The sequence below is a fragment of the Tasmannia lanceolata genome, unplaced genomic scaffold (assembly GCF_043159265.1).
Source record: "Tasmannia lanceolata isolate RefF3 unplaced genomic scaffold, GAP_Taslan_0.1 ptg000015l, whole genome shotgun sequence".
Classification (NCBI taxonomy): domain Eukaryota; kingdom Viridiplantae; phylum Streptophyta; class Magnoliopsida; order Canellales; family Winteraceae; genus Tasmannia; species Tasmannia lanceolata.
The window spans coordinates 28,630,568-28,774,746 of NW_027518692.1; the positions used below are offsets into that span (position 1 = coordinate 28,630,568).

The window sequence follows — 144,179 nt, forward strand, 5'->3', positions numbered from 1 at the left end:
CATTAAAACTTTTATATATATATTATTTTGACATCAAAAAGCGTTAATGAGGGGAGTGAAATTTGGACGCTTGCGGGAAAATATCATAGCCAGTTTTGTCGTTTTGTTGTATTTGTCGCCGAAATGGCAAAAATACCCTAAACGAAGCGGAAAATTTCATAAAGCTTTATCTCAGAGGGCAGGGAGAATACAAACGGGATATAGCTGGGATTTATGCTAAAGTGAGGAAGAAAATAACCCATGATTCTCGCTTTATATATAGTACAAGGATTATTTTATTTTAGTGGGCCTTTATCAAGCCTGGTCGACTTTTGGGTTTCAGTTTTTTCCCCTTTAAACCCGACCCAACCCGAGATTGGGTGGGGTTTTTGAACACGAAACCCGGCCCAATTAGGAAACCCGACCCAACCAAGACACATGATTTCTAAGGCTGAACCATGTTATTTTGGGGTCAGTTAAAGCCTGACCCAAGTTGCAACCTTAGCCCCACCCATGCTGGTGGGTGTAAAATGGTGTGCCACACCCTATCAAAACATAGGTATAAAATGGTGGCCTCATGCTATGCATGAGATGAAAGAAAATACTATTCCATGGAAACAAAATTCTCAGGTCTGGAAGTTTTACATTTTCATTGGGAAAATTTTTCAATTCGGTTCCGTTCTTTTCAACGTAAAAATGGACGTTAAATTTGTTTAATGTTCATTTCTACAACATAAAACAAATTTTACGGTCCATTTTTACGTCGAAAGAAATGGAGCCTTCCGGAAAAAAAATGTCAGTATCACGTGGAAAAAGTAGATAAAATGGCCATTTTAAGTAGAAATATAAGATTTTAATAGATTTATTGAACAAGAATGCACTACAATATAATGGAGTTTATTCTCCATTAGTTTTTCCATAGATATGTCCTCATTAAAATTACAAAACAAAAAAACAAATGATATTTCCACTGCACAGTAATTGCTTCTCCATGTTGGCTTTAGACCCCACTTTCTCTTCCCAACCTCTCTCTCACCATTTTAACCCCCATATATCTGCATCACGTCAGAGAAAGAAAAAAAATATAAAGCATACATTAGAGTACACAATATCAATGTAGGGATGATATGGTGCACTTCATTTGCATCATATCATGTCTGATGGTTGATCTATACCATCCATCTGGTGTGTAACACTTGGGTCCTGTTTGGATTTCAAGAAAAAACATTTCTTAGGATTTTTTTTTATTTCTACAATTTAGAGGGAAATGATATGATTACGGTTAATTTAGCAGGATATCATCATAAATTGAAGTCCCCTTCTAAGTAAAAATTGAATAGGGTCAGTCTAAGTCATCTTTTATTGTGGGTAATAAAGCATAAATTTAGAAATATTTTTCCTTTTCAAAATTTTCTAAAAATTTAGTCTTAGGGGTTCTTTGGATATAGGTAAAAAAAAATTTATGGAAAATAAAGTTCCCTCCATATTGTTATCTTTAAGTAGGCATTTATTCTACTAATGAAGAAACAAAGGCCTTGTTTAGAAAATATCAAAATATGGTTGTGCTAAGAGAATTCAGGCAATCCAAAGTGGGCATCTGGGCCTAAAGAAAAACAAGAAGAATATAACTATGTTCTTACCTCCCCATCATCATAACAGTGGCCTGAGGATTTGTTCCCGGTGAGTTTACAAAAGTCGAGCTATCGATGACTCGGATTCCGTCGGCTCCGATGAGTCGATAATCGGAATCCACCACCGTTCCGACATGGCATCCCCCGTGGTAATGCCAAATAGTGACCACAGTGTCCTTGCAAAATTGCTCTAGAGATGCAGTGTCATTGGTGTGCTTTGGTATCAAGTTCACATTAGCCTTAACACTCATGTTGAGGAGAATTTCCATGGAATAAGTAGTGTCATCTGTAAGGTCCACGATGTGTTTCGACCGTACGATCTTTTCGATCGTACGGATGCCGAGGACGCACCTTCTTAGATCATCGGGGTGGGAGAAGTAGTTGAAGGTGACGGACGGATTATCGGCCATGTCAGTAGTGATCAAGCTGAGGTGGCCGGTCGAGAATGGGCCGGCGATCTTCTCTAGTATGAATCCACCCATAAAAGCCTCATGGGGTAGGTCTCGCTTGCTTTCGATGTAGGCTCGAATGGCTTGTGGGGTTCTTCGCTTGGGGGGAAGAGTAGAGAGCTGCCCAATCTGTTTGGTTTTAGACAAATTAAGGATTAATTATCTTATATGTGAGATCCTAATCCCTGAGCATATGAAAAAGTTGAAGAGAGAATTAATTAGAGTTATTGTGAGCAAACCTCTGCTGACATAATCCCATGGTTTCTTTGGATGCTATCGGACGATTGGCCGAATCCGCTACTCGCTTCGATAAAAGATCCCACCTTTGTAATCCCTACGATCTGGATTAAGGATTGTTCCACGGGTCTCTTAGTTGGTATGAAGATTGAATTACAGGGATTATCCGACATCCCTTTTCCGACGAACTCGTTACGGAGTACCACTTGGATCTTCTTCTTCTTTAGCTCGGCTTTCGGCCCAATGCCGCTCAACAACAATAGTTGTGGACTCGCGATCGCACCTGCCGACACTATCACCTCCCCATTTGCTACCACTGCTTGGTGTTGGTTCCCTTTCTCGTCCTTGAAAATAACTCCGATGGCCTTCGGCTTCGGCCCTGCACCACCAGGAGCGCACGCTAGACTTATTAACTGGATCACGGTGTATAGTGGATATATCACCTTGACACGTTTAGTTGATCATAGAGGCAGGCCCACATACGCCTATGAAGATATCAGGCCCACTAAGAGGGCCCAAAGATCTTGTGGGGGGTGGGCGTAGCCATCTTTATGTATGGTCTTGCTGATTAAATTGTGTGTGATGGGACCTTGCCAAAACAATCTCTGTCTACTGGATCACGGTGTATAGCAGAATGGTCACCTTGGGTTGATCAAAGAGGCAGGCCCACAGGCTTCTACAAAGGTATCAGGCCCATTAATCCGGCCTGGTGGAAAGTATAGATCAAATGGGACTGACCTTTGGCTTGCTAGAACCCAAATTGCTGCAACTCGAACCATAATTTGGTCAAAAGATCTTGTGCATGGGCGGTTGGCCTAGCCATCTTTATCACCTGTGATTTACACTGTGACCCAGTATATTCTTTCGAGTGCTGCTAAGCCTGCTATGGAGACCGATTTAGGGACCTAAAGTGGAACCGAACAAAAATTGGTGACAGGATCCCCAGTAACAAGGAGTGTTTTGGTGTATACGCCACTGAAGACCATGAACACACTTGTGTTGGTAAGTAAAATAGGCCACCTGGGGGCCACCCAAAAGGCATCAGTACCACAACAAGTTCATGGGCTCAATTCATCTTCAACCATTTATCAAGATTAGATGATGATAGAATAGCATATACACCGAACATTCAGTGTAATTTTATAAACTTGATCATTCTCAATTTTACCTCTAGTGTCAAACATGATCCTTTGCACTGTGGCATGTAACAAAACCCTAAGGTTTTTAGGGTTCCCAGCGGCGAGGAGATCAGCGGCGGTGTGTCGGTGGCCGTCCTTATCGAATATCGTTCCTCCGACCTTCGTCCCATATAAATGATCATATGTGTATCCATTAAAGGGTAAGATTCCGGCCTCAAGAAGGCCATCCTTGAAAGCCGATTGCCAAGGTGTGAGCTCGGGCCAATGAACGATTTGTTTCTCCACCCATGGATATGACTCGTTCACTAACTCACTATTCCAACCGGCTTTCGCGATGAAACTGCAACCCAAGCCCCACCAAAATACTCAACATTAGTGCATATACGTAATTTTCAGTGTATGTGCGTTTAGTAGATGAAAAACGTAATGACATCTGTATCCCTCGTTTTGATAATGGCTCTCCTTTCTTCATTAAACACTCTTATGATACATGCATGTGCAATGTGTACCAAAATAATCACCTTTTGGGCTGTTTGAACTTTGGATACATGGATGATTTAATCCAAGATTGTAAATTCTTCTATTTTACAAGCTAAAACCTAGATTTTATAAGCTAAACTCTACATTTTATAATCTTATACAATCTAAGATGGTAAAATCAAGGTTTTAGCGAGTAGAATCCAGGATTTTACAATCCTGAATTATAAATCCTTGTCTGCAAATCCCAAAGTCCAAAGCTGGTTATTGAGCTCAAAATTAAGGCAATGTCGAGTCCAATAATCAGTTTGTTTTGGACTCCAAATCAATTCTCAAAATCCAAAACCAGCTAGACCTTCGAAAAGTATGTATCCATGGTAGTCTTCTTGTCCCCATCATGAGAATTACGTGACAATCTCCACATATGGGAAGGGGTTGAAAAGGGTTATCATTTTCATTTCACAGAGTAAAGAATCTAGGATTTTACAAGCTAAAACTTAGGTCTTGTTCGTTTGAGATTGTGCCAACTGATTGTGACCCCTAAACCAATTATTGGACTCAAATTTAAACCTACTTTTAACTTTTAAGTCCAATAATCAATCTAGGGCTTACAATCGCTTGTCACAATCTCAAATGAATAGGGCCTTAGATTTTATAAGTTAAACATAAACCTCATCTGATTATTGGCTCAAAATTAAATGTAAATTTGAGCCAATAATCAGCTAGTTGGGGGTTCACAATTGGCCCTCACACAATCTGAAACAAACAGGGCCTAAGCTAAAACCTAGATTATATAATCCAAGATTGTAAAATCAATGTTTTAGCTGGTAAAATCCATGTCTATCCTAATCGGAAAGCCCCTCTAGTGTAAGAGTAGTCATAAATACACTAGAGGAGGCTGTCCCAAGTAAAAATGAGGGATTAATATATCATTTCCATAAATTAATTGACCTATTAAATATTTCACATGCTAGGAGGTTGTCACTCGCCACACTACTTGCATGATGTGGGTTATTTATTTAGGGATTTGCTATGGATCCATCACACAAGGATTTTCGCGGGCCGGTGTTGCATGAGAGAGCAGCCAACTGAGATAAATAATTTAATACGACAAAAACTGTGGCTATGTGGCTGCCCACTCATGCAACAAACTGTCCGCAAAATGCCTTCTGCAATGGTCCCTAGCAAATCTTCTTTTGGGTGTAGGGCAGGAAAATAAAAGGAGGGGAAAAGAGTGAAGGGCAAATCTTCCTTATTTTAAAAAAATTACTGTACAGACCACACTATTGGATGATCCAAACTGTCCATGTGATAGGCCACAATGTAAATAACCAGGTTATGAACAAAAAATCATTTCTATAGTCCATAGGGCTCTGTTCACTTGCCTTCTTGAGAAAGGAAAGGAGAAGAAAGCAAGCCAAATTTTCTTGTGATTTGATATTTTCCCGCTGTTCACTCGTTTTCTCGGGAAAGCGGAATTACACAGGTGGAAAATATAAATAATGACGTGGAAAACCAACTTTCTTGCATTTTCCCTCTAAATTTTCTAACCAAAAGGATGAGAAAATTACTTTCCTGAGAAAACCACTTTGCCTGCATACTTTCTTTTCCTTTCTTTTATTTTCCTGCAGCTAGAAAACAAGTGAACAGAGCGTAGAGGAACTGCATATTATGGAAACCTCTATAGATCGGAGGGCTAGGATCATCCTATGGAAATGATTTTCGGAGAACAACCTATTTACGTTGTGTTCCATCACATGGACAGTTTGGATCATCCTATGATGTGGTCCATACAATACTTTTTGAAAAATAAGGGACTATAAGGGCTTACACCCTATAATAAAATCACATATATCTACCATTAAAAAAGAAGAAGAAGGATAACGATATCCAAGAAGACAGACTAGCGTTCGGGTTGTCCGAACAAGTTATCCTCATTTGTGCCAATAAGCTATTTTGTCAGAATTTTGTCAGCAATGTATGGGAACAACGTGAAGACACGCTTGTGTCAGGATTATCAAAGGATACATTTGTTATTTCTCAAATGATTTGGATAATTTTTTGTCATAAAAATTTACATTCTTGCAGTTCCACTTCCTCACCAATAAAATTTACAGTCCTGCAGTTCCTCAGATAAAGAGGGCTGTCAGTGCAACCCTGACACAAACGTGTCTTCCTAACAGCCTTGGGGACTGTTAGGAGGTTCAATGACACGGGCGTGTCTTGGTGGCATACCGATGGGACCCACGTGTACACAACAAGGACCCTCTATGAATACTAGGAGGCTATGAAAGTTCACCAATGAAGAGAAAGATAGCCAAAATACTTACATGGAGCATTCCCTTGGCTATAAATCAATTCATAATTCACTAAGTTAGCAGATGAAGAAATGATTATTTCCACCCTCTATTGTTTGTCTTTTCCTAAATAACCTTTTGTTTTTTTTCCTAGATTCAGTAAAATACAAAAAAATATGGTCAAAATATCATTTCCCCACAACCTTTCTAAGCATTTCTACCATCTTTTGTTTGTCCTTTTCTTGTGAGCTCTGTTTTCCATGTAAAATGGATGTAAAATAAAATTTTACACACATTTTTTACCTTAGCTGGGCCACTCTAGACTTGAACCAGGGGCCTCCCCCACACATATCCCATTAAAAAAATCAATAGTTCGAAACAATTAAGACTTTTTCAAATTATTGAATGCAGTTACTAATTCATGATCTGATTCTGATCTAGTTCATTGCCTATAAGAAGTAGAAAACACTCTAATATAGAGTGAAACTGCTTAGAAATGAGACAAATTTGTTTTAAGCCCATCTTACTTTGAAAGAGAGTGGGAAAAGAAGGACAAACAAAAGGGGTGAAAATGCAGCCAGTTTTAGAAAAATACAAATGATACGGGTGGAAATGCACAAAATGGAAGGGTGGAAATGCACAAAATGGAAGGGTGGAAATATCATTTACCAACATAAAAAATGAAATAAATAAAGAAAAGAAAAGGAGCATACCTTGGGCTGGCTCTGGAATAGAAGCCAGCATTTATGCTGGTGGCACCCCCCAAAACCCTAGCTCTTGTATTTATGACTCCGTCGGTAGAAATGAAGGCTTGTGAAGGTGAATTTGGAGCAGTATCCGTCAAAGATATATGGAAGTTTTGCATATAAGATATGTTTAGGTTTCCATAAGGAGACCCACCTCTCTCTAACACTAAAACACTGAAATTTTGAGATAAGGTGGCTGCTAAAGGGCACCCAGCTGTTCCACCTCCCACTATTATATAATCAAAAGATCCTCCTTCATCACCAAAAGAGCTTGCTTTTTTAAGAAATGGGTAGTTGAAATTGGAGAAACTGGCCCCTGCATTTGCATGGAAAAGGGTGTTATATAATCAAAGAAAAGATATAATTTTTATGAACTAAGGGTGTTTTGACGAAGGGAAAAAGGAAATGAAGAAGACCCATTTCAGGTTTTTATAAAGTTGATGTATTCTTCATCTTGTTTTGATAGAAACATCCCCTCTGTTTTTAGACAGAGGCAGGGAAACAAAGAAATGGGTGTATCTATCAAAACAAGAAGGCTATAACTATCAGTCTCCTTCAAAGATTTTGTTTTCTCACACCTTTTCTTTTCACTTTCCATGAAAAAGAGTCTTTCAAAAAATTTCTTCTGACCAAAAACAAAAAAGAAAAGAAAAGAACTAAAAAGGGCAATGGAGGAAGAACATGGGAAAAAAAGAACCAGTAAGATTTTTTTTTATCATTTTGAATATTTATCTTAAATTTTAACTGATATAATCTTATAATAAAGAGGAAGTGGGGAAAACAACAAGCACTTGAAACCCATTTCCATTATTCTTATATTAATCTAATCTCACTCTAACATCAATGAGATAAAAAAAGGGAAAAATTGAAAAAATAAATAAACAAAAACCATATTTAGAAACAAAAACACAAACTTCAGAAGTTAGTCTCCCACAATCAAGAATATTATTTTTAATTTTTCTATTTTTCAAACTTCCCAAATGTCACCAATCAGAGAATCTGATGAATCTATATTCGAGTTTAAGAAATAGCACTTTTCAATTTCCCCTCTGTTTACCTTTTCCCCCTTAATGTGATTGATATAACAGAAACACTATAGGGCAAAAGAGAAAACCCCACATAAACAAAAACATAGGAAAAATAAAATTTTCCTCTTCTATCCATGAAAAGAAAACAAAAGACAAAAAACTAAGAAAAAAACAAAGAACCCATTTAGGTTAACTGTAGAATCCATGAAAAAAGAATAAAAAAAAATAAAGAGAAAACAAGAACCTTGGGATGAACTCAGTATGCTGAGACAGAGAAGGATCTTGAGGAAAATATTTTCCATCTTCAAAGCCATGGAATACAACCTTTTTCACGAGTTGCTTGTCTCCACAGAGGGTCAAGGGCCTGAATATAAGGAGGTGGGGTGTAGAAAAACCGGTAAATCAACCTCACAGTATTAAAGAAAAAGTATAAAAGAACTGGTAAAATCATTTATGAAGGCCATGAATGCTTGGTAGGAATTAGGAACCAGTGATGGATCCAATATACAAATATGTATACTGAGAAACTCTTCTTTTGGTCACAGTACAGCTCTCACACGGATAGAGAATTGGAAAATGAGACAGTACGATTTGCTGGTCTTATTATTATATTGTGTTTCATGCAAGGTGGTGGAAATATCAATTCCCCTCTTGCAGTTTAACTACTTCTGTGATCTGAAGTTCTGAACTTTAATTCTGTACAACTTGGTTGTATTGCGTTTTTAAGGGGAGGGATAGATCGATTCCCCAAATTGATAAATCGACTCCCCATGTGTCTTTCTCTCTCCTCTAGGTTAGAGAGAGAAAGAGGAGAGAGATAGACACATTGGAGTCGATTTATCCATTTGGGGAGTGGATTTATCACTGCCCTGTTAAATTCAAAGATAAAAAAGAAATAACAGAAGCATTGGACACCTGATCCAAACCGTTCATTTGTTGGGCCACAACATAAATGGTTGTGCCCTAGAATCATTTCCATGGGATGATCCTAACCCTTCTATCCATAGAGGTTTCCATAATGTGCATGTCCTATAATTCGGAGGGTTAGGATCATTCAATGAATTATATTTGGGGCACTCAATAAATGAACGGTTTGGATCATCGTATGAAGCAGCCGTACAATACTTTTTGGAGAAATACTCGACTATACGGTCGCACGTGTCAAATCTAATGGTAACTCTAATCTTCTAAAAGTTGGGAAATGTATGAGATCTAAACCGTTCATCTAATGGATCTGTCCATGGATTGGGCATAACTTGAGAATTACACCGATTGAATGATCATAACGTCCGGATAGGAATCTTGAAAAAGTCCTCGAATCCAACGGCTGGTACTGTCCTATGAGTGTTTCTTTTAGGATGTGGCCCACCAACAATGAGGCTCCATGATGAATTGTCCGGATCTACTGTTATTCAATTAGGCAGTAATAAAAAAAAGTGATTCAACTTTAGATTATGGTAATCTGATAGGTTTTATATGGTGCAGCTAGTTGGTCCCACATGAATAGATGATCTAAGCCATTCATTTCTTGTCGAACCAAAAAAGAAAGAGAGAGAGAGAGGCCGTAGAATGATTCTAAACCTTCAATTTGTAGATCTTTTCTGTACTGTGTCTATCTAAAATAAGACCCACAAATTGAAGGATTAAGAATTTAGGATCGTCCAATGGCTTATGTTTTGGGGGCACGGCCTACCTACGGTGGGACCAAAAAGATGAACGGCTCTGATCATTTTCATTCAATAGATAAGGATGCTTGTGAAGGGCATGCCCTCATTATAATACATAAATACAATGAGCACACCCACGGTCCCACCTCTGAATGATCAGAAGTTCAGAATTGATTTGATAGGCCTTGCTCCCTCTATTCAATGACGAACTTTTTCACTTACAATATTGGATGCCAAGCTCTTGGATGATATGCATGATTTTTAAGGATTTGCACATCCAAACTAAAGCCTATCAAGGAATGTAACGTATCTTTCACGAAAGGGAAATCCACTAGGCCTTAATGGCCCAGCTAATTGTATTCCAACTTCCAAGGAGGAGGTCGCACCCTAATCAATAATAAGAGAGAGATAGAGAGAGAGTTGGACGGTTCTGGAAAGTGTGGATCTATTTTTACTTGAACTAGGAGACAGAATGAGAGAAACTTAAGTAAGGCAATCAGTTATATAAGGTATTATTACATAGCATATGGAAATACATGAAAAGAGAGAGAGAGAGAGAGAGAGAGAGAGAGAGAGAAAAAGTGCAGAGTACAAAGAGGTTTGCTTGGATGTTGGGTGGGTGGACTCTTGTGCTTGATCTTCCAAGGTTCCGAGTGTTAATCATGGAAGAATATGTTGATTAAGTAAATAAAATAAGAATAAAATGGTACCCACATAAAGAGAAAACATTGGTTTTCTATTCCCTTTATCCACAACAGTTCTATTCACAAAGGAGTGACGAGAGAAAAATCTCCAAGTGTTTTGAAACTCTAAAACACCAATATACATGTGATCAAAACTCTATAAATATGGGTTTTGTTTGATGGAACACTCTCATACGTTATTAGCAACTTTGTGTTGGGCATCCCAAAAGATAAGGAATTACACGTTGCACAATTGTAGATTGGAAAGTGTGAGTTGGTGCACTGATGCTATATTAGCCATGGTCTTGTATATTAGGAAAGTGTAATTTACACTTGCCTAAAGTCCAAAGATATCATTCCTGTAGCAAGGGATTGTATGATGTTAATTTTGTAAATCTTTGTATATTAATTCTTCTATTTGGGGAGAATGAAACGACACACACAGAAACAAATACATTACTTTGCTTTACATACGTTATAGTTGAAGTTCAATCTTAAAGAGGGCCCCTAATGTGAGGAAAAATTGGGCCTGGAAGATCAAGCCTTCAGGTCTTCTTAAGATTTGAAGATCTCTCTCCTTGTTCGTAGCGCAGCAGAGTTCGTGATTTTAAAGGTTTGAGGGAATTCATGATCTTCAACTCTAATTGCCATGGCCGGAGGTAAGTTCCGCATTATATTCAAGTAAATAAAGTTATTAGTTAGTATCATAGCAGCCTTCGTCTTCTTCCTTCTTATGTTCAGGATAAACATCCGAACTCTTTTTGTACAAGCTGCCCAGCGGTATAAGCGTTCAATCTAAGATCGGTCGGCAAAGTTCAATAGAAGGTCATGCCACGGTTCCAACGCCAAAGATGGCACTCCAATCCTACATCAAGGTAGTTCCCGGTGATTTTCCAAAGTTTAACTAGAAACATATATTTTGGCCGTAAACTTTGCCACTCTTCTATGAAATGAATCCTAATGAGAAATGTGTTTTCCTGTAATAGAAAAGAGAGAAGAAGAAAGGTGCGTTTCGCAGAAAGCCCGGTTCACTTTTGGAAGAACAACAGATGAATTAAATGAATAAGACAAGATCTGGTAAAAAGTGAACCTGTATGGCTGTTGTATGCTAAGTGGCATTCCCCGGAATTGCCTGGCAAATCCCTGTATTATATAGGAGTGCCTTTCCTGAAAACCATGGATCAATGAAAGTACCAAAAATTGGAGCAACTTCTCAACACTAAAGTTGTTTATTTTCAGAGTTAATTTGTGTCTCAAGGGAAAGGACAGAACTTAATGCAGATTCGAATGACCCACGTTGTATTCGAATGACCCACGTTGTATTAAAAGCATACTTCACTACAAAGCTTTCAAAATGACAATCAGATTTCAGTGAATAGTAATGACTATTTGCTTTAAACAATATATCTGGTAGCCCTAGGCAGTGTTTTCGAAGTCTCACCAGAAATTGGAAGCCTGTAACATCAGGGAAATGATATTCACACTCCCTTTTTTATAATGGCATTCCCCATTTCATTAAATACGTTTTCGATGGCCATTGCCATCAAGAGCGAATCGAAAAGTGTAAATAAAAAGTGGTGCCATTACTAAAAATAGGGGGTGGGGTTGTCCTTTTCTTAACTCGTACAAAAATCAAATGTTTAGCTGAGGCTCAGTTCAATGACCATGGTAAAATCTAATGAAAAAAAAATCTCTAAAATCTAATGAAGAGAAAATACATAATTGAGGAAAAGGATTGTACGGTCGAGCGTACCAAGCTTATTGTACGCTCGAGTGCCCAATTACATGTGGGCTCACTTTGTTAGGACGATCCAAAGCATTCATTTGAAAGGCCCTCCTTACATAGATGGGGTGTGTACCAAAAATCAGCTCCATAGGATCCTCCTAATCCATTCATTTGTGGAGGGCAAAATGGACATACCACAAATCTGTCCATTTTTGCCCTCCACTTTTAGAGGGGTTAGGATAATTCAATGGAGCTGATTTTTGGTACACACCCTATCTATGATAAGGCCTTGCAAATGAATGCTTTGGATCACCACAAAAAAAGTGAGACCCATGAGATTGGGCACCCGAGCGTACCATAAGCTTGGTACACTCGAGCGTACAATCATTTTCCTCTACATAATTAGAATTGAAGTCTCCAAAGTTTGGTACACTCGAGCGTACAATAATTTTCCTCTACATAATTAGAATTGAAGTCTCCAAAGTACTTCTTGATCGATGGTCCCCATTAGCATTAGTGCCAATCCATGTTGGGATTGAAGGCTTTTATATAGTACCTTCACCGGTTGTTGTCTCGGGATCTTGAGACTTAAAGACTAGGGCTATGGTAACTAAACCGGTGTCTCATGCTCCCATTACTCACACCCTCTCCAGTGTCTCCATCTCGCCACAAATATTCCATGGAATATTTTCTCATGTGGCCAAACATGGCCATTTGCCCACAAATATTCCATGAAATAATTTTTCATAGTTTCCAAACATGGCTTTAATTTGTGGTAGAGGCATTGAATCAGGAGGAAAAGACAGGCAAGCTTTTGTTTTTATATTTTTGGCAAGTTGTAGTTTTAGATAGAGCACATGCAAAGGTGGTAGGTGTTTATACCTGGAATTGGAGAATGTAGAATTTTTTCACGAGCAGAAGGTAGATAAAATTTGGCCATTTAATTCCATGGACATAGTTGCTGCCATTGGTGTATAGAAAATCTAGAAATTTCCTGTTGTAGAGAGAGAGAGAGAGAGAGAGAGAGAGAGAGAGGGAACCCTTTAATTTAATTTCTGATCTAACAGTTGGGATCATTCTGATGAGTCCTAAGAGGACACATAGAGGCCCTCCAATTAACAACAATATAGTAGTCTAGGAAGCAAAATGGTAAAAGGCAGAATGAAAAGGGGCTTCTTTGGTGAAAGTGAGCTGGTATTGCCAACCATAAATCTAGGCATTGCCACGGGGAAGCAAAATGGGAAAAGCAAATTGGAAAGAGACTACTTTGGTGAAAGTGAGCTGGTATTGCCACCCATAAATCACCCCCATGTTTATGTTTCTTCTGCATGTGTCCCATTCGAATTAATGTTACAGTTTAGGCATACAGATAAGACAAAATGACAGGGTGTAACTGACTAATTTAAGGGTAGTCGGGCCCCTTGATGCCGAAAATGTTTGTAACTCAGTATCCCCATACCTCAGAGGGACTACTGAGATTTTGTATACTGTGCGCGTAGGTCGGGTTGCCAAAGGCCTCTCAAGTCTCAACCATAACCCAAACCAAAGATTAAATCGGGTTGTTGGGAAAAACCAACCCAACCCGAGCCAAAATCGAGTTGAAACCATCGGGTTCGGGTTGAGCATGACCCAAGTTGCACCCCTAAAAATCTCGGAGGCTACTTATTTGGGTGATCTATATCGTTCATTTCCCTCCATAGTTAGAATCGATACACAAAAATCTGCACCATAAATATTATTCTAACCTTCTGATATATTAGATTTCTTGGTTTTTTTAAATTCTCAATCTCATAGCTACAACCTACAACCGTAGTTCGCAAAATGCGATTCCGCAAAAAAAAGGGAGGGGGGTCGGGAAAAATTCGAGTTTAATAAGGCATTGGTTAAAAAAACACTGTGTGAAACAAACGGAAACACAAAAAAACACAATTAAAATTGGGAGATGATATTTTCACCCCCCCTGCATTACGTGCACACCCCCTTATAACCTAATTTGACGTGAAAAGTGAGCAACTTTATGTCAAATCACGTTGCAAGGGGGTGATGCAAGTACTGCAGGGGGAGTGAAAATATCATCACCGTTAAAATTTTGTCATGGGGGTAAAATTGAAAAGTTACTCAAAATGCATTTAATACGTTTAAAACGCACTTTAAACATTTTCCTCAAAAAAACAGAGTTTTTCTATTGTAAAAGTTTTAAACGGAGTATTAAACGGCATAACAATAAATGATGTGTCTTTAAAAAAAAAATTGACGTTTTAAACGGCATTTTGTTAACTATGGTTGCAACACAATGTGCCTTCCATTTGAGATATGGGATTAAGCTTGGAATGAGATTTAAATAAAAGGTAATTTTAATTCACGCCAACCCAACTCAATTTCAACTTGAATTTTCAAAAATTAACCTGGGAGTTTTGTGGGAGAGTAAGTTAAATTTTGGTCCCATCCCATGTTTGGTTGCCTTTTAGCACTAGGTTTATTTTAATCCCACTCTTGTAATGATTACTTGTGGGGTGAATTTTTTAATCCCACTTTTGTAATGATTGCCTTTTCATCCCATCCCAAGATAACCCTAGGAACAAAAATAAACTCAGGAACCAAAAATAAGCTTGAGAAGAATTTTTTTCTACCCAACAGTTCAAGCAACCAAACAAAGGTTTTTTTTTTCCCACCATATCTCCCAGGGTATTTTTTTCTCCCACATAACCAAACGTGGGATTTTTATTTTACCAGGATACTTCTAGGACTTTTTTTCCCACCTATCTCCCAGGGTATTTTTTTTCTCCCACATAACTCTCGGGAACAAAAAAAACCTGGCAACCATACAGAGCATTAGGGCACATGCTCCAAAGTTCGATTGAGAACATCCTCTTGAACTACCCATATCAATTGGTCTGCCTCCTTAATTGGCATTTCATTAATATGCTGACCAGACCATGACCACTTGGTCTTCCGTCTTCTTCTTGTTGGTGGTGGTCGTGGTCCACATGGAAGAAGAACAAACTTATATAGTTTGAGATTTTAATAAAATGAAAAATACTTTTAAACTGCAGCTTAATTTATAAAAGTAAAAAAGCAATAATACCCTATAGAATTGAGTCTTAAAATAAATTCCATCTCTGCTAAAACTATCACGGATGAGACCACCACCAACAGGACTCTCCTTTGGTGTTGTATTGATTGGGCTAAGTGACCATGAGAAATCGCGGGAAATGTTTTTAAAAATTTATTTCTAATTTAGGAGTAATTTGATTAAGTTATTCAAGACCATATTCATGCCCCTTGTTTTAATTTTAATCAAAAGGGCTTCCATTTTACTAGCTGAGGCCTATACATTCATTTATAATCTTCTTTATATATCTCTATTGCAAAAAAGAGGTGAAAGGGCTGCCCCATTGGCTGTACATCACCTTCATGTTTGAGCTTTCAGCCGTTATTAATGCATGATGGTGATGTGTAGCCAACAGGAGAGACCTTTCACCTCTTTTTTTTTCAAGGGCTCCCTTCAGTTTGGACTTCCTCCTCTATTATACAAGGAATGATAAACTGAAGGACACCCTTGAAAAAAAAAATCATTTTGAAGGGCACCCCCATTGGTCAATCTCAATAATTGTAATTATTGTTCTTTTAATTTTACATTTTATATTTTCGTGCGTGTGGAAATATCATTTTCCTTCTATTTATTTAGGAGTTTGCTAGGGACCATAACAGGAGGCATTTCGCAGATGGCCCCTAGCAAATCCCATTTATGATATTTCTAGAGTGCAATGGAAGGATCTACAAAGACCGGAGTAGGGATAAGGAAATGACTAGTGCCAGATAAAAGCTGGAAATTAACGACGACCGTCAGATTTGGGATTGATTGGACAGGTGGATTGAAATTAATGGTGCCACCCCTGCGGTCCCCACATATATATTTATGATCTACGAACTGATCAGGCTGATCCATCCGTACACGCGGCAGAATAATAGTAATGTACATGGTTGGCCCTGCAAGGGTGCAATAGACAATCCTGACCGTTCACTGGAGCTCTTCATTCCATTGAATTGTCTTTAAAATTGAAGGGAAAAATACACTTAGACCTCCTGTGGTTTCTGACACATCCAACTTAACCCCTAATGTTTAAAAAGTTACAAGTAGACCTGCTGTGGTTTCAATTTGTATAAGGTAGGCCGCCTCCTTTGAAACACTATCGATGCTAATGAAGACCCCCGTACACCCCTCGACCCCGTACACCCCTCGAAAACCCATACCTAAATCCAAACACTACAAAAAACACAGTGGGCCCATATTGTTTGGATGATCCAAAACGTTCATTTGATGGGCCCTGATATAGATAGGGTGTGCCCAAAAAATCAGCTTCATAGGATCATCCTAACCCTTCAATATGTAGACGTGACCTTACACAAATTGAAACAACGTGGGTCTACTTGAAACTTTCTAAACATTAGGAGTTAAGTCAGGGTCTAAGTGTATTTTTCCAAAGATAGAAAGAGCAAAAAAAAAACAAAGGTTTGGTAATCGTATCCCCATTTATTGAGAACATGATCACATTTCTTAAAGGTGCGGCTTCGTACATTGCCATGAATTAATACTCGCTGACCACACCGTATCCTTAAATGATATCGACACCCATTTAATTATCACACCTAACAAACTATCCTTCACATTAAAAGGTTGGTAACCTACCCAAAAAAAATAAAAATTAAAAGGTTGGTCTTAAATAAAATACACGGCCTCCCCGTTCAATAAAAGGCGTTTTTATATTGTGTGTGTGCGCTTGAAGTCTATTATTTTTTAGTATTGCGGGTGTCACTTCATAGGATGATCCAAACCGTTCATTTGTTGGGGCACAATGTAAATAGGTTGTATCCTGAAAATTATCTCCATAGGATGATCCTAACCCTCCGATCCGTGAAGGATTTCAATAATGTGCAGTCCCTCTACAGATCAGTGGGTTTAGGATGATCCTAGGTACAGCCTATGCACGTGTTGGCCCAACAAATGAACGGTTTGGATTACACCCGATGGGTGGGCCCACAGTACATTTTGAAACATAGTGCACTTCACACACACAACTACCAATAAAACAAGGAAAATTGCCAAAAAACACTCCACTAAAATTCATCAACATGGACCCCACTGCCATGTGTAGTGTGATCTGGTCCATGAATATGGTTGGCCATAACCAATCCAGTCAATGGGGGAAGGGGTGGAAAAAATTCATTCTATATGTTTTATCATTTCAAAAGCAAAATTTAAGACTCCGAATATAGAAACAAATAAAGATTAAACGGTGAAAAAACCTTTGGTAAATTTGCGATGTTTCTATTTTAATAACATCGGTCTAGTCCATGGTAATCGGGTCCATTGCCATTGGCAGCACCATATTTGGATGATCATAAGCTATTGGTCAGTACTATATTAATGAATTACACTAGTGACATCTCACCAGGACAACATATAGAGTCACCGCCATAGTTAGCAAAACTTCGTTTTAAACAACATTTTTTTCAAACAAAACCAAAAACCTTGTAGGTTTGCCGATTAATACTTCATTTAAAACTTTTTGCGACAAAAGTCTCCCTTCTAAGGAAAATGTTTAAAGAGCAATGATAGATACAAGGGAGCCCTTGCATAAAGAGCTGCAAAATGGCCTTTCATTGGATCCACGTCATTTTCAGTTACATTTTAAAATCAATTGAAAAAATTAAAATCAATTACATTTGATGACGTGGATCCAATCAAGAGCCCTTTTGCGGCTCTTTCTACAATGGCTCCCTTGTATCTATCATTCCTCATGTTTAAAACACATTTTAAATGTATTAAATGCTTTTTTTTTTGAGAAAAGTGTTTCTAGTCTGCCGCCTAGAGATCATTCTCTAGTCCGGCGACCAAAAAAATGGGTCCCACCTTATTTGGGTGATGCAAAGCATTCATTTGATGGGTCATGACATAGAGAGGGTGTCCACAAAAAATCAGCTCCATAAGATCATCCCAACCCTGTGATTTGTGGAGCTTAAAATGGACGGCTATAAATCGGCACAAATCTATCCATTTTTTAGCTCCACAAATGGCTGGGTTAAGATGATCCTATGAAACTGATTTTTTGTGGACACCCTATCTATGATGGGGCCTATCAAATGAATGCTTTAGATCACCACAAAAAATGTGGGACCCAAGTGTTTTTGGTCGCCGGACTAGAGAATGATCTCTAGTCGGCAGACTAGAAACACTTCTCTCTCTTTTTTTACCAACTTTTCAATATTTACCCCTACTATATTTTGCAAATAATAAATTTTTAAACGTGTTAAACGCATTTCCTATGTGTTTTCATTGATTTGACCTTTTTTACTACATTTTTTCAGGCCAATACCATATTAAACTCGAATTTTTCCATCACCTTTTTTTTGCCATACCACGTTTTGCTGAGTATGGTCACCACACAATGATATGTGCAAGGTGCGTGTTACCAAACTAGTAACACGATCTGTCCTCCTACCAAACTAGTAGAAGTTGTTTTCTACATACCAAGATGTGATCTTTTGGGTGTGTAGAGCCAATGTGTGTATGTACCGAGAAAGAGAGAATGGCTGTAATTATTTGCCGAGGATAGCTATCGCTATGCCGAATAGCCTATCGACAGATCAAAGTGTATAATAAAAAGCCATTCATAGTATTGTCTGTCTGCAAAACTTATAACTAACCGTTTGCAGATCGTTATTTTTGCCCTTTTGCTTCGATGGTCCAATCATCAATTTATACCGTATATCTAGGGGTCCCACTCTGGGTCCCCCAAATCCTAGAAATACCCTAATCGAATGATCCTATCCATCCGATCAAACTCCACCATTTGGTTACATTTTTATTTGCGATCAGACTCCTTTTCTGATGTCGATAATTCTCTTTCGGGTTCCAAACCATCAGTCCGAAAGTTCCTGGTTTCCATTTCCGGCAACTGAACCTTATCATTATTGATCTTAGTTTCCATTTCCAGAATAGAGTAGTCATCTTGGCTGCAGCTTCCTGATCCTTGTTTCTTCTCATCATTCTCATTACAAACCAGTTTTAAGGCCTGAACCACCTCACCCATAAACGGGCGATGAGAGACCTCTGGCTGAACACACATTGAAGCAATGGCTGCCACTTTGGCCACACTGTCAAATGGGAAGTGGGGCCCAAGAGCTTGGTCTATGATTGTTTCTAACCCGTCCTTGCTGGTTAGAAGCGGACGAGCCCAAGTTACTACATTCTCTTGACCTTGAGGTTGGGACATGTCAACGGGTTTTCGGCCTGTTAAGAGCTCGAGAAGGACAACGCCATAGCTGTAAACATCGCTCTTGACAAGAAGGTGCCCGGTCATCGCATACTCTGGAGCTACATAGCTGAAAAACAAAAGACGAGCATATATAGGTTAAGCTCTTGTAAGCTAAGTCACAAATATCATTCTTGGGAATTTCTCGTCATGGAAAAATCTCAGGATATTTTTTATTTTTTATTTTTTAGGTTTACATAGGTAAAATTATTTTAAAATCCATAAAAAATTATAATTTAAGAAAAAAAATACAATGTGAAAAATATCGTAAAAATATTGCGATAGTATTATTGCATTATCATCGCTAGGGCTGCAACTTGAGCCGGGTTTTACCCGACCCGCATCGACCCGACCCGAAAATAGCCTGGGTCGGGTTGATGTTTCTTGGGTCTTGGGTCGAGCCGGGTTTAGAAACACAAAGCCCGCATGAATCTCGGGTCGAGCCGGGTTTGAAGGGGCCCGACCCGACCCGACCCGAGATACTTAAGCTTTATAATATGTAAAAGCCAAAAACAGGACTCTTTCCAAACCAGGGCCTCTTTCCATCTTCGTTTTATCTTTTCCCACTTTGGTACTAGGGTTTCATTGTTTCAAGAGAAGTAGAGAATCAAGGATGGAGCCTCACACGATCGAGCCTTGTTTCTTATCTCTTTTCTCTCAATGATTTTGATTTCTTCACCATTGATCTACTGTCTTTGATTTCATTTCTATCTTTGATAGATCGATCTACAAGTGCTAAGGATGCCATGATGTGGGCACTCTCACATGTGATTAACAAGGGAGATCTCCTTACTCTTCTTCACATCATTCCACCTCACAAATCTCAAAGAAACCCCCTCTCCTCTAACTCTTCACCTCACCTTGCCAACTCTCTTGGATCTCTTTGCAAGGCCTTCAAACCAGAGGTAATGTAAACAGAATGGAAAACACAAGGGGATACTGGATTTTTTTCTTTGTTTTGGGCCATCTTCTACTTTCTTACTAGATTCTCTTTTTGTTCAAAAAAAAATGCCCACATTTTCAGATGGGTTTTTGTATTCTCATTTTGTGTTCTGGTTTAAGGACTAGTAAGAACCACATTTCTAATCAATTTATCCTAGATCTCTTGTCTTGAATGGTTTTCCTTCTTATCACATCAAAAAATTGATAAGTTCATTGACCCTTTACTATTATTCTATTCCCATTTTGATAACTTTGTTTACTTCCTGTGTGGGTTTTTTAATCCATCAGGTGGAAGTTGAAGCTCTGGTTATCCAAGGACCCACATTAACCACTGTCATCAGCCAAGTCAAGAAAGTTGAAGCTTCTGTTTTGGTCTTGGGTCAGAAGAAGCCTTCTCTAATCAATTGGTAAAAGCCTTTGTTTCACTTTTCATTATAATTAGATCTTGATCTGTGGCTTCTCTGTCCATCCACCCATAAATAGAAGGGAAAGATTGTAGTTTTTGGGTTACTTATCTGAGATCTTATTGAAGCATTTTAGATCAAATGTTGTTGAGATTTTCTTGTTGTTTTGCAGTTTCTTCAAGAGCAGCAATGAGGATTTCGTGGAGCAATGCATCAATAATGCAGAATGTCTGACATTGGGTGTTAGAAAACAGAGCAGGGGCATTGGTGGATACCTCATCAGCACTAGATGGCAGAAGAACTTCTGGCTCCTTGCTTAGTAGACGGTATAACATTTGACAAAAGACCCACATTTCAGCATGCAACCTTTGTACAAAAAGTTTAGATCTTTGCTCAGAAAAATTGAATCAAGAGTTGATATCTTGGTTACTATGTCATCTCTCAAATCCAATTCCTAACATAGTTTCTTATTCAGTATTAAATTATGATGTTGGCATGCTATGTGAAAATTCTGATAAATATCTACCAATCAAAATGTCATGGCAAAGAGCCTTTCAACTAATCAAATGGAAGGAAATAGAAAGCAATCCTCAGCTCAAATGCTTTCCCTATATTAGAAGAGCAGTTCCATTACATTAGCTCACTCTTTACAACAATTAAAACCATATTATTGTGCCTTTAAACCTTAATCATCTAATTTAACATTTACAAGCAGGAGCATCTCCATCCGTTTTCGAGGGGTTCCTGGCAGTTTCTGAGAGAGATTGTGTCTCACGTATCCGTAGATAGTACAGCCGAGGAGTGTCACTCCACATCCGAAAGCATTTAAAATCGGAATTGGGTTTCTAAAAATCAGCCATGATACTATGACAGCGACTGAGTCAAGACATCTAGTATGTTTAATTTCATTGCATAGCCTGCAATTTCGTTCATTTTTTGTTTTTTATGGTCATCTTCTTTGTGTCATTGAAGAATAGACTCATTATTAATCTCTTATCTTTGCCCAACTTTCCATAACTCATTGTTGATTTTTCCTCAATGTGAGCCCGTAAAAGAAATATTTCATGTTTAATTTTTAATTTCTTTTGGTGAAAATGATTGCTTGCCCATTCTAGAAAGGAAGTTGCCTTGCCAAACAAGAGTTTTCCTTAAAAAATTGCGTCAACGTGAAAAAACCCGACCCGACCCGACCCGACCCGAGATTTATCATGGGTAGGGCCGGGTTTGGGTCTCGTGGGTTTTCCGGAAAAAAACCCGACCCGACCCGACCCGAGATATTTCTCGGGTTGGGTTGGGTTCTTCAAAACCCGACCCGCCCGACCCGAGTTGCAGCCCTAATCATCGCGGTAAATGATTAATGTGAAAATACTGCTGTATTTTTTAAAAGGGAAATGATAAATGCACCCCTTTTCATCACTTGGGACACCCAGCAGCAGTGTATCAATGAGTTCCAATGTGCTTCACGTCAGAAGGATTCAAAGGGGCTGATTGCAGAGGGGCTGATGTACTTCACGTTAGAAGGATTCAATGGGGCTGATTGCCACGTACACTGCTTCTGGGTGACCGAATTGATGAAAAGGGGCGCATTTATTATTTCCCTTTTTAAAATCTTGGTATTTTGTCGTTTAATCAAAATGTCGCGATAAAATTGCTATATTTTGAAAATATTGTAGATATTTATGACATATGGAAACCAAGAGAGATAATTTAAAGTTTAAAGTGCAGCAGAAGGATGAGTTAATTACCCGAAGGTTCCCATGACACGTGTTGAGATGTGCTCATTTCCCCCCTCCAAAGCCGTTCTAGCCAAGCCAAAATCGGACACCTTGGGAGTGAAATCATGTTCTAACAAGATGTTGCTAGACTTGAAATCCCGATGAATAACACGAGGGCTTGAATCTTCATGCAGATAGGCTAGACCTCGAGCTGAACCCAGTGCAATTTTCATGCGGGCACTCCAATCGAGCGGAGCAGTTTCCTTGTCCACTCCTGAGCATAAAATCACATTCAAAACCATTTCTTCCTTGAAAATGGTGATTATGATAAAAAGGTTTCACCATCTAAGTTAAAAAATCTAACAAATGTGACAAGCTAAGTGACAAATATCGTTGTTGGGAATTTCTCCGCAAGGGAAAAACTTGGTGTGTGTGTGTGTGTGTGTGTGTAATTTTTTCGGGTTTATATCAGGAAAAACGATAAAATAAAATAATTTAAAAATCTATAAATTAAGAAAAAATAAAAAAATATCGCAAATATATCATAATATTATCGATGTAGATGAAAATATCACTATATTTTTAAATACCTAGATTTATTTTGGGATTTGTTCGTTTTATCAATATAAAAACGCTATATTTCGAAAATATCGGAGATATTTGTGACATAGGTAACAAGCTCATACTAAGAACCAAAAGGTAACAGGGTGTAGATGATACCATGCAAATGAGATTCCACACTGCCATTTGGAATGAGTTCATAAACCAGGCAGCGGCTATGCTCCTCAATACATATACCAATCAACTTAACCAGGTTCCTGTGATGCAATCGGCTAAGCATCTCAACCTCTGCCAGGAATTCCCGGCCACCCTGTTGATCATCTCTCTTGAGAACCTTCACAGCGACCTTTGTTCCATCTTCAAGGATACCACTATACACGCGGCCAAAACCACCTTCTCCAAGTATTCTTGAATCATCAAAGCTATCGGTTGCCCTTTGTATCTCACATATGCTGAACGTTTTAGCTGATACTGTATATGTTGCTATGTTATAGCTGAAGGATATTGATGCGGAAGTACGATCACTGCTGAAGAGCATAGGCCCAACCCCTACTAATATTAAAACACGTCCCCACCCCCCCAAAAAAAGGACGGATCACGAATGTTAGTCATAGATGAAAATTTGGATGGAATCCAAGATGAAATGCATTGCTTAGCTCTGTTTGGTTGCCACATGTCTGCATTCTCAAGGATTCCCTAAGAAAAAAAATGCAATTTTCTTCAACTATATGGTGCTTGGTTGCCAATGTAGCATCGAAAATCTCTGGAGAGTGGAGACTAATAGACAAGTTTGAGACTTAATAATTGCATGTCAGGTGTTCATGGCATCAATTTCCCCTCCTTATACTTTCCAAGCCAAATTTCTCAAAAAAGAAGGATTTGGCTTGGAAAATGTTGCTTTTTCTCTTTCTATCTTTCACTCTCTTCCTTCTTGCTCTTCTTTTTCTATATTACTAATGACATCCTCTCCCACTGCTCTACGAGGTTGACAACCAAACACTACTTATCACTATTCTACAAGGTAAATTCCGGCTAAATCAAATATTTGTCTCCTCCCTATTGACTACTTATACCACTAATCTACAAGGTAGCATTAGACAAAAAATTTACCTGATGGCTTTCCAATAGGTAATGAAGTCTGTGGAGTTGGTGCAGGCAGACTAGTATAATCCCCACGTTTCAAGAACAAAAGCCAAGCAGCTCCAAGACATAAAAACAGAACAATTGTAGATGATAGAACCATGATAACAATTAGGCTACTGCTGAGTCTTTCTCTTCGTTTCCTTGGGTCAACCCCGAGAGGATGTATCATTCTTCCATTATTGCCATTAGAAAGTGGCCCATCCTCAACAGTGATGTTTGGAGGTGCCAAAGGTGGTGAGGGAGGAAGGCCTGAGGAGAATAGCAAGTCAGAAAACAGCTAACCAACAGATATAGAAACCATAGTTTAAAACTTCTGTCAAAAACGTTCGGCCCAAATATTTCAGTTTCGGCCAAGGCCGAAACGAAATTCACAATGAACCGGATTTTTTTCAAGATTTTGGCTAAATTTCGTTTTTACCCTTATTTACAAAATTTCCACCGAAATTTTAGGCATTTGGGTGGAAATTTTTTTTAAAAATGAAAATTTTACCCTAATGTAAATGATTTCGACCGAAATTGAAATATTTCGATTTTAGTGGTGGCCGAAACCGACACCGAAACCGAAATTTAAAACATTGCTAGAAACACAGAACCACGTAAAGAAAAAAATCCATATACCTGGATACCGAACATATACTACTTCATAGTCACCAAAAAAGTTAGTCTTTATGACAACTTGCTTGTGCCAGAACTTCTCGTAAGTAAAAAATACTGTATTGTTATCAAATTTTTCTCCGAGTGGCAACAAATCTACGAGGACCATGGTCATGTCTGGTCGCTGGCTGTCAGCATTTGCTCCCATAATGCGAACCTGATTTTGTTTCACGAAAATTCCAGCTGCAATTTCTTGGGCAAGGTCCGAAACCAAAGGAAAGAATGTGTAAAGTGAAACACCCAGACGCAGTCCTACTTGCATGGGTAATACACAGCCACAGGGCGATCCTGGGGGAGTATTTGTTAATGGCTCCATGCATGGCACTGATATACAATCTGAAATCAGATAAAATCAAGCCCTCAGATTCTGTTTGCTGCTAAATGCTGGGCTAACTGTGAAGATCTATGAACTATGTGACGGTAGCCCAGTGGAATTTTTAATGAACTGCAGCTAGAAGAGAGTTCAGTATGTGTACCTTCACTAGGTGGTGGAGGTGGTAATGCCCGTACGGGTGATGGTATTGATTTCCTTGGATTCATTATAAAAGAGCCTGAAGGAGAAAAGGATGGAGGAAGAATAGGTCCTGGCAGCCAAAACAGATGACCACAGATACGTTTCATCAGCATAAACACAACATATATGTCATAAAAAAGGCGAAAGAACGAATAAGAATAAGCAGGTCATCCCATACCTGAGCTGGATGGAACCATTAATGATGGTGTGGGTGCAGTAGCTCCCTGCTTCACAGTTGGGGAAAAGGGAGATTGGATAGGAGAGAGAGGACCTGCCATGAAGCAACTAAATTAAAAGATAAAACAGTGGCTGTCAAGTTTTAAGCTGTGACTCACACATTATGAAATGTCCGTGTACCTTGAACCAAGGGTGGAGAAGCACGTGGCCTTCGTCTACTCTTCTTTGGGAATATCTTCCGATGATGTGATGGGGCTGGGGCAAGCACTGGACCATTAACAAAAACTAAAAAGAAAGTAGGAGAAAGCTTAGACTATCCAAATGACTGTAACCTACCAATTTTTTATTTGGTTAGCAGATATCATCTGCATTATCCATTCATTCAACGAGAAAAAGATCAACTAGTCAACGTACATTTAGACGGGGAATGGTTTGCAGGTGATCCAGATCCCTTACCATGGATAGTGGAGCGAGATATCAAAATTGGAGATAACATCAGGTTCTGTACAACGGAAGCAAGCCCATGATTGATCACAAGAATTGTTTTCCCTCACGGTAAAAGATGGTTTTATAGTGAAAGGAAGAGATTGATAGTTCCAATTGACCCAGGTAGCAAGCAATTATGCATTAGGAAAAAGTATCTTTTGAATACTGAAAATTGAGCTAAAAAGCACTTGTCGGTGGAGCTATGTACCATTACATGGGGAACTAATGGCGGGTGATGAATGGTTGAATATTTCCTTTTTGAGGTGAAGCAACCAGGATTCCGTGTCTCTTATCACGGACTATATGTTAGAAAGGCCCTCCATTTCTTCATCTCAATTTGAAGTTTCAATTTAGCTAAGTTCTTCTTTTATTGTTACTTTTCATTGATATTCAATAAAATTCAGTTCATCTCTGTTCTTTGTTCATCCATTTGTATTTTCCAGCATTTTCAGCACATTTTCTACACTTTCTGCTCATTTTTTGCAATTTCCAACAACATACTGGCTTTAGGACTGTTTTGATCAGAATTTTCATTCCATTCATTGTTCTTGCTTGTTTTTTTTTATCCAATTTACAATTCAAGTGTAGATCTACCACAGATCTACATCACATCAATATTGGAGAAACAGCAGGTTCTGTATAATAGAAGTAAGACCATGATGATCGTAAACAAGGTTTCCTCTGATGGTGAAAAAGATAGTATTACATGGTTCCATTTGACCCAGATAGAAAAAATTATACAGCAGGTGCAATTCCTTTGAACACTTTAAAATTGCTGTAAGGAAAACCTGATGACATTATGGAACTATTTTTGTCATGTTTGGAAGTGGCTGGAGTGTTGTGGGTCCAGCCCATGTAGGCCCCACCCACACACCGATTCCTATGAAAAAAAGGAAAGAGAGAGTCAGTGGAGGTGTGGTGCCCGTGAAAACGGAAACAAAAAAAAAACGAGTAGAGAATAGAAAGAGAAATATAGAAGAAAGAAAAAGAGAGAATAGAAAAAAAGAAAAAGAGAAGAAGAAGAAGGAAAGAAAGCGAGGGTTTTTCTTTGTGGGTTCTTCTTGAGGGTTTTGCTTGGAGTCAAAACCTAGGGCTCTTTTTGGAGAGTTCTTCTTGGAGATTTTCACCACGCCATTGGACCCTCCTGTTGCACGGAGACATCGTGAGGATTTGAGTTTCTTCGACTAGAAGATCGAAGTGAGTATTTTTGGTGAGAAAGTGGGTTTTGTTGTTCGCAACGAGGTAACCCTTTATCTCTCTTATTTCTTGTATGGTCTCAAGATTTGGGTGAAAAACTTGAGAAAGAGACGTTGTATTACTTATTTGATTAGTGGATATTTCGTCGGATTCGCCCCGTGGTTTTTCCCTCTTCGTTGGAGGGTTTTCCACGTAAATCTTTTGTGTTCTTTTGTGTGATTGCTCTCTTGATTGTTTGGTTTCTTTTATCCACATAGTTATTTGCTTCGTAATTATAGTGGGTTTTCTTCGGCGAAAAACCCAACATGGAGGCATTAGTGGTGATTCCCTGACTGGAGATTTAACGTTACAATACAAAATTAGTTCAACTGACAAGTGACAACCCACAAATCAATCATGTCATCAATCTTGTTCTAGTATGTGATATGTTGGAGGAATCAAATTGGAAACTAAAACATCATGGAATGTAACATGGAAAAGAAAATCCTGGAAGTCACTCAAGTATCAATCAGGTCTTTCTTAGCATTTTTTGTTAGTATTGAGAGCTAAACCTGACAACAGGGACATGAGGTGTCTGATTCTCTATGGATGGTGCTATCATCCTTGAGTGCTTATGTTCTACAATTATGTGAGAAAATGGAGCATTTGGTGCAATAGATGCCACTCAATCTATAATGGTTGGTGGTGCAAATGGTGACTTCAGTGGAAGTTCCATAGGAGGTAATGGTCCCTAGGTCAAATAGCAATTAGTGGAAGATTGATTTAATCAAGCTTACCTTTGGGCAGAGATACTGGGATTGGTGCATTAGTTGTTGGTGATTTTGCATGATATCCAATGGGTGTTCTTTCACCAATAGGAGAAAGCGGAGTCGTTGTTGGTGATGGGGATTTCATATACCCTTCAAAAGAACACCAGCATTATTTATCCATACTGTACACTTAGGAAGCTCAAATTATCAGAAAATGGTCATTAAGAGTGACCTTTTTGTGCTGGTTCATGTGGTGCAAGCATAGATGGGGCTATCATTCTTGAGAGTTGAAGTTCCATTTCATTGCTATTAGACGGAGTTCCTGATGTTATTGGCAGCAATATCCTCCGAGCGAATGGGAGTATGTATGATGGTTTTGATGGCAACTTCCGTAGAAGATATGTGACCGACCCTGAAAAGAAATCATAGGATAACAGATTAAGGTTCAATATAGGATAGAATTTAGAAAACCATGAAATTGAAAACTGCATATACTAATGTTAGCTGCTTTTCATGGAAATTTCTATAGGGGTTTGTTGTCTAATGCCAGGTGGCAAATGGGAGATCAATTTTAACATAGATAAAGATAAACAATGTAAATAAAGAAAAAAAACAAACTAAAAGTTATGACCAAGCAAGAAGTAAATCGCTTTCAGTATCTCTTGCTTCTTTGGTTGGTTCAGTACGAGTGACAGACGCAAACTGGCACAGGCAATGCTTACACTAAGAGATCAACCATGTGGTGTCACAAAATCAGAGTACCCTCGGTTTAAGAGTGTGAAAGATGCCTTAGACAGAAATGATTTTAGTGGGGATTAGAAGAAAATAAAACAGATCCAAATCCATGCAACAACGAAGAAGGAGATGACATCATCAATCAGCCATTGATCTCCTCTCCAAATATATTATTTGATGAGACATAACTGCAATCACAGTTTATCAACCACTCACAAGACCACTGAGATCTTCGACTTAGCTCCCAAAGGTCATCCACCCGGCCCTCTTTGACTGATTTCGCCTTTCCTCTTTACCATTCCTGATGAAGCCGGATGAAAGAGATACAGGGACAGGGCAATTAACGGGTCAATCTCCCTCTGTAACAAAGCCTTTCTATCACATGAGTCTCCTTTAGCTAAATCAGGGCAGGGAGATCCACGGCTCCATTATCGACAACCTCAAAGGCCAAAGAGGGCTTTTCTTGTCAAGTCTCAATCTAGTCCTTTCGCATGTTCTTCCTTAGCCAAACCAATTTGGAAAATGCTTTAAATTTCAATCTTGAAATGGTCCATATAACATTCTTAAAAACTATTCCATACACTGATGTTCAAGGGTATTAGTATCTTTTATATTTCAAGTATACAGGACCAACTGTACTTTCTATTGCTGTAAGCTGTGTATCCCTATCTATAAATGAAAATGCCTCGAATAACCTGCCACTTGAATAGTAAACATGGAGCCATCAATCCTAGTTCGCCCAGAACATATAAGCGGTGTTTAAAAGGTCGGGACCGAGCAAGAACTCTGTAGAGGCAAAAAGGAGCTAACTCGGGCAAGTGAATGCTTGATACAGAATTTTTCATTAACTCGGGCAATCACAGGAGTTTTGATTGACTTTTTGTGATACACTCATTTGTGCTAACCCGACTAGTCCAATATCAAACCTTATTGCGGATAACTCTCCTCTACCTTGTAATTTCTCACAGGTCAAGCAGTCACCTATGTGGAGAAATCTTTCCCTTCATTTGTTGAGTGAGCTCCTCTCTCAGTCGTGCTAAATTTGACAGCTATAGCGCTGAACATGGAACATGAGTTCTAAAATGCGTCCAGGGCGATATCTATTGCAGATATGAAGGATTACAAGTGTGGAGTATCAAATAGTCTTTATTATCAAGAGAAGACTGAACATGTAAACCATTAAGTCAATGTAACAAAGTCAGGCGGCTCAAAATTATTATTTCAATTGACAACTACTCTCACTGACTCAATTATTTTCCTATTGTTGATAATTTAAATGTAGTTCGATGCATCTTGCGACCTAAAGAGTGCACCAGGTTATGGAATTATCTTTAAGCAAAATAACAACTTGAGAGGGGAGAGGTTTTTTTTTTTTTACAATGACTGGGCAGGATTCCCCCCTGATAGATGCTTGATTACTGACCATTGTACCTTTGTTCGACAGAATCTTATTGCTTGGAGAAGCATTGAAGCAAAGTGTGGTTGCATATTCTTGTATAGAGATTGAATACTATGTAATGGATCACACTGCACGTGAGCTGATATGGTTGAGGAATCTTATTTAGAAGAGTTTTATGATTGCAAGCTGATGAAGTTTTTTTGTGATAACCAAACAGCTACTTACATGGCTAGTAAACTAGTGTGTCATGAGCGAACAAGCCACATTGAAGTAGAATGACACTTTCAGAATTTTAACAAAGGCTCTTGGTAGAAATCACTTTTACATAATATATTATAAGCTGTGCATGGATGATCTCTATTCTCCAACTTGGGAGGAGTGTAGAGAATAACTTGTGTAGTGTGTTATGATGAGGCCTCTCATTAGTAATGATACTGCAATTAGCCTTTTTATATATAATAAGATGTGAAACTCCTTGGGTTTACTTTTGAACTCCCACAACTTTCCTCTCTCCTTCCTCCTCTTTCCTTTCTCCTTTATACTCTTCTCTTCTTCCGAGCCTTGACTACTTCAAAATTTTCTTTTTTATTTAACAAAGAGTTTTTCATGGAATCTCTGCAATTGAAGATTCTAGAAGTTGGAGCTGGGTAATAGGAGACCATTCTACTCTTTTCTTTAATAACTATAAGCAAATGAGAGCATTCTATGAGTCAACTATTAAGTAAAAAGTTTGGAGTTTGGATTGAGTCCAATTCCTCCTCAGTAGACAAAATTATTATAATTGGCATTCTCTGTTTGTGGGTGGTTTGGAATAACTTGCATAACATCTAGTTTGAGCACCAAAAACTAGATGATTCGAATGTAGAGCATATATCTTGTTTTAAAACCCATGTAATCATTTGGATCTTTGTTGCGGTCTTTAAGTTATAATTGTCGTGATTGGATCATATTAAATTTCATGCTTATATTTTCTTTATTAATAACTGCAGGGGTTTCGCCAATCCCAACTTAATTAAGAAAGGCAGAAGAAATTAAAATAGCATTGTTTCTTGCAGAAAAATAAAACAACAAAATATGGGCAAAGCTTGATATCCTTCTAGGTTCATATCAGATAGTAAACGAAGACATAATGGAAAAAACTCAAGTAAATAAACGACAATTGTGTCCATGCCATTAGCTGATTTTAGTCATGAAATGTGCATCAAGTAGTACACATTTGATATTACACATTGCGAATGACTTCAACAGTTCTCATCCCACTAATTAGGATGCCAGAACAAACTGAATTGACAGGGTACTACTGGCTCTATTGAAGCTAATGAATGAAATTTTCTTTTGGCTTCTTCAATGTTACACAACAGAAAGTAACATAAAAGATATTTCAGAAAAAAAAAAAAAAAAAACTGAATTCCCAACCAAGCTGGTCTCTAATACATCCGTCCACACAGATTCAACGCAGAAATCCATCAACAACAAACTGATCGGTACCTTAATGGTTGCGTGCAGTGATTGTATGATGATAATTTGACAAGATCCGAGAACCTGATTTGCTCTCCAGAAAAGAAAAATCAAAGATTTTATACATACGAATACGGCAAAAAGGAAAATCCACACTAAGATGATACATACCAATGTTTTTGATGAATTAACATTCTGAAAGCGCATCAATCGAGACAGAAAGTATAGAATAACTAAATGGGTCATTTCAATTTAATCTTAAACAAGGAAAAAACACATGAAAAGGATTCATATGTTTATAAGACTAAATTCATTAGCTTCGGATCCATGCAACATAGAAAGGACAAAAACAGAGAGAAATGGGTCGATTCAACATAGTCTTAAACAAGACAAAAACATGAGAGGGATCCATATATGTATGTATAAGACTAGATTCATATTTGTATATGACTAAATTGAGAAATGGGTCAATTCAACTTAGTCTTAAACAAGATAATAACATGAAAAAAAGGATCCATATATGTATAAGACTAGATTCATATGTGTATATGACTAAATTGAGAAATGGGTCGATTCAACTTAGTCCCAAACAAGATAATAACATGAAAAAATGTCCATTTATGTATAAGACTAGATCCATATGTATATGACTAAATTGAGAAATGGGTCGATTCAACTTTGTCTTAAACAAGATAAAAACATGAAAAAAGATTCATATATGTAAAAGACTATATTCATATATCTATATGACTAAATTGAGAAATGTGTCGATCCAGCTTAGTCTTAAACAAGATAGAAACATGAAAAAAAGATGCATATACGTATATGATAAAATTCATTACCTTGGGATCCATGAAACAAGAAAAGGATAATAACACAGAGAAACACCACCATATAAATAACCCGGTGCCACATTCTCCTAAAGAAGAAAAAACTGATATCCAATCTCACATAAATCTCTAATAGCCCCCTTTAGGCAATGGAGTTCATCCTCCCAACAGATCACTCAAAGAAGGAAAAAACCAAAAGGTTAAATAACCCATCTGAAATGAGAGATGGGTTATCTTCAACGAAGGAGAACAAGCAAAACCCTTAGAGAAAACCCATAAACAGTGATGGAAAAGCAGTCAGAAGGGAGTTTAGAGAAAACCCAATTTGGGGTTTTGGGGAAATACAAGTGCTTGGTTAAGATTGCCATGCAAAGGACGGTTTCTCTTATGGGTTAAATGAAGAAAATTATAACAAAAAATACAATATTTTAATAGTGTAGTAGACAGAACGGAAAGACTGTCCATGTGGAGGAATATAAGGGGGGAGACGTTGGTGTGAGAAGAATTTTTTTTTTTTTAAATATATGAAGTGATTGAACTTAGAAACTTAGAATACATTCTCCTAAATTACAGTGGATTAGATTAGGGGAAATGTTATCAGCACTACTGTATTTTGATGAGGGCATTCCTCACTTTACTAAACGTACGGTGTGGCCCGCCCATAGGATGATCCAAACCGTCCATTTGATGGGCTACATCCTAAATAGTTGTGCTTCTAAAATCATTTCCATAGGTTGATCCTAACCTTCTATAGATCAGAGATTAGGATCAACCTATAGAAATAATTTTTGGGGCACAACCTATTTAGGCTGTGGCCCATCTAATGGACGGTTTGGGTCATCTTATGGTGCAGGACATACGGTAGGACATACAGTACTTTTAATAAAGCGAGGAGCACGCTTATCAAAATACGGTAGTGCTGACATTTCCCTTAGATTAGTCCCCCTTCATAATTTCATCTTCGGATTCAGGTGACATGGATCAAATAGCACTCAATTTATTTTGGCTAATGATATTGGCACTACCATGCTTTTATAATTGCACTAACTTATTTTGTCTTTTATTATTTGAACAGCTCTCAAAGGCCAGTTTCAGTTCCAAAAAACTGTTAGAAGCCAATTAAAAAGAAAAGACAAGTTGGGTTTGCGCAGATATTCAAGCATGCTAGTGCCAATATCAGTAGGCTTTATTTTATGAGTGTTTTTCTGGGCCACTGTCCTCTTCAAAATCTAGGCCATCTTTCATCAAATTTAGTAAAAGAGAAGTGATAACCCATTGCTCTGATAGATAAACCCCTCTTTATTTGGGCCTTTTCTACTAGATGCTGTAATTATGAAAAAAATAATTGGAATGATCATATGCAATCTGTATTGTTCAGCGTGGACCTACGCCACATATACTGTGATCGGATTATCCTAGCCCTTGATCAAGGGTGTCAGAAAGGACGAAATAGAAAGAAAGGAATTTATATTCTCATTTCTTTTACTTTCCTTTTTCTCGTGATTTGAGAGGAAAACCAAACAGTAGAAAATGGGTTGCATTGGGATAAATTTACAGCCGACAGGGACAAAGATGGCCACGTGAATACTAAATGGTAGCCCAACAAGGGTCCGAAATGGAAAATGTGTCCTTTTACTTTAATTTTCTCACTTTTTGGTGCAGCCAAACGGACCCTCAAGAAAAGAATGGAGCACATGTATCAACCTTAGGTGTCAAATATCAACTACGTTCTCCAAAGATCATTGTTACTGAGTGAATGAGTACCCTTTTGAAAATATCATTATTTAGTGAATACCCTTTTGTATGATTTAGTGAATACCCTTTTGTTAAAATCTCTCTCTCTCTCTCTCTCTCTCTCTCCAAAGATCATTGTTTATTGAGTGAAAGAATACCCTTTTGAGGGGAGCCTACCCTGCCCAACATATTGAGAATTTTCAAAGCAATTAGGTTCTGTAGTCCCCACACCCCATCTGCTTTGGTTGTTTGGACTGTTATGTTGGCCACTTTCCATGGTAGCTATATGTGGCATATGACACTTATTGATCTAATGGTGTGATGGTATCTCTCCAATAAATGGATGGATGGGCACATAAAATGTTGGAAAGGCAGGCTACCCAACCCTCATCTGATCTTCTTGTCTCTATCAAGAGATAAATGTGCCCATACCATAGTATATTATATTCCTAGCCATAAGCTTAATTCAAGTTATTAAACAAAACCCTTGTTGAATGGACACCCTTTCAATGGTAGGTATGATTGAGGCAGATGGAAACCAGATGCTTTTGAATAATGGCTATAGATAAAACTCAATCCAACATGGGTATTTGGTGTCGGCAGTTAGTTAACCCCATAAAAAAAAGGGAAAATTCTCACAAAAATGCAATTTTTAACTGAAAATCTCAAAAAAAGGTTGAGCTGGCTAAATTCTCAAAAAGGGGTGAAACGCATTCAAAGGCATGTTTAAAGACAAGAATGCCCTTGAGTTGCTTTTCCCTCCACCTTTTTTAGAAATGAATCCCAATGCATTTCACAAACCCTATTCACCTTTTTTTAGATTCTTCTTCCCCATGCCAAGTGTTGAAAGTCTTGCCTTTGGTAAAACTTCATTGTACAGCCTCCTTCTAGGATGAATTCAACCCATATTTTCAAAATAGATTATACAGTCCATACCATAGGATGATCCAAACCGCCCAATTGATGGGCCACAACGTAAATAGGTTGTGCCCCAAAAATCATTTCCATAGGATGATTCTAACAATCCGATCTAAAGAGGGACTTAGATTATGGAAACTTCTATAGATTAGACGGTTGGGATCATCTATGGAAATAATTCTTGGGGCAGAACCTATTTATGTTGTGGCCCATCAATTGGGTGGTTTGGATCATCCTATGGTGTGGGCTGTATAGTCCATTTTGAAAAATATGAGGTAAATTTTTCACTGCCCTTCTACAAATTGTGTTCAATTACAAAAATACTTTTGGCTTTTGACTTAGTGGTAGGAAAAACCTATATTGTTTCTTCATGAGAAAGAGTTTTTATATGGTGTAAACCCATATACTCCAGCATTTTTCAAAAAAATATTGTACGGGTCACCATAGGATGATCCAAACCGTCCATTAGATAAGCCACAATGCAAATAGGTTGTGCCTAAAAAATCATTTCCACAGGATGATCTAATGAAATAAAATGCAAATAGTATTGTACGGGTCACACCTGAAAGTCGACCTTTTTACATTCTTTGCAAACATGTGCGAATTTGCCATAATAGGTTGACTTGCAGGTCGACCTTTATAGCATATGTACAAACATGTGGGAATTTGCCTTGATAGGTCGACATTTTCACCATTTGACCAAACAGGTAGGAAGACCAATTACAGGTCGACCTGCAGGTCAACCTTTCCACCATTCTGTCAGACAGGTGTAAACACATGTGAAAATGTCGACCTTTCCACCATTCTGTCATACAGGTGTTCATAAATTCATTGCAACATTGACACCCAACGAAGTACTATTAGATTGTGTGAAGCAATATTTATACTCTGGAACCACTATTTATAGCTTGGAACCACTACATAATGATAAATAGTGGTTCATAAGTATAATTAGTGGTTCCTAAGTATAATTAATGGTTCCTAGGTATAATGAGTACTTCTGAGTGTTTAAAACCATATAAATACTGTCATTTTCACAAGTATTGGGCCATCTAAACTATGAACCACATTAACATAAGAGTGTTTAGAAAACTATTTAACCCATTGTTCATAAATTCATTGCAACATTGACACCCAATAAAGCACTATTAGATTGTGTGAAGCAATATTTCTACTCTGGAACCACTATTTATACCTTGGAACCACTACATAATGGTAAATAATGGTTCCTAGGTATAATTAGTGGTTCCTAGGTATAATGAGTGCTTCTGAGTGTTTAAAACCCTATAAATACAGTCATTCTCACAAGTATTAGGCCATCTAAACTATGAACCACCATAACATCCGGGTGACAATACACCATACATCAAAGTATTAGACCATCTAAACAATACACCATGGCATTGTAAAGAGGATGATGACAATAACAAATGCCTAACAAAACTATAACAAATCCCTAACAAATAAACAAGATTAATTTTGGCATGGTGAAGAAGAAGGTAAAAAGGTCAAAATGTTAGGTGAAATGCATTGAGATTTGTTGCTTACTTTTTTGGAGGCAAAACCAACATAAGGGCATTTTTATCCAAAAACACTCATTGGGATGTGTTTCACCCCTTTTTGATAAATTAGCCAATTTAACCTTTTTTTGAGAATTTCAGATAAAAATTATATTTTTTTGAGAATTTTCCCTAAAAAAAATAGATTTATTGATTCGCCAATATATATTAATCAATTCTAATTTTATTTCTTTTACATGATAATATGATTATAATATGTAATACAGTAGGAATTTTAAAATAGATAAAACGCGTCAATGTGAGACTTATAAATTTGTCATATAGTATCATTTAGAAGAAAAATGAGATAAAAAACATGTAGAAGTGTCTCATTGAATCCTTAAATATTAGAATTCGACACAAGTCCAACACAGTAGGCAGCCTACTTAGAAGAATCCATGCTACATATATAGGTGTTGAAGAATGTTACTCCACTCTTAGTATCCAATCTTCACCTAATTAATCATAGTTTGGTGTTTGGTAATTATAAGTCAACAAGGCTGCATAAGAAACCGATCTTGTGTTGATATGCTTACCTATGTGGCGCTCGCACAGTTTCAGTCTTTCAGATCTCTCTGGTGGTATGTTTTTTGTCGGTGTAAGTTAAAGTTAGGCAGAGTCACGGCATGATTACCGAAAAGCTTAGGTCCTGTTCGTTTGGGATTATGCAACAGCAGATTGCAATTATAGCAACTGATTGTGACCATCACTCATTAATAATACAATCAGTTATGCTATAATTGTGTTCTGTTTTCACCATTTTACAAGTGATTAATTATATATCTTTTTTTGAATGGTATTAATTAATGAGAATTTATATGATGGGTGGCTGTGAAAACACGTGAAGTCTAAAAAAGTAGGTACATCCCACTTTGTTTTATGATCCAAACCGTTCATCTGTTTGGGCACAACGTAAATAGGGTGTGCCCCAAAAATCATTTCCGTAGGATGATCCTAACCCTCCGATTTGAACTGATCTGAAAATGGAGATTTCCAAAAATTATTTATTGACGAAAATTTAGACTAGATGCAAATTTTAAGCCCTAAAAATTATTGACAAAAATCTAAACAAGATGTAAATTTTAAAGCCTATATGAAACCGTCCAAATGCATCAAAATTCCTATAGAATTCAATCTAGATCGAGAGATAAAGAAACAAAAATAAATAAAATAAAGACATATTTCTTTATTTTTCAACCTATCAAGGTTAAAAACCTCTCAAATCACAATCCAATCTTACAACAAATGAATCGAAAACCCTAGAAATTGATGCAATTCGACCAACTAAGCCATCAATTGATGACAAAGGAGATTAAAAAATTGGGATAAAAAGGAAAGTTAAGGTTAGGGTTTCACCATAACCCTAACCTTAAGAAAGTTGCAGAGGCATCGATGGAGTTAGGGTTTCATGAAAGAGAGATGGAATTAGGGTTTTGCGAGATCTAGAGTTGAGAGATCTAGGGTTTCGAGGATTCAGGGTTTCGTTTTCTCTTTTATCGTGGATAATATTGTAATTTATGAAAATGTACAAGGGCATTATTGGAAAGCAGTTCAGAATATTGGAAAATGTCCGCCTCGCAAAACCCGCACAATCGACTATAATCATCGATTTCTGTGATCATGGGTGTAGGTATATTTTGTCACAATCGCACAATCGGATTACGATAGATAACCGATGATTTATCTTACGAACCGAACAAATTTTTTTCACATAATAGATTAAGGAATCGATCTTATCTTACAATCAATTATGAATAATCTGAAACGAACAGGGCCTTAATGTGGAGCAGGTACATGATTAGAAGAGTCTAAGATGAGGTAATTATGTTAAATTTACGGAAAGAATCCAAGGTTTGTTTCGTCTTTGTGAGACGAAATCCTTCTGTTTTGTTTGAGATTGGTTAATGGGTAGGAAGTCCTGTGTAACTTTTTGTGATGTACAGACTACTAAGGGCTCCATATACCATGTGATTTCATGTCATTATTTCCTCTCCTTGCCTCTCTTAGTTACTTCATGTTTATGTTGACAAGACAACCTCTCTCTCTCTCTGCTTCATGTTTATGTTGACAAAACAACATCTCTCTCTCTCTCTCCAACCAAAAGAAGAAGATGTTAGCTTTGGGACCATCTCAAAAAGGCTCTCTCTCTCTCCTACCAAAAGAAGGAGATGGTAACCTTGGGGACCATCACAAAAAGGCTGACATACTGCTTTACAGCCATGTGCAGATGCATTTCTTCATTTTATTCATCTCAAAGCAATGTCTTTGTGCATCTATTGCATTGCTTTTGCTAAGGCTGAAATAGAGATGTCCTTCAAATTGAATATTCCATACACATGCTTGTATTATCAATGGGGAATCTACCTTCTAAGGAACTTTTGCAACACCCCATATGGATTACATTATGTTGAAAATCTTTATAGAGAATGGATCTGATCTATGGTTTATTCGAACCCAAAAAATTTGCAACTTGAAATGAAAAACTCTTTCTGTTTGGAAATCAGAAATAAAATAGAACTTATCTGTTTGGTTAAAAAACCCTTTGGAAATCGGATTGAAAAGAATAAGGTTGAGTCGTGCCACTGGTCACTCTCCTTAAGAATCGTATCCGCCCCCTACCGGTGCAACCGGAATTTGCGAACCGATGCTCCAAGATAAAACAGCCGAAATTGGCCCCAGTCCACGTGCACTCGCTGACTGGTCCACCCAGAATCACCAATAGAATTGTGCTCAGAAAGAACGGAACGAAGGAGGAAGCAGAACAGAAAACCTTGTGTGCAAAAACGTCTGTGTATTTTTCTTTGTCTAAAACAATCCATCTCGTCCCCTTTTATAGACCTGAAAGTCTCTGTTGGGGAGAGCCACCATTAAGACACACCCTTAAAGGCCAGTAACATTTTTCCTCCCAATAGTCATTTTTGTGACCGTTGAGATTTTAAAAGGTTATTTGCAATTAAGGTGGTGTGTCCATATCAAAACCAAAGGGTAAAAATCAAAACGGTTTTTTGCAATAAAAATAACCTTTTTATTTAAACCCAAACCCAAACCCAAACTCAGACCTTTTTATTTAAAAATCAAAACGGCGAGGCGAGGCGCGCGCGTGTTTTTTACACATGGGCTTGTACTCTTCTAAAAGCCCAAGACCCAACAAATTCTAAAGCCCCTTGAAGGCTCAAGCCTTTCTCCAAATCTGCATCTTACATGGATGAGAAAATTTCTATCAAGCTCCCATGTGGGACTATTTATTTTGCCTTGGTTTAGAGAGCACAATGTTCACACACACACCGAGGTCTTGGGTTCAAGTCCCCATTCAAGCAAACGACTTTTGCCTTCTAAATAAGAGATGGAAACTTTAATTTGAATCTTCCCTCTAAATTTTAAATACAAATGAAAAGTATCTTTAACTTTTCAACTCTAATTTTGATTTAAAAATACTAACACATTATGAATAATCTATGTAGCTTTAACAGGCTTAGATGATTGATGAGAGAAGCTCCACGTCTCGTAACCTGCTGCATATAGCTTGTCCCACGAGATAAGCTGCAGACTCTAGGAATTTTCTTAGGCCCCCACATGAAAGCCATAGTCACAAATATTTGTCTCTGACTCTCTGGATTTGGTCATTTAGTTAAAAAAAATGCAAAATATCATGATATTTTTTATAATATCGGAGATATTTGTGACTATGATGAAAGATATTTTTGTCTTTCATTGCCTTCTCTTTCCTGTAAAGGAGAAAGACAAAGGACTGAAATTTCAAGTGTGTTTGACTAATTAAAGCAATGGAGAAATTGTTGCCATGATTTAGGTAACCCTAACCCTAACCTTGAGAAGATTGGAGGGCATATAGGGATCTAATCAAAATTTCAAGATATCTACAAAATTAATGAAGAGATTTCTCAGTTCGATTAGTCATTTGCATTTATACCTTATATTCCAAAACTACGCTTACTTTAGCAAAATTGTAGTCTCATCAAGTACATTGTCTTGCAGCCTTTACTTATTCCCAACGTATGTGAAAACTAATTTGAATGGGAAGAATCAATAGCTTAGAGACACCTTTAAGGGGTTGTTTGGATATGTTAAAGTATAAAAGATTAAATAACGCCATCTCCAACAGCTTAAGCTTCTGGAGTTGTTTGACATGGTATCAGAGCAAAAGGTCCCGAGTTCAAACCTCCTAGTTAGTAAAAATCCACATGCAATGGCCAACCCAAAAGTGGGGCCACATGTACCACGTGTAGGCCAACCAAAAAAATAAGAGGGGCCACAAGTGAGGGGGAGTGTTAAAGTATAAAAGATTAAATAACGCCATCTCCAACAGCTTAAGCTTTTGGAGTAACTGATATGTATGGAAAACCATTGGAAATTTTTTCTTTTGGGCTCCATTTCTTTCAACGTAAAGTTCCATTTTTACGATGAAAAAAACAGAGCCTTGTTGGAAAAAATTTCATGGCCTAGTAAGGTTGAAATTTTTCTAGAAAAAATAAATTGAGAAATCTTTTCATGGAAAGTGAGTTAGTGAAGTGCTGAAAAACTGATTTTATAGGGAAATTCTACCAAGAAACTTTTCCCTGCATTCAAAAATCAAGTGTCCATGACGAGGTAGGTCCATGATGTACAATAATTATTTTCCTTAGGTCCCTTTGGATGGGCTAAAATTTGGAAAATCAAAGTAAAATGACACCTTTTCATTTCAAGTATTGTTTGTCCGAGGTAGTAGTTTCAAATGAAAGTAGATTTTTCACGGTTTGCCGTTCCTCTCAAATCAGAAGAAGAATGCAAGTAAGGGAAAACACTTCTAAAACGGGATCCCTTAGTGAGAAATAAAAGAGATAAGTATGGCCAATCGATTTGGCAATATATACGCCCCACTTTTTTTGTTTTATGCGCAGGTGTCACCATAGAAGATCCCGTGATTTTTTTTCAGCACGGGATCCCGTTTTGGTAGCAACCCTCAAGAATCTATATCCCTTTCCTTCTACTTCTATATTACATACATCCAATTGGATCATAAGGAAAACAATCCTGTTAAGAAGCTTCAGCAACTATAGTTGTTATCACATGCAGAGGTTAAAGCTCGTACTCACAAGTTGCCCATGACTTTTGTACCTGACTTGAATTAAACCATATCAAGATTCAATACGTAGCAACTATGTGAGAGGAGTTATAATGTGCTAGAGGACATGGTACATCTATGTATGGTGGTGACCAATAAATGGATGGTTGGATCATTAAAAAAGGTGGTCCCAAGACTCCCAACCTACAATTTTACCCTCCTCTATTTTGCTCTGTATTACAGATGGATGTTAGGGAAATGATTTCTGCGCTCAAGTGTTTTGATAAACATGCGCTCCACTTGTTTGTGGTGTAGTATTTAAAGGGATGTCAGAGGATATTACGGATCTCAAAAAGCTCTTAAAACCTTTCAAATACTACACGACAAACAAGTGAGCGGATGTTTATCAAAACATTGGAGTGCTGAAATCATTTCCCGGATGTGATTATGATCTTCAATTTGCCCTAAAAAAGAAAAAGAGAGTTGCTAGCAAAACTGAATCCATTTTGTTAAAAAAAGGTGCATATGAATGGTGCACGTATACAAAAAACAGGAAAGAGTCATTGGCATGTAGAGGTTGAATATCTTGCATTAAATAGAATAACGAAAATACTCCTATTGTAGGTTAAATTATTTTAATATTATTAATGGATCCCCAGTGATTGACAGTGAAAAATACTGCGTGGAAGCTCTTCGCCTAACAAATACAACATCTTAGGAGAGTTCTAAAGGGAAAAGATGGTAGGCCGACCACCAAAAATCGATCGAAAATCTATTTAGATCTTAGATCAGTTTTCCGACAACCGTCGAACCATCTTTCGTCACCTGAATTCTATTCCCGACACTTTATTGGCCAGGCATAGAATGTCTAGCATGCATTAACATTGGTACCACATTACAAGTGATGGAGTTTGTGTGAAAAATTAACCCTTATATCATAGTTTTAAAACTCCCCCGCGTCCGCTTCAACTTCCCCGAGATGACTCCCTTTTAACTTGGTTGTGTTCCGTGTTGCACCGCATCCTCGTTTTGACCTATAGAGTCAATAAAACTCTTTTGACTCTCCTGAATTATGACCGCGTCAACCCAAGTACTCAGCCGCGTCAACTGAGTACTCAACGTGCCATGCCGAGTCAACTGGAATTTTCTTTAGCTGTGTTCCGCATCTGCATTTTTAAACACTGCCTTAGACAAAATGTATTATCATCATTTTTACTTTCGTCTTTTTTACTTACCAACCTATTTTCCTTCTGGCTGCGACTGTGAGCGACAATTGGAATAATTGAGCCATGTGTTCACTGTTCATACCCTAGGGGCGGAGAAGGCCGAAAAAAGAACTTGAGGTGCATAGTATGACAATCAAATTTGACAAACTTTTCAAAGTTGGCTATGCTGAAATTCTCATATAACTTAATCTTAGGGAAGATGCTCATGCTATCAATGTATAGTACTCTAGGGTCAATTTCTTTGAATTTTTTGAGATCATCCACAAACTTTTTCACCTTCTCCAGTAGAGCCTTGTTAGGATTTGGGAAAGTCAGTGCACAGTTTTCTTCGATATATTGATCTTTCTATCTAATGTCGATTACTATGGGCAATGAGGTTTTACTAGGGGGACATGTATGTTGGGTCTTATTGGTGGATTGGTTGTAAAGTGACGGGATACTGAACCTGTTATTCAGGTGCTTTGCATGACCCCTTTCCATTCAGTCAGTCCATCTACTCACTTGAATCATCATGGTGGTAATCATTTCTCTCAACTCTGACTAGGGGTGCAACTTGGGTTAGGTTGGGTTGAGTTTTTGCTAAAAATGAATTGGAATCAACTCAAACCCGACCTGATTTTAAGGTAAAGGCTCAAATTCCCGAAAATCAACCTGAGTTGCAACCCGAACTCTGATGGAAGCAGAGGGTCTTGAGATTCAGTCATTTCCATGACCAGTGAGGAGAGGGGTCGAGTCACTCTCGGATGATTGGCGGGATAATCAGGAGGAGTCTCTTACCCACAGGAGAGTGAGTTTGGGTGATCTCTTACAGGGAGCAATGGTGGGTGACTTCATTTTTGCACAAATGAGAGGGTGAGTTTCAGACCGGTTACAATGCGGGTTCAGACCTGGCACAACGAGGACATTGACCTGGAAATGGTAGGAATGATATGAAACTGGTTGATTTTGGCATGATGGAAGGAATTCCATGCTATTGGGAGTGTAGAGCTCTGCGCCGCTAGGAACACACGTGGAATGTAACACACCAGAGAGGTGACTTTTGGACTTTTGAGCCTCTGTTCCATGCATACATAGGTGCGTCGGCAGGTCCTAGCAATGGGTAGAAGATGCATGGTGGATCAGGGGCCGGAGCTAGGGATTTGCACCACAAAAGGCAAAGAATGGTTGTTGTATAGTAATCAAAAGATTATTAGAAAGGAAAGAAAAAAAATCAAAAGATGGCAGTGGTATGCCAAAACCCATGCATAGGGTGAGGCCCACCATTTTAAACCTAATACTCTTATGCTTTCATAGGGTGGGACCAACCATTTTACATCCAAGGTTTTAAATTTAGGTCTCGGAATGCGTTTCGGTCCTCACCGAAACCGAAATTTTTGCCGAGATTTTGAAATTTCGTTCGAAATCCGGAAAAATCAAAATAAGTAATATTTTATCCCGTACAAAATGTCGGCCAATATTACAGAAATTTCGCCATTTTGCCCAAAATTTCAGCGAAATATTAAATAATGAATAAAATCCCGTTTTAAAGTGATTTTCCTAAAATTTCGGACCAAAATTTCATGAAATTGAAAATTGAAAATTTCGGTCAAAATAAAGTAACATTTCGAGTTTACTTAATTTCGATTTCGGTCTTGAACGAAACCTGAAATTTCGGGTTTCGGTCGAAATTTAAAACCGTGTTTACATCACATGCATAGCATCTTGGGGCCCACCATTTTACATTTCATGTTTTTATAGTTTGGGCCCACCATCTCCTCCTAACCCATGCATAAGGTAGAGCCCACAATTTACACCTCGTATTTTGAGGTACATGGAAGTGACTCGTGCTAAGTTGATGGAGTAAAAAGAGGTAGGGGCAGATCGAAAACAACTTGGGTAGAGACAATTTGAGCAGGGTAGATCCTTTCACCTTCTTCATGAAATTTTTCTAAAGGATTCATTAGCTGGCCCCAACTAGTTCGAGACAAACGCTTAGTTGAGTTGAGTAAGAGGTACATGGACTCATTATTTAGCCCTCATGTTTTAATGGGTGGGGCCCACTATTTTACCCATGCACACGCTTGGAATGCTAGTGATTTAATAAATTCCAACCTGCAAAAACAAAAAAAAAAAAAAAACAATACCTCTTTATGGTTTTGAAAATCCCAATAATTCCCAAGATTTTGTGCCTAGTATTTTGAAAAAGTACTATGGGCCCACTTCATAGGATGATACTAACCGTTCATTTGTCAGGCCACAACGCTAATAGAATACACCCCTAGTTCATCTCCATAGGATGATCCTAACCCTCTGATTTATAGAGGTTTAGATAATATGCAGTCCCTTATGGATCTGAGGGTTAGGACCATCCTATTGAGATGAATTAGGGTCGACCATCATCTACCTGAGGCTCGTGTTGGATTTGAGTTAGGATTGAGGGAATGCTATGGGTTGGCCTCAACCTGATCCAACATTACTCGGAGTTGTACCCCTATGGTGTGACTTGGTTTGCAAAACTCACTGAAATGTGATTAGACCCTTAATTTACGAGTCTGGGTCACTTAATTAGTTACTCGTTGAAATTTGACCAGGATTGTACAATCCCATCAATGTTGAAGACAAAGTGTCACGTCAATGTTGAAAACTAGGAACGTTTGGGCATGTGAAAAGCTGGCAATCTCGCGAGTCATTTGTGACCTGTCCCGTTCCAACCACTTGTATGGGCCGGGTGGAGCCGCGGGTCACCCAGTTTGCCCGGTCTAAATGTGATGACCCTATTTGCAAATTGTGAAACTAGAAGTATATTTTTGCAAATAAAATAAAGCAAAGTAGAAGACCTCTTCTGCAAAACAAAAAGAAGAAAGCGTATGTGACTATTGTCTTCAAAGACTCAAACAGTAAAAATCGAGGGCTCTCACATTTCAGTATCCCATGGCTCCGCCAAGGATTCTACTCTGCGGTGACGTTCTGGGTCGCCTCAACCTCCTCTTCAAGCGAGTCTCAACGGTCTCTCTCTCTCTCTCTCTCCCTCTCTCTCTCTCTCTCTCTCTCTCTCTCTCTCTTTTCTCACATTCAAATATTTTTAGGTAAACAAATCCAACGGTCCTTTCGACGCCCTTCTCTGCGTGGGCCAGTTCTTCTCAGACTCTCCTGATCGTCTTGAAGAGATTTCTGACTACATCGACGGTCCATCTTCCATCCCTCTCCCGACTTATTTTATCGGCGATTATGGCATCGGAGCCTTTAAGATTCTATCCGTGGCTTCAAAGGATCCTTCCAATCTCGGTTTCAAGACAGATGGTTTGAAGATATGCCACAATTTGTTCTGGTTGAAAGGGAGTGGCAAGTTCCCCCTTCTGGGTATTTTACAAATTACTCCCTCTTTGAAATTTTTTTGCTTTAATTTACTCTTTTTTCCTAATTTTTTTATTATTGATCTTTGGAAATTAAGAACTGGGTTTGAATTTTTTTCATGTCCCATGGGAGCGAAACTCACCAATGGATAATATCTTTTTAGAGTTTCTATCATAGCAACTTGTTTCCAATTAGGAACTCCCTCTTTGGTCAAGTTCCCAAAAACATTGTTTTGTTTGTGTTAAGTGAGACTTGGGATGTTGGGAGACTGGCTAAACACAATCTAAACTGACTAAACACACTCTAAACTGGATGCCCCCGTCCCCAACTCAGTGGATAATACCAATGAATAGTATCTTTTAGGAGTTTCTATCATAGCACTACACTCAACTTGTTTCCAATTAGGAACTCCCTCTTTGGTCAAGTGCCCAATAACATTGCTTTGTTTGTGTTATGCAACACTGCCTTCCATTTGCTGGCCACATCAGCATTGCTTTGTTTGTGTTATGCAACACTGCCTTCCATTTGCTGGCCACATCATCATTTTTGGATTAACCAGACACCCTTAAACTCCAAGTAGATCACCCTGAGCTCTCCCTCTGTCTCTTAAATCTTAATTATGTGAAACTTCTTTTCAAGTGCGCAAGTAACTTGAGGTGTGCACAGCTCACCAAGGTCTAAACTAAAGCTATCAGATAAAGATTGCCTGGACTCGGTGGTGGTTGAAGGGGACTCTCTAAACACAATCCATTGTTTTAGTGGCTCTCACAAGCTTCCTTGGAGATTCGATCGCCTATTCGATGAAATGCATGATTGGGTGGGGTCTTCCTCTATTGTCTTTAAGCATGTGCGGATATCCGCCAATGGGGCGGCTGATAGTCTTGCTAGGGAGGGAGTGTCCAAGGAAGCTCTAGCCTTGTTTGATTCCCTCCCCCCTTTGATTTATTTCCTTTGTTTCTCTCTTTCATATTATTGTGTCTTTTCTTTTTGTTTTAATTTGTTTTTATTACCGTGTATCGACCACTTTGGTCTTTTTATTTTGAATGAAATTAGCAGCCATTAAGAAAAAAACACAAGTAATTTTACCCTATCTTCAGCACCACTTAAAAAAATACCATCTGATCCTGATCAATTATTTACAAATGAAGCCAACAATCTAGTGATAGCCAATAGAAAAACAAATAGCAAATTGGTCACATTCATCTAGCCAACATGACCTTACCCGTAAACTAGTGCAATTTTCCAGGATACCAGCATTCCCTGGAACCTTGTCGTCCTCGATTCTAATCTTGCACTCAATGCTCCAATGCAAACACTCCATACTTTTTTCCGTACCAATCCAACATTCTCTGGAACCTCTTCATTCTAAATTCTAATCTTGCACCCAATGTTCCATGGCAAAATCCTTATTTTTATCAATCCGATTGCCCCATCCTTGGTGTCCACCCTATCTTATATCCTCTATCCCGTGACTCCTGTCACATATTAAATCATTGCCACTTCAAACTTTCAGAGCCTTGCTTACATCAATGTTGCTCACTTGTCATTTAAAAAATGTGGAACCATCCATCATTATTTTCTATTGCAACAATATGATTATAGACTGATGTGATCCTGCCCTGAGGAGTTTTTATATTTGGACCACATTCCATTTGGGGCCACTTTCTCTTTTGGGCAAAGATATCGTCATTATATGAAGATGTAATTCATATGAATATTATACATAATGGAAGCGCCACATTTTCATAGTATATCACTATTACAGTTAGGATTTTGGCTTATGTATTTCGGTTGTTTCAATTTTGGTGGGGTGGAAATGTAAACATTTTGGTTGTTTCGTGTAAATTTAAAACTATAATTACAGGAAAGTGTGTCCTCTTAATCTATATTGAAATCTTTGTATGTTTTGCATGGCTAGATCTTATTTTTTTTTCTGCTAATATCATATTATACTTCATATTGAGATGATTTTTGAAGTAGAGGCAGAAGATTGCTTTGTAAATTTTGTTGCTTAAGGTGCTGTAGGCCTTCCCTTATTTTGGATTTTGGACTTCAACTCAAACTTACTACATTTGCATTGGTATGTTCACAAGTAGTTTGTAAATGACTTAAACTCCCGGCGTAAATAGTAGGCTACTTGTATGAAAGATGTTAGTGAGTTTGATCTAATCCTTTCACAAGTAGTTTTCTATTAATCTTGTAAACAACTTTAGCCACAAATTCTTTTGTAGGGTTGTCGATAGCGTACTTATCTGGAAGGCATTCTTCGGATGATCAGCCAATAGGAGTATATTGTGAAGATGACATCGATGCATTGCGAGCTTTAGCTGAGGAGCCTGGAATAGTTGACCTATTTCTAACATATCCTCATTAATTGATTTTATATATTTCTTTTAAATTGTTAAAGTCTTCTCATCGACTATAATCCTGATCACTGTGGAACTGTGGTTAGTAGTTGACAACATGACTTGAGGTGCTTTATATTCACTTGGCTTGTTATAGTAGCTGACGCCCGTTACTCTTGGCCTATGTCACAAATATCATTCTCGGGAATCTCTCGGCAAGGAAAAATCTCGGGATATATTTTTTTTACTTTTTTATTTTTTTGGGTTTATATAAAAAAACAATAAAAAATAAAATTATTTAAAAAATATATAAAATATAAAATTTAAGAAAAAATATAAAATAGAAATATCGTAAAAAATATCAGGATAATATCGTGATATTATTGCGATATTTTATGATAAAAAGTGAAAATATCCCTATATTTTTAAAATCTCTGGATTATTTAGGGATTTTTATCGTTTTATCAAATTGTCGCAATAAAAACGCGATATTTTGAAAATATCAGAGATATTTGTGACATTGCTCTTGGCTTGGTATTGGTTCTATTTTTCAGCTTGTTTTGACTTCCTTGACAAGCTATCACTAATGAATGGCCAAGTGAGATCTTAAATAGAGCTGATACTTCTGATGCTCCACCAGGAGTTTCAAACCCTTCAGGGAGTGATCCTGTCATATCACAGTTGGCTGCAGAGATCAAGCCCCGGTAAGTGATGACTGGAGTTCATTTAATTGCAAGTGTCGGACACTGTATGCAGAACTAAACTGGTCTTCTCTCTTGGGAGTGGGTACTATTATCATTTTTGTGAGAATAACGTTATTAATTGCCTAATTGTGAACTATCACTATTTCCTTCATTCTATTCTTTGCTTATCTTAAAACTAAGATCTGCTTCTCCATTTTTCAATCTAGGCCTCCAACTCTGTTTTACCGATGGTTTTGGTTTTGGATGCGTTCAGTCGTGCTGGAAATGGAAATTTCGTGTAAATTTATGGAAGCGTATGGAAACATATGCAAAATGGATATTGTTTCAAAACATATGCAAATGGACATTTTTTTCAAAACATATGCAAATTTCGTGTAACATGAAGATTCATGAAGTGCCGGGATATGTACAATTACCCACTAAAAAACCATCACATAAGAAAAAACCATCTATAATGGTTTAACAACATTGGACACCTAGTGACATGCGTTGCATGCTTGTCCGATATTTTATTACATATCACATTTACTATGTAATTCATATAAAAATTTATAGATAATACTCACTCCACATTTCACATGCAATTCATGCAAATGTAATTATGTCTTACATATTAGTATAATGGGATGATAGGGTGCCCCCCATTGGTTGTAAATCACCAATGTGCATTAAATGGGATCAAAAGTCAAAGAATATTAGATACATATTGGTATAATGAGGAGTTCTTTATCACGCATTAAATGGGATGATAGGGTGCCCCCCATTGGTTGTTTATCACGCTTCTCTATCTTCCAAGAAGATAAGTTCATCAATCGGCAATACTTCCTTGAGGTTGTGCTAAGAAGTTGACTATTAAAGCCTTAAATTTCAACGAACATTATCCTTTTAACCGGTGTTGCTTCAATTTCAGTTGCATTCAACTTTTTCCAAAGCCTTAAATTCTCCTCTCCTTTGTTATTTTACGGCGTGTTTCCTTGCTCTTCTTCTTTCTGAATGACTTCAGTTGTCATTGATTTGTTGATATGGTTATGCTTTACATATTTCATGTTTAGAGCCGATGTGCTATTTAACATGAAATATTGTTTTCTAGGTCCTAATTTTTATTATTATGAGTATGATGGTTATCTTTTGTGGATAGCTACCACATTGCAGGGACCAAAGGAGTATTTTATGCACGTGAACCCTACTCTAATGATGGAGCTGTGCATGTCACGCGGTTTCTAGGTCTTGCGCCTGTCGGAAACAAGGATAAACAGGTCTGGTTTTGTTTATCACAGTTAATATTGCTGAGAGTTTGTTTTGTCATTACAAGCATCTTGAAATTGTGCTTGTGTTTTGATACAACATGCTATTGAGCAGAGCTAGATGTATATAAACTAGTTTGAGAGTATGATGCATGTGTGAGCCATGGCCCACCTATCCTTAACTAACCTTAGGGTGACTTATTATTTTTTTAATTAAGTCAGTCTTTTCTTTTATCAAAATGTTATTTTAGTTGGACATATATGAGTAATGGTTTGAGTAGAGGGCTTGAGGGACAATTTGTCGTTTTGCTTAAAGCTCCTGATTTGCTTAAAGCCTATTTAAAAATGTTTTTTGAGCATGTTTGTGTTAAAGTCTCCAACAAATTTTTTTAATGAAAAGTCTCCAACAATAAAACAATAAAACATGTTTGAGGGATAATTTGTCGTTTTGTTTCAACAGAAGACTCATTTTGTTTTTGAAAAAGATACCATTTATAAAAAGATGGGATTACAAGTGCACTTCGTCCTAGGGGACGAGTCACTCAAAGCTCCTGATTTGGCAAGGAGATCAGCCAAATTGTTGGCACTTCTAGGAATAAGAGAAAACACGAAAACTCCTCTCATCAATGAAATTGCCACTCTCCACTGACTGATGCTAATCCCTTTCGCCCAGAAAACGTTGTTAGAAGAATCACTTTCCACTTCCAGATTGCCCTTCATCTGGTTCATGAAGATGGTCAAACCACAGTGGAGAGCACGGACCTCTGCTTCTGTGGAGTCCGTAATGCCAATAGGGCGAACAAAGGATTAGATGATGTCGCCCGAAGAGTTCCTAAAAATGCCTCCAAAATCTGCCATGCCTGGGTTGCTAAAAGAGCAACCATCGACATTGATTTTGTTGCCACTTTTATTTGGAAGCGCTACCTCTAAAAATCGTGTTCCAATTTCTAATTACGTTGTCCGCCAAGTCGTCGAAGAAAGATTGATGTTGAAGAGCCGAAGAAACCATTGTGAACCTAATTTTCCTAACCAAGCAATGAGTCTCTACCATAAAACTGCAGGAATTCCTCACCATCCGAGTACTCCAAATGACAGCAAACGGTGTGAGATGCCATAGTATTCGACTGAGAGAGCCAATACTTGTTATCTTCCAAGTCCAAAACAAATCTTGGATCGTATTAGGAAAATTCCAATTAAGAAGACTCTAACAATAAAACATTTTTGCTGAGAATTTCTATAAAAGTTTTCTTAGAATGCTATAATAGGTGGTTTTGGAATGATTCTTATATTCGTGAATTATTCATCAATATAATGAATAATTTGCAAAATTTTGAGAAACTAAAAAATGTGTAGAATATTTTAAAATATCATGGAAAATTCAAGCTACCTACAACCCTTTGCCGACATCATAGGATGTCCCCATGGTTCCTCTTAAGAGCTTGTGGGGCTGTTTTTGCGGGTCTACCCTACACATTTGGAGCCTTTGACATTAACATCCATCACTGATAGATTTGTCTGGCTCATCAGAGAATTGCCACATGGCAACCCTCAACCTTAACCTACCCCGCATGGCCATTGGTAACCTCTATAAATATCTAAAGGATGCAAAGACAAAACAGATCAATTAGCCATTTAAAACTGGAAAATTTTACGACATCCAAGAGGCTCTTCTCAGATCATTCCTGTTGTCCCTTAGGTGCATCCCTCAGTGGCTGGGATCTTTATTCATCATGGAAGGCTTTGCTAAGAAAGGCTAACAACCAGTTTAGGCAGTGTGCAGACCTGTTCTAATTGGTTTAAGGATGTTCTTGTTGTTTTAGAATTTAGATCCTTTTTCTTCTCTCCTTGCTACGCACACCCAGATGTTTTTTTCCTTCCCATTCTATACACTCTCTGGTAGGTACATTATTGGACCCATGGTAATCTCTCATTTGTACCTCACCTTGCTTGATGTATGCTTACCATCATTGTTGGACCACTAAGGACCAATTCCATCTTGCCGAGGGTTAAATAACACCACCGCAACTATCAATACATTAAACCATTCCTATATATATCTGAAAAGGAAACTGTACATAGCTTAGATGTGTTTGTTTCATTTCACTTTCTTAGGCTTCTGAAACACAGTTGGATTACTTCGAACAAGTTTGGCTCAGTTTGGTTATTCATATGAATTGTTATGTGGATAGTGGATGCTAGTGAGCTATGCATTATATATTCTTATGCTTCTTTAGAATGATTGCATTTTCTTGGTTTACTAGAGCCTCTGCATTTGCCATCCTTTTCTTTTTCTACAACACTAAAGTGACCTTGAACCTGTATGGCTCTATCTATAAATAAGAATTAACAGAAGCAAACCACACTCAGAGATCACACTACAGGATTTTTTAAGTTACTCTTATCTGAAAAAAATATACTTTTACTCTATTAGGGCTTTTGGACCATTGCTGTCATTCTCAGATTCATTCTGATTTCCAATTGATTTTCATTATGTTTTTTTCATTCTCAGATTCATTCTGATTTCCAATTGATTTTCATTATGTTTTTTTTCTATACATGAACTAAAGCATTTAAATATTAGTGTATTTCTGTATTTATTTGAGATTAGCTTATAGGCATTTTATAACTCTCTGTAAATTATACATGCATCCCAGAAATTTATTCATGCGATTTCTCCTACTCCAGCATCTACCATGCCAGCTGCGGAGTTATGTATACATGAACTAAAGCATTTAAATATTAGTGTATTTCTGTATTTATTTGAGATTAGCTTATAGGCATTTTATAACTCTCTGTAAATTATACATGCATCCCAGAAATTTATTCATGCGATTTCTCCTACTCCAGCATCTACCATGCCAGCTGCGGAGTTATGTATGAAACCACCAAACACTACCTTATCTCCATACACTGTTTCCGAGAAAACAGATAATAATACAGGAGCGACAAAGCGGATTAGTAATAGCACTTCTGATGAACAGTATTGGCGTTTTGATGTATCAAAGCGTCAGAGGAAGGGAAATGGAGATGGTGAAAGGCTTTGTTTCAAGTTTACATCAACGGGGTCTTGTTCTCGAGAGGAGAAGTGTAACTTTCGGCATGACATAGATGCAAGGGAGCAATATTTGAAAGGTGGCTGTTTTGATTTCATTAACAAAGGAAAATGTGAACGGGGTTCTGCTTGTAGCTTTCAGCACGGGGAGGAAGGTGATGGCCTTTCTCAGAAAAGAACCAGGTAGGTTCTGCGTCATCATGGATCATGTTCTATCATCTATGCATAGTTTTAAATTTTGCCTGAAATCCGAAATTTCCTCCAAAATATTTTGGTTTCAGCCAAGGTCGAAATAAAATACACCATGAATCGGATTTTTACATGATTTCACCAAAATTCCAAAATTTCTACTGAAATTCAAATTTCGTTTTTCACCCTTATTTACAAAATTTCCACTGAAATTGTAGACATTTCCATGGAAATTTTAAAAATACAGAAAATTTAACCTAATTTTACATGATTTCATCCGAAATTTCTACTGAAACATAAATATTTTGATTTAGGTGGTGGCCGAAACCGACACCAAAACTGAAATTTAAAACCTTGGTTCTATATGTCTTCCTGGCTATTGGTGGGCCATCTAGCATGATATGGTGTCAATTTTTTGCTAATCTATTCCAGTTGATATATTTGGCTTTGGTATCCCCTCCAGGTGAATATTTTTGTGAAGCCTGCTGGGATTCTGCATCCATTTTACCAATTATCACTTTTGCAATTGAGTTTCAGGTCCAAGATTGGTGGCGATACTTCGGCGACAGATGGATCTCAGAGAAAACATTGTTGGTTCTGCTTGTCAAGCCCCAATGTGGAGTCGCATCTTATATTAAGCATAGGAGAAAATTGTTATTGCGCACTGGCTAAGGGCCCTCTAGTTGAAGACCATGTACTGATTGTACCTGTTGATCATTGCCCAAATACCCTTTCTCTGGCCCCAGAGGCAGAGACAGAGTTGCACAGATATAAAAGTGCACTTAAGACGTACTTCAAAAACCAGGGGAAGGCGGTTGTCTATTATGAATGGCTTTTTAAACACGGTTTATCAATGCATGCTAATCTCCAGGTAAAAAAGAATTCTCATGGGCCTCAAGTCCTATTTTCTTTACGTTGAGTTAGATTTCCCAGGAAATTTGTTTGTTTTATGTGAAGGCCACACACACGTGCGTGCTTGTGAGAATATAGGGAAAATGGTATTGGCTATCCCTTGTTTTAATAAGAATACTCATCTCTTAACACTTCTCTAATTTGTTGTTTAAGGCTGTCTAAATTCTTTGAAAGATATCAACACCCAATCATAAATGTGTTCCATGAAGTGAAGAATGCCATTATCAAAACAGAGGGAGTGTATACACACCCACACATACACGTTTAAGTTTATTTATATTATTTTTGTCATTATTTTAACTGTAAGCGTATATTTATCTTCTTATTTATTTTCCACTTCTGGGTTGTGTTTATGTAATATTCATCAATTGACTCATACTTTCAAGTTTCAACCACATGACTTTTCTTTCATTCCTTCCATCCCTCTGTCTTTCTCCTCTTCATCCCCCTTTTCTTTCCTTCAATCTCTTTTTTCTTCTTACTCCTTAACATGGTATCAGAGCACTGATCACTTTGATACACACATTCCTCGTAGACCCTTTCTTTCCTTTCCTTGATATATAGAGTCTTGGAAACCTTAGATCATTCTTGTGCTAATCGAACAACATGTCTAGACTTTTCCCTTATTGTGCTAAAACCCAAGTGATGTTTTCTCTTTATGTGTTTGTGTATGCATGGTGGGGTGCAACTCGGGTCGATTTTTGGGAATTCAGGTTGAAATTTTTCCTTAAATCGGGTTGGGTTCGGGTTGATTACAATTCATATTTTACCAAAAGCTCAACTCGACCCGACCCGACCCAAGTTGCACCCTTAGTATATGGATATGTTTGGGTGAATTTGTTCCTCTTTCGTTAGGTCATATCTAATAACGGTGGTAGGATTCTGTCTGATTTGTATGGTGTGCTCAAAAGGTTGTGACAATTTGTCCGATGAACAAGTCTGGATCTTCTAATTCCATATCAGATTCCAGACATGTATTTGTGTCCCGATGTATTAAGCCTAGTGTTTCTTTGCTGTTCTTGTGGGTGAGATTCTCTAGAAGTAGTTGCAGATCTCTGATCATCATTCATGTATGTGGAATCTTCTATGAAATAGTCACAAATTTATGATCTCCATTCATGCACGTGGAATCTCTTTTGGACATCATAGCAATTTCTAAATCGTGTGATTTGAGGGATTGTGGTTTGGATATCACAAGTGAAATTAAACCTACCTCATGCAATTATATGGAATTTTTGAGATTACAACTTACTTTGGTTAAACTAGATCAAAAGAGGATTACTTGCCCCACCCCACCCTATACTTCCTCTCAATAATCACTCTCCATGAGCATCCTCTTCCCCGAAAACGTCAAGCCATTTTCCTAGCAAACCTTTATTCATGTCATTTTCCTAGCAAAGCTTTATTCATTTCTCTTACTCATGATCCCAACACCTCATCTTTTGTACGATTACTCACTATGTACCAACTTATTGGGGGTATATCTTGAAGTCTTCTTTGTCATTCCGGTCTTCCAGATAATGTTCTTTTGTAAGCAGTCCATTCTTTTGATAACACTTGCAGGCCAATAGAACACAGACAACTAATTGACCGGAGGATTCTCTTATGCAAATTTGATTATGGCTATTCTCCCACCCAAGGACAAGATCCCTTTCTTCCATGATGATAATTTTCTTATAAACCTTTCAATCACAAGATCCCAAAGAGATTTGGGTGGGGCATACATTCTACAACAATCGAGTGATACACCGAAAAAATATTCTTTACTCATATGCCTGATGTAGTGAAGAGTCCAACGTTCAAACCGCAAGTACTTTGTTTTATATGTTTTTCTTGTTTCACATATTTTACCCCTGGTTGGTTCTTCTAGTTTGTGGTGTCATAAACTAATTTTTGTGTGTTTGTTGTCTTCATTTGTGCTTGGAAGCATTTCTTTATTTGCCAAATATTTCTATGCCAAAAATTTCTATGTATTAAAAATATGTAGACATCGTTGCATGGTTGAGATAACTGTCAAAATAATTTACTTATGAAGGTAGCATGTTTGGAAATTTATTTGAATTTTCATTCCAATCAATCTGAACCACATCAATGTATTAGCTTTACGAGAAAATGAATATTCATTATTTGGCACCGTATTCTTGTGGTTGCATCTTACATGCATTTTCATAATATGTTTCTTCTTGAGTATGTGTACACTTCGTCAATTACAAGGTACTTTATGGATTTTATGGATGTTGCTTTATTTTTTCATCAATTACAACTGTTCTGTTTATTAGTTAGTATTTTGGTGCAGGCTATTCCCGTTCCAATATCTAGGGCTTCTGATGTTCGTAGCCATTTTATTTTGGCCGCCAAAAAGTCAGGATTTGAATTCGAAGTTGTTCATCCAAGTTAGTTTCTTCCCTGCAATGGCTCTTTTTTTTTCTATGTATTTCATGCCATGGAGGTTGGAGGGCTATGCTTTTTGGATACTTGTGTAGGCCCAACGTACTGTGCCCAACATGACACAATACCAATACTTGGACTAGGATACTTCATGGATATTTCTGTTGGCCAAAATAACTATAAAGTTTGAAATATATACCACTCTCTTCGAATTAACTATAATGCTTTTTGATTCTTATGCCCGTATTTGCAATTATAATTTTGAACATGCGAGTCTTATAGATGCTATTTTAAATTTATTATTAGTTCCATCTTCAAGTTAAATCTAGTTTAAGCTTCATGGATATTTCTGTTGGCCAAAATAACTATAAAGTTTGAAATATATACCACTCTCTTCGAATTAACTATAATGCTTTTTGATTCTTATGCCCGTATTTGCAATATAATTTTGAACATGCAAGTCTTATAGATACTATTTTAAATTTATTATTAGTTCTATCTTCAAGTTAAATCTAGTTTAAATTGTATGATATTTAGTTGAGAACTCCATATGCAATGCTGCTTCTCAGAAACAGTTTATTATGACAGCTTTTAGTGATTCCAACATTTATAGCTTTTAGTGATTCCAACATTTTTAGCAAGTAAATATGCTTTATTCAACAGTACTAGACCTCCAAAAAATTCATTTTATTCTCAATAAAATTATAGTTGGGAAGTACCTCTTGATGGTCAGATGAGCATCTTCTGTTATTTTCAACCTATGCTAGCTTCATTGGCAGATTTTTTTGAATTAAAATTTTTTTTTTGGTAGACTATGTGACTTCCCATGTAGCATTAGAAATCAGGGAGTTCCTTAACCTGTGTGGATTTTGTAGTGTTGGTGATCGGGTAACTTTCTACTCTATTGCGCCAACACACACCCCTGCTTCGATCTGGTAACTTCCAAGCTTGATGTATTCGAAGTCTTCTAGGTCTTTCATTTTGAAGTTCTTTTAGAGATGAGGTTGATCTCAATTATGCTCCTTTCATGTCATGTTTTGATATTATTGTCCACATAGAGGATTAAAGCAATGACTCTGGTCTTGATCTGTATAGACAGAGTGTCGTCAGAAAATGGCTGGTCAATATCCACATAACTTCACTGATTTTTTGGACCATAGTCCAGGACTTCACTTCAATCCTTATAAAGGAGTAGTCTTGACGCACATTACCATCTTTTGTAAGTGATGGAGGTAAAAGCAAATACACTCTTTGATAAAGCCACATAGAAAAATGCATTCTTGGTATCATGTTGGTATCGCTGTTGGAAGGGATCTCTTTTAAGAGGATGAGCTTAGAGTAGAGTAAATGGTTAGAGAGGGGGTTCATGGAGGAAGAAGTGTGGCTATCGGTTCAAAGCATGAAAAAGGATAAGGTTCCTGGGCCTTGGGATTTATCAAAGGCTTGGAACCAAGCAGAAATGCACAATTGGTGTCACATCTTCAATTTGCAGTTGGCACTCTTATCTTCTTGGAGGACTTTGAGAGGGATCTAAAAAGAGTCTTTAAATGGTTTGAGATGGTATTAGGCCTAAAGATTACCTTCTCAACAATCTCAGTTGCGCAGGAATTAAGATGCAACATGTGTGAGGGGATGTGCACCATTCTAGGGTGTAAAGAAGAAGATTTCCGATCACCTATCTCGAATTCTCATTGTTGTACGCCTACAAGTGGAAGTGAGGAGATATACAACCATTCTTGGGTGTAAAGAAGAAGACTTTCCGATCACCTATCTCGGACTCCCATTAGGGTGCGACGTACGCAAAGCCGCTCTTTGGGATCCCGTCGTGGGGAGAATGGAAAGGAGGCTTGCGTCATGAAAGAAACGCTACCTATCTTTTGGAGTAAGAATTACATTGATAAAGGCAGCATTGTCCAACTTATCGGTATATTCCTTGTCACTCTATAAAGTGCTGTAAAAAACGTCAAAAAATTGAAAAGTTTCAAAGAGACTTCCTATGGGAAGGAGGGGAAGGAAGAAAAAGCTAAGGCACCTAATGAATTGGAAAAAGGTAAGTAGATCGAAGAAGTATGAGGGTCTAACAAGTATGAGAGGGTCTAAGAAGTATGAGGGTCTGGGAGTTGGAAAAATAAAATTGAGAAACAATGAACTACTTGGAATTGGTTTCTGAGATTTGGGGAAGAGAAAAATGCTCTGACACGAAGTTATTGGTGATTACGATCCTAAGTGGGGGCTTGCCTAGGTACATGACTAGGTGGAACCCAGCCTCGTATGGACATGTTTAAAGGGCTTAGCCTAATGGGTTCCTCACCTGGGACTTTTGGTGTATTAGTTAGGTACTTGACATTTGGAATCAGAACAGCCACCTCATTACGTGTTCGAGTCTGGATACCTGTGGAGAGGACTACGTGGAAAGGGCTTACCTGGTAAGAAGACCATAATGAAAACCACTAGAGTGAGCTTACCACAGAGTGGGCCGCCGCGGAAGGAGTGACATGTGGAAAGGGCTACCTGAAAAAAAAAAAGGATTGAGTGAAAGCCGCCGCGGAGTGGGTCATCGAGGACGGCAGATGCGGAAGCGTGGTGGAATTTTACGATCCTAAGTCGGGACCTTCCTAGGTATAGGACTAGACGGAACCCGAGTAGAAACCTTTCTTTAGGAAAAAGCTTGGATGTGTGGAGGTCCATTTGTGAGTCTAGGGTCCTTGTATGAACTCTTAGTTAGGTTTAGAGTTTGGAGGGAGATGGGCCAAGATATTGGTTAGACCTATCGGTAGGATAGCCCTTGTTATGCCATGCATTTCGGAGTCTATTCCTGTTAGCATCTAATAGGGAGGCAAGAGTAAGAGATTACATAGAAGGGGGATATTTTGTGGTCGCTTAGGCTTAGGCGCAACCTTAAGGATAACGAAATAGGTCGTCTTTCCATCCTTTCTTGTCACTATTCTTGCTATTGCTCATCTTCATCGGATCGTAGAGTGCGGATCCCAGCCCCTATCAGCTCACTCTGGTTCGATCGTTTGTTTTACAGGTTGGCTTCTATGAGCATGCAAGCATTTAGAAATCGTGGGCAGTGGTGGCATTTGCTTGGACAGTGGCAAAGTAAAAGATAAACACACTCGACTGGTTGAAATGAAGGAAAATCCTCATAGCTAGTGTGTATGCTTTGCAAACATAGTGAATAATCCTTGGAACACTTAATGGTACATTGCCCTTTCTCTTAGCGCATTTGGATGTGCTTCATTAAAAGTTATGGATTTTTGTGGCCTCTTCAAAGCTCCATTAAGAACATTCTTTTGGATTGAGGTTTCGGAAAAATTGCACTAGATATCAAGGCTGACCTCATTCATTGGAGTAGGAGTGGCAAAGACGTGGCTTCCTAAAGTGTTGCCGAAATTCTAAGAAACTGGAAGGTGATAATTTTTGAGAAAAAGATAAGAGCTAAAGTGACGCTGAGGTGGTCCCCACCTCGTCCTGCTGGATCAAATTGAATTTGATAGGCGTGTAAAAGGAAACCCGGGGTAGGCAGGTTGGTTGGATTTTCCGAAACACAAATGGTCATACATTAATGGAGTGGATAAGGAGGAAGTGCAGATTATTCAAGTTGAGAGTTTATGGATGCAGTAACTTGGTTCCAGATTTCGGGTTGGATAGTTGCCAGATGGACATGATTTTTGTCTGTATTTTTTTTATAGTTCTCTCTTTTTTTTAATATAAGTGGCTGCATTCTGGGGATTTTTTTTTTCAGGGGTGGGGTGTGTGTTGGGGTTGAGATTGTTCCCCGGGAAGCAATCACTTTTACCTGTATGCATTTCTGGGTTAATACAATTTCATCGATTAAAAAAAAAAAAACATGCTGACTAATACAGCCACATGATCTAGAACACTCGAAGACAATGGCAATCAAAAGGTTTTCTACTAATCTGTTCTGAGCCCTGTCTGTTCCTAAGCAACCATGCGAGCTTTGTGTATCTCAACCATTTCATCAACTCTATATTTGACCTTAGAGACCACTTGTACCCAACAAGCTTCCATGAGGAGATCGACAAATATCCAAGTTTCATTGTTTTTTAAAATTTGCCAAATACCCCAGTTAAAAAAAAAGCATACAGGAAGCTTCTAGGTATTACATCTTTAGGCTTTTCTTGATAAGGCATCATAAGAAACCCAGGGAACCAGCATCTGTGCAACTCTCTTTAGCTGCTAATAATCAAATTATTTGAAAAGCCTAACTTTTAGACCAATTGCGTTAAAAAAAAAGCATACAGGAAGCTTCTAGGTATTACATCTTTAGGCTTTTCTTTATAAGGCATCATAAGAAACCCAGGGAACCAGCATCTGTGCAACTCTCTTTAGCTGCTAATAATCAAATTATTTGAAAAGCCTAAATTTTGGACCGATTGCCAAATTGCTGCTTTCTAGGTTTTTCCTATAACAGCCATCAAAATCTTAAGAATGGTTCATAATGACAAAGGGTACCTGAAATTTTAATTTAAAATGTTACAACAGCTTGTTCCATCAAATGTTACACTTCAGTCTCTATTTTAAAATGAAGCAACTTATGTTTCTCTTGGTTGTTCTTGCGGCAGGCAGACGTTCTAGCGAAAGTAGAAACTTATTGAGGTCAAAGTTCGATGAGAAATCGAGTTTCTTCTATGCGGAACTCCCAGAGGGTACGATATTGTCATATTCTGTTGAGGACAAAGAGAAATTCCCGGTCCAGTTTGGACGTGAGGTAATTAATACTAACACGCTTAACCTAATATGATTTGCCATGTGTATGTAACTTGCAAAATATCTATCACTTAACTACTTCATCTTGCTGGAGTAATATGTGATGCTTCTTCCATGATATTTTCAGGTTACTGATATACGCACTTCCATGTTCTAATAATTGCACTAACCCACCTTGTCTTTCACTATTTAATAAGTTGTTGAAGCTTGGGACAATTTCCAAAAGAGCTATCATAGGCTAATTAAGAAAGAAAAGGCAAGGTGGGTTAGTGCAATTATCAAAATGCGGCGGTGCAAATATTAGTAGCCTATTTTCTTCCGTCTGTGAACTATAGTGTGCACGTATTGATTGTTCTAGAAAAGAGCAGTTTTGCCAAATTTGGCTCATTTCCTCCTTCATGTTTAAGGATTTTTTTTGATGAACTGTTTTTGGGTTTCATATTGCTTTATGTAATTCCACCACATTGTGTATGGACATAATTGGATTGCATGTACTGCCAGGTCTTCTCTTAATGCAACTTAGGCTTAGGTTACATTACATATCTCCTCCAATTTTGTGATCTACTGTGTAACTCTTTTGTAGTTTTTTTTTGTAAACAGAACCCTCTCTTACAGAAATCAAGTTTAGATACTTAATTGATAATCGTTAACATTTTAAGAAAGAAATACGTGCTGCTTTTGATACAGTATGTGAATGATTTATTGTGCTGTCAATTCGAAATCTTCCGGGTTGGGTGAAGAGAAAGTGGAGGAGTTTACTATGGTCATTTGGCGTTAAAATGTATGAAACTAGTGAATATTGTAAGTGGAGTTATAGCAGGATACCCAGGAGCACGACAGGGCTGGTGTGGCCACCCCCTCTGCGGTCTGTCTCAGATGCAGGGCGAACGGAGAGGGCCGTCCTAACCCTGGCATCCTTACTGGGCATCCTTGTATCATTTTTTGTTTTGAAACTAAAATATATTATTCATTTACTAGTTGTGTGAGGGGTGCAGTTCTTGTGTATTCTCAAGACTCATGTTTGGTCTTTTCTGCAGTCCTTTCCCTCCACTTGCAATAACCAAGGATTTAAATGTCGGTTTCAGCCGCAACCAAAAACTGATTTCTTTTGGTTTCGGCCGAAATCATGTAAAAAATTCTATAAAATTTCGGTTTTCAAAAAATTTCCACCAAAATTTCTAAAATTTCGGTGGAGATTTCATTGATTTCAGTGGAGATTTTGTAAAAATGGATAAATTCCAACCAAAATTTCGGCGAAATTCCAAAATGTCACTTCGGTGAAATTTCGCCGAAATCTTATACTTTTCCGATTCCATGTAATTTTGGTGTCGGTCCAAACTGACGCCGAAATCTCGGATTTCGGCTAAAACTATGGCAATAACATTTATCTTATCTTCAGTTCTAGTGTATTCTCATTTCTCAATAGTATCATGTATGGTCTTTTATGCAGTCCTTTCTCTCCACTTGCATTAACATTGTATCTCATCTTTTCCTTGCAATGAATGAGTAAACTCTTTAGATAATATGAATCCTCTGAGATGGGAATTATTTGCTCATGTGGAACATTTTACAGGTTCTAGCAAGCCTGCTAAACGTACCAGATAGAGCTGATTGGAGAAATTGTAAGCTTAGTAAAGAAGATGAAACACAGATGGCAGAACATTTCAAGAAGCGATTTGAAGAATTCGATCCAACCAGGTGATTTTTCACCATTACATGGTTTGGGAACTCTTTTTTTTTTTGAATGGTTACATTGTTTGGGAACTATTCTCTAATTTAGTGTCAGACGTTGATCATCATATGTTCACTAGTTGGTGTATCCCATGCATGAATTTTATCATTCATCACCTGTATCTGATGATTGTAATGTCTCTCATTCTTCGCTCTCAGTCAGTAAAAAGTATGTCTCTTGCATTATAGTGTGCCTTTTTAGTCGTCAAATAAAGAGCCAAGCATGCAAACAAAGGAAAACTAAAGTACAGGCACATCTAAAATAAGATGTTGGCCTGATCTTATGTTCATCAGCTTTGTGGAGCCCTTCTTTCAAACTATGGTTAAGATCAATGGATGTTTTAGTACAAAACCTAATTCAAAGAGATTGGCTTTGCTTTGGCAATCGACCTGAGGATTTTTGGATTGAAACAAAGCACTTTGGAATTTACCTTTAAAAAAAAGCACTTAGGAATTTAATTGGAGAACTTTTGGATAAGTTTGCAATTTAATTTTCTGGATGAACTGCCTTATAGATTACACTAGATCAATATAGATTGGCATTCAGTCAAGCATAATATGAGAATTTTGCATTTTTTTTTTTTTGAAATATCAAACCTATCCTGAATGAAAAAGGGATTGCTGAATATTTTGAAATAATATATGATTATGGTTTGAGATAATTAATTAGTATACATGCGGGGTTCATTACTTTCGTCATTAGACCGTTAGGTAGGCCCCATTACTATATATGTGGGCCCATTAGTTTTTGGCCATTGGGCCCTCTATCTAAGGCTCACTAGGAGATCACTGATTAGTATAATGATTGTCATTAGGCCCACTATGTAGTCCCCACTGGTTTAATATATTATTGATCATCATAAGTGAAATGCACATTTTTTCTTTTCCAGATAACAAGCATCCAAACAGGAGAAATACTTATTCAGCCAAAAAATAAAAATCATCCTCATGTTAGTTGAACCAAACCACAAAGTCTAAGGTTGTGAAGAACAGCCCTTCTCATATTACCAACTAAACAAGTGCATTTGTCACTTTATTAAAAGATTGGGGTAATTCTGTCATAAAAATGCATCCTTGAAAAGATGGCAGGACAGGGAAAGTTGTCAGGGACATCCATGACACTGGTGCGTCTTCCTCTTGGCACTCATTTAAATTATGAAATAATTATATAATAACTTCGGATTTGCCTATATATTTCTTTTGCAATTTTAGATATAATCTGTTTCTTCGATGTAGGATAAAGGTTGATTCATAGCCTAAAAATCACATTAATAGACACACGTATAAGCTGCATCTCATAAAATCTCTGGTGAATGTAATTTTTTAAATATTTTTGGTTTATGTTTGGAATTAGTAAAATATTTAAAAAATGTCTTAAAATCTATTGGTTTTTTCTTTGGTACCAAGATACACAATTATTGTGAGAGTCAGTCACCATGATTACAGAGCATGAGATCTCAGTGAATCTTTCCTGTTTCTGATATAAACCTTCTTGAAAAAGAACTAACAGCAAGCCTCCTTTAATAACATGCTTACAGCCCTTTTACACATTGCTTGCTCTAAGTTAAAATGAATCCTTCGTCTAAAAGAAGATTTCAAACAAGAGTTACAATGAGGAATTCATAGGAAAAATCAATTAATTTTCAAAATTGACTTCATCATATCATAGAAGAGATAGCTTAAAGCTGCAGATGGCAATACCTGTAAAACCCCCATTAGAACAATTGCATTATTAGTAATAATAATAAAATAATGATGATGATGATTGATATCTAATTTTAAATTAGAATTAAGATTATTGTGTTGGATTCAGTTGTTGGGTTGATATTTTGATCAGGAAATAGTTGATTTTTTTTTTTAAAGAGGAAAGGTATGTAATATGTTGAAGAACATCCTCTTTCCATCCTTAGGGAAGTGATTTGGACTACCTGCAATGATAGATTGATAGGGAAAACTCACCATGTATTTGCATGGGTCCTATCAATCCCACCAATGAGAATGCTCTTTTTATAAAAATGTAGTATGTACTTGCCTCCCTTGGTGTTTTATCCAACGATGGCTACTTTGTTGTTGGATCAAATATCAAGGGCGGCAACTTGATTACATGCAGCTACACTCGGACATTATATGAGCCTGTTTGGTTGTACAATATGGAGGACTTTACTCCACCCTTGTTTGTTTTGGATTTTGAGAAACGATCATGATTCCAAACTTGATTGTTGTAATTAAAATTAAATGTAAATTTGAGTCCAATAATCAGTTTTGGACTGACAATCCGTTCTCAAAATTTTAAAACAAACACTATTTGGATTGCAAGAAAAACATATCGGAAGGAATTTTTTTTTCTTTCCCTAATTTAGTGAGAAATGATATGACTATGGTTAATTTAGAAGGATATTATCATAAATCGAAGGTACCTCTTAAGTAAAAATTGAATAAGATTGGTTCAAGTTGTATTTTTTCTTGGGTAAAAAGATGGGAAATTTTAGAAATATTTTTCCTTTCCAAACTTTTTCAATAAATTTCCTGCAACCCAAAAATAATGCCTTAGTATTCTTGAAACAAAAAGGTAGGGATGGGTGGAAAATCTCAAACCTGAAATGTGCTAGGAACCAGACCTGCAAAGAGGGAGCCAACTCCATCTCTTTCTATCAGCTTGATGAATGCAGCAACCAGACCAACTCTAGTAGCTTGCTCAAGTTGGAGCTGCCTACGAATGACTTCGAGCGGGTAAGTCACAGTTTCAGCACATGCCCCAGCAATGGAAGCGTATATCAGGGTCCTTACAACACCCAATTCAACCCCATTAGTTACCTTCCTCTCACTCCCACCATCACTCATGCTATCATTCTTGTTGCTGTTGCTATTACTAAAGTTACTAGAAATATAGGAAGCCTTAAGCATGTCATAAACCCCATAGAAGATCGCGCTAGCGGGGCCTATGCTAATCAGGGCAGGAGAAATGCCCTTATATAGGGAGAGGAACCCTTCTTTGTGTACCATATGAAAGAAGCAACCCACCACCCCACCTAGGGCTTCTCCCCCTGGCGCAATCAGCCTCGTTCGAATCTGCAATTTCCAATCATTTTTCTATATACATTAAAATGTCTAATACTATTGTACCTTTTTTCTCTCTTTCTTTTTGTCTTTTTGGTTTTTTTGCTTGCAAGCCCCACCCTACATGTGGCCACGTGTATGTTGTAATTGAGTTAATCTTACGCATCCCCTTATTTTGATACACACACACTACAATTCCCAAACAAACTGTCAGCCCCCTATGTGAGAAGTGTAAAAAAGTGGGGTGCATCTATAAAAAAGGGAGGTGAGAATATCAGCTGCTTTCAAAAAATTTAAAAGGGAAATGAAATTTCCACCACTTTTTCTTGTATTTTGCCGTACAAATGACTTTATTTTATGGAATAGTCAAAACCAAAGGGGGTAGAAATAAAGTCAAGTCAATTTTAGGGTATGTTCTGTTGAGCTATCTATCATGAAAAGGAAATGACGTGGCAAATGGAAAGGAAAAGTGGTGGAAGGAGCGTTTTGTTGGGGTAGAAATAACATTTCCCTTTCTAATTTTATGACTCATAGGTGTTTATAAATGATCAAATTATCTCGTTGATATCAATTTTGTGCGTGTGTGTGTGTGATGAAAGAAATCTCACTGTATCGAGTGGCAGACAAAGAGCGGTAGCTGTAATTCCTGAGATTCCGCCGCCGATGAGTCTATCATGACTTGTGATCTCTTTCTTTCCACAGGCGCGTTGGAGCCAATCGCAGTACATGTCATAGCAGATGAAGTTGATGGATTTGAACGGTATCATGCGAAATAGATTCAAGACATTGCCCTTCCAAAAGCCGGTCAGCCCTTCGGATGCCCAGATCAATTGAATCGTATTTATCCATGTCTGTTTTGAGCCTTGGATGATGCTTTCGAGCTTTATTCTCTCCAATGGAGCCACGCACGTCCTGTATATTTGTTGGCCCATACATGTATATAAGATAATGATCAATTGTATTTGTCCAAGTTTTGTCAGATAGCCGTGAAAATTATGTGAAATCAGGACCGTTGATCTTGTATAACATCACCGAGGGCCGACCATGGTCTTGTCCCCATTGGATGCGGACATCAGATGCGTAAAATAAAGTACCAAGAGAAAAAAAATCAAAGATTTTTCTTGGCAGAATGATAAGAGAAGCTTTTTGATCAAGGTCCGAGAATCATCCGATCAAGGTGTTCTCAATGACATTTGGCTGGTCTTATAGTTGCCCTTTACATCATTTGATGTGGCACAAGTAGATCCCAATCAGTGTCTTTCAAGGAAAAGATAATTAATTAAAGGGTGTTTAAAGGAGAGGACTGCTGCGGAAGGAGAAAAATCCTAGAGGTGTTTTAGGTTGGTGAAGACAACCCCGTTATCTCTACATCAAGGTGATAGCCTTGACCATTTCTTGGGTTAGAGCCCTTCTTAGCTTCTGATTTGTCTCTGCATATGACTTACAGCGTGGATGGTCTGAGGGATGCACTACAATGAGTGGAGGCTAGTCACTGTACAGGCTTGGTATCCTCCTAGTAGCAGCCATTTCAAGTAGAATTTTGACAGATCAATTCTGGAAAACCACAGGCCTGTTGGAAACTTGGAATAGGTGGTTTTTTGCAAGATCATGATGGTACAACGGTTTGGGCCTTCTCAGGTCCCATAGGGATTGCAAACCCAAATGAGGTGGAGATCAGAGCTGTGTATCAAGGGAGTCTCTCTCATCCTTGGTGATTTGCTCACTGGATCAATTAGATTTTTGGACCAAGTGGCATGATCCTCTATCTCCTTTCATCACCTATGAAGGTTGGCAAATAGTGAGGCCGATCGGCTAGCCAAGGAAGAAGCTTCTAGGCGTTATTGGAGATCTTCGATTTCCGTCCTTGATAGGAATTGTTTTGCATTTTTTTAGTTCCTTCTCTCTTGGGTTGTCTTGTTCTTGTTCAACTCGATCATCCGGTGGCCCAGGTTTCATTCTTTATTAATAAAATTCTTTGCCATACAAAAAAAAGTGTCTTTTAAGGATTGTAAAAGTGACTTTCATTTTAGCAATTTTCATATGGGGTGCATGAGAGTAAAAAATTAATGGAATATTTGTTTACCCAAGGTGATAGAAGGGTGGAGGGGCTCATGAGGGGCGATTGGAGAAGGCAGTGAGGAAAGCATGTGACAGGGTTGGTAAACAATGACAAAAAATCCTAGTTTAAAATAAGAATCTTGTTTTCCATGTTTTCGAACCCCATCTCATGCTCCTCACTCATCTCCCCTCAAATAGCTCTGTCTCTAAGCTTTTTGCCCTTCTCATACATTAGGGCATGTCTTACAATAATGAATACATCCCCTCAAGTTTAACCCTGACTTTTCGAAGTCATAAGTGACACCCCCTTAGTTTTCAATAATGCTTGTTACGTGACGGGGTGGACGGGAATGAAGAAATTATTAGGGGGTGTCTTTAATGAATTTTGAACTATAGGGTGAAAAGTCAGGGGGTCTACTTCATGGACGGTGAAAAGTCAAGGGTTGTTGTTGATGACTTTGAAAAGTCAAGATTATCGTTGAAAATGTCAAAAAGTTGAGGGTGAGTATATGCATTTTAGTATACCATGGAATATTAGTGAGGCTAGTTGTGAGAGATGGGCTGAGAGGGAGAGACTTGAGAGGGTGGGGATGAGGGGAGCATGAAAACCCCCTTGAAAACATGAAAAAAAAAGACAATTTGAAGTAGGGTTTTTATTTTCACTATTTATTTTTCATGCTCTCTCCACCTTTGCCTTCTCAAGTCTCTCCCCACACTTCTTCTTAACTCCTCTTTTACAATTGGGCAACCAATGTTCCATGGAATAATTTTTCATGATTTCCAAACATGGGCGTGTTTGGTAACCATGAAAACTTATTTCACAAAATATTCGTAGGCCCAATCGTGACAGTAGCGGAGAAAGAGGAATGGTTAGAGATTTGTGAGGTCGGGCGTGGAGACTGGAGAGCGCATAAGAATTCTCTAAAAAATAGTGAAACAATAAGCTACTTCAAATTGGGTTTTTTCTTTTCCTGTTTTCTTGGGCTTTTCATGCTCCCCCCACTCTCACACCCACTCAAGTGTCTCCCTCTCCAACCATGTCACACAATTGGCGCCACAAATATTCCATGAAATATTTTTTCAAGGTGGCCAAACATGGCCTATATGTTTAGAGAGAGACCTTGAAACAATGGTAGATACAGCACCAGCCAAAAGAAACTTGGGCATGTCACTCCAAGAACTCTTCCCTTTAGAGTTTCTTGCTATTGGAGCTCTCCTTTTGTACATACTTTCTCCATCCTCTTCTTCTTCTTCTTCATCTTTTTCCTTGATTCGGGCAAAACGAGCTCTAAGAGACACAAATTGTACATTATTGTTGAATTGCAATACTCTTCTTGAGACGAAGACATCGGCAATGGCTTTCTTGATCTTAAAAATCAAGTTCGGAGTCGAAACAAGCTGAGATTTCTCGACATGGGTCGATCGGAGAATTGCGTAAGAGATAACGGATATGAGAAGAGGACTCTCCAAACTATCATTCCTTGTTTCAGGGTCCGGCGGGAGGGAAAGGTCTGGAAAATATTTCTGCAATGTGGGTGTGGGTGTGGGTGATAGAAAATGGTGCATGGTGCTACTTGACAGAGATTTGTATAAAGAGAAGAGTAGTGTAGGTTCATGTTGCTGTTGTGTTTGGTTGTGTGTGAATGAATTTTGTGTGGTAGGAGAATTTGTAGCCTCGTATTTCATAAATGAGAAGATAAGGAAATACTGGTTGGGCAAAGAACATATAAAGGAGGGGTTGCCATTTCCATGTGCAATAACTTTCCTTCTTTTATTTAGATGAATGTACTTTTGATGAGTGCCTTTAAATTGCTAATACTCCTTAAGATGGCATCACCCCAATTTTAACCAATGTGAAGGGAAATGATATATTCTCCCCTTTTTCTTCCTTAGGACATCCCCTTATAGTGAAAGAGAGTAGTCATAAATATACTAGAGGCGGCTGTCCCAGGGAAGAAAAGGGGCGCAGATATATCTCTACGCCAATGCGAATCCTACAATTGTGGGCCCTACCTTGGTTTCACATGATTCAAAACATACTTAAGATGATATGGTAAAAAACTATGCTAATAGAAGCATTCAATGGCCAAAAGCACATCGATTAGATGGTTAGGATCATTGGATGAGAATGGGTTCGCCCGTATAATCAATCTAAAAATGGGGTTATATCAGGCACAATTAGGACTAACAGCAGAACCAAATCGGATTAGATCTAACTTTTCATGATTCATTTGAATCCTAACTCAATTGGGATCTAGTCGGTTGGATCAGCTGATCCTACATTTTTTTTTTGTGTCATGATATTAAAAATGGAGTCTTCTAGGTCCTGCTATTGTTTTATATAGTTAAAATTTTGAACAAAGTATTTTCATTATGTGTTTTTGGTGATAATTTGGCAAACACAATCACATAGCTACAAATGGAGACCAAGGTACGAGACGTGAACAACATATTGTGGAGTTAGATTCCTTCAATGTTATTAGATGGTTGAGTGGGAAAACCCCTCACCCTTGGAGATTTTCAGGGTTTACTGATGAGATCCTTGATTGAGTGACGGGTCACTTAGTCCATTACCACAATGACAGAAGATCAGCAAATGGAGGGGAGGATAGACTGGCCCCTTCGGAGGTGTCTAGATCAGCATTTGAGATCTTTGATTTTCTTCACCATTGAGTTATGTATCTCTGATGCAGCTCTTTCTCATTGCCCTCACGTACTCTTTTGTTGCCTCGACTTTCTCGGTCGGGAGCCTTTCTAATTAAATCTCACCATTTCAAAAAAATGAAGACCAAGGAGCGCGTCCACTAGCAATTGGTGATGGACAAACAGATTTTAGGATTTAATGTGTGTGTGTGAGAGAGAGTTCAATTTCGATTAATTCAAATAAGTTCTTTTATTTCAATTTTGTTATGTTACAAGTTTTTTTTTTCCAGATTTAATGAGAGAGTTCTTCAAATGTTTTCTTTCTAGTCGCTGATGAAGGATATTTTTGGATTATAGCAGAATATATTCAATTCTAAGATATAACCGATTAAAGCCATTAAAAAAAAGATATAACTGATTAAATAAGTGCTGTATCTGTATCTTACAAGAGATACTCCAAATGGACCCAGGTCGTCTATACAATACCCACTTTGAATTGAATCTACAGGTGCGACTTGCGTCGGGCTGTCCGGTTCAACCCGATTTTAGCTCAAGTTGGGTTATGGTTGAGGCATTGGCAACCCGATCTCCGTCCTCTAATTCTATCATGATTTTCTTTGGGTTATGTTTTTTTTCTTATATTTTTTTTTGGTTTTGCCCGAGGTGAACCCGAACATAACCCAACCAACCCGACCCAATTATAGGGAAATGTTATCAAATGTTATCAGCACTCCGCACTTCCCTCACTATGGTATGGCTTGCACCATAGGATGATCCAAACCGTTCATTAGATGGACCACACCCTAAATGCGTTGTGCCGAAAAATTCATTTCCATAGGTTGATCCTAACCCTCCGATCTGTACAGAGATTGAATGATCCTAACCCTCTACAGATCGGAGGATTAGGATCAACCTATGGAAATGATTTTTTGGGACAACCTATTTAGGCGTGGTCCTTCTAATGGACGGTTTAGATCATCCTATGGTGGGGCCATACCGTACATTTAATAAAGTGAGGAGTGTGATCATCAACATACAGTAGTGCTGATAACATTTCCCTAAAAATAAAATAAAATATTCAACCGATGAAAGATATCAAGGTCTTGAGAATTAAGATTTCCTGAATTCACCTCATCTTCCCTATTTCTTTGTTTTCCCAATTTCAGAGAGAGAGAGAGAGAGAGAGAGAGAGAGAATGGCTTGGAGGCGCGTTCTCACACAGGTCAGGTCCTTTTTTGATTGAATGAGATTTCTTGGAATTTGATTTCTCAGAATGTATTTTGTTCTTGCTGAATCTGTAAACACACCAAAAATTCTTTTTTTCTTCTCGAAAAGTTTACGCAGCCTCTTATCATTTTAGGGATTTAATCACATGGTTGCTAGGGTTTTTGGAAACCCTTTTTTTTATCGTTTAGATCTTCTTTTTGCTATGGTGGGTGAATCTCGGACGATTTATTATTATGGGTTTATTGACTTCGTGGCTAGGGTTTTTGGAAACCCTTTTATCATTTTGTTATCTTGCTTTTTTTTTGTTAGCTGAATGATTGCTTGAATGGAATTGCTTTGTTTATATTATAAGGCTTCTTGTACTTCAAAAGACCCAGTTTTTTTGGGATGTATTTGGATTGAGTAGTCGTGCAATCTTGGATCATCTCTTTTTATGAAAAAAAAAATGTTTAAACAGTAGGTTAGAGCTGAAAGGTGTGAATTTAGATGCTAAAGCTGTATTAGAAAGTCTAGTCATGCCAAATTGAGAAATTTCTTCATGATATACAAGAGATCAGAAGTAGATGGTCTCCATTTTTTTGTAAAATCATGGCATGTTTATTGTGAGAGATTTTTGCCCTTGATCAAGATAAAATAGTCCCCCAAGGAAAGGGAGTGAAAAACCCCATGTTTTTAGTGCCATCATTATGATGACCATGGTTTCAACAATACCCGGCATGCCAATAAAAAAAATTGGTCTAGTTGTCACAGGGTGATCCAATCAGATTTGGAAAAATTCCAGGTAGAAATCAGATATGATGTAATGACATAAATCACCTCAATTATCTCACTGGAAATGTTTTTAGTTCTCAATGGTTCCTGCATAATTTTTCTCGGACTCTGGGTCTTACCCATACGATATATGGGATAGCAAACATTACCTCAAGAAACAGGAAATCAACATCAGTTTTGAAATTTTATCAGTTGATGCTGCTTCTATGAGGATTGGTATTTCCCAATAAAATAATTCAGAAAAAAACAGGAAACTGGTGCTATTCAAATAAAAAAAGGAACCAGGTCTGAACAGCAGTGATGCAGCTCGTTACAGTTACAAAGTAAAGATAAGAAGAACATGAACCTACGGCAAGGACTAGCAGGTAATAAAATTGCAAAAAAGAAAAGGAATGGAGTTGCTACAACAAGAACAGAACATATAACTGCAAGGTAGAACTGAGTTCCCATCACATTATATTCAAAAATCTCCTTAAGATTTGCCTCCTATGCATTATATATAGGGAGAAGTGCTAGCATAACTATTTGTTACAAATAAGAACCCCAACTCTTCTGTACAATGAACCTCGAATCTGCTAAACTATCAGCCTTGGAATTTTCTTTTCAATGAATACAGGAGAAACAACTCTACTAAACTTGCTTTTAAAGATTCTATCTCTCTAAAAAGTGCTGAGATGGTTATAGTGATACTCTTATCGCCCTCCATCCCCATGCTCTCGGGCATCTACTAGCTATAGGTACTTCATACTAGACCGAGCACCTTTAATCTCAATCAATTTCTTGATCATCACCACTTGTCCTGCATAAACCAAAATATGTTTTTCACTAGTGTCTGAAACAATATACCAAAGCTAGTCTTCTCTCTCTCTCTCTCTCTCTCTCTATATATATATATATATATATATATATATATATATAATGAAAGATTTACTGAATAAAAAGGACGATCAACAATTAGCTAGAAGCAAAACAAATATAAAGCTAAAGTGAGACATGCTCTCCCACTACGTGCTTAAAGGAAACCATAATATGCTTAAAGGAAACCACCAAAGGCACATTGATTCAGCATCTCCTCTAACAGGTCAGCCAATGTTCTAGGCGACTTAGCTTTGGAGGCCTGACTAATTACATTTTTGGGGCTGCCCTCTGACACCCATGAACAACTAATAAAGGTAACAACCAACTTCAAACCTTAAAGAAGGGTAGAAACCTTTGCTTTAGTAATCCTTTGCGCAAACGGGGCAATTGTCGGGAACCAATGGGCAAGATATTGGACAATTGGCACTCTTCCTCTAGCAACCATCCGCTTTTCCAAGATGCCTTCAACGTTGTGCCAATCTCCCTCATCGTCGGCGTAGACATCGTAAACTTGTTCTCTAAGAAAGACTTGCAAGTCCACATTAGCCTCATTCTTTGTAGGTTCTTCCATCAAATTGTTGAATATGATTGCTTCCTCGTCCTCTGGAAACAGCAATCTCCCGCATGGATGTGAGTGTTATTTCATGTTACCTTGGTGTGATGTGTTTTTTTTTTTATGGTGTCTTGGCACTATGTGTTAGGATTCGTATCTTCATTACGAGTACTTTTCTGATCATACTCCCATGGCTTTCGCAACAACACCTGACATGTATCTATGTTGACCATACCATACATAATATCATCTTTATATTTCTCTAATCAATAAAGAAACTATGCAAAATGTAAAATCTTGTATCTTTCCATTCTTCAACCATGCTAACTTCTAGATATAAGATAAAGTTCGGTTTCCTATTTAAACTTATCTGCAAAGATTGTGTTATCACAACTCCCCGCCTTCAATAATGACGTCATATAGCTTTTTGGGCTATACACACGTGTAAAATGTTGTGTTGTAGCCAATCATCTACTGCTCTTGGCACATACATCACTTGTCCAATAGCAATGGTTTATTTATCCTTCATCTCTGTATACAATTTCTTGTTTTTTGTAGTTTGGGAGTGTCATCTTCTGATGCTGTTTCTTTGCAATATTTACCTTCTTCTATATAAGATCCATCCACAATGTTAACTAATTTTTGTTTTATTTCCTTTATTGGTCAATGTCCCAACTGATTGCACCCAAAGCATACAACTGTAGGTTGATTTGATCCCCGTGTGAACATTGTATTCGGAGATTCTGGAAGTTCTTATAACTGCTTGATCCACTTTTAGCTTTTCTACCCATATGCGGCTTATTCATACAGCTTGTGTGCGTATTTATGGCACTCACATCCTTAATGGATCTAGTCAGTCCACTACGCATTATTTATTATTTTCTGTTTTTTTTAATGGTATTATTTTCTGTTTTGTATTTGGACATAGTTTTTGTAAATTTTTTACTTCAAGATGGACTTCTACTTCCACCTCCAACTGGACTCTATTTGATACAGTCCAGATCGGGTATAATTTGTAACATAACGAGATTCTTTATCTGTACTCGCACACCTCAAAACATATCAAATTATGTGCTGATTTTCATCCTCTTGGAGTTCTAATTGGGTCTGTATGCAATAGAAGTCACTTTTATACTCCTTTACCCATTCGAAATTGTTGGTAAAAGGTTTATTCTTAGTTCATTGTCCGCGCCTTACGTGTAACGGCTGTCCGGATATCCCGTTTGGGGGCGGGATTCCCGCGATTGTGTTTGATTCCCTTGGTAGTTCGGTACCGCTCGAGGGAGGAGTATCAAGGAAGTCCAATCAATGCTCCTTACCGAGTGTTTCTGCGGGGGTTGTATTTGATGCAGCTGAGCGGTGGAGAGGGGGATTGAGGGTCGGAACTGGATATACCGATTTTACCCCTAACAGCCCTTATATCGGGCACAACCATATCCCTCTTCTCGTCTGAGAGTTCATATATGTATGTGTGCGTGTGCGTGCGTGCGTGCACGCGCGCACACACGCACACGTATATAAACCGTGTCAACTTCATTTCACCAAGAATCCTTGGAAAGGATTTTGTTTGAAAGATATCATCAGAAAAGATTTGATGGAACACAGTTCTTTATTCACAAAACCACTATGAAATTAAACAACCCAACCTAGAAGACTAATTATATAGACTGCAGTCTTGCGTCGGTATGCTTGCATGTGTGCTATCTGTAAATTGAAAACTGAAATGTAGGAATACTTTTGTTTTGTTAAGACACTTTCTCATGTTTTCTCTGCTTCCCTACTTTTCGTGTGTACTTTCTTGCTTTGATTCATATAAGCTGCTCATTCTCTCTGATATCTTGAGGAATTATGTTGTTTCAATTGTAAATTTACTCTTATTTTTCTTTAACAGGTCGCAAAACAGCATTTGGACTTTCCATATTTTAGTGAATTGAGTGGTAGACCTCATCTTGCTTTATACAAGTTTCAAGTTGGAAGTGGTATGTTTTCTTTAGATATGTTCTTAATCGCATAGCTTATCAAACACTTCAATAGAAATAGCTACATTCACTTTGCTTGTCATTCCGTTGCGAGCTTATTGTTTTTGTTTTCATTTTTTTCGTTTATGATTTTTTAAAGCTCCTACATTATTAAATTCTGCAAGTTTCAATTTTGATTTGTTTCATATATATTATATGAGGAATTATAGATGCAAGGGTGCCCTTGCATAAAGAGCCGGAAAGGGCCCTTGATTGGATCCTCATCATTTCGTTAACCTTTTAAAATCGGTTGAGAAAGTAAAGTCGGTTGCACTTAATGACATGGATAATCAAGGGCCCTTTTCCTGCTCTTTATGCAAGGGCGCCTTTGCATTTATCATTCCTCATATTGTAATAGATGGATGAGTGTATTTCAGAGGTTATTAAATTGCTTTTACCCGGTGATCTTTATATACCTTAAATTGTCGGCCAGTACTTGGCATTATTGGGCTCCTGATTTCAATGTTTGAGTTGTACAGGCTGCTGTATGCTAAATATTGGGTATTTGGGTAGTCTACCAGCATGATTATATTTTAAGATGAGATTGCCTGTGGACTAACATATAAGATTATCGAGTGATACAAGGCTGCAACCAGAATTGTTGGTCTCCAACATGCTATACAACCATTGCTATGCTCACTAGTATTGACTGTTAGCGACCTCGCTCTGATTTGTTGAACCATTGTCCCTGATCTTGGTGCTCAGCTTGATTTTTGGTTTATCCGGGAAATAATCAATAAGTTCCAAATGCTCAGTGATTTTTCGAAATAATAGGTCGAGTCAATAATCAAAGTGCTGTATTTATAGTTTCTGGGTAAAGAAAAGATAAAGTGAAGTGACTGAAGTGGTCATGGGAAAATACAAGTAGATACACTAGTCCATTATAAATGGTGTTGGGAACTGTACCAGTTTTCCCCTAAATAAACCACTTGTCTTTTAAAAGAATTTTTTTAGGGATAATATCTCTCAAAAGAAGAGGACATCATTTGGGTCAATGATAGGACTTGCTCTGGATTCCAATGGGAGCAAGAAACTCCCAGTTGCATTTACAATGCAAGAAGATAAATGGTTAGAGAAGTGCAATTCTGTTAGGCTTTCTCATCATAAACAGTAATGACCTTTTCTCTTAATGCACCTTTCTCCTTGCTTATATTTGTAGCTTCTTGGAATCTATCCCATCATTCGAGTCTGTTTGGGATTCACATATTGTTGATTTACTGTTTTAAGCTCCCAAAATGTCGTAGAGTCATGTGCGTCGCTTGGCAGATAGTTTAGCTAGAGGAGGAGTTTCTTTGGAGTCTGGCGCTTTATGATTCTCTCCCGCCTTGATTCTCTGTCTTAGTCGTTTTTCTCTTGATGTACTTTTTTGCTTTCTTCTGTATTGATCATCTCGTTGTTCTCTCTTTTCATAAAATTGGCGAATATTTTCGAAAAAAAAATATTGTAGAGAAATCATTTGCTCTTGTGCTTAGTAATTGTGTCTTCTTTGTTCTAATTCAACTTCAGCATCGTTCAAATTACCAAAGGGTCAATGGATTAGCTTACTGTAGTTGGGAATTATCTTTATTCTGAGATGGAGAAATCAGTTAATAATCCAGCAAATATCAGGATGACTTTTCTTCAATGTGGTGTCAATACATTTGCAATGTTGTTTCTTAATATGGGGTTTTCTTTAACTTTTGTACATACTAAACAAGGCTACATCAAAAAAAATAAGCAGTTATATCCAAATAATTTTTCTTGGTATCTGCTTTCCGTTTCTTAATGTGGGTTTTTCTTTAACTTTTGTATATACTAAACAAGGCTACACCAAAAAAATAAGCAGTTATATCCAAATAATTTTTCTTGGCATCTGCTTTCCGTTTGCAGGGCATAGAATTCTGAGTGTTCAAGAAAGGTTCCAGTCAAGTTATGTTGGAAGTTTTGCTCGCAGAGTACGTGATGCAGAAGGAGGAAATGAGGTGTCACTGCTGAAAGAGCTTTTCCGAAGTGATGCAGAAGGAGTGATAAGACTATTTGAAAGTCAGCCTTCACTACATTCAAACCCGTCGGCACTTGCTGAATATGTTAAAGCATTAGTCAAAGTTGATAGGCTGGATGAAAGCTCATTGCTCAAGACTTTGCAGAGAGGTTGGTAGCAAGATGATAGAGAATATGCTATTGATTGTATGCAACAACCAGTTACTCCAAAAGCTTAAGCCGTTGGAGATGGTGTTATTTAATCTTTTATGCTTTAACACTCCCCCTCATGTGTGGTCCCTCTTTTTAGGGTTGGTCCACTGCACATGTGGCCCCTCTTTTGGATTGGCCTTTTTTTTTTTGAATGGTAGGTTGGCTGTAGATTTTTAATATCAAGGAGTTTTGAACTCAAGACCTTTGCTCTGATACCATGTGAAACAACCAATTACTCCAAAAGCTTAAGCCGTTGGAGATGGCATTATTTAATCATTTATTCATTAATAGATTGTAAATTATCAATTATGGCTTCTATTTTTGCTTTTATATTAATGATTGATTGATACAAAATGGGTTTAACTCTTTTCCTTTTATGTCATATAGACATTTTGCTAAGCATTATGCCTTTAGAAATATGTATGCAGTTTTGCGTATAGTGACATGAGTATTTATACACGTTTCTTTTGTTTATTTGCCATGATTTTCATCTCATAAATGCTTCTTGGATAACTACTGAAGGTTTTTTGTAATTTACTAAGTACTGACATGCCTTATACACGATATCTCTGGCAGTTTTAAGCGAAAGCAGAGAGGAATACAAAGGACTTTTATTTGATGGAATCCATTATTATTAGAAGTATAATTGAGGAATACTGAGGACTTTTATTTGAGGGAATCCATTATTATTATTAGTATAATATGAAGATTCCTCCTAAAACTAGAGTGGGATTATGTTTGTGAGTGTGTAAATGCTGCAAATTGTTTACATTATGGGATGCCAGAGCTATCTTGGATATTGTGTATTAGTGTCTATGATATCTCGAATTTTGATAGTCTGTTTACTTAAGGCATCTCCTATCCACACATGCTATCTTGAAAGCTGATTATCTTGAAAGCTCATGGTAGCTTCGTAAGGCCATGCCCTCTTCCCCATAGCTTCTTGCGAGTTGTCATCTTTTTTTCTTTTAACATTTCTCAGTATCGGTGAATGTTTTATTATCAATGAAAAAATATTAGACTGGTTGGGGTTTCTTTTGTGCAATGATAGTTTTTGAAGCCAATGATTAAGCGCAACTTGGTTGGGGAGAGGATACTGTAATATGGCTTTCTTCTACCATTCTGTGCCAAGCTGTACTAATTTCATTTTTGATGGTTTTGATTTTGTAGAAAAATGCTATTGTAGAAGAAATGCTCTTGTAGAAGTTTTAGTTGATGGTTTTGATTTTGGGTGGGTAAAAGTATGGAGAAGACTCCTTATTTAATTTTTTTTTAATTTAAACAAAAGAGTATGGAAAAGGCAATAGTGAGTACTTTAATTGATCATGTGAATCCATGAAAACCTAGAGAAGGAGAAAGAATAGATAATCAAGATCAAGTAAGAGATAAAGATCAAGATCAAGAAGATCACGATCAAGAAGGGGGGAGATAGGGGTAGAAATTGAAGAGGTTTACGAACCCAACCGAGGGAGGGTGAAAAGGATATAAGAAAGGAGAGGAATAGGGAAGGAATGAGACAAGCAAGTGGAGATATGAAATAGGAAAGGAGAGAAAGAGATGAAGGGATGATGGGAGAGGAGAAAGATGGACTAGAAGAAAGAGAGAATAAAAGAAAAGAGACAAAAAGACGAGTTTAGGGATAGAAAACTGATCTAATATGAAGCATTTTACTTCAAAAGGTATCACATCCACACGAGAGAAAAAAACTTCAAATATTTATTCATTCCATCACTGCATAGCATCAAAGAAAAGTGTTGTGAGGCTACCGTTATATAATAAAAGAAAGAGAACTAGAAAGTTCTAAAACCTAAAACAAAAAACTAACACTTTTGGCACAAAATACCCTCCAATGACTTAAAAGACTCTCCGCCTATTTAAAGCACTCACTCAAAGAACTCAAGTGATTTTGATGGGAAAAGACCGTGGTACCCCTCCTATAACTTAAGGGATGGAAAAAAATACCTTAAAGATGCTTAAAAATTAGAAGATGAGCCCCAGGATGGTCCCCATAAAATGATTTTGGTGTGTCAGAGGGTTTGTACATAATTTTTAGAGGATTTCCTATGTGTCATCATTGTTGTGCATAGCTGCAAATATTGATGTCAAGATTGATACTGAAAGTGCTTATTATATTGGGTCTTATGAGGATCCTTGATATAATGAGATTTATTCTGCATAGTGCTTTTTCCTATCTTGACCGAAGTGTTCCTTAGTATTCCTATGTCCTGCAATGGGGTGATTCTAAATTTGCTATTTTGTTAGTTTGTTGTTTTGTTTTTAGACCATGGTGGAATGCAACTTGCTTTGAGATTAAGGCAGATAGTGTTGGGTAATCTGAACTTTTGTGTTTCCTATTCTTCCTGGTGGAGGCGATTGCGAAATTGAGAATTTGATGCAAGCAAAGTTAATGAACAAAGATGACTTGCAAAAGAAGAGGAGGGTCGATCGAGATCCAAAAATGGACTCCTAGGCGATCGAAACAGCATGCCAAATGTCAATAGTGGGCTTACGGAGCTCTGATCATCACGAAAAATTACAAACTCAGTTATCATAATTTATGATGTTTTGTAGTGATATTTATTTATTTTAGGCAATTTTAAGTAGGTTTTTGTGGGCTTTTATTTCTCCTAGGCATTGTTTGTGAAGATACATTGGATTGTTTGTGCGATTGTAAATTCTTTAGCATGTTTTCCACTTTGGTGGATTTCTAGTTGTTAATTTACTTGCATCAAATTGGTATTAGAGCAAGTTGAATTCGGGAAATCATTTGAGGATCCATGATCACATCGAGGAAGATTGTTGGTGCCCATATAAGGGTTGATAGATTGGCGCAAATTTTCCAAAAGGTGTTGTAGAGGCTAGATCGCCTTGTGTCGGTCGTGGACCCTCCATGTCAAAGGGAACCATTGAACAAATATGATGTTTAAAGGGAGTTGAATGATGGAAAACACACTGACATCACCCTTTTTCATCAACAAGGTCGAGATTGTGTTGATCGAGATCAAGGATGGAATTACAGTGAGTATGGATTTGTTTGAGTGTGAGAATGAAATTGAGACTCATGGATAAAGGTATGGATACGTGAATGCCATGATAAATTTCATGTAGAAGTTTCTCTAAATGAGGTTCATAGACATGCTGATACTCTTACCGAACATCAAAGTGGAGAGTGTTTGTTGATTACAAAGACATTGTTATCATCGATCACCTCTAGTGGTCATCAATGAGGAGGCATGAAAACGATTTAACATCTTTTAAACAAGGTGTACCTCGAGAGGGAAATCTGAGCATTCTTATTATTGATGAACGATCCTACGAAAACATTGTTTCAAGGGTTATGGTACAATTTACAATTGATAGAAGAAAAGTACCATAAACCATACAAGCTACAATAGCATACAAAAGGATATGGAGTACTTTTTACTTTTCACTGTTTAGTTTCGTTTCTGTTGGACCGAAGTACAAAGAGAAAGAGGAAGTTTGTTCTGTCGTCTTGATGGATGCATGCCAAATATTGCTTGGGAGACCATGACAATATGATTGAGATGCAATTCATAGTGGAAAGAGAACACATTCTTTTGTAAAGGATGGAGCAAGAAATCGTATTTTTGCAAATAAAGATTTTAAATTTAAATCTTGTAAAGAGGAGGGCTCTAGTCTCCCTAAGTTGCAAAAGATGTGGAAGAAAGTAAAGAGTTGGGAATTGAGTATGTGTAAGATAGTAAAGATGATGTTCAATCAACACTCCTTCCTAAGCCTTTCGTGTTATTTGAGAAAAGCAATTTCATGTCTTCCATGATTTTTTTTTTAAATGATAGCCAAATGTCTTCCATGAATTTTAACTACTCGAAATTAGAGGAATTTTATCTAATCTCAAAATATATTCTTTTGTATATCAAATTCAGAGTTAGGTTTTCCCAGTGGATACTGCAACCATGCATGTGGATTAGGACCCATAGGAATCGTTGTATCAACTTCAGAAAATCTGTTATAGGAGATTTAATATGCTGTATGCGTGTAAAGTCCGGTAGTTTTTAATAAGCACAGTGCGGCCCTTTTTCATAGGATGATCCAAACCGTTCATTTGGTGGGCCACAATGTAAATAGGTTGTAGCCCGTAGATCATTTCCATAGGATGATCCTAACTCTCTGATTTGTAGAGGGGCTGCACATAATAGAAACCTCTATAGATCCGAGTGTTAGGATCATCCTATGGAGATGATCCACAGGATACAGCTGGCCCACCAAATAAACAGTTTGGATCGTCTGATTATTTTGATTTTTGACATCCAGACATCATTGCCACGACCTTAGGGAAGAGGGACTTTATGTTTTTAATGGTAATGAATTATATTAAGGAAAAAAAGAGGAGAAAACCCCTCGAATGAGATGGTCAATACAATTAAAAGAAGAAAAAGAGAGAGAAATACAATCCTGGCCCTTGACAGGTGGTGCTTCTTATCCCCACTGAAGGCGCTTTTTCCTGACCAATTTGCTATGGTTGCTTCTTAGGAGGTCCAGGTGATTGATTGTTATGAATGCCATGATAACATGGTGATATGGATGCCGATGTTTAGAAGGAATTTCTTTGACAGAGAGCTTAACTTAGTGGCTTGGTTTCTTGAGGTGCTAGAAGGGTATTATATTAAGCAGTGCGGTGTGGATAAAAGGGTTTGGATCTACAACTCTTCTTGAGAATTCTTAGTCAAACCTTTCTACTTTCACCTTATGTCTTGCCTTCGTCGTCCAGAGTAGCCAAACACTAGACATTCCCGGCGCCGCCTAGAGTTTGCGCATTTGGTTGGGCCGCCCTGCTCGAAAGAATTCAAACAGTGGATTTCTTGCGAAAGTGAGAATGATGATCATCGATCATTATGCTTTTTGTATTGAGACTGGAGAGACAGTCGATCACTCATTCTTGCATTGCAGAGTCGCCAGGGAGCTGTGGAGCGGGCTCTTATGCAGGTTTGGCGTGTATTAGATGTTTCCTGCCAATCTTATCGATCTTTTGGAAAGCTGGTCGCTGGTCTCTTGGAAGAAGAAAGGAAAGATCTTGTGGAACATCTCTTTCCTTGCAATGATCTGGATGATTTGGAAGGAGAGAAGCACTCGCATCTTCAAAGGGCATCCTTAGAGTTCCGCGTTTCTCTATTCTAAAGTGGTAGCCCTAACGATCTCGTGTGTGAAGATTCTGCTTGCTTCATGTTTGTGTTTGCTTTTGATCTTTGGAATGGATGGAGGGTGTGGTGTGTCACTCTTAGAGAATAGCCCAAAAATTGTGCAGGTTTGGGAGCCAACCACCCACCCCTTTTTAAAACTTAACTTTGACTGCGCAAGCTTGGGAAACCCTGGTCCTTCATGAATTGGGGGTCTTTTGAGGGATGAAGCGGGTTCAGTGAGGTGGTCCTTTGCGGAACCCATAGGAGTTGCAAACTCTTGCGAAGTTGTAGTGCAAGCTGCTCATCAGGGGATCAAGGTCCTCGAGAGAAGCCTTGGATACAGTAGTTGTGGAAGGGGACTCTCTAAATGTGATTCAATTGCTTAGTGGCTCCTGTTTTATCCCATGGAGATTTGCTCGCTTCTTTGATGAGTTTCAAGATAGAGTGGGAGGATCACAAATTTCTCATAGGCACGTGAAGAGGTTGGCTAACAGCGAAGCTGATAGGCTACCGAGGGATGGAGTCTCTAAAGAGAGTTTGAAGATATGTGATTTTCTGCCCCTTGACCTTTCATCCCCCTATGAACTGAAGGGGGCTTTTCTATTTTATTGGCTTGTAATTTCCCTATCTCTTTCTGTAATGATGTATCGACCTTCTCGGTCTTTTTCGCAGTAATGAATATCTTTGCCATCCCCAAAAAAAGGGTGGTTCTCTCTAATGTTAGCATTGTGCTGAATCGTGAGGCTGTGCCGTTCTGGAAGATGAATTGCTTGCTAGTACCTGCACAAGTTCCTTGTCAGTTGGAGAGCCTTGCATGCATATCAAGAGGCAAATGTGGCGACGAGTCATCTATCAAACATGGGAGTTGTGACCCTGTCTATTTGGGATGGAATGATTGGCCTCCTCGCCTCATTTCTTTGCCTTTTCTGGGAGATTCCTCCTGGGCTTTCTTCCCCCATGAGCCCCCACCTTAGTCTTTTTGTTTATCTTCTTCAGTCGCCAAAAGAAAAGAAAGAAGGAAAAAGGAAGAATTATGTCAATTTACTTATTTTTTATAACAAGAAAAACATCCTCAAACTGGCATGGCTGGGGTAGTCGGAGTTTTGCGAAATGATCTTGGAGAGATTCTGTGGGTGTTTGCGGGGCCTATTGGAATTATGGATGCATCAGAAACAGAGGTGCATGCGGCTTACCAAGGTTTAAAGCTCTTGAAGGGGGATGGTTTATCCAATGTGATAGTTGAAGGAGACTCTTTAAATTTGATTAGTTGGTTAAACAAATCTGTGAAACACCCGTGGCGGTTTGATAGGTGGTTCGATGATGTGTGACTGGTATAAGTCTTCTTCGATGGTCTTCCACCATGTTCGGCGCTCGGCAAATTCGGTAGCAGATGGTTTAGCTAGAGAGGGGGTCTATAAAGAATCCCTAGCTCTTTATGACTCTCCCCCCCTTGTTTTGTACTTGACCATCTCGGTCCTTTTCAATATAATGGCTACCATTTTCAGAAAAAAAGAAAAACATCCCCAATTTCTACTGGATAGGCATTATTATCTTCTCTCCAAAATTTCCCTATTTAATGGATTTTATTCAGTATCCCACTGTTAACTTCTGTTATTATCATTTGCTACGTTCACTTTTACTACGATTTTTCCTGTTTATTGGGTTTGACTATGATTTAGCCAACACTTTGAATTTATTGCTGACACATGTGTCCTGCCGTGTTTGACACAACACGCTTGTCCACACGTGTCGACACTCCTTTGGACACTTTTAAATGTATTGCGAGGAGTGTTAGAGATAATGTGGGTGTGTGGACATGTATTTGTGTAATGATCAATAATTTGATGTGTCTGTACGTGTCACAATTTCTAGATTTTTAGATGTTGCCATGTCAGGCAACTCATATCCGTGTCGAAACTTGACCATGTCTACAAACTATGATTACATATACTTTCTAGTTTAGCAGTGTCCCCGTTTCTAAATTTTGGGGGTTTGCTGTGTCCGACACTCCATGTCAGTGTCAACACATGACATTCGTACCTGTGTCTACAAATCATTTTTTTTTGAATGGTAACTGAATATATTAAAAAGGGAGAGACCGAAAAATCCCCCCACACACCCCACTATGACAGTATTATACAAAGGAGGAAAGGGAAAAGGAAAACAATACAATAAGACATTAAGGGGGCAGAAAGTCGTAAAGCTCCAGAGACTGCTTGACGGCACCCGCTTTAGCCAACTTGTCAGCGACTTCATTAGTTGATCTCCTAACATTTTGGAATGCGACAGAGCACCCAACCGCTATATCCTTTATTTCATCGAAAAAACGAAGAAATCTCCAAGGAGGGACCGCTGAACCCTTAAGCCACCTAATGACATTTAACAAGTCTCCTTCCACAATAGTGTTCACTACCCTCTCGCTCCCTAACAGCAGAATGCCTTGATATGCGGCTCTAACTTCAGCTTCGTTTGAATCTGCCACACCGATAGGCTCGGAATAAGCCTGCACAACTTCCCCATCTGAATTCCTTAAGGCACCCCCGATCCCGGCTAGACCGGGGTTGCCCAAGCTTGATTCGTCAAAGTTCAACTTGGAAACGCCAACAGGAGGATTGACCCATTTCTGAGAAATTCTAGGATCGGGGACATGACTGTTGCAAACCACTTTCCATCCCGCCCACAGGTCGAAAGCCGAGACAAATTTGAACATCCGGCCTTGAATCGCCGACCAACCAAAGAAACAAATTCTTGGGGGAGCCTTAATCTTCCACAATTTTGCAACAGAAAGATTTTCCTCAAACGTATTCAGTCCTTTGTAGAAAGATTTTACCAAGAAATAACCCGTAGAATCCCAAACCCATAACCTTTTATCCACCCCTGAAGGACTAATGTAGTTACCTTCCAAGACCTGAAGTAACGAGACCATCGAGGGCAATTCCCTGTCAAAGAAATTCCTGCGAAACAGCGGCTTCCAGATCACCATATTGTCTCGAAACTCGAAACAATCTTTAACTAAAGCTTGCTTGTCTACGGCCACTACATATAGATCAGGGAACAAATCTTTTAAAGGAATGACGGAACACCATACCATATTCCAAAAAGAAATTCTATCCCCCGAGTAAACTCTATATTTGATGCCGCGGTCGAACCTTGAGCTCAAACGCAAAATATCCCTCCACAAAGTCACCCCTGTTTTATTGAAACGATTTAGGGATCTCCAATTTCCCACATCTGCGCCATATTTACCGCAAATAACTTTCGCCGACAACTGTGACTGTTCTTCGCCAAACCTCCACAACCATTTCCCCAAGAGAGCATCATTTACCTGTTTGATCTTTCTGATCCCCAAACCTCCGCCTTGTACAGGCTTGCATACATCTTCCCAAGAGACCAAAGAGATGCTCCTCTTTTCCTTCGATCATCCCCACAAAAACCTTCTCTGAATCAATTCGATACGCTTTGCAATACTAATAGGGCACATGAATAAAGATAATTGGTAAATAGGAATATTAGACAACACAGCCTTAATCAAAGTCAATCTTCCCCCTTTAGATACCAAATTCCTTTTCCAGGTGTCTAGTCTCCTTGCATGCCCTTTTTAGTTGCTTCACTTGAAGTGCTTGAAACTTTTTCCTTTTGCCTTGAAAACTGTTATGAATAACACTGGAAAAGATCTGCTTGCAGGACTTGCTAAACCATCACGGGAGCCTGAAAGTATTGCCGGTCTTTCAGCTTTGAGAAGTGTAGGGCAGTCTACAAAAGATGGTGCCCTTGGAACTGCCAGCGCTCCAATTCATATGGTGACATCAGAGGGTGGACATTTCAAAGAGCAGTTATGGCGTACGTTCCGCACAATTGCTTTAGCTTTTTTACTAATTTCAGGTGTTGGAGCACTCATTGAAGACCGGGGAATCAGCAAAGGTGACATCCTCTCTTTGATAATTTAGCTTTCTAATCATCTAATATTCAATTGAGGCATATTTGTGTGGGATTAAAATATATATTTTTATGTTAATTTACAGGGCTCGGTTTAAATGAAGAGGTGCAACCTAGCATGGAATCAAACACAAAATTTAGTGATGTAAAGGGCGTTGATGAGGCTAAAGCTGAGCTGGAGGAAATTGTTCATTACCTTCGAGATCCTAAGGTAAATGGGTAGTTCGGTTATGATAAAAATACTTAAAAGTTTCACTCTTTTTTTGAAGGGTGTGCTTCCAGGGGAGACCAGAATCTCATTTTTTTTCCCTTTTCCCAGACACTGATTTTTGTGTCACCCCTGAGATATATGCCATTGTTTTGTCAAGAAGCATACTTCCCAAATGATCTTCATGAAAATTTTCTAAAGGATTCATTAGCCGACCCCAGCTAGTTTGGGACAAAGGCTTAGTTGAGTTGAGTTGAGTATATATACTTCCCAAATGATCCAACAGTAGCACATCCAATTTTGAATTAACAACATACGACGTGTAAGAACTTAATTGTTAAATATATAAACGTGCAAACAATAACAGACCATTTAACTTTGGTTTTTTCATTGCAATGTTTGTATATCTGACTGTCTGATTGTATTTACGTGTATGGATCTATATATGTATATGTATAGCCTAAAATCTAAATTATGTTAGCTAGACACTGATACTGAGATATATGAGATGGTTTTTCAAGAAGCATACTTCACAACATACCCAGCAGTAGCACATCCAATGTTGAATTTACAACATGGGACCTGTAAGCAATTAATTGTTAAATATATAAACTTGGAAACAATAACAACCCATTTAAATTTAGTATTTGTATAGCAATGTGTTTATATCTGTCTGACTGATTGTATATATACATATGTTATTATGAATTTATAAAAAAGAGAGTACTGTGGAGTATTTTTCCCTGACCTTCCCTACCATTATCATCATCGAGAAAAAAATGTAAATGGAAATATAGTTGGTACTTGGAAGTATCTCACATTTCCAATCATAGTTGCTATATTGAGAAACAAAACAGGGAAACGATGCAAGAAACAGATGCCTGAAACCTATTGTTCTACAGTACTTGTTATTTTAATTACCCAGATGCGTGAAATGGTAAGAAACTTGGGTATTCGTTAGTTGGTACGGGCCTCATGGTGACAATGTTTGACATCTTTGAAGTATGTAATATATTAGTACACTATATAATATGCACCATGTTGTGTACAATCATGCATATTTATTTATGATATTTCTGCGCAGTTTTTGTATAGTATTTGGGGCCTTTCTTTTTAAATGTTTCTTTAATATTTTTTTCTGGTTGACTCAGCATTGGACTTTTTCTTCATGTACGTTGAAGAAGCAATATTAGATTTAAGTCGATTATCTCCATGCTTCTTTTTTGTTTTGTTTTACCATGCATGAACAGTACTTATAAAATATTGTCAAATAAAAACATATCTAAAACTTTAGTGGCAGCCAAGACTGTATTTTTCTTCGTTGTGTAACGCAGGTGTTAATTGCAACAACATAATATGTCAAAACTAAGGAGCTCCTACAACCACTAACAGGGATGATGGTTGCCTTTATGAAAATCCTCATGGTTCCGCCTTTAATTGTTTCCAAAACTATAAGCACATAGTTACTACGTACCATCTACTGTGTCGAATATAGGAGTAAACTCTACAAATTTGACTGGATGCAGGAGCATATTCATTTCCTTGCAAGATCAAAGAATACAATAACAAAGGGAAAAGAAACAAAGAAAGAAGAAAAAGAGGAGGTCATAAGTTGTTAGGGAGGGTTCTCTGCATTAGTTTCCAAGAGTGTTGACCTTTTTGCTTTGGGCGTTTAGCAACTTTTAGCTTTAACTGATTAGCCCCCCCCCCCCCCCCCCCCCCCTCTTCAGTAAAGAAGTCACAAAGGTTTTAAGAGGTGGGTCAGAATAGGGTAGTTTGGGTATTTTCAAAATTTAACTTAAATTATTCTAAGTTATGATGACTGATCCTATCTAATGTGAGCCCTGTGACTTGGAAAAGGAAAATTTTCCTTGTTTAAAATGGGGGATTATACCTGAATTTTACAATCGGCAAACAAATAGTTTTTTAGGCCCTGTTCGTTTAAGATTATGACAACCGATCGTGAGTGCCAAACTGATTATTGGAAATTTGAGTCCAATAATCGGTTTGGCACTCACTATCGGTTGTCATAGTCTTAAATGAACAGGGCCTTAGGTTTCAGGCCATATGAACATTAGGATTATGGTTTTCCTATACAAGGGTCTTAGCAATCTTCTTCAGATGGATAAAAAGGTGTTTTAGGGTTAGCAAATCAAGGTGGAGATTAGCCTAGGGCTTTGTGAGTCATAAAGTGGTATAAGGACTCCTTTGCTGTAATTTTTGAAGCTTCTGACATTATTTAGAGAGTAATTTTTTCTCTCCAATTTTCAAATCTTTGTAAGGTGACGCTACAATTATTTCGAGTGTTATGGATCTAGTAAGATTTCTCTACACTTGTTGATTTATTTTTTATATTTCTTCGGTTGATTAAAGCAGACAGTGATATCGTCTATTTGCGAAGAAAAATTCTGGAAAATGGCAACCTGTGTTTTCAAGTTTTGCTATGATGATTGTGCTGTAAAATTATGTTGCCATTATTGCTGTTAGTTTAAATTTCTACTAGTTGTTCAAGACTTTTATCTCTGTCAGAATTATAGCTCCCCATGTTTTGAAGGAACCTTGAAAAAAGTCTACAAATTAAATTTAGCCTTTTTAAGACCCTGTAAATTATTGTCAGCGAGAAGTGCATTTGAAGATACGTATGGGAATCAAACCTCATTTTACATGTGGAACTATCTATATGTTAGCCTCTTTAAATCCCCCCTTTAAATGCTTAGATGCTATAGCGCCCTCTTAAAAACTCTCTCAAAACACTTCAGGAAAGAAATGGTCTTTTTCATTTACTGTGAAAAGCGTCACTTATACTTGTATAAAAACATTAGGAGCGAATCATTGACTCGCGTATGTCGACATGGTTAGGGTCTATCAAGTCAGGCAAAAACTTCTTTTGACAAGTCTACCTTGTCAATCATTCTCTTTTGATCCAACATAGTTTTACCTTGGGCAAGTTCTCCTGTCTATTATTCTCTTTTCATGGTATTCTTGTGCCTTGGGCAAGCTCTCTTTTCAATCATTCTATTCCCACGCCTACAAACAGCTTTGCGCCGGCACTAGTGTTATAGGAAGTCAGCCTTCAATTTTAAGTGATCCAGTATTTCCAATATTTGTAATCTCTGGATATTTGTCCAAAAGCAACCTTCAACGGTATGATTAGCTTTATATTCAGTATCAATTTTTAAATTTCTTTCTTAATAAAGTCTTCGTTGGCTTTTTTGATTGGAAAGTGCAGACTTGGGGATGTACATGCTCAAATTTTTATTCATTTCCAATGCATTGTTGCTAGTGGCTAATGAGTTGCCCCATGACTGTTTTTTTTCTTTGAATCTGTAACTGTTCCGGGAGGTTCATCTTTCCTTATTTTAGATTTTTGTTGCTCGGATTTCCACAGCGTTTCACCCGGCTGGGTGGAAAGCTTCCCAAGGGTGTTTTGCTTGTGGGTCCACCAGGCACGGGTAAGACCATGTTAGCAAGAGCCATTGCGGGAGAAGCTGGAGTGCCTTTCTTTTCATGCAGTGGTAGCGAGTTTGAGGAGATGTTTGTGGGTGTGGGAGCCAGGAGGGTAAGGGATCTTTTCGCGGCGGCGAAGAAGCGCTCTCCATGTATAATCTTCATCGACGAGATAGACGCAATTGGTGGGAGCCGCAACCCAAAGGATCAGCAGTATATGAAGATGACTCTGAATCAATTGCTTGTTGAGCTGGATGGTTTTAAACAAAATGAAGGGATTATTGTGATTGCTGCAACCAACTTCCCAGAATCATTGGACAAAGCGCTGGTGAGACCGGGACGGTTTGACCGCCACATAGTTGTTCCTAATCCAGATGTTGAAGGGCGAAGGCAGATTATGGAGTCTCACATGTCAAAGGTAATATCTTTCTAATCCCATATTTGCTTGAAGCTGTCACAAATATCTCCTGTATTTTCAAAATATAGTGAATTTTATTGCGACATTTTGATAAAGCGACAAAATTCCGAAATAATCCCGAGAATTTAAAAAATATAACCATGATAATATCAAGATTTTTTACAGTTATTTTACGATATTGTTTATTTTTTCTCAATTTCTATATTTTTTTATATTTTGTTTTAAAAATTACTCATAGTTTTTTCCCGATATAAACCTGAATAAAAAAATAATATATCCTGAGATTTTCCCCAGCCAAGAAATTCCCGAGAACGATATTTGTGACTTAGGCTTGAATTACATGCATGAGTTTCACGTCCAACCCTGCGCACTCTTGTTACAGGTTTTGAAGGCAGATGATGTAGACTTGATGATCATTGCTAGAGGAACACCTGGATTCTCTGGGGCCGATCTTGCAAACTTGGTGAACATTGCGGCCCTCAAGGCCGCAATGGACGGGGCCAAAGCAGTAAGTATGACCGATTTAGAGTTTGCAAAGGACAAGATCATGATGGGAAGCGAGCGAAAATCAGCTGTGATCTCTGATGAATCGCGAAGGTTAACAGCTTTCCACGAGGGTGGCCATGCTCTCGTAGCCATCCACACCGATGGTGCTCTAGCAGTTCACAAGGCAACCATCGTTCCACGAGGGATGTCCCTTGGTATGGTAGCCCAGTTGCCTGATAAGGATGAAACAAGTGTGTCTCGCAGGCAAATGCTTGCCCGGCTCGATGTTTGTATGGGCGGGCGGGTTGCGGAGGAGCTCATCTTTGGGGAAAACGAGGTGACCTCCGGTGCCTCTTCTGATCTCCAACAAGCAACATCTCTTGCGAGAGCGATGGTTACCAAGTATGGGATGAGCCAATTAGTGGGGCTAGTGTCCCACAACTATGATGACAATGGGAAGAGCATGAGTACCGAGACGAGGCTACTTATCGAAGAGGAGGTGAGAAAATTCTTGGAGAGGGCTTACAATAATGCGAAAACTATCCTCACAACACACAGGAAAGAACTTCACGCCCTTGCGAATGCACTTCTAGAGCAGGAGACACTCACTGGGAGTCAGATAAAGAGCCTTCTTGCCCAGTTGAATTCACAACAGCAACAACAAGAACACACAGTTGCAACTCAGAACAGTTCCCCTGCTATGCATGTGCCACCGTCGGCCACCCCTTCGGCTGCGGCGGCTGCCGCAGCAGCGGCTTCGGCTGCGGCGGCAAAGGCTAAAGGTGTTGCCCAACCAGTAGGATCTTAACGCAAATGGGTAGGTAAAGTTACTTTGTTTTTTGTGATTTTTATCTGTATAGTAATGGTGTCCTACTACAGGCTCTTCTGGCTATCTTTGAGGTAGAAATGAGCAGAAAGCCCTAAAACCAATTAAGATTCTCTTCTTTTAAAAACCGTATTTAAACCCTTAAGTCCCTGAGTTTGAAAGTGAACCCAGGTTGTAGAAAATTAATGGCAGGGATTTAAATAGTATTTGAACTTATGACTTATGACAAGCTTTTCACTTCGCTTAGATGTGTTTGTAGGAATTGTATTTCGTAAGATGGGTGCCAAATTTGTAATCCTCGGCCTAGGAGGGATGCTTTGAAAACAATAATTTTTTTAATAGAAGCAGACATTCAAGAATAAGAAGGAAAATGAGTACTACTAGAGTTGGACAACTACTCTCCCAATGTTTAGTTTCTTTGGACGTAATTAAAAAGACCCATTTTTAAGTGAAAGAATGGGTGTAAATTTTGTGTAATTTGCACCCATTTTACATTGAAAGAGAGCTGAAAGGAAATATCAATGATGCAGGTAGCAATATCCCAGAAGGTGTTCGTAGTGGATTGAACTCACTGAAATCACCTCCTTTGTTGGTGTTTGATGTTGAAGGGCAGGATACATTCAGACCTTTGTATCATTGTGTACTAGGAAAATAACAGGTGTATAGGGTTGTATCAACTGATGTGTGTTTGATACTGCTTGGTATCAGCCTGAAAACACATGATTTTAATGGTGCTTAGGATTGCACAGAATGCAAGCTGGCCTCCCATCTTTTCAATCTTTGGGCATTTTATAGCTTTCTTTTTATTTGGCTAGAGTTACAATAAAGAGACTCAAACAAGCGCCTTGAAAGTAGGGAAATATTACGCAAAGATATGCTTAGAATATTGTAGCAAAAGGTTCTTTAGAACAATCAAGATCTGTCCTTGGTCAGGCTAATTATGCAGTTGAACAGTTTTGGCACTCCACCTAGCATTAAAGACATGGATGTTCTCTAGTCGAGGCAGGTTACCTTTGGGTCTCGTCAAAGCATCCTTCAATACCCCTTGCATAGTTCGCCGAGACTTCCCAATCTGTAAGCATATATGTGCATTGGGGTTAGAGAGGATTTTTAAGTGGTATTCCTAGTAGGACGGGCCATTGTGTTATTCACTAAGGCCATTGTCCTGTATTTAAGGCTTTGTAGAACTTTATACTAGTTGTTGACTTTGAGCGAGAAAATCAATTTTGAGGCACAAAATGCGGTTGATTCTGACCAACAATAAGTAGAAGGGAAATGATAAATGTGCCCCTTTTCATTACTTGGGACATCCAGGTGCAGTGCAGTGTATGGTGGCAATCAGGTTCATTCAGTCCTTACCATGTGATGTACAGCTGCCTCTTTGCAGTCATAGATAGAGTGCGCCTGGGTGTCCGAAGTAATGAAAAGGGGCATATTTATAATTTCCTAAGTAAAAATATCCCCCCTATCACCTCTACACAGGCATGCTTTGTATCACATATTTGTGCAATCTCCTTGAATATTCAACAAAGTTTCAAGAATAAGTCCAGAAATATCCTATATATCATAGGAAAATTAAAGGTAAACCATCTAGTTTATCCATAAGATAAGCATGAACATTTGTAAGAAAAGTAGTAATAATCTGAATATTACGGTTCTTAAGATTGTTGGATGTATTATAATGAAAGGGACTAATCTATGGCTTACTCGAACTCAAATTAGTGCAACTTGAGCCCAGATTTGGTCGAACTCAAATTGGTGCAAGAATTCGGAGTTACTCGAACCCAAAGTTTATAAACTGTTAAAAATTGCAGAATGAAAATGAAACCGTAAAAGCATATTGCACTCATCCTTTTATACGAAAACTCTTTGGGAAAATCAGATTGTTGATGATGATTGAATAAAGACTGAGTCATGCCATTTGGGCACTCTTCTTAAGAATCGTATCCGCCCCCTACGATGAAACCGAGCTCCAAGATAAAATAGCCTATATAGAAAACAATGTGAAACTCTCTCTTTTACGGAGAAGGAGACACCCTTCCTTTGGGAGGAAAATCGAAAGTGGACCCCACCCAGTCGATACCTAAGTGGACCCCACCCAGGACTGTAACATTCCACCATCCTCATCCTAAAATTAAACAATCCTGTCTTACCTGGTCAAAGTACTTATTTATGCTTCAAGAGAGTGAGAATAACATAGTCGAAAAGGGCAAAGAAGAGGGTCGGGTCTTCTTCTCCTCTGGCTGCAACTGCCCGTCTGATCATCATCGTCAGAGATAGATATGGTAAGAGAACAAAACTTTCTCTTCTCTTGGGGAGATTTTTTACCCCCTCGAATCTTCGTATATAGATCTAGGGTTTTTCTGCGATCTCTCTGAATCTCGTCCCTTTTTTAAAATTATTCAAAGGCTCCGGCATCAAAACCCATAACGAGCCCCATCCCGGACGCATGGTATCCGGCCTTGGCTTTGCTTTTGATAGCGTCCGGCCTCAGCGTCACCGCCCTCTTCTTCATGTAAGCTCTCTAACACGCAAACCCTTTTCTTTTCTTGTTGAAAAGGTAGAAAATTATGCATTTTCGGTTCTAATTATGTGTACAATTATTGATTCTTTATTGAATACTGTTGGGTTTTTTTTTTTTTTTTTTAAGGTCTGCTTAGGGTATTGAATTGGGTTATTGATGTTCATAGATATAATTATGTTGGGTCTCTTGATTTCGAGGTTTTGGATTCCATCCCAACCTATTCACGTAATCTGTTTGGTTGCAAGTATTTACCTTGTATATTAGTGGTGTGTAAGTAGTCAACAGGGAGGAGACAAGGATTGGATTTACCTAGAACTTACGTCGTAGAATAGTGGTAAGTGGTGTTTTGTTGTCAACCTCGTAGAGTAGTGGTATGGGGTGTCATTACCAATATATATATATATATATATATATATATATATATATATATATATATATATATATATATATATATATATATATATATATATATATATATTGAGAGAGAGAGAGAGAGAGAGAACATCATTCCCAAGAAACCCATGCAAATTCCAACTTTTATGTGGAATATTGCATGGATTTCATAGGGAGGGAACAAGGGTGACACAACACCAGACATGTAATGATTAACTGGAGACATTCCTGGTAGTCTCTTGGGATGTCAACACTATATTGCCAACCAAATAAGCGGTTTTACTGACATCGCACCAAATGCCAAGCAAAACACTTAAGCTATCTAGGCTTTTGTGCAACCAAACACACCCAAAAAAAACGTAAAAACAAAAGAAAGAATGGTAGGGAATCAGATGGACCCTGAAACTTGATTTCAACTGCGATGTCACAGTCTAGCTCTATGGTCAGCGTGGGGTACTTCTTGAAGTCATAGTTTCAAATTCACTCCGTTTGTTAAGATCTGTTAAGATCGGTTAAAAGTGTTTTTTCTTCTATAGGAACGTTGTCCTGCCACATTTCTTCATATCCAATCTGTAGTGGTTGGAAATTTGCCTACTTTAGGTTTAACAAAGAGATTCAGTTACGGAATTGTGGATTGAAGGTGACTGTCTAAATGCTATGTCTTGGCTTAAAAAGGGGAGCATCCTCCATGGAGACTTACAGGACTGTTTTGTGAAATGAATAATTAGTTGTCATTATGTACTGATGTTTCCTTTGCTCATATCCACTGTGAAGGTAACTCTAGCGCATACACATTGGCTAACCATGGCGTAGAATATAGTGTTTTAGAATTGTGGAATGGGATGGATGATCTCAAAGGCTTGAAATTGTCTTTTGGGATGTACTATATCAATCTGTGTTACTGTAATTAACTAGAATAGCGTACCTTGTACAAGGCCCCTTTTATTCTCAAAGGGGATAGGGTACCACGAATAAGAAAGGGGATAGGGTACCTTGTACGAGGCCCCTTGTGTTCTCAGAGAAATATTCTGGAAGCCATTAACTAGAATAGAGAAAACCGGCTTAGACATACATGCTTCCATTCATGTTTTCCACTTTTCCCAAACCCCACTCTCTTTGATGTACCCAAAAAATTCCCCCTCCACGTGGTCATAGCATCATAGGCCTTCTCCATGTCAACCCTACACACCACTACTAGGGCTGCAAATGAGCCGAGCCGAGCTTTGGGGTGTTCGGGCTCGGCTCGTTTAGTTTTTATGAAGGCTCGTGTTCGGCTCGGCTCAGCTCGTGAAATATTCGAGAAAGCTCGGCTCGTGCTCGGCTCGGCTCGTTAAGTGGAACGAACCGAGGTTAAGCTCGGCTCGGCGTAGAACGAACCGAGCTTAAGCTCGGCTCGTTTCAAGAATGATAAAAACATACATTTGTGGAATTTGAACCCAGGCCCCCTCTAAATCCAGTGCCTTAACCACTAGGCCAAACTTTCATCTGTGATAAGCAACCCACATTCTTTTATTATATATATATAAAACAAACATAATCCAAGCTTTAAAGCTCGGCTCGGCTCGGCTCGTTTATGAACCGAGCCTAAAAAGCTCGCGAGCTTTTCCGAGCCGAACTATACAAAGCTCAAGTTCGGCTCGTTTATTTGGCGAGCCTAATTTTTAGGCTCGGGTTTGGCTCGTTTAGTAAACGAACGAGCCCGAGCCGAGCTTTTAACGAGCCGAACCCAAACATGTTCGCGAGCCGGCTCGGTTCATTTGCAGACCTAACCACTACTTCATATCGTCCCTTCTTTTTTACATATTTAGGACTCATTTGTAGTAAGAATATCATCAAGAATTTGTCTTCCATCCACATTGTCCCTTGGAACGGAGATATGATATCCTCCATTTCCTTCTTGATCCTATGTGCTAAAGGTTTTGTAATTATTTTAGACACACTCCCTACTAAACTTATGGGCCCGAAATCTTTTACCTTTGTAAGTCCTTACTTTTTAGTTGCTAGCATTATTAAAGTAGTCTTTAAACTTTTGTTCCGCTTCTCACATTCATGTAATTCTTTCATCGCCTTACATCACATCGCTCTTGATAGTGTCCTACATCTCTTTATAGAATGCTAAGGTGATTCCATCTATCCGTGGGGCTTTGTCCTTATTCGCCGTCTTTAAGTGTATCTGATTGGCTTCCACTTTTTCTCTATCAATTTGTGAGAAGTTGATTCCACCTAGTCTTGGTCTTACACCCCTTCCCCTTCTAGTTTACAACTTTTTATAAAAGGAGATGGTGGTATTGACACTGATTATCTTATGTTCAACCAACACATTGTACTCTAACAATCAATTTATCGAGTTCTTAGTAGTAAGTAACTTCTACCTGATGTGCATCCAGTTCGGACCTGCCCCTCATAATTTCAAACCTTCGCTTTTTTTAAGCACCATGTCTATGCTTTTTTTGTCAAACCTAATCTTGCACATGGTTCTTGCAGTTAGCAACCGAACCTTAGTGTAAGCTTGGGTTGCCCGAATATCATTTAAGAGTGTATCTTCTTATAGGTAAGACTCAAGACTAAACTATCTTAATTTATAGATTGCTTCTATGATGCTTGGGTCTTTCAAAAGCCTAGTGTGACCTAAGTTATAAATTCCGTTTCGTTCCGCTAGGACGAGGGAAATTTTTTTTAAAAGTTAAAAATATGAAAAAATTCCAAAAAAAAAACCAGAAATTGTTAGAAAAATATAACAAACAATTAAATGAACCAAATATGTAAAAAAGACATCTTTATTACTTAAAAAACGAAGTTGTTGAAGCTTACAGTGGAGAAGTATGTAGGAAAGTGTAGTAATGGAAGTTTAAGAGAAAGTGAAGGAGAAGTTGGTGGGGAAAAATGGTTAGAGGGGTATATATAGGGGTGTAAGGGCTTGGGATGCGAAAAGACATAAAATACCCTTCCAATGGCCATAAAATGGTCATAATCGGTCATAAAATGACGGTAAAAGGATAAAAAAGCAATCCCAACAGCTATAATGGCATTGCCATATTTTTTCGAAAAAAATTGTGCATTTCAGTCAATTCCGGGCGAAACAGGGCATTCCGCCCGTTTCGTTCGGAATTCCTGCCGGAATGAAAAATATGCCCAAACCGTTCCGGATTCCGAGCCGGAACCGGAATTTTGGTCCATTCCGGCCGGAACGAAACGGAATTGATAACTTAGAGTGTGATTGTATCTTCTTATAAATTAAAAGTCGAGACTAAGCGAGGGAGGGACAGAGTTTTTAAAATTTTAAGTATACCTTTTAAACTAAACACCTTTGGCATCACGAAAAGGCGAAACCAATCTTAAGAAAAATAATCACCTAAATAGGAAAGCATACTCTTAATTAAGAGGAAGCGTGTTGGAGGCACACTTTTGTTAAATTTTTGGAAGTGAGATGAATTTAGCTTCTTATGTGAGCTACCGACCCAACTAGGGGCAGAACTTTCTATTGTGCCCCATTCTGATCGTTTTGCTTGAACGATGAGAAAATGGCAAGAAGTAATGGAAAAAGCTAAAATCAGGTAGGTCACGGTCTCATGACCATCCTGGCTGAGTCTTTTGCCACTCCAATTTATAAAAAAAATAAACGAAACTGCTTCATTGGGCACTGACAAAGATGACATAGCTAGTTATTAGGCAAAAGGACTTCATTTATCTTTTCCTCCGGCTTCTGTTTAGAAATATTTATTGTTCCTATGGCCGCAATATGTTTGAATTTCTCTAGATATGCTTTAATAGTATATGCTACTATGAACTAATAATTCTGTAGTAAACGCATCTTTCAATACAATCATATAACTGTAAGCAGGTGTCTGCATGTTGGTTCATTTGGGGTTGGTATGTCTAACCTGGCATGTGTCTTAGTTTCTACGTTATGTGTGCAAATTCATAGAAGAAAATTCCTCTGCTTGCAAACAACAGATGCATTTTGAATATGAAACCAGTTCCCCCTACTATAGGATATTTAGTAATAGATATCTTCGTTTTCTTTAAAAAAAATAAATAATTTGCTCCCCATTTCACTAAACTTTCTAGTTTTCAAATATATCATATCTTACTGCCATGAGAAAGAAAAGGTTTTTTTTTCTCTCATAATACTCAGATTAAAATGGATGCATTTGTTAGGACTCTTTTACATGCTCAACACAGGGAACATGATGATGCCTAGTTGAATGACTTCCATCTTCTATATCATTTTCTTTTTAACCTTGCCACTATAGGCTATGATTTCTAAGAACAATCATTGGAGGTTATCTTCTGCAGCTATGAAGCAACTTCATCTAGGCGAAACCGCAGCTTGTCAAAGGAGCTTACAACAGGGGCAGTGGCATCTGTTTTCTTGGTATGCTTGGGATTTCTTATATCTGCCGTTTTGTAGCTTATTGTGTCATGCCCTGAAGTGTTGCTAAAGCTTAAAATTGGTCTTCTTTGTTGCAGGGTTTTGGGTCTTTATTCTTGCTCTTGGCCACAGGTGTTTATGTTTGATTCCAGTTGCATTTCTGGGAAACAGAAGCAATACACGAGCCTTTAGTTTTCCATGAAAAAGAGACTTTTTTTTTCCCGACATTGTTAGTTAAGCACCGTTTGGCAACAATTCTGATTCTGTTTTTTAATTTTAATTTTGATTCATGATTCCGTTTTCAATTCTAATTTAGATTCTGAAGAATCAGAATTGTGTTTGGTAATTAACTAATTGTCATAACAAAAATTATTTTTCTGTTTTTCCAAAATCCACACATAAATATTAAGTGATTTGCTAAGCTCCATCGCAAAAGGCTTTTCACGACTGGTCTGTTGCACGTCAGACCAGCCACCTCGTGAATGGAGACAAAAGCTGTTGTCTTCATTAACGAACTGGTTTGATGTGCGGCTGGTGACCAGCCGTGAAAACCCTTCTGCGATAGGACGCTAGCAATTCCCAAATATTTAAGTACCGAGACAAAATGAGTGGATTTAGCTTTCGTCTTCGAGGTGGCTGGTCTGATGTGCGAGATGAGCCACAACAACGAATTGGAAAAGATATGATCGGCCCGTGGTGGGCCCAAGAACCAACGACCCTCCACATCCTTGGTGGGGCCTAACAGCACTCTCTGTACACCCTTGGTGGGGCCGAACAATTGAAAGGTGTAAATCTTTGATGATGGGCCTCATAGTATTTAAAAAAAAATACATACAACTATGTACAAACAACTTATAAGTGTTTAAAATTACCCACTTGGGCCACTTTTGAAATATCCAAAAACAATTGGCCTTAACATAAATAGGCCTGCTCATAAAATCTACTTCACAAGATGATCCTAACCCTCTGATCTGTAGACAGGCAACACCATAATGTTAGGATCATTACATTCAAATCGGAGGGTTAGGATCAACCTGTGGAAATGATTTTTGGGGCACAACCTATTTAGGCTGTGGCCCATCTAATGGACGGTTTGGATCATCCTACGGTGCGGGCCATACCGTACTTTTAATAAAGTGAGGAGTGCCATCATCAAAATACATTAGTGCTGATAACATTTCCCTAAACATATGGTAAGCCAACAATCCGGAATGTTATTCCATGCAACTTCTCTCAAATTTAACACCAATCATCACTTATGCCCCTGTCACAATCTCATGAATCATTCATCTACACCCAAAACAAACCTTTTTGTTTTTTGTTTTTTTGAAGTGAGGCTCATGCGTATAACAATCTCAACACATCATTATTTACATTCATAGATAGACATGGACAGACGAAAAAAAATCCTAAGATTTATTTCTTGAAGTAGGTCTCATAGGTACAACAGCCTCAACTCTTTATTGTAGCATTCATAGATAGATGGAAAGACAAAATATAATTTATTATTGCATCAAAAGAGAGAAGGGCAAATAGATTGATAGAGGAGTAATCCATGTCTATTATTGGAAAAGCTTCACATTGTGTAAGGGAAGGGGTACAGGGTACAAAGGCTTCCCATCTATATATGTCGAATACCCCATACATGCCCATACTTGAGATTCTCATCGTACATATATACTGAGAATGAAGGTCTCAAGAGGCCTTGGATACCTGAGAGTTCCAATCGGCACGCGTTTAATAAGATTTGTGTTGTACAAAGAGAGAGGCATTGGGGTTTGATGCATCCCTTCCTCCATTATTGTGTGGCCATCCAGTTGCTGCCACAGTAATATCCACATCTTTCACATCTAATGCTTCAATGGCAGAAATGAACCCATCCACCATGCAATCAAACACATAATTGTACTCGTACTCTCCGTTTCGAACCTAGATCGGTTCGTAACTGATTTGATCTTCTTAGAGGGAAGATCAGTCTCTTGATCCACTTTGAGGGGAAGGATCAATCCTCCTTTGTGCACAAGACACATCCTAGTTGGATTACCTAATCTAATTAACTCAGTCAAATGAAAACAGTAAAGATAAATCCTAACTTATCTGCTAGATAGATAACACTAATCTAGCCAACTTATTCAAGAGACCAAAACTAACTATTAAACTCCATGACACGTAACACTCTCCATCCGTTACTAGATTGTTTTCGGCAGTGAAGAGGTAGTGGCTGAGATCGATCATGTTGCAGCTGGTTAGGGGTTTTTTTGAGATGCACTAAGGGAAATGTTAAGGAAGAGTGGGGAGTAGGAGGAGGAATTCCAGGATGGGCAGTAGTTTGTTCTTGATGCTGTCCTTGAAGATACAGGTAGAGGGAGGTTTCATGGGGCCATAGGCGTCAAGATCGAATAACCCGATGGTTGTGGACACCAAGATCACGATCGTGGTGATGGTTTGGAGTCCAGTAGATATGCTCTTCATTGCCGGAAGCAAGTATTCGGAATGTATCGTGGACAATGCCTCCTGTCCCACACAGACATAATCAAACTGAATGTCTGAGCAAAATGGAGCTATGTTTCCATCATCAACCCATGAAAACCCCTCTAGAGGATTGGTGGCGAAATATCTAAGCTCCAAGTTTTTGAACAGTGAGGGTGACTCTGAGTTGGCTGTGGCGAAGGGCTTCTAGATCACCATAGTAATGTTTTGAAAGCCATATTCTGGAGATGTTGTTCTCCTTGCAATGTTTATTTTTCTTTTTATTTATTTTTAAAACAAAACGCTCTTCGTGTGTACTCCAAGCAATTAGCTTTCAATGAAGCAGTTAGTTACATATCACATTCAAAAGCTATAGCATGTAAAAGGCCCCCACAATACTATAATTTTCTTCCAACTTCCTCATACCCAAATGGGTGCAATGTTGGGGGGATCCCAAATACCCTATAATCCCCACATGTAAAATACTCCATGAATTGGGGCTCCACATATCAATATTTTCAACCCATTACAGGAAGTCAGAGTAATGCAAGAAATAAGCTCCTAAATTTCATTAGCCCAACATAGTACCATCATTTTGTTTAATGGCCCCCCAACATTCCAACATTATAAGTCATTTAGATTTCAGCTTACTCACTAGTCATCACAGGGCACACCAATTCGAGCCTGGAGTAAATCCTGGGAAGTTAGATGGTGGTTCCTGCCAACCAGTCTAAGCCCTCATAGAGACCATCACCTTTGAGAGCACAAGTCCCTTGGATATGCCATCTTCTGTTCTTCAGATCGTAGAGACCAAGCCCTTGGCACACCTCCATTGGAGTCATTGCTCCTTTCATGTCCTGTTTATTTGCAAACACCAATATGACACTGTTGAGCATGAAGGGATCGCTGATAATGGCCTGAAACTCTGCTTTCGCTGTTCCAATCCTCTCTCTGTCCAAGGAATCAACTACATAGATCAGTGCATCAGTATTGTTGAAGTAATGCCTCCACAGGGGCCTCAATTTCTGTAGCCCACCTTGCCCACCTACGTCCCACACGGTGAATACCACATTTTTATATTCAACTTTCTCAACATTGAAACCAACTGTTGGGACAGTTGATAACACTTCTCCAATGTTCAGTTTGTATAATATAGTTGTTTTCCCAGCTGCATCCAAGCCAAGCATCATAACCTTCATTTCAGTGTTGCCAAAGAAGGTATCGAAGAGCTTTCGAATGGCCTGACCCATGGCCGATTTCTCTGAAACCCTGAAAGCTTCAACGAACAAACGAGAAAACCATTTGCAAAGTGATTTGGATAAGGTGAAAACTCTCTCTCTCTCTCCTTGTTTATGGTAAAAAAATTAAGAGAGCTTTTTAACAACTCTTTATTGACTCGGCAACGTTTTCCTTGCAATGTTTAATTGTATCAGCCATAGCTGGTAAGTTGTCTCCATCTCTTCCAAAGTTAAAGCCCATCCCTGCATCATCATCATCATCATCATCATCATCAAAATAGATAATAAAATGGAGAGTCATGAAACAAACGTACCATTTATTAGGAACCCTTTGCATATGGTTTGGGTGGAAATCTTGGTACTGACCTCATCAAAACATAAGGTGTAAAATGGTGCCCCCTGCATGTGTTTGAGTGGAGATTGTGGGTCTCATCCAAGAGTGTAAAATAGTGGACCCCACCCATAAAAAAATGAGGTATCGATGTATTCGCCCTTTTTTATTACTTGGGAAACCCACCCCCTCTAGTGTAAAGGAGTAGTCATAAACATGGTTTTAAATTTCGACCGAAATCTGAAATTTCGGTGGAGACCGACACCGAAACCACAGAAAACCGAAATGGTCATTTATTTTGGCCGAAATTTTGGTTTTTCCGAAATTTGACACAAAAAATCTGTTTTTTTTAATATTAATTTAATATTCACCGAAATTTCGACCCAAATTACCGAAATTTCAGTAATTTCAGCCGAAATTTAATAATGAATAAATATTATTTTTTCGTTTTGTACCAGATTTCGTGTATACTATAGTCACTAGGTATATACATAGCCACAGTTCAATATGTATCCTGCGTGCCCTACCAAGCTCTTTACAAACATGATGATACGGTTTCCAAGTTCCCATTTAAGAGCCTGAAAGGCTAGTGCTTGAGAGAGAGAGAGAGAGAGAGAGAGAGAGAGAGAGGCTTACAATCATAAAACGCCTGAATCTTTTTCATCTGAGAGAGAGAGAGAGATCATTATACCACACCACGGATAACTGAGAAGAAGAAGATACCTCGACCCTTACACCCATCTTGCTTATATAGAGAAAGAAAGGAAAGTGTGCACTAAATTTGTCTCCGTCCCTTCTCCATTACTTCTCATAACTCTTAGGAATTTTTTTCATTTGACTTCTTCCAAGTGGTTGTAATTTAATCTCCACCGACTTATCTAACATTTTATATTCTTTTCGTATATTAATTTCTCACTACTGATCTCCAAGCTTTTTATATTCTCTATTTCTATATTCAATTTTTGCTACTTGTCAACCCACAAGACATTACCAATAATTCATTATAGAGTCCTCACAGGAACATCTATAGCTTGAGGCAAATTAAACAGAAAAATGGACATTCCTTTAGAAAAACTAAGGCCTACAAAAATCAACACTGCCAAATGAAACTTGAACGAAGCTTGATGCGTAAAGGGTTACTAGGATGATCAAATCAAGGTGTTGTCAATTTCAGTGGTTCAGATGGATCATCAAATCAAGGTCTGGTCAATATCAAAGGTTCAGATCTGTACTTCCTGGTTAAATCAATGGAGCTGGCACCTGTTGGGCCCACAAAGTATCTGTCTGGAAAGAGCCTCACAACCACACTCTTTATTGCATTTTTGTTTTGTTTTCATCATTAACGGAATGCTAAAGTCAAAGGCGTCCTTGCAAAAATGAGATGAAAGGGCGCCCCATTCGGTTCACGTCACCGAAGTGCATTTATAACCAGTGAAAAATGTATAAGTCGACGTGTATTAAATCGACTTTAGTGACGTGCAACCAGTGGCGGCACGGCACCCTTTCATCTCATTTTTGCAAGGGCACCCTTGAGTTTAGCATTGCTCTCATTACTATAATAATTGAAAGCCTTTCTATATTTCGCCAATTATGATAGATAAACCATTGTCATACTAAAGCAAAAAATTCACCTAAATCTCACCAACAATATTCTCTCTCTCTCTCTACGATTTGCTAGGCAATTTCGCAAGTACTTTTTTATATACGGATTTTGGGTTAGTGATGAAAGCATTCTAGGTATGAGTGGGGTGGGTTACTTCTCGTAAGTCTTGGGAAACGTTTTCATTTAATTGTCTTGTTCCTAGTCTTTGTAAACTAGTCTCCAACTTCAATGCAAGTTTTTTTATATTCTTTGATTCTCCTTCCTATCAACTTCTCTAAGAGTGATCCCTTTTATATTCTAGTGTACCTTTTCTTGAAAGAACTGTGAACTAGGCTTGATGGATAGACGGGCTAGGATCATCCAATAAGGGTGTGGTCAGTGACAACGCCCACATGGCCCACGTGTTGTTGGGTCGAGAAGTAGCTCAGGGAAGAGCTACCCTCCTTAATTCGTTTTTCTTTGCCTTTAAAACTTAACGAATAACGTTTGGGGATGGGGGCGTGGGGGAGGGGAATGATAGCAATCAGGTAGCAATACCCCAAGACATAAATCAGTATGCTAAAGAAGTAGAGGACAGGAGCCATGAAGAGAAACTAGAGGATCAAGCTGAGCATGAAGGGGACAACAGGAGGCCTAGACTTAAGCATCAACCTGGATGGTTAAAGGACTATATTAGTCCTTAGTTGTTAGTTAGGGGATAAATATGTAGTTAATGGGTGACGTGCAAGATTACACAATTGTCTCTTAGGATCAGGTAAAAGAGAATATTAGTTTGTTAGTGTAGAATGACAGCTGTATCAATCCATGTGATTGAATCCTTAAGTAGGACATTCAAGATCGAACAATTTTTTAACTATTACAGTACACCAGAGGATCAGAGATTGATCATCTCCTCTTTTCATTTAGAAGATTCTGCTCGTGCCGGGTTTCAATTGGCTAAAACTAAAAATTTATTGCATTCTTGGCGCGGGTTCTTGGATGCGATCCAATTACGGTTTGGGCCTTCTCTTTATAAAGATCATAAAGGAGCTCTTGCAAAGATTCATCAAATCACTTCGGTGGAGGATTATCAGTCTAGATTTGAAAATCTTTCCAATAAGGTCAGTGGTCTGTCCGAATCTTTCCTTAGTAATTTCTTCATCTCCGGCCTAAAACCTGATCTAAAGCGAGAATTGTTGGTGAAAAATCCTTCTTCTTTGTTACTAGTTTTTTCATTGGCTCGAATTTACGAACAAAAATACGATAACATGCGAAAATCATGGAAATCTACTTGGTCCAAACCTACAGGAAATCATGGTTTGTTACCAAATCCACCTAATGTTTCTGTTCCGGCACTCCCAGCACCTTCCCTCACACAAATTCCAGTCCGAACCAGACCACTTACCAAAGAAGAGATGAAAAGTAAGAGGGACAAAGGACTCTGCTATTTTTGTGATGAAAAATATTTCCAAGGGCACGATTGTAGGAAAAGATTATATCATCTTTCAGCATTACATGTTGGTACAGAAATTTCCTCCGATGAGTCTTTTCCAAATCTACTTGTTGAAGAACAAGGTGACATTTTTTCTTCCGACAAACCTGCAGAAATCAGTTTTCATGCTATGGTTGGCCACCAAAATCTGAGTACCATTCGTCTTACAGGAATAAATGCAGCCACATCAGTTCATGTTTTAATTGACAGTGGGTCTACTCATAATTTTGTCAAGGAAAAAGTGGCTACATCTTTGAATTGGCCTATTCTACCAACTTCCCCTTTCAAAGTCCTTATTGGCAATGGTGAATACCTTCTCTGTTCTAAGAAATGCTTAAAAGTCAAGCTTATGTTGCAATCACATGTATTCTTTTTAGATCTCTTCATACTACCAATAAAAGGGGCAAATATAGTCTTAGGAATTCAATGGTTGGCTGAGTTAGGTCCCATCTTAACCAATTACAAACTGTCCACAATGGAATTCACTTGGAATGATAAACCTGTAAAACTGGTTGGGGATCCTAACTGGAATCCTAGTCCTCTAAAAGCAGCTCAGTTAAAGGGGTTAACCAAAACTGATTCCATTGCTTCCTATTTTCACTTAGTTTGTCTCGACAATCCCTCCAATCCTACTCCATCAGGCAAAGACAACCAGGCAGCGGATGCATTATCATGAGTTGCAGATTCTAGCCATGTACTCAATTCAGACATTTGAGGACAGATGCAAATGGCGATGCCCGCACCAATATTCAGCATTTCTTCCCAGCTTCAACTTAAGAATGCCACCGATTCTGAATTATTAGAGTTACATGACCAGCTCCGTAAGGGATCAGCCGCACCCGCATTTTCTGCCAAGAATGGTTTGTTGTTTCATAAACATCGATTTTTCATCGGCAGTTCTTCGATCGAGGCCGTCGAGAACGAATTACGACAACGAGATACTATTTTAGCTCAATTAAAAATTAATTTGCACAAGGCTAAATCTCCTATGAAGAACATGGCAGACCAACACAGAGTCGACAAGCAGCTGGAGATCGGAACATGGGTTTTTACTCAAGCTACAGCCCTATCGCCAACAATCTGTCGTTAATAGAGCTTCTCAGAAACTGAGTAAACGATTTTATGGTCCTTATGAGATAACAGACAGAGTTGGTTCAGTGGCTTATAAACTCAGGCTTCCTGATGGTAGCCGCATTCACCCTGTTTTTCATATTTCCCAGCTTAAGCTATTTTATGGACCTACACCGCATGCTGTTTGCGAGTTACCTACCCAGAGTGTTGACAATCATCCTCTCATTTCACCACTAGCAATTTTGGATACAAGGGTGGTACTCCAACATAATATGCCTGTTACGCAGGTACTTGTGCAATGGCATGGCTTGTTACCAGAAGATACTTCCTGGGAAAATTTGTTCACCTTGCAGTCTGATTTTCCAACTTTGAACCTTGAGGAGAAGGTCAATCTTCATGGCGTGGGCAATGATAGCAATCAGGTAGCAATACCCCAAGACATAAATCAGTATGCTAAAGAAGTAGAGGACATAAGCCATGAAGAGAAACCAGAGGATCAAGCTGAGCATGAAGGGGACAGCAGGAGGCCTAGACTTAAGTATCAACCTAGATGGTTAAAGAACTATGTCAGTCATTAGTTGTTAGTTAGGGGATAAATCTATAGTTAATGAGTGAAGTGCAAGATTACACAATTGTCTTTTAGGATCAGGTAAAAGAGTACACAATTGTCTTTTAGGATCAGGTAAAAGAGAATATTAGTTTGATAGTGTAGAATGACAGCTGTACCAATCCATGTGATTGAATCCTTAAGTAGTTGTAAAACCAATGGTAATGAAAAAGATTCAAGCGTTTTTCCCTCTCTTTCTTTCCTTCTTCTTCTCTCTGTTTCTCTGAATTCTGAAACCCTTTCTTGATAGCATTTTGAAGAGCGATCTTTCAGAGATCGTATCAGGGAATGATTGATAAATAAAGGGTATTCTGTTGAATATCTAGCATCATTTTTATTTTTGGAACAGTTTCCCATTTTTGCAAGTGCTTTCCCTGGAAAGCACTACAAGAGAATTGCAATCTCTTCTATTTACAGTGTAGCACAAGAGATTGTTTTCCACGGGTTCTAGCGTGACAAGAGATTGCATTTCCTTCAACAGACTATATATTTTTAAGGACATACAATCTGTTTAGCATTATAACTGGCTGATAATAATAATAGGGAAATTGTAATTTCCCCCCCTCTGACGGATAACACCCCCCACCTAACGTTATTCGTTAAGTTTTAAAGGCAAAGAAAAACATTAAAGGGGTGAATTTATCCTCAATGAACCATTCTCACAGAAACCGTTACGAGAGAGAGAGAGAGAGAGAGAGAGAGAGAGAGAGAGAGAGAGAGAGAGAGTATCATTCCCCTAATAATAATATGGAAAACACTTTTTTTAACCCGGAATTTATCTAGGAACCCGAAGCGGCGCCTTAAATTTTATTGATAAGATTATTTTTTTGCGCGAATATAAGGGATTCATAATTGGTTGTACCTAACAACACCTCTATAGTTTTGGGGGAGAGTAACCCATTCCCAGTATACTAAATTTATTTTGGCATCACAAGCATGATTGACCAATCTGTCCGCAACAAGATTACCTTCCCAGAAAATGTGACTAATGTTAAATCCATAGCAAATAAAATATTTCTTATTTCTTTTAGAGTATAGTGCCTGCGCCATGGTGTCCTTCTTTTACCTTTGACGATGTTGACAATGACAAGACTATCAGACTCAATCCAGATTCTATTAATCTCTAATGTAGCACAGAATCAAAGAGCATCTCTCATAGCCCCTGCTTCAGCCAACATGTTAGTGTTCACATCGTAGTAATGAGAGAAAGCAAATCTTACTCTACTGTTATTATCTCGGATAATACCACCACCTCTAGCAATACTGGGATTTCTCCTAACTGCACCATCGACGTTCAGCTTAAGGAAATTTTCACTAGGTTTTTTCCAGTGAATTAATATGTGGAAAACACTTTCAGAATGGGAAACTATTCTAGAAATATAAATGCATGTTCGATATTCAACAAAATACCCTTTATTTAGAGTTATATTTTTAAGGAAATGTGTAATCTCCCGCTCTAATTGGCTGATAATAATAATAATATGGAAAACACTTTCTAAACGGGAAATTGTTCCAAAACACCCTTTATTAGAGTTAGATATTCAACAAAATGATGACTCACCCTGTAGATGGGCTCGGAAGGAGAACGTAGGACCTACCCCATCAAAACATGCAGCAAAATGGTGGGCCCCACCCAATGCATGGGTTTTAGACTTTTAGTTGAGTTGGTGGGACCCATCTTATCAAAACTGATCACCGAGCATATTTTGGACTTTTTACATAAAAGGGCATTTTGGTCTTTTATGAGTTAAAAATCTCCCATATGTATTTTTGGTCCCAAATTGATGGCAAAATTGACGCAAAATGACACTATCTACAAATTGTCATACTTGAGGACGGCCGTGTTTGCAAATAAAGCAAGGCTGGAGACTTATTTTCCAAAAATCAAATATTTTTTTAGGAAGTAGGGGTATGGGTGGCAAAATAGTAAAATGAAGGGAGTATAATTTTCCAAATGGGATTTGCAAGGAAGCATCGCAGCATTTCGCGGATGGGCTGTTGCATGTGAGAGCTACCACCCATGCTCAAATTTTGTCTTATTCATTTAATTCACTGAGGTGGCTGCTCTCACAAGCAACAGCCCATCCGCGAAATGCCTTCTGCGATCGTTCCTAGCAAATCCCTTTCCAACTACACACCCTTCCAAAAAGGATGCTACGGTGTCTGCAAATAAGGTGAGATAAAAGACTTCATTTGGAAAAACCCACCGTACCGCCAAGCGGGTGGGCGCGGAGAACCCTCCTTTGGATATCGCTAATGAGCCTTATGAGCCCGACGATGACAAGTTTATGAATCGTTTCTTTAGCAAGTCAGATGCAGCAGCACATCTCAACCTGGAGACTCTTGATCCGAAATTCAAGGAGAAAAGAGTTATAAAAAAGCTTTTTATTTAAAAGATTACATCTACATTGTTATCATGGGTTCGAGTCACGGAAACAGCCTCTCTGCAAAGCAGGGTTATGGCTGCGTACATCTAGCTCTCCCCAGACCCCACAACGGCGGGAGCCTCGTGCACTGGGCCGCCCTTTTTATTTACAAGATTACATCCCATAGTTATTTACTACCTCTCGAAAGACTAAGTTGTTTAGGATAGTTTACTTTGGTAGGACTTTAACTACTTTTCTATGTTTTAGCACTTGGATTTCTTTTTTTATTTATTGGGTCTCCTACTCTATATAAAGGGGGAGAAAAACAGAACGTGTGGACTTATTGAATAAAATTTTATACAGTTTTGTAAAAACCCAATACTAAGTTTTTTTTTTGTTGAACTTGTTGTTTTCTTCCTTCTTCCGATGCATTGAGGTTCCCCTTTGGACTTAGGTTTTAAGTATTGTGGTTGTTTTTTTTAAGCTTTTTTTATTATTAAATAAATAACTTTTTTTTTTTTTTTGAAGCGGTAAAAGAATATATTAAGAACCGAGCTGGTTCGATCAAGCTACATAAAGAAAACAAAATACAATATCAAGGAGGTAAATAATCAAACTGTTCCAGGCTTGGGCGAAAGACACCACTCCTAGCGAGAGAGTCAGCCTCTGAATTAGCTGACCGTCTCACGTGCCTAAAGGATAAAGCCGAGAGAAGAGTTAAATCATTGAGTTCATCGAAAAGAGATAGAAACCGCCAAGGAGGAGAGACTTCCCCCCGAAGCCAGAGAATAACATTAGATGAGTCCCCTTCCACTATCACCTTATGAAAGAGAGACGGATCCAACAGTTTGAGCCCACAATGGGCAGCTCTTACTTCCGCTTCTGACGAATCCGCCACTCCAATAGGGCCCGAGAAAGCCCAGAGAACATCCCCCTTGGAATTACGGCATAATCCCCCAATGCCTGCGACACCAGGATTACCAAGAGAGGATCCATCAAAATTCAGCTTTATCCATCCATCAGAAGGAGGGAGCCAGCGTTGAGAAGTTTTAGGTTTGGAAACCCCCTCATTGCAAATAGACAGCCATCCTTCCCATAGAGCATATGGAGAGACGAAATGGAACAAAGGAAGGCTTCGGGCCCAGGAGATAACCGCGGAGATGATAGATATAAATACCGAAGAAGAGGATTTCGCGACGCCCTCAAACACTCGTGAGTTGCGTTCCTTCCAGATGAACCACCAAGAAGCCACAAAGCACAGTTTCCAGAGCAGCTTACCCTTTCTTTTCCAGGGGCACCATTCCCAACTTGTAATGAAATCAGAAATAGAGAAGGGAAGAGCCCAAGATACCCCAAAACGAGAGAAAACAGAACCCCAGATATCTCGAGCAAACTGACAGTGAATCAATAGATGATTTATGGATTCACCCGCCGAGTAGCATAAAGGCAGTGGTTGACCAAGATCATCCCTCTTGTCCTCAGGAAATCGATTGTCTGGATACGTCCACGACAAACAGACCACGCAAAGAAGGATATCCTTGGGGGGGGAAGGAAACCGCCAGATCGATGCAAAAGGAGCCTCTACTTCACTTCGCACCAGCTGACGGTAAAACGATTGAACAGAGAAAATACCAGATGAGCATCCATGCCAAATACGGAAGTCAATCCCACTCTTCTTAATATAACATCCTTCGAGCAAGGCCATTAACTGAAGAACTGAGGGCAACTCTCTATAAAAAAAATGGCGACGGAACTGCGGTTTCCAAACCACATCTGAGTTGATCCTTTCAAAGCAATCCGCCACCCACCCCGCTTTTTGAGAGGAAACGCGATAGAGATCAGGGAACATTGAGATAAGGGGGGCTGCTGAACACCACGGGTCGGTCCAAAATCGAATTCTGTCCCCGACATGAACTTTATACCGAATTCCTTTGGAGAACTGAACCTCTACCTTCAATATATCCCGCCAGACAGTGAGACCTTTGAATCGAAAATTATCAGCAGTGCACCAATTTCCTTCCTTCATCCCATATTTACTCCCGACTACTGATACCCATAAAGCCGAGGGTTCAGACCCACACCGCCACAGCCACTTACCCATTAACGCCGAGTTAAACTCTCTGATTCTCCGAATCCCTAAACCTCTATTTTTCAAGGGGAGGCACACAGAGCTCCAATTAACCAGGGGAATTCCACCAGAGGTACGAGAGCCACCCCACAAAAACTGTCTTTGAATTTGTTCAATTCGGAGAGCGACACTTACAGGGCATTTGAATAGGGAAAGAAAATAAATTGGAATATTCGATAATACTGCTTTGATGAGCACTACTCTCCCACCTTTCGAAATCAAATTTCGTTTCCAGGAGTCCAGTCGCCGCTCCACTCTATGGATGATTGGGTTCCAGAAAAGCTTATTCGGTCTGCCCACCCCCAAGGGAAGGCCCAGATAGGAAGTAGGCAGAGATTGAAGAGGGCACCCCAGGATCCTTGCAAAAACTGCGGCTTCAGATGCGACAACATTGATTACATATAAACCAGATTTAGAAAAGTTTGATCTTTGGCCCGATATCAGCTCATAGCACCTCAATATAGCTTTGAGATTCAATATCTGAGATGCAACTGGGGCGCAGAATAGCAACGTGTCATCGGCGAACTGAAGGAGCGACACCTCCACTTTACGACTCCCTATCAAGAACCCTTCAAAAAGACTCAACTTCCTACCTTTGCGCATAAGCCGGGATAGAGCCTCCGCTACAATGACAAAGAGAATTGGAGATAGAGGATCCCCTTGCCTGAGCCTCCTGGATGACTTAAAAAAACCTTTGGGAGAGCCATTGATGAGAACTGAGAACCAAGCGGAGGAGACACAAGATCTAATCCATCCTCTCCACCTTGACCCAAAACCCATTTTTCCGAGACTATAATCCAGAGCCTCCCACTCGACCCGATCATAAGCCTTTTCCATGTCAAGTTTACACACAACTCCACCTTGACCACTACGCCTGTATGCATCGATAGCTTCATTGGCTATAAGGGAGCAATCCAGAATTTGTCTTTTGTGAACAAAAGCACTTTGACTATCGGAGATTATGGAGGGAAGGACTGATTTGAGCCGATCTGCCAGTACCTTTGCCAATACTTTGTATAGACACCCAACGAGACTTATCGGGCGAAAATCCGAGACCTTGGATGCCCCCTCGACTTTTGGAATTAGAGTAATGAAGGTTGACCCAGTTCCTTTGTCTAGAGCAAGCCCATCAAAAAATTCTTGGAAAAAACACATAAGATCCGATTTCACCACTTCCCAACAAACTTGGAAAAAGGCCAGACAAAAACCGTCCGGACCAAGAGCTTTATCTTTAGCCAAGGAGAATAAGCCTCTCTTCACTTCCGACTCAGAAAAAGGCACTTCCAAGGAAGCAGCATCCCCCAAAGTCAGTCCGGCAAACTCCACCTCTTGCGGAATAGGGCGAAGGGTACCATCTGAAGAGTACAGAGCCTGGAAAAAGTTAAGAATTTCTGCTGAAATCTTCTCCTTATCAGAGACGCTCTCCCCGGCCACAACCAGAGATTCAATTCGGTTCCTACGCCTATGTGCACTAGCCATAGCATGGAAGTAGGCAGTGTTTTTATCTCCCTCTGCAATCCACTTGACGCAAGATTTTTGACGCCACGTAATTTCTTCCTGAAGCAGTAAGCGATTATGCTCAATGCTCACCCTTCCCAGTTCCACCCAGTCCTGGTCCGAAGCAAGACCGCTCTCCCCCAATGCGTTTAATTCTAGCATTCGATTCTCCAACCAGCGTTTACGCCCATGATCAAGCAGCTTTCTTTCTTTGACCCACTCCTTCAATTTTGCCTTGACTTGTCGCAATTTGTGACCAATAATTATATCCACTGGGCCTACCACATGACAAGCAGACCACCATCCCCGCAATTTCTCCGCCATCTGTGGGAATTCCAACCAAGCAATTTCAAATCGAAAAGGGGAAGGCCCCCACAATTCCATTCTGGGATCTAATAGGAGGGGACAGTGATCGGACACCATGTGGGGAAGCGCTCTCTGGAATACCTCTGGAACAAGTTCCAACCACTATCCCGAAATCAAGAATCTATCCAGTCTACTTCTGTGTGGCCCTCTAGCCCAAGAGAAGGAAGCACCGCTCAAGGGGAGATCAACTAGTTCATTGTCTGCAATAAAGTCAGAGAAAGCCTCCATGTTTTTAGTGACTCGCGTACAGCCTACCCGCTCCCCAATTGCTGTAATTTCATTGAAATCACCCCCAATACACCAGGGATGGGAACACCATTCTCTAACCATGGCCAATTCTGCCCAAAACAGGCTTTTATCGACAGCTGTCAGCGGACCATAAACTCCAGAGAAAAGCCAGTCAGATTTATCCACAACCTTTTGAAGAGAAACTGATAAGGAGAAGACTCCAGGCCACACCCCCTGTCGTGACCAGGAGCCGCTATCCCAAGCTAACAGCAAACCTCCCGATGCCCCTTTAGATGCTAAAAACACAAAATCCCATTCTTTTTTAAAACCCAAACTCCTAATATCCAGTCTGCTAATGGATTCCAATTTAGTTTCCTGGATGCAAACTACCTCTGGCTTCCATACATTTAACAATTCTTTGATTTGTAATCTTTTCTCCTGGGACCCTAGACCATTAACATTCCAAGATAGAATCTTCATAATAACACTTAACTAGGATGCGGCTTCCCCAATCCACCACCAGAGAATTGGCCTTTCTTCTTCGAGCGAAAGCGCTTCCCACTAGAACCCGAATCATAGTTGATAGTAGATTTTAATCGAAGTAATTCCCTATCCGTGCGGCTCGCACTAGATACATCAGACCCATGAGAGCAAGAAATCCTACTACCATCTCTTTCTTCCGCTACCTTAATTGCATCTCGATATTGATCCTCTGAACCTGCGAAGACCAAGCCCAGTTGAGTACTTATGGACAAGGTATGGTCTACCGAAAGTTGAGACAGATCATTGCGAATGCTCAGCTCAGAGAAAAACCCGAGATTACCACCAAGCTGCGAAGAGCTCATCGTCAGAGATGAAGAGTCTAACCGGCGAGCAACGAGAGAAGTGGGATCATGGATGGCATCTACCTCAGAAAACATGATTAAGAGACGAAAAGGATACTCCCTAGGAGGTCTGAAAAGATGGTTTAACAGAATACCCCTCCCACCAAATTGAAAGATAAGATGTCCGATGCCACATGGCCCGTGGAACCAAAGGCCGCCCTTAGGAGTCAAATTTCCGGAACACTGTTCACCGTCGAAACCATAAGATCCTTCTGGCGAAGCCCAGAAGCCCAAAGATGCACCCGAGGATACTTCAGCACTCTCGGCCGCCCACCCCTCGACTTGCTGCGGATCAAAATCCAAGCGGTCACTTAGCCCGATCGCAAGGATGTTACCGAGAAAACTGGCCGGAGACTGAGATGACCAGAGAAGGGACAAGGAGATGGAAGCGAGGATATCACGACCTATGAGAGTAATCTGGGAGTGGACCCCAGGGTAGCAAAAAGAGATATTTTTCTCAAAACCGGAAAGGCCACAGTTTTGGATGAGTCGTACAGCATTAGAAGCCACGGGAGATTGACCATCAGGGCCCATAACAGCAATCGAAAAATCCCCACCGCAAGGCCCAAGAGAATAGTCTGGATAAGACAAAACATATGGATACGAAGCAGGCCCACTGGCTTGGGCTTTATCAGATGAGGATGTCTCGAATTGCAAGACCGAAGGAGCATTGGGAAGGACCATCTGATGGCTTCGAGGAGGAGAAAGGACAGCAAGAATATCTGCATAGCTATTGATTGAACAGGAGGTGGGCCCCACACTACCATAGGAACTGACAGCACCACTCGAGCTTCTCCATCTGTATCCAGCAGAGAACCCCACAGTTTGAATTTCAAAAAGACCGCCACCTGTCTCTGTGCTATCGTGCGCATGGGGAGGCTCACCATAGATCAATCGGCTAACGTGCTCCTCCTCCACCGCCCCAACCACCCCATCAGAGGCGCCTGGCACAGCTTCCAAGGTCGGATTTTCTGTGGTTGGAGAAGAGGCATTGAAAGCAGTAGGTGAGGCATTTAGTGGGATTAATGGGTGAGCAACCACTCCTTCTTCATAAGATGCGAGATTTCTGCCTGGATCGGAACAACCATTCACGAAGACCCTCGCAACTGTGGAAGACTCTCGAACATCTTCTTCCTCCTCACACATATCCCCTGCTACGCCACCCGCCTCTTGAGAAGCAAGGATCCATCGGATGGAACCATCAAGAGAGGCTTGAATCGAGATCTCCAATCCTGGTACCCCAGACGCAATCACCAGGAGACGCCCTTTATCATATCCGTTCCCAGCAAAGCAAGAAGAATCTATTTCTACTATTTTACCAATTTTCTCCCCTATTCTCCTAAAATTATTCTCGCACCAAGCTTCCGGCGGGACACCGACGATACTCCACCAAGAGGGATTGGTTTCTTTAGGAAATTTGTCTAGCCACAGCTGAAGATCAACAAATGGAGAGTTTACGGCGGATTTCCATCACGATATAAGATTTGATCGGACTATTCCGCTTGGAATGGAAATCTGAACTTCCAGTTTTGCGATATGATAGACTACCACCCCCTCCGGCATATTGCTCTTCCGAGACAGCCACGACTCCAAAGCTGGCAAATCCCCAGACCAACCCTCACAAAGCTTGCCCCATAATCCCATATCCGCATTACTGATCGATTGAAGAGGAACCGCCTCAATATTAAAGGCCATTCCTTCAGACGTGGAGGGATAAATTTTCTCCACACAAAGAACAGGTGCAGGTTTTTGCAGGACACCACCCCGTAGCATCTCTTTCGGCTTGCCTACTGGATGGGAAGAGATATTATAATCCTTGCCTGACCAGAACTTGTTACAGTTCCAGCATTGCACCCTTTTGCTGAAATTTCTAAATCCACATTTGCAACATCTCCAGTCCCCCCATTGTCCAAGCTTTCGTCTCCTTAGGACACTTTCGACTCGTTTAGCATATTTACTTGAAACAGTAGACCACCCTGAATTGGACCCATGAGGTGAAACTCCCATCCGATAGCCTCTAACAGTTCCCAAAGGTACCAGATTAGCTCTCGACGCCACGGAGTTTCCAAGAACATAACCACCTTTAGACACTGCCTTCCCCCTCCACATTTTTTTTTTAAAGCTATCTTTGGGTTTGGAGGAGAAGGTGATGAGGTATATGGGTTTGTTAGTATTTTTAGGGTTTTATTGTGTTTAATAGTATTTTTTAGGTTTTAAGTATTGTGGTTGTTTTTTTTTAAGCTATCTTTGGGTTTGGAGGAGAAGGTGATGAGGTATATGGGTTTGTTAGTATTTTTAGGGTTTTATTGTGTTTAATAGTATTTTTTATGGGTTGACTGGGGTTAGGTGGACCCGTACCAATATATTTATAAAGAAAGATGATACAATAGCAAGAACAAGACCACTGCCAATCCTTGGAACAATGTCTAAGAAAGAGGGCATAACAACCAGGGTCATGATACCCATGAAGACAAACTCAAAACAAGCAAAAGAAAGGAAAAAAACATGCTGATTTTGTGCAATTGGTAGGGCTTGGGAGACACGCCCTCGCTAGATCCGGCCCCATACTCAGGTGAAGCCATGTTTACTGTGGCTCTTCCTCAACTTTTGAACCTTTGGGGGTTGTTTTGGCTTTGCTTCCCATTCTGTATCAATTTCATTGTCAGATGAGATTGTGATCGGAGTGAGGATTCTTTGTGGTGAATTTGTATGGGTATTTTCCTCTTGGGATTTTTCTATAGTATTGTCCCAACTCACATACCAATAAAAGTTTTAAACAGTTTCTTCCTCCTTGCGTGACTTGCGTGACTCGTCGTCTTCTTTGGACCCCATCTGATCGATCCTACAGTCCAACCGACCAATCAATACAATACACGACCGATCTTGATCAAAAGGTCCAGATCAAATTTGGAAAAAATTAAGCGCTCCAATCACTTATTGCGACGATGCGTCGTGTCCGATCTTGATCCAAAAGCCCAGATCAAATCTGGAAAATTTAAGCGCTCCAATCGCTCATAGTGACAATGCGTCGTGCGTAGTGCAAAGTACACCAAAAAGCTTCACTAGCGCCCTATTGCCCACCGCCAACACTGTGGGTGAACAGATGGTGCAACACGGGTACCATTCAAAAACCCATTATGTAACAATTAAAGCAACAGAAAGTAGGAGACGCTTTATATACCCTTCTCCAACTTCTTGAGTTTCCAATGTGGGACGACTCTCATAAAGCACTTTTCACCTCCTTATAAAAGCACCAACTTTACGAACAAAATGCACTTTTATTTGAAAAACCTTTTCAAACTATTTTTATCATTTTTATTCTGAAAATAGTCTAACAAATCGTAGGACCTACCCCATCAAAACATGAGGCAAAATGGCGGGCCCTGCCTAATGCATGGGTTTGAGTTGAGTTAGTGGGACCCCCCTTATCAAAACACATCACCTAGCAGATTTTGGTCTTTTTACATATAAGGACATTTTAGTCTTTAATGAGTACAATCTATCATACGTATTTTGGTGACAAATTGATCGTAGGACCCGATTTGCAAAATTGACTCATTATGATAGTTTTTGCAAATTGTGAGAAGGACGGTGTTGCAAATAAAGCAAGGTAGAAGACTTCTTTTCCAAGAACCACATTTTTTAGGAAGTAGTGGTAAAGAGAGACAGAATAGTAAAATGATAGTATAATTTTCCAAATATATACCCTTCCAGAAAGGATTCCATTGGCAAATTGTACCGTGTTTGCAATTAAAGCTAACGCACGAGGCATCTTTTGGAAAAACCCCACGTTTATTTAGAAAGTAGGGTTATGGAGGGGCAAAATACAAATACACACCCTTCCAAAAAGGGCATTTTGCATGGCTGTCAATGTTATCATGGCAGAACTTACCAACCATGCTAACAATATCTCTCTCTGTATATATGCTCTTCACCCCACACGTTCTTGATAGGTTTTGTCCTCATCATACTCCCTCTTTCGATTTCTGCTTCATTTCTGTGTTAAAATGGAGAAAGGTAGGAAGACTGTGAAGAGGGCACAGAGTACATCAACGTCCAAAGTGTTGGACATTAACGTTTGGGATTATCCCATTGACACAATGATGCTGAGAGAAGACATACTGAAAGACAATGCTTCGGGCACGAAGGGGTCCACATCTGATACAGCAACCCATACCACCAAGCCCGTGGGGCCGGAGAACTCTGCATTGGTTAAGGAAAAGGCGGTCGCTGATGAGTCGGACGATGAAAAGTTTATGGAGCATTTCTTTAGCAAGCCCCCCTTTGGGGCTTAGATTTTAAGTATTGGGGTTGCTTTATCATGGGTTTGGTTAGTTGGGCACCTGTTAAGGTGCATTGGAAAGAAAATTTACAATCATCTTACACATGTTTTGAGGATTTTACAAATGGTTCGAGACCTTCTTATCAAAACATATGTAAAAGCTAGCTTTTGGTTTGGTGTACCTTAGGGCAGTCGTTAGAAAAACCCTTTTTTAAAGCTAGCTTTTGGTTCGGTGTAGATGGTGGTAATGGATATGATAGGGTTTATGTTTACAGGAGGGCTTTTTTTTGTATTTTTAGGATTTCTATGTCTTTTCCCTAATAGTAATGTCCCAACTCATGTACCAATAAAAGCTTTACAGTTTCTTTCTTCTTGGGTCAATCGTTGTGTTCTTGGGAGCTCTGTATAGTTTTTATCTTCCCTTTTTTCTTTTGGAAAGTCATATATTCACCCTTTTTTTCCCTGGGCCAGCCTCCATTGTATTTATGACTTCCCTTTTACACCACAGGCAGAAGGCCCAATAAAGAAAAAAGAATATATATATCATATTCCTTTCTTTCTGCCATTTTATATAGGGAAATGTTTTCAACACAACCATATTGGATATTTGCACAAACCCAGCTGTCATTTCTTCTGTAATTGGCTTATGTGAGAACTTTTTGGGAAATGTAATAAACTTTTGACAGCTTTTTCAAAGGGAAGTGATTTTGCGCTCTAGTGTTTTGATAAACATGCGCTCGTCGTGTGTTAATTAAAGGGTTTTAAGAGCTTTTTCAGAATAGTAATATCCTCTGACAAGTGAGCGCATGTTTATCAAAACATTGGAGCGCAGAAATCATTTCCCTTTTTAAATACTAAAAGACATGATGGGTTTGCAAAAATATCAAAATATGATTGTGCTAATATCATTTCTCATTGTGTCTTTTTTAATTTATTTTGACAATCTTGTTTGATGCTTACTGTAATGTGACGAGAGTGAGCGAAACTTGGCTCAGGCCGGGGTACGACCGTATGAGGAAGATCATCCCCTCTACGTGGCCCGATAAAAGCATGCTACCTTGGGAAAGTTTCTTTAAGCAATTATACCCCAGTTCTATTTTCTAATTTCTATTGACGAAATGACCACTTTGTCCCTCCCTTTTCAATTACATGATAGTGTGAGCCGTACAGTCCAGTATGCTTCAAAAAGTGCGCTTACACCATACGATGATGGGTGTCAATGGATCCAGACGGTCCGATGGATCGTCCGAATCCGAACATTAATGAACGGTATCTAAACATGCATATGAATAGGATCCCAAACATTTTGGGATCCCAAACATTTTGGATTGTGTATTTACAAAATACCCTCCAAATTTTTTTAATGCTAACCCTTCTATGAAGGGTATTTTGGTAAAAAGCTCTCTTATCACTAAATGAATCGGATGGGAATGCGATCTCACTCATTTCAGTTGTTTCATTTCATACTTCCACGAAGGAAAAGAGAGAGGGGTTTTGTTCTTTATGCATCATATTATTTGATAATAGTTATACATTATATTTGTGTATATAATTTTGATTAGTTTTATTGTTTACAAGCTTTATTATACACAGATTAAACATAGATAAATTTTTAATTTAGTTGAAGAAATGCATAGAGACACACTAATAGTGGACTGCCATTCTATCTCTTTTTAAAGAAATTAATTGTTTACTTAGCTTAGTGGGACATAATAGGACACTCCGATGGACGGTCCGAATTAAAATGGATCGCGACTATGACGTGGCAAGTAGGATCCGAAGAACAATCCTACTCCGACCTGACCGATAAGGAATTTGAATGGATCGTGACTGTGACATAGGTGGATCCGACCCGAAGTGGATCCATTGACACCCCTACTTTTGACGGGCTATAGCCTAAATACATTCTACCCCAAAAATCATTTTTATAGGATTATCTTAGCCCTACTATCTATAGAGGAACTGCATATTTTAGACACTTCTATATAATTTTTGGGCACAATCTATTTACGTTGTTGGTCATCAAATGGACACTTTATAAATAATTTGGAAACCTCTATAAATCATTGTTGAGATTATCCTATGGAAATAATTTTTGGGACAATCTATTTACGTAATTGTCCATCCAACGGGCGGTTTAGATCATCCTATGGGGCACAATCTACTTCGTCGCTGCCCATCAAACGGACGGTTTGGACATCTTATGGTGTAAGCTATATACAATACTTTTTGAAAAATACTAGACAGTAGACTATACGGGGTCTCTCTCTATCCCTCCCTCTATATCCAAATTGTATTCATTTATCCAAGTTACTAGTGACAGACTCAGCAACATTCTCTATATGAAATTCTTTATTCTTTTGAATTCGGGATCTGTTAGTGTGGAACCCGATCCGAGAGAGGCGGGGGGACGTGCCCCCACGCAAGTCTCAGGATGATCCACGTGAAGGAGAGCTCCACCAAGGAACTCTCGAAAGAGTGCCCCTCACAGCATGAGCGGCGATGTAAAGTGAGATACCTCTCGATTCGGGGACCAGCCCGGATTCGAGACGCACCTTAAAGAAAGAAAGAGTCGCCATCCAAGGAAGTAGGCCCTGGATCCCATGCTGTGCTCTGTCGCAACAGATAACCAGAGATACAAAAGGTCCGTGCCTGATGACGAATGGGGAAGGGGTTAGGCGCCCCCAATTCGCCCAAGTGCAAGCACCTGGTCTCTTATGCCATTTATTATTAACTTTGAAGAGTTTTGGGCAAAAATCATGTGAAATGAGAACAATCATCCCCTAGAAAACGTCTATCTAAGCATGCATGACCCGGGGATGGGCAAAGAAAGTGAACATCTAAATCTTAATTCATCGCATCTAATCCTAACTCATCACATCTAAGAAAGCAATAAACAATCGCATGCATAGCTACAGCTAAGCAGATAATGACAGATATAATGAGATAAGGAAAGCAAATATCTAAGTTTAGACAGATAATCAAGCTAAGACGAATGACTAAACGCTATAGCTAAGCAATCAAAGCAGTAAAGTAAACACACTAGCATGCAAGCCTATGCAAGAGATAAGACTAAGAAAATGGCAATCGATCGCACGCTAGAAGAACAAACAAACTAGAATGCATGAGAAATCTAAGATAAGCACACAGCAAGCTAAAAGGTGTAACAAAAGAAAGAAATCGGAAAATCAACGGCATGTGAGAACAAAAAAAAAATGCCAGGGGAAAGAAGATGGAACACACGATAGGCTCAGAGGGCGATTCAAAAGGAATCAAGCCCGGCGATCCTAATCTGCTGAAGATCGGAAAAGTCTCGCGATCGTCATGACCTATCGTTGGGCTCAGTGAGGGCAATCCTTGTAAAGGGGCCACGCTACGTCATCCCCCGTCCCAAAACCCGATAAAACGTCAGAAAACCGATGAAAACCGAAAAATCACGATGAAAACCGGAAATGGAATGAAAAGAGGGCTCCGAGTGACCTGGCAATCACCATCCTTGCCTATTTTTGCTTTTGTTTTGAAATGTTTGAAAATATTTATTAAAAAGGTTTGACTGAACTTGGGTGGACGAAAAGGTGAGAAATATTTGTAAAATGGTGATTTTAAAAAAAAAGGTGAAAGGGTGCAAAAATGGTGTGAACATAGTGTAAAAAGAAAGGGTGACTGGACTCAGGATGCCAGCAGCACGCCTGAGCTGCCTACGTACCCCTCAGCTAGGGATCAAGCCATCCGTAGTTCGGACTTGACTACTCCTAATGACTCAAGATTTTTGAGATTTTTGATTTTTAGATGCTTTTGAAGTGTTTTTGAATTTTTGACACAAGTGGACAAAATCCTATCACCATAAGGGTAGGATAAACTCCTGATGTCCCGCAAAGGTTGGACAGCATCCTATGCTTTGCGGGGGATTGGACAGAATCACGACTCTGCAAGGGTTGGACAGCATCCTATACCTTGCAAGAGCGGATAAAATTTACGCGACTTGATGAGAGGATGGACAGAATCCTAACCCTTATGATGATAGGACAGACTCCTGAAAGACTGAAGGACTGACTCCTATGCTGAAGACGGACTCTGAAAGATGGAAAGGCGGAATCCCAAACTTTATGAAGGGATAGGACATAATCCTAAACTCTACAAGGGTAGGACAGACTCCCAAACCCTAGGACGGTAAGACAGACCCCTAAATTCTCTACGACTGACTCTATAGAGGAAGGAATCCCTTAACCTGCGAAGACTCTAAGGCAGGAAGGGAAGGGGTTGGCTCAAGATACATTCCGTCACAGCCAGATCCGAGGAAAAGTCCCTAAGATTAATAAATGAGCCCCTAAAACTGATAGGAATCCCGAAACTGTAAGAAATCTCGACTTAAACTAAAGGACAATTTGGAAAGAGAGGAAATGGGGGCGTAGCAAAAAAATTCTGAGTCTTATCCTATGCCACCCATGGCTCTAAATAGGCACAACATGAATAACGGTCAATAAGAAGGGTGAAATCAGAATCGATAATCAAAATATCCTAGTCCCTCGCAGATATGCATTTGCCTTTTGAACATAGACACACTGACTTACAAAATCACTACAGGCCAAGAACCAAAGATTAATTGATTATCACCATCCCATTGTACACCTCAAAAATCCAATACTACGATAGGATTGGAACTAGCAAACGAGACTACAACCTTATCCTCTCCTTCGGGTAGTTCAACAGGCAACACCCATGCAAGAATTTAGAACCACCACCTCTGACAATCATTTCTGATACCCAATATCCTTCTCCCAATCAATTCGATGATATAGATTATTGTCAACAAGAAAAATCTTTTTTTAATGAAGAATGTAATAACTTTCAAAACATTATAAGAAAATTCTGGGATGAAAATTTGTCCTGTTTCCAAAAACTTAAAAGTAAGCAAGCTCTCCATATATATAGAAATGAATCTCTACATATTAATGCTAAGTTTTCAGCCATTTTAGCAAAAATAAATTTTGTTTTTCAGGGAAATCAAACGAGATCAAGCTACTGATTCGCTCTCGAATTACAGAAAGAGGGCTCTCAGGTGAAAAATAAAGAGAAAGAGTAGCAAATCAACAAGCACTTATAAGACTAAAAAGGGGATTAAGGAGCTGAGATTTAGGGAGACTAGAAGATGAAACAGAAATCAATCAATCATTCACACAAGAGAAGAGACATATAGAAAACTATGCTAGAAATAAGAAAGAATGAATCGAATTCATACCTTTCCTTCTCTGCTCTCCTCTTTCTATCCTTCTCAGCCGATTAGCAAGGGTTTCCTACCCTCAAGGGTTTTTTGTTTTTGTTTTATATATATATATATATATATATATATATATATATATATATATATATATATATATATATTTTTTTTTACAGGAACTCCTCTGAAAAAACCTCTTTCTTGTTCTCCCTCTGCAACTCCCTCTCTTCTTGTGCTCTCTCTCTCTCTCTCTCTCGGTATTTTCCTCCACTTCCCTTTTTTTTTTTTGCAATGAATACCCCCAAAATCTGAGAAGAAGGTGCGGTGGTGGCTTGGAAAAGGGGCTTGGAGAGGTGATCGGAGATGAAGGACGGAAACGGGTTTATGGTGGCTGGCCGGAGTTGGGTGGGCTTGCCGGATTCAAGGTGGGAGTGGAGGTGATGACGGTGGATGAAAATGGGTTTATAATGATGGAAAATTTCATAGGGGTTGGGAGAAGATGAAGAGAAAGGGTTTAATGGAGGTTTTTAATGGAGGTGTGGTGGGCGGTTTTAATGGTGGAGATTCGGATGGTCGTCGGAAGTTGCAGAGAGGATGGACGGCGGCACCTTCTCCTCCCCCTCTCTGTTCTCTCTCTCTCTCTCTCTCTCTCTTTCTTTCTCTCTCTCTCTCTGCTGACGAAAATGGGGGAGCTTCAAATGGGTTTGATACAAATAGGGGGTTTTAATGGCAGCGAAGATAAAAATCGAAGTGGGTTTCGGGAGGTTTCATTGGGCCAAATCAGATGTTTGGTTCGGCAGCGCAAAGGGGAGACAAAAATATCGTGGGAATACACACGGGTTATTGTTTCCCTACTAAATAGGTGGTATCTGATTCCCAGAATCAAATAAACAACGTGCTTTCCCACGTGCAACCATGTTTCCAAAAAAAAACTAGACTTTCCACCCTCTCTTTGATTTTGCCCGAGACCTAAAAAATCCCTCTTACTTTGGTAGCACAAAACCATCCGAACTTCATTCTCTGCATCTCATGGTATAAGGCTCCCCGCCGAATTTTTTTTCATGGTAAATTAGTTGTTGCAAGTGATGAGATAGGGTAGGGGTTGTAGGATCTCTCTCTCTCTCTCTCTAGGGCAACCAGAATTTTTTTTCATGGTAAATTAGTTGCTGCATTTTATTGGAAAGGATCTCTCTCTCTCTCTCTCTCTCTCTCTCTCTCTCTCTCTCTCTCTCTCTGGTGCTATTTAGGCCATGTTTGGCCTAAATAGTCTTTGCAAGTGGTGGGAAAGGGTAGGTGTTAGGGGCTGAGATTTGATATTTCCACTTCTAGCAATCATAAAAAATTTTCCATTCCAACATTCGTCTAGACGGTACCAAACGTTTGAATCGGAATCACAACTAATTCCCTTGTTGAATTCCAACGGTTACCCAAACATTAAAATCGGAATTGCTATTCCATTTACAGAGGAAATTGGAATGGGATTGGAATGTGATATCGATACCCATTCTTGATTCTGACAATCCAAACGCACCCAAAGAGAAGTGTAATGGTATCAAGGGTCCTTCATATGGCTTATCTGGACCGTCCATCTAGTGGCTAGATGAGGCATAAATGATCTAGGGCCTAGGATCATGCAATCAAAGCATTTTCAATACTTTAAAACCTGAAAGAAAAAAAAACTCCCCGGTATGTAGCAGAACCTCGAGGTGATTATGTCATTCTGAATGAAGTTTTGAGTAAATTTGAGTTTCATAGAGGTGTTGAGGTATTCTATGAAAGGAACAAAATCGGCACTATAGTAATAGGGGAGAGAGAGAGAGAGACTCTAATAGTAATGATCGTTAAATTTGGGTGATGATAAATTCGCTCTCTCTAAGACCTAACCGATAGGTCAAGATGCGCCTTTTGATCATTCACCTAGAGATTTAACCATCATTTTTATAGATATTTCTTGATTTGTTGGGCGTTGATCATTTTTTGTATTTTCAAATGGTCTCTAGGGCTCCATAGGGTTTACTTGGGTTTCACTTTTTCTAGGATTTCTAAGTTAACTATAACATTTTTAGGGCCCGTTTGGCTACCATGAATTTTTTTCATGATAAATTGGCATCTCCAAGTTGAGATGAGGATGAGGTGGCTAAAAATAAGGAAAAAAAAAACAGGAAACTTGTGTCTTCGGTGATGAGAAGTGGTAAAAAACAACAAAACAGTCAATCGGATTTTGAGTAGAGTTTTTGCTTTCCTGATTTTTAGCCCCTTCTCACCACTTTGAGATGCTAGTTTCCTGTATTTTGTTTCTTGATTTTAATCCATTTCACCCGCCCAGCCAATCTCACCACTTGGAGGGACAATTTATCGTGAATTTTTTTTTTATATTAGCCAAACGTGCCCTTAAGGTTTAAAAATTCCTAATTTAACTGGGGCTTCTAGGTTTTCTAGGGTTTGGGGAATTTCTCAGGGTTTAGATTGATATTTTGGAAAGATGGGTCAAAATTTAGGTGGCTTATGAGTTATTTAATCTAAATCTTTTTCGTAGGGTTCGATTGTTGAGGTTTCATCATTATTTCCTCATTTGCAGCCGACAAGTGTCAAGTATAACCGGAACAAATTGAGATGACTACAAATATCCCTCTTTGATCTAGACCACTAACTAAACATAGGAGGGAGATCCAAAACAATGTCATTTTAGATACCGTGCAGAAGATGGATAACATTTTTCGGTCACCTAGGAGATCTTAATGCTAAAAAGCACCGGCCACCTTCCCTTCGGAAGCAGAGTAGAAAATGATGGGGATCAAATGATGTGCAAAGAAACTTCCCTTGTGATTTTCATTCAATTTTTACACTATATCAATGCTATTTTCTCATTTTACTATGTTTGTACACTCTATTCTTTGACAAAAACTGTTCCTGCCATAGTGGCATATATAGTATGGTTACATTAAAGGATGAAAGAAAAGACTCACTAAAATAAAATAATATATAAATAAAAACTCAAAAGTGAAAGAAGAGAGAATTAAACTGAAACTAGAAGGATGGTTCCTCAAAACAAATAAACATAACAATGATGACATGAGGATATCTCTGGTTTAAGGATTATTGGAATGAACTCTGAAGGAATGTAGAAGATGATTTTGAAAAAGGTTCCCCCTAGAGTTAGAAGGAATCGACCTTAAGCTACGGATGCAATGATCTTAAGAGAAAGATGATCTAGGCTAAACAATCTGAATATGTAAACTACATCCCAGATGTATGAACTGCTCTAGGGAAAGCCTAAGCGATAGGTCACACGACCTATAATGACACAAGCATGACTAGGCCATTGAGAGAAAGAAATTATGATATCATAATCATATGATTTAGCAAGATGGATCTGAGAGAAAAATCCATCTCTCTCTCTATCTCTCTTCCAATTGAAATAGTTTCAAAGAGAATGGCTTCGAATCAATTTCTCTATTCTCTACAACAAAGGTACTAATTAGATCAAACCTTAAAGAGGTGAATAAGAGTTATTCGCATCTATGATAGTATGAGCAAAGAAAAAGAATCCATCGATTCAACTTGCGGGGTTCGCGGCGTTTAGAACAATCGCAACCGTTCGAGGAGTAGATCAAGCAGCGTGGTTCCTTGATTTCTTTTTCAAAAATTTATTTCTTTATGTTTGAATAACATAATTAACTAATCTTGACTCTAGGATCTTGGGCAATTGCAAGATCGAAAATAAAAATTTAAAGTTCTATGTGATTTTTGTTCTACTACGCATAGCGATCTTGTCGGAAGGGATAACCTTCCTTCACATGTGACTTCCTCTCTTGAATGAATCTTTACTTTTGAGGTATGAGAAGGTCACCAACACTTTGTTCAACTTCAAGCTCCTCTCGGCATATGTTAGGCTTGCTTGCGAGATTCTTATCTTGAGCTCTTTGATTGGACATCTGCCAAGGATGATGTCTCCAATGTGTCCAAGCTCACTTAGTTCCTTTATGCATGTTGATCCTCAAGCCATGTGTTGTGTTGTATTGTGCTAATGGCGATATGACATTTAAAGTTCATGTCTAAGGTACAACACTACAAAGCAACACATTAGTCAATAATGACTAAAGCAATTTATGTTTGCTAGCAACAAAACAACAAGGAAGAGTTGATTAGTTGAACCCATGGTGAACCTTGGGCTAACAACAAATTATATTGACTTTGCTAAGGGATGAACTTGAGTTGAAATCCAGAATTCAGGATGACTTCCCTGGGGGTTTGGAACCCCGCGGAAGAGCTTAAGGACCGACCAGAGAACTGATTCACTTTGTTTCGAGAGGTTTCGGAGATCTGCGGAGGGAAGATTAATGAAGCGGACTCAAGGGGTAAAATCTGGCTAAAACAGGTTGACTTGCGTGGACCACCCGACCACCCCACCTACGTTCCAAGATCCTTCGCAGTGGGATCCCACAGATCATCCGACCGACCCCTGATTGTATTTTTTTTCATTTTTATTGTATTGTTGTATTGATCATACATGTAATCATTTGATGTATGAGATACACAGTTTGCATTTGGATGGCTTATTCTTTATTCTGTATGATTGCCTTTTTCATTGTACGTATCTGTATTATTATTTGCTTGAGGGGAAGTGGATTTTGTGTACCAAGTCGCCGTTACCGGCGAGCAGTTGTACAAAATGCCCCTAGTATGGTTCTTTTTTGATAACCTGATTGAACATTTTGCATTGTTAGTGATGATTAATAATGCAAAATGCCCCTAAAGTATTTTCTTTGATAATTGGATTGAACATATTGCATTGTTAGTCATATTTTACTACGACTAACGATACAAAATGCCCCTAGTGTATATATTCTATTGGCAAGAGAAAAACTAACACAAGGTGAGAAACAAACGGGCAATTTCATTGCAATGGAGGAGAGGGTACATTCTGAAGGACCCTGATTGGGGTTACATTTCTCTGAACACTCTTCTTCTATATACTGGGCATTGGGCCGTATCCTGATTTCTTTTGATCAAGTAGAGATTTGCGATGTCTTCCCTTTTAATGTATGATTACCTTTTGCTGGTATAGACGCCCAATTTTGTCAAGGCAGTACTAATGCTAGGTGACGCGAGGAAGAAGCTTATGACGAGTTCCAGAGCACTAGTTGTGTTTCTCTCAATCTGTATTTAGGGTACCAAACGATTCTAATATTGCACATGTTTAGGAGATGAAGTGTCCTTTGGGTGTAATTAAAAGTGTAAGCCCAAGGGCTCATCCTCTTACCATGTTTTGATGATTAACAAATCCAAATTGATTAGTTCTTTATGGACTAATAGTTTGCCTTGAGTGTTGTGCTATGAATAGGAAAGTCACAGGTCAATCCAAGGCTAGCACACACAAAGATGGCCTATGCTTGAAAGATGAACCAACAAAGGGACAAACGAGCTAGAACATACTTGGACAAACAATGCCTTGGAGGTACCAAGGAGAAGCTCATCATCATCTCAAAGCATCAAGCTAGAAAGGAAAAGATCAAGAAAGGCCAAAACTGGAGAATCAGGAACCAATGCAAAAGACCAAGGAGCTTGTACCACAACTTGAAGATGTCAAGCATGGAAGCTCAACCATGGAATATCCCAGCTCAAGAGAAGAATTCAAGAGAATGATAGAAAGGGTAGAATGTATTCCTATCTCTCTTGCATTTTCACTTGTCAAGGCACATTGTTTTAAATTCCTAAAACTAGTGAAAAACAATGTTTTTCAAAGAGACTACAACAGACCCTTAGAGCCTAATTGGATTAGTGAATGACCATGTGGTGTTCCATCATTATGGGATCCTTATGACATTCCAATATACATAGAAAATGAGTTCCAAAAGCCCAAAAGAAATCAGCAACAAAAACAGGAAAAATATGCTAATTCATAGCCTTCTCGGAGCTCCGAGCTCGGAACTCCGAGAAATGGTCCAAGAGTATAATGTCATAATCTGTCCATTTTCTTGGAACTTAGAGAATTTTCTCGGAACTCCGACAAATTGTCCAGGGAGTGAATTTTCACTATCTGGCCGTTTTCTCGGAACTCCGATGATAGTTCTCGGAACTAAGATAAGGGCAACGACACCGAGATAGGTCAGACTTACTGAGAAAATCGAATCCAATCGTGCACAAATTAAACGGAAATGTAAAATAAACTCAAGCCACAATATGATCACCAGGATTTACGTGGTTCGGCCAAGCCTACGCCCACAGGTGAGAAACACGATCTTCCATTATGCGAAAAACAATATATGAGGATTATAATGGATTTAACCAAAAACCATCAACCCTTTCCTTTCTTCTCTCCACCCAAGACCACACAAGAGAATAACCCGAGAAAAAACACTAGAGAAAACCCCAACGCTCTGTTTGGTTGCTTAAGTTGGCTCGGAGATTAGGAGAAGAAGAAGTCAAAGGGAATTAGACAAGCATGGAAGATGAGGAGAAGATTAGAGGAAGAGTGGTAAGTATTGTTTAGTTGCGCAACAAACCGTGAGAAGATTAGCAGAAGATGTAAGAGAGTCATTGCCAAAATAGAGGGTGGAAGAGAGAGAAAGGGAAGAGAGAAAAAAGATAATAAGACAGAATCTTCTACTAATCTTCTCCCGATATTCCACCAAAATGGAGAAAGATGGGGAGACATTTAGAGGGGGAAACATTGTCGCAATGATGTTTGGAGGTTGTGTGGTGGTCAAAGGGAGTTTGGGCAACCAAACATGCTTTGAGTAGAAACGCTGCTAATCTTCCCACATTTGGCAACCAAACAAAGCAGAAGGGAAAACCTCGAGAAGAAACCCACAAGAAGACCCTCTTCTCTTTTTCCTCCTCCTCCTCCTACTTCTTCTTCTTCTTCTTCTTCTTCTTCTTCTTCTCTCTCTCTCTCTCTCCCTCACTCACCTCGAGGCAGCCAAACAAGCCCTAGGACTCTCGCCACCTACAAGAGAAAGAAGCCTCTCTTTTATATTCTGCTTCTTAAAACACAAGAAACCAAATTTCTATTTTTGCCTTTCACCGGCATGGGAAACAAGGCAACTTTCCCAACATAGCATGGGCCTCAATACTAGTAATGCCCTAAGAATAAGATTCCTTATTTCTGATAATAATGATATGGTAATCGAATTGAGGACTTTGGGTGGAATCGAACAAATAGCCGGTTAACACATTAGAAATATTTCCCTCGGTTTTTGGCTATTTTCTCCATGAAAACGGCAAAACTACCCTCACATGCCATGTGGCATGTGGTGATTTGTTAGGTTACACTCTAGGTCTCCATAGCAGCACTCCTAATCTAACTATAGATAAGTTTCTAAGAAACAAGATAACAGGATCGGTTTGGCCATTTATTCAATTTTTCCCTAGCACTCTAGCAGCACTCATTTAAAATTACCCAAAAATAAGAATCCTAAAGAAATATGAGTTGGAATGATATTTCAAAACAAAACAGCCCTTAAAACCTCTCTCTCTCTCTCTCTCTCTCTCTCTCTCATACTTCTTAACAAAGCCAATCAAAATCAAGAGAAGATCTAGCGTAATCTTTAACAAAAACTCGAGAGAATATTATTCTAGCCTAATCTTAACCAGTTGGACGCCTCATTCTTGGAATTCTATTTTAAATAGGATCTCTAAATTTAAACTACCACACTTATCAATCTACCTCTGATCCTAGCCGTTAAATACCATTCCAAATAAACCTTCCAAAAATCACAATCTTTGCGCCCAAGAATACTTAGCCCACATCAACTTTGTTTCCTAAACTCTCTCAAAACTCCAAATAACTTTTCTAATTCAAGTGAAAGTTCCATAGCAAAACCGTCATTAATTGGCAGAAAAATCAAGGGAAATCTAAAACGAAATTGGAAACTTAGAAACCATTTTCATATCAACAAGCCCTTACAACCTTAAACAAAATTTAATTCACTTAATTTTGATAAAGAAAGCCCTAAAATTTTCCACCATAGGGCCGGGAATTTCATTGCCTAGAGCGCCTAAGATTTTTCTCTGGTTCTGAGATTTCTAGGGCATTTTGGAAAAATTAGATTAACTAAAACTTTCCTCTTCGTTTAAGTATGCCAACCGATTGTGAGCCCCAACCCAATTATTGGACTCAAATTTTCGTGTAATTTTGAGTACATTAATTGGTTTTGGACTCACAATCAGTAGGCATAATCTCAAACGAACAGTGCTACTAGTGTTTTTCTAAAAATCCTTATGCCCTGTTCGTTTCAGATTGAGATAACCGATTGTGAGCCTTCGAAACTATTATTCCCTTGAAATTAAACATAATTTTGAGCTCTAATAATTGGTTTAGAGCTCACGATCGGTTATCACAATCTAGAATATATGATCAGTACCTTAGGCTTCCAGGTTTTCTAGGGTTTTCTGGGGGGTGTAGATTTGTATGTTCCAAATTTGGGTTAAAATATTGTTGGGTCAGGAGTTTCTTACTTTTCCATGATACTTTATTATATTCGTGGACAAAAAGGCTTCTTGTTATAGTGTATTTCGTTACCCTACGGGGAGCAGCAAAAGAATCACTAAAATAAAATATTACATGTATAAAAAGACAAATGAGAAAGAAGGGAGAATTACACCGATAGAAGAAGAAGCACAAAAAGAACATCCATTGATCCAAAGTTGAACATTTTTTTTAACCAGGAATTTATCTAGGAACCTGGGGTGGCACCTTAAATTTTATTGATAAGAAAAAAAAATAGGGATACGAACAGAAGCTGATGAAGACTTGAAATTTGGAAGAAAATCCCACTTCCTCCATCATATGTTCTACCATCTTCATCATGTCTTCAGCTTTTATATCCTCAGTGAAAAAATCGAAAATGTTAAACTCCTCCTCCACACTCTTCACCACAGCTTTAGGTATCATATCCTCTATGGGGATATCACAAACGTTAATCTCTAACTCTGCAGATATTGCACGAATCTTAGCTCTCTTCACAGGTGGCTTCTGACTTTCATTGTCCATTTCCTATTCGATGTAAAGGAACGAGAAAGGAGAGAGATCAATTCAAACAAGCCAAAAAGAAGAGGCTCTCTCTATATAAAGAGAGAGATATAAGCTTGGGTATATAAATATAGGGATAAGCTTAAATATAGAGATAAGTATGTCACAGGTTAGCAATTGCCAAATCGTAGCCCTTCAAAATCGACTCTTCAACGAAAATAAAGGGATACGGACTAGGAATTCTTTCCTGTTTCGGACACCCCTTTTTAGGACAAACTAACAGCTCTAACGTAAGTATATACAGTGGGCTAAGCAGAAGTATGAGATTTTATATGGTATAAGCCCGTATAGTCCAGTATTTCTTAAAAAGTACGTACTGTACGGTTACACCATAGGATGATCTAAACCGTATATTTGACAAATAAAAAACTCAGAGAAGTATAACTGCCCTAAAATATTAGAGATTTTTATATGGTGGATGGCATGGATAGGTGGTTTCCTGGAAATTCTTCTCCATAGGATGATGTTAATTCTTCGATCCGGGCAGTTTTTATACAACCTTGTTCAAAGATCCAAACCGTTCATTTGTTGGGCCACAATGTTATTAGGCCATGCCCCAAAAACATTTTGATTATCTATAACCCTTTGATCTATAGAGATATCAATATGGTTTAGTTTATCTACAGATTAGAGGGTTAGGATGATTATGATTTTTGGGGCATAGTCTAGTAGCATGGGGCTTCATTTTATTTTTTAAATTCTGTGCTCACCTACAAACGGATGCAATATACACAGGCCCACCTATTGTTTAGCACCTATGTGCATACATCATATAACATGGATTTTTTAGAAAATTCACTAGGGCCACTTTGTTTGAAGATTCAAAGTGTTCATTTGTTGAGCCTCAACGTAAATAGGATGTGCCCCAACAATGAATGTTGGGTCGCAACAAATGAACGGTTTGGATCTTCATACCAATTAAGTGAACCAGTGATTTTTTAGAAAATACACTTTTATGGTATCCACCTACTTCAAATATCTAAACCATTCATTCTTGGGCCCCACTAATTAGGGTTCATGTTCGAATAGAGAACAGAGAGTACTGGTTATGGCAGTAAGAATGCGTGGAGCCCACCTGATGCAAAGATCTAAACAACTCAGTTGGAGAGAGAGAGAGAGAGGGGGGGGGGAATTTATCCTTGAAGGGGGGATCTTGTCTTCCCCTTTTAATTCTACATTCACAACGTTTGGTTGCCGGAATTTTTTTGATTCTTGGGACTTTTGTGGAATTTCCGAAGGAAACCCACATTTGGTTGGTGGGCCCAAAATAACCCTGCACGAAACCCCAGGGAGGAAAAAAAATAATCCCAGGAAGAAAAAAAAAAGCTTGCAGAAGATTTTTTTTCTTCCCAACAGTTCAAGCAACCAAACAAAGCATTTTTTTTTCCCCACCATAGTCTGGTCAACCAAACATGAGATTTTTATTTTACCGAGATACTTCCAGGGAGTTTCCCACCAATCGCCCAGGAAGTTTTTTGTTCCACAAAAATCCAAAGAACAAAAAAAACCCCAGCAACCAAATGGGGCTCACTTTCTCGGGACAGAACTGCCACCTCAACTTAGGGTTGTGAATAAGACAAAATCTTATTCACATCATACCTCGATTTAGGGTTTTTATTTGTCTTCATTCACATCATTATCATGCTTTGCACAAAAATCCTAATATTTTAGGGCTTTTTTTTTGTCTTTATCTGTGTTTTTTCTTGAAATGTAGGGTTTGATGTAGCCATGGAGTGGGTTTTCGTTGTCTATGGTGGAGGCGACGGCGGCGGTGGCCGGAGGTGGCGACGGCGGCGGGAGGAAATGGCGTAACCCTATTCCCTCTGCAAATGGCTTAAAATGAGGGTATTTTTGTCCTCAACATATTAACCATGGTTAGTTTTAGTCATTCCGTCAGGTTAAACTAACGGACCGTCAACAGAGGGGGTCTACTTAAAATGTCATAAAGTTAAGGTTTCGTTGGTAACTTCCAAACCAGAGGGTTTAAAGCGGAAAATGGCCAAACCAGGGGGTGTATATGTAATTTTCCCTAAACAAAAATATGAAGGGTATTTTTGTACATTGATGCCCCCATTCGGATCTATTGCCCTCTATCGGATTTTGTGGCTATATTCGGTTCAGACCCAGTTGTTGTGCCATAATCATATCCAATAACATTTAGATCCTTAGGATCCATCACGAATAATAATAAAAATAAAGAGTGACATCCACAAAATTAGTCATGACACCCATCTAATTAAATACTGTTGAGAACACTTTGATTGGATGATCCTATGCCCTTGATCCATTCTAGGTGGACGGTCCGGATCAGCCATATGAAGGTCCCACCAATGCTAGGTTTGCCTTTTTTGGATTGAATGGGACCAATCCACACCCATAAAAGAAAAACAGCAGAAACAAGATATCGAGGCTTAGGTAATTTACAATTGCATTGGAGGGTATTTAAGTCAAACAAAAAATAAATAACAAATAAAGAGAAGTTCCAGGATTAAGCAGCAGCAGCAAAAATGGAAGTCCTACGTACTATGCAGAATCCGTACGTTCTTCCCCCACCTTGGTGAAATTACCAAAACTTCCCTTACTTTTTCTATAATGCCAAAATCCAACTCCATCCCTTGAGATTTTTGTGAGATTTCACTAATAACCTAATGAGAGCCTCGTCGGATGAATTAAATGAATAAGACAAAATCTGCTGAAAAGGGGCCCTGTATGAGAAAGTCCCTAGCAAATCTAAATCCATAAGACAAGGCAGAAAAAGAGAGAGGTAACGTGAAAAAAATGGTACAAACACACAAAAACTAGAAGAAACAAGACAACATTTATTTATCAAGAGATGAAGAGAAAACATTTTCTCGGATAACAACAACAACAAACACACACAACGCATGCGAGCAGGAAAAAAGAAATTTTCGATAGCATATTTCCTCATACATAAACAGTAAAAAGACTAAAACACCCATCTCTCCAAAGAGATCCCTCTATATGCGAATTATCATACCCCCACCACCTTCTTCTCCAAACACAACTTTGAAACAAAACAACCCGAAGACATATAAAAAAAACTTAAAACCTAAAGGGGGGGGCTGCTAAGGACACGCGATATCCAATCGTCCTCCTCATTCTCATCAGCCACAACACCGCCAAGAATATCCTCCACCGGCGGCAAGCGTAGTTCCTCATCGAGATCGACATACAACGGGAGGTTCGCCAGAGCCAATGGGTCGAAGGCATCGGCGGCGATGGGCTCCATCAAGAATGAAATATCGGCCCCACCAACATCGGCCTTAGCTTTCACAGCCGAAGCAGAGCCTTCGGACGACTCACAGCTCTTATTGTTTCCGTTAACGGAAACTAAAGCCGATGAAGCCTCACCGTGCTTACCGTTGCCGTTATCTGAAACCAAAGCTGATGAAGGATTCGAAACGAGATTTGGGAGAAGATCTCCACCGTTAATCTCTTCATCCGGCCTCTTCACTTCTTCTCTTGGTATCATCTCATATAACGGATAATCCCATGCGTTGATATGTGATACAGAGGGTATCTTCGCCCTCTTTTCGGCCTCCCCGCCGACATGGTCAGATATCGGACGCTTCCGACATTCCTCTCCCATTTCCTCCTTGAACGAGAAAAAAAAAAAAGACAGAACAAAGTAGCCAAGGAATGAGAGCCAAGTACAACAAAGGTTGTCAATATATAAGGAGAGAGACTGCGAGCGTGGATTACCAGGTTCTGCCACGTAGGATCTCACTGTGGTTAAAACCCATATATCTTCCTAATTTTCCTTTTTTGGCTCATTTTTACCCCTACTTTCCATAAATGTTTACTTATAATAAATAAATATTTACTTATAATATATATAAAATTTCATAGTTTCAAAACTCTCCCACGTCATCGTGGACTCCCCTGAGTCAACTCCCTTTTACTATGGCTGTATTTTTGTCTGAGTCGGTGGTTTGCCATATAAAGCCGATCAAAACACCTTTAACTCTCCCAAGTTATGACTGCTTCAACTGAGTACTCAGCCGCGTCAATCAAGTACCCTCCTATGTCGTACCGAGTCAATTTTACCATCTCCATCCGTGTTTTGAAACACTGCTCATTTACAACTGCTTTACATCCATTTGCCTTTCTAACCATAACTTTTTTCAAAAGTGATTTTTATTCTATGATTTTAGTTTTTATTTTTTTTTAATTTTTTTTTGTCATTTGTAATTAAATAATGCCAATCGTATTTTACCAAGTTGTGTTTTACTCTAAGCATCTCCTAGACCTTTCCTCCTAAAAGATTTTCGATGCCGCGCGGGTTACAATATTGTATACCAAGCTGCCACCACTTGGCCAACATTCATTGTTTCTTATCTGTAGGTATAGCCACGCTGTCGTACGCTAATTTTAACCAAAATTATTAATTACGACTGTTACACTTTACTACGTGCAATGTCTCGATGAATTTGCCACCTATACAAGATAAGGCATTGTATTTAAATAAAATTGGCACGCACATTAGGATTTTATTTCAAAAATGGAAGAAGTTAATCTCTACGCGCTTTCATTTTCTAATTATAAAATAAATATTAATTGATAATATATTCCCGTAATCTCTGCGGATTCATCGAAACTATTTTTAGTCTCAATTCCTCATTTATTTTATATGGCGTATACTTATTTGGTTATAAGGGTTAATACATGTGACTTTAGGGTTATAATTGAGAAATTGAAATTTTTTCAAGAAAAAAGAACTTCAAGCACACCTCGAGGGTATTTATGCCAATTTTGAATGAACTTTAACTAAATTTGAGGTTCATAGAGGGCGTGAGGCATTTTCGTATAAGCATAAATGTAAGCCCAAGGGTTCCCAATTATTAATCATTCACCTTACATTCTTGTTTTGATGCTAGCAAACTAAATTGATTAGCATTTATGGACTGATGTGTTGCTTTGAGGTGTTGTATTGTATATAGGATTTTCATGTCAAAATCGTCATTGCACAACTCTTCACAACACATGACTTGTGGATCAAGGATCAAAGGAACCAAGAGCTTGCACCTACATTGGAGTCATCCTCATTTGAAGATGCTCAAGTAAAGAAGCTCAACATCATGAAGATTCCACAAGTTCCTAATCAAATGTCAAGAAGGAGCTTGGAGTTGAACATGCCATAGTGACACCTCATGTACCTCAACATGCATTGAGGATTGGATGACAAATCACAAGAGCCAAGACAAGGACAAGATGTTCACCCAAGCTGAAGAAGTCCAAGAAAGTGCAAAGGAGCCAAGACATTCCAAGAAGACTCATGGTATTCATTTTTAGAATGTATTTGGAGTCCTCTTGATTTTATGTTTAAATGCACTTTCAAAAGGTTTTCAAGTGGTTTTTATACTTAACATTTTACATCTTTGAAAACCATCAACACACCGAAAAATGTGTTTGAAGACCTTGGACTTAAGCCCAAAGACCATTGCCCAAAAGCCTATGGATTTTAAAGTTAAAATGAAATTTCACTCAGGGTCGGTCGACCGGGCTATGCCAGGCGACCGCGGGATGGAACCTGAAAATTCAGGTCATCTCGAATTTTATCGGGCCGGTCGACCGGGATAATCCGGGCGACCGCGGATGCGCTTCTGTTTTTACAGAAGCAATCCAATTTTGGTCTAGGGCGGGCGACCGCCGTGACTCGATCGATCGGGATAGGTTTTATGAGCCAAACTTTTGAGCAAATAGTTAGCCCTTGCCGGGCGACCGCCATGTGGCCGGTCGACCGGACGGTAAGAAATTTGAAAATAGAATAGGGCGCCTGATAGAGGCGGGTGACCGTCGTAGCCCGGCCGACCGCCGCAATCGAGCAAACTAGCCGTTGGGGCATTTTATGCTTAACTTTTTCAAGCCATTTATTTACAGTTTTACCCCAATCGGTCATATTTTCAAATACTCTATATATACATGATTAAAACCTATCTCTACAAGCTTTTGAACATTTGAGAAAGATCAAATCTCATTTCTCTTTGAGCTTAAATATTTTATTTCAAAAGCTAAAAACCTCTTTGATCTTTCATTTCTACATCTTGTCAAGAGGCACTCCATAGAGCTTTTATTTGTTTATTTGTTGGAGTGATTGTGAGCTTCAATGTTATAATCCGTCTATTAAGAGGTAAGAGAGTTTTTATTATTTTTGTTCTTCATTGAGGGTCTTCTCTTCGGCCCGGAAAGAATTGTGAAGAAGAGGGTCTTCTCTTCGGGCCGTGAACAAAGGTGAAAATAAGAGTCTCCTCTTCGGCCCAAGAAAGGTGAAGACGGCATATGAGGGTTTGTTCCCTCGCCGAAGGCTTCGTGCAGATGGGCTTTGCTTTGGCCCTTGAGAATGAAAAAGCTTATTGTAAGAGCTTCGAGATTATGCTTGAAATCTCACCATAGTGAAGAGTACCCAAGGAGCCAAACTTGGAAGAGTAGAGTAGGTCAAGTTGTGACCGAACCACTATAAATCTTGGTGTCCTCATTGTGGTGTGCATTGTCTCTCTCTCTCTCTTCCTTTTCTTCTCTTGCACGTGTGGTGATTGGTAATCTCTAACATTGCTTATATTTATGCTTTAATTGACCAAGGGTTAGTGAATGCACTTAAGTTAAATGTCTAAACCCTAAATTGCATTATAATATCTATTTGAACAAGGGTTAGCTAAATGTGCATGATTAGAAAGTCTAAACCCTAGATTTTATTGATATACCTATTTGAACAAGGGTTAGACTAATTAGTGCTTAATTAAATTTATTAATTTTTAATCTCCCTTACTTAAGTCTTAAATTTCTTATTGACCAATTCACCCCTCCTCTTAGATTGTCACACCTGTATTTCAATAAAACATTTTACATTCATCTTTATGTAGAAAGAAAGGGAGCCTAGTGTCACGGAAAAACAGTTCAGGACTCAACCGGTATTAAAATCCAAACTTACCTCATCTCGTTGCATCTTGAGAAGTCGTCATTTACAACACCTTTAGTCGCCACTGGTGGTTGAGGGGGTTGGTTGGCCAAACTCTATAGGGAGAGTTGGCCCTGTGACCTGTTGACTCCTCCCCCCATAGGCCCAGCAGGTGTGGGCAGGAACTTTGGCGGTATGCTCATGGGTTGCAAGAGGACTTGCTTGTGCATGGACGCACACAGCGGAAAAATCATACTTCAACTCGTAAGTGTGCCCTAAGGGAGCTTTGGGCGCGGACTGCAAGCTATCCATAGGGATGCTCCAGTTTCTTTGGTCGAGAATGAGGGCCAAAGATAGTGCATGTTGGGTTGGGTTCCCACATGCATTGAGCGTAGGGACCGGTGCAAGTTGTTTGCCTCCTGCACCGCGGTACGTCTTGTGGGCAGGCCAATCTCTGGCCTTCCATGAGTTCGTGCTGGGGTGACCTTGGTTGCCCTCGCGAGGTGTACACCTTGCGGATCAGTCCATGGGGCATCTTGCTCCTTGGATGACCAAGCCCCAGCGCTTGGCGGATTGGTGCGTGGCATCGTCATGCCTCGTACTCGATGGACTTTGCATTGGTCCCAAGGCCTTATGTTCGATGTACTCGTGATGCAAGCTGATCATGAGTGTGGGTATCTAGAAGCGCATGTCAAGATCTGAGCCAAGTAGCCTGTTGAATAGCTTAGAGTTTGTGTGCACATTCAAAGCATCAAGGGGTGTTGGAGTGTAAGGCCTTTAAAGCCTTGCACGATTGAAAGCTTTCCCTAACATTCGTGCATGTTGGGGCGCCGCACGGGTTATTCCGCTGCTCAAACATTTGGCCAGTGACAGTTGGTATCAAAGCGAAATGTCCAAGCTATGAATTCAAAGTGTGCTTTGAGAGTTGATATCAGATGGTATCAAGTGACAGATTAGAGCTGGTTGTGAATGCAAGAGTTTGTCAAGGAGCAATGATACAGTTGGTGTCTGTGCTGGCATAGTTGCAGCAAATTGTAGTGTTTGCAGCTATGATTAGTGCATCTCTAGTGCATGTTGCTTTGCACAAAAGAATGAGAAATGCTTTCAGTTGTGGCAGAGTTGGAAAGAGCTTGAATGTTAGCACACCAAGTTGTAAGTGGTAAGTCGCCGGTGTCTTTGAATCTAACACTTTGAAAGTCCATTAGTCAGCCGAAGAAGAGCTGAAATTGCGTGGGTATGTTCCTTTCTGTGAACTCTCCCCTATTCTACTTGAGTCGCGCAACAGAGGCGCGATGGCCTGGAAAGATTCGTAACATCAGTGTTTGGTTAAGCATTGCTCAATGGATTTGCTCGAAGCTTGATACAGTGTCAGAGCAGCAATCGTCAGCGAACAGGTTGGCATCTTTCAGTGACCCACCGATGTGTGAGATCGGAAGTGGCAGTTGGGGAGTTGTAAATGCTCCGTTGCAGTGTTGGCTAAACATCGATGTGTTTGCATATGGCCTCAAGGGCTCGCTATGACAAAGGGTTGGCTAGCTGGCATATAAGCCTTCCCCTACTAGATGAGGTGCTGAATGTGTCGGCATCAAAGCGCTCACGAAAGTGAATTTGCTTACTCAGTGTGATGGCATAACCAGTTTGATGAACTAGCAGTACGCTCTCAGGGTGAAGAGGAAGCACCGACAAACCTGGGTCAAGGTAGCACCCGCGAGAAGGGTGTCCATACTGGGGGCCAGCAGGGTGAAGGTGTTTGTGACCTCGACGAACTGGCAGACATGTTCAAGGTGAAGAGCTGGTCAATGACTGAAGTACTTTGAAGGCAGTTCACAATCACAATCGAGCATGAGTGATGCTCTTCTCAGAAAGACCTTGGAACG

General features: G+C 38.9%; 7 protein-coding genes and 1 pseudogene across 15 annotated transcripts; 4 read left to right on the forward strand and 4 right to left on the reverse strand.

Annotated features, from left to right (window-relative positions):
• Window positions 1-810: 810 nt before the first annotated feature.
• HTH (Glucose-methanol-choline (GMC) oxidoreductase family protein) lies at window positions 811-8,549 on the reverse strand. The gene is made up of 6 exons (XM_077354483.1): window positions 8,228-8,549; window positions 6,923-7,271; window positions 3,465-3,775; window positions 2,299-2,675; window positions 1,620-2,188; window positions 811-1,034 (listed from the first exon to the last, which is right to left on the reverse strand). The coding sequence occupies exons 1-6, from the start codon at window positions 8,295-8,297 to the stop codon at window positions 980-982; spliced, it is 1,731 nt and encodes a 576-aa protein (XP_077210598.1). The 5' UTR covers window positions 8,298-8,549; the 3' UTR covers window positions 811-979.
• A 10,094-nt stretch (window positions 8,550-18,643) lies between these two features.
• On the reverse strand, window positions 18,644-32,814 carry LOC143846076 (Protein kinase superfamily protein). Of its 5 annotated transcripts, XM_077354487.1 has the most exons (12): window positions 32,352-32,813; window positions 31,540-31,593; window positions 28,150-28,329; window positions 27,945-28,067; window positions 25,666-25,752; window positions 25,487-25,579; window positions 25,271-25,378; window positions 24,759-25,130; window positions 24,108-24,389; window positions 23,157-23,549; window positions 22,467-22,710; window positions 18,644-19,445 (listed from the first exon to the last, which is right to left on the reverse strand). In XM_077354487.1, the coding sequence occupies exons 3-12, from the start codon at window positions 28,214-28,216 to the stop codon at window positions 18,926-18,928; spliced, it is 2,289 nt and encodes a 762-aa protein (XP_077210602.1). In that variant the 5' UTR covers window positions 28,217-28,329; window positions 31,540-31,593; window positions 32,352-32,813; the 3' UTR covers window positions 18,644-18,925. The 5 variants fall into 5 exon arrangements, with proteins under 5 accessions (XP_077210602.1, XP_077210601.1, XP_077210599.1 ...); XM_077354486.1 differs by lacking the exon at window positions 31,540-31,593 and having other exon boundaries at window positions 25,666-25,740; window positions 32,352-32,814; XM_077354484.1 differs by lacking the exon at window positions 31,540-31,593 and having other exon boundaries at window positions 32,352-32,814.
• Window positions 19,691-21,793, forward strand: LOC143846078 (uncharacterized). Its single transcript, XM_077354489.1, has 4 exons — window positions 19,691-20,280; window positions 20,606-20,724; window positions 20,894-21,047; window positions 21,437-21,793. Exons 1-3 carry the CDS (start codon window positions 20,122-20,124, stop codon window positions 21,039-21,041), a joined length of 426 nt encoding a protein of 141 aa, XP_077210604.1. The 5' UTR covers window positions 19,691-20,121; the 3' UTR covers window positions 21,042-21,047; window positions 21,437-21,793.
• Window positions 32,815-45,663: 12,849 nt separating the features above from the next.
• Window positions 45,664-63,653, forward strand: LOC143846080 (CwfJ-like family protein / zinc finger (CCCH-type) family protein). Of its 2 annotated transcripts, XM_077354490.1 has the most exons (10): window positions 45,664-45,820; window positions 45,901-46,174; window positions 48,400-48,527; window positions 49,096-49,217; window positions 50,356-50,473; window positions 53,278-53,696; window positions 54,240-54,573; window positions 56,911-57,007; window positions 61,592-61,737; window positions 63,310-63,653. In XM_077354490.1, exons 1-10 carry the CDS (start codon window positions 45,746-45,748, stop codon window positions 63,436-63,438), a joined length of 1,842 nt encoding a protein of 613 aa, XP_077210605.1. In that variant the 5' UTR covers window positions 45,664-45,745; the 3' UTR covers window positions 63,439-63,653. The 2 variants fall into 2 exon arrangements, with proteins under 2 accessions (XP_077210605.1, XP_077210606.1); XM_077354491.1 differs by lacking the exons at window positions 48,400-48,527; window positions 49,096-49,217 and having other exon boundaries at window positions 50,370-50,473.
• Window positions 63,654-64,924: 1,271 nt separating this feature from the next.
• Window positions 64,925-70,249, reverse strand: LOC143846081 (putative mitochondrial adenine nucleotide transporter BTL3). Of its 2 annotated transcripts, none has more exons than XM_077354493.1 (4): window positions 69,703-70,249; window positions 67,133-67,436; window positions 66,086-66,536; window positions 64,925-65,168 (listed from the first exon to the last, which is right to left on the reverse strand). In XM_077354493.1, the coding sequence occupies exons 1-4, from the start codon at window positions 70,146-70,148 to the stop codon at window positions 65,131-65,133; spliced, it is 1,239 nt and encodes a 412-aa protein (XP_077210608.1). In that variant the 5' UTR covers window positions 70,149-70,249; the 3' UTR covers window positions 64,925-65,130. The 2 variants fall into 2 exon arrangements, with proteins under 2 accessions (XP_077210608.1, XP_077210607.1); XM_077354492.1 differs by having other exon boundaries at window positions 66,063-66,536; window positions 69,703-70,248.
• Window positions 70,250-72,291: 2,042 nt separating this feature from the next.
• Window positions 72,292-94,033, forward strand: LOC143846088 (ATP-dependent zinc metalloprotease FTSH 5, mitochondrial-like). 2 transcript variants are annotated; one of them, XM_077354504.1, is made up of 8 exons: window positions 72,292-72,447; window positions 76,526-76,613; window positions 78,522-78,782; window positions 87,668-87,904; window positions 88,006-88,130; window positions 91,516-91,992; window positions 92,375-93,295; window positions 93,835-94,033. In XM_077354504.1, the coding sequence occupies exons 1-7, from the start codon at window positions 72,421-72,423 to the stop codon at window positions 93,284-93,286; spliced, it is 2,127 nt and encodes a 708-aa protein (XP_077210619.1). In that variant the 5' UTR covers window positions 72,292-72,420; the 3' UTR covers window positions 93,287-93,295; window positions 93,835-94,033. The 2 variants fall into 2 exon arrangements, with proteins under 2 accessions (XP_077210619.1, XP_077210618.1); XM_077354503.1 differs by lacking the exon at window positions 93,835-94,033 and having other exon boundaries at window positions 92,375-93,527.
• Window positions 94,034-95,370: 1,337 nt separating this feature from the next.
• LOC143847059 (uncharacterized) lies at window positions 95,371-100,898 on the forward strand. The gene is made up of 4 exons (XM_077355726.1): window positions 95,371-95,589; window positions 95,713-95,819; window positions 100,518-100,596; window positions 100,692-100,898. The coding sequence occupies exons 1-4, from the start codon at window positions 95,587-95,589 to the stop codon at window positions 100,737-100,739; spliced, it is 237 nt and encodes a 78-aa protein (XP_077211841.1). The 5' UTR covers window positions 95,371-95,586; the 3' UTR covers window positions 100,740-100,898.
• A 2,474-nt stretch (window positions 100,899-103,372) lies between these two features.
• On the reverse strand, window positions 103,373-105,323 carry LOC143845924 (uncharacterized; annotated as a pseudogene). The gene is made up of 2 exons (XR_013234565.1): window positions 105,268-105,323; window positions 103,373-104,543 (listed from the first exon to the last, which is right to left on the reverse strand). The product of XR_013234565.1 is annotated as an uncharacterized LOC143845924 (transcript).
• Window positions 105,324-144,179: the final 38,856 nt, after the last annotated feature.

Excerpts from the sequence above, each read along its gene's own strand:
- HTH (XM_077354483.1), bottom strand. The coding sequence starts at position 8,297 with ATGGCTTTGAAGATGGAAAATATTTTCCTCAAGATCCTTCTCTGTCTC. Across the intron at positions 7,272-8,227 it reads CATACTGAGTTCATCCCAAG|GGGCCAGTTTCTCCAATTTC; the intron begins GTTCTTGTTTTC and ends ATGCAAATGCAG. Across the intron at positions 1,035-1,619 it reads ACTGTTATGATGATGGGGAG|ATATATGGGGGTTAAAATGG; the intron begins GTAAGAACATAG and ends GACGTGATGCAG.
- LOC143846078 (XM_077354489.1), top strand. The coding sequence starts at position 20,122 with ATGATGTGGGCACTCTCACATGTGATTAACAAGGGAGATCTCCTTACT. Across the intron at positions 20,281-20,605 it reads GCAAGGCCTTCAAACCAGAG|GTGGAAGTTGAAGCTCTGGT; the intron begins GTAATGTAAACA and ends TTAATCCATCAG. Across the intron at positions 20,725-20,893 it reads AAGCCTTCTCTAATCAATTG|TTTCTTCAAGAGCAGCAATG; the intron begins GTAAAAGCCTTT and ends GTTGTTTTGCAG.
- LOC143846076 (XM_077354484.1), bottom strand. The coding sequence starts at position 32,424 with ATGTGGCACCGGGTTATTTATATGGTGGTGTTTCTCTGTGTTATTATC. Across the intron at positions 25,580-25,665 it reads TTCTCCACCCTTGGTTCAAG|GTCCTCTCTCTCCTATCCAA; the intron begins GTACACGGACAT and ends GCTTCATGGCAG. Across the intron at positions 25,379-25,486 it reads AATGGTTCCATCCAGCTCAG|GACCTATTCTTCCTCCATCC; the intron begins GTATGGGATGAC and ends TTTGGCTGCCAG.
- LOC143846080 (XM_077354490.1), top strand. The coding sequence starts at position 45,746 with ATGGCTCCGCCAAGGATTCTACTCTGCGGTGACGTTCTGGGTCGCCTC. Across the intron at positions 49,218-50,355 it reads GCTGCAGAGATCAAGCCCCG|CTACCACATTGCAGGGACCA; the intron begins GTAAGTGATGAC and ends TTTTGTGGATAG. Across the intron at positions 53,697-54,239 it reads CTTTCTCAGAAAAGAACCAG|GTCCAAGATTGGTGGCGATA; the intron begins GTAGGTTCTGCG and ends ATTGAGTTTCAG.
- LOC143846081 (XM_077354492.1), bottom strand. The coding sequence starts at position 70,148 with ATGCACCATTTTCTATCACCCACACCCACACCCACATTGCAGAAATAT. Across the intron at positions 66,537-67,132 it reads TTTGTCTGCCACTCGATACA|ATTCGAACGAGGCTGATTGC; the intron begins GTGAGATTTCTT and ends TGGAAATTGCAG. Across the intron at positions 65,169-66,062 it reads TGGTTCCTAGCACATTTCAG|GTATTGCCATCTGCAGCTTT; the intron begins GTTTGAGATTTT and ends GGGGTTTTACAG.
- LOC143846088 (XM_077354504.1), top strand. The coding sequence starts at position 72,421 with ATGGCTTGGAGGCGCGTTCTCACACAG. Across the intron at positions 87,905-88,005 it reads AGACCGGGGAATCAGCAAAG|GGCTCGGTTTAAATGAAGAG; the intron begins GTGACATCCTCT and ends GTTAATTTACAG. Across the intron at positions 91,993-92,374 it reads TGGAGTCTCACATGTCAAAG|GTTTTGAAGGCAGATGATGT; the intron begins GTAATATCTTTC and ends CTCTTGTTACAG.
- LOC143847059 (XM_077355726.1), top strand. Across the intron at positions 95,820-100,517 it reads GTCACCGCCCTCTTCTTCAT|CTATGAAGCAACTTCATCTA; the intron begins GTAAGCTCTCTA and ends TATCTTCTGCAG. Across the intron at positions 100,597-100,691 it reads CAGTGGCATCTGTTTTCTTG|GGTTTTGGGTCTTTATTCTT; the intron begins GTATGCTTGGGA and ends TCTTTGTTGCAG.